The sequence below is a fragment of the Eulemur rufifrons genome, chromosome 5 (genome assembly GCF_041146395.1).
Source record: "Eulemur rufifrons isolate Redbay chromosome 5, OSU_ERuf_1, whole genome shotgun sequence".
NCBI classification, from domain to species: Eukaryota; Metazoa; Chordata; class Mammalia; order Primates; family Lemuridae; genus Eulemur; species Eulemur rufifrons.
Genome location: NC_090987.1, coordinates 3,550,498 through 3,694,676, shown reverse-complemented (window position 1 = coordinate 3,694,676; position 144,179 = coordinate 3,550,498).

Genomic DNA, 144,179 nt, shown 5'->3' with positions numbered 1-144,179 from the left:
TATGAATGAATAGCATAAAAGTCTATGAGATTCCATCCTTAAAAGTGGATGCATGGACTTCCCGGAAGGGAGAAGCAGCGTTACTTTTACTGGCCACTGTTAGAGCTGCAGTCTGGTTCCTGCCTGTGTGAGGCAGACATTAGACTGCTCAAAATAAGCTCTATTCATAGCACGAAGTCTGGGTCCCAATTCCAGTTTCACGACTTACTAACTGTGTGAACTCAGCTGTAAAGAAACCCACCATTACAATGGGGTCAGGACCTACCTAAAAAGGTTATTAAAAGACTTGTAGGAAACATGCCAAAAAAAAAAAAGTTTCTAGTAAAAGACCTTGTATACAATAAGTGCTCAACAAGAGTAGTAGGGACTAGGGTTGAGCAGGTGCATATTTTTATCTTGATTACTGAATTTTTTGATGCCCCCACAAATTTTGTGCCAAGGCAAGTGCCTGACTAGTGTTAGTCTTGGGTGCCAATTAATAGCAACTAATATTGTAATTATCAGGCAATTTATCTTGCACCTCTCTGTGGCCCCAGCTCCTGAGGCAGACCTCACAGCAGGTGCTCAAGACACACTTAGTAGTTCTAGAAGGATGGTGAGGGAGGATGGTAACACCCACCTTTTTTACTTAAGGATATCAAAATATATCATTTAAAAAACTGGTTTATATCTTGCTAATTTTATCTAACTGCCTAACTTCTATATTTTATATGCTTTAAGAAAATTAAGGGGGGTTTAATTCCAAATTATATAAAAACCAAACAATATTCAGATTGGGAATTTCTGTGGCTTTGGGACCTATAGATCATAGAGTGTTGTCAGAATATTATATAAACTCTGTGTGGCTAATTAATATCGGTGTAAAGTGGTAGAGTAAAAAGGAAATACATTCTATAAAATATATTTGGTAAATGCTATAATGTATGTATGTTCAGGTCAAACATTCATATTTCTTGTTATTCCTCAACTGTATAATGACGATCATAATAGTAGCTAAATTTTTTGATATTTGTAAACCTTAGAAATATAAATTTCTTCAGAAAAAAATATCAGTTATCCTTTTTTATCATCTATTTTACCTTTTTTCAAAGAGAGCCATTTAGACAAGAATCTGCCTACCAAATTGCATCTTATTGTTGACATAAAAAGCATGAGGGGAAAGTGTGTTTTCTGTTTGTATTTCTGGCCTCTGTGTCATCGGAGCTGACTTTCTTCAGCAGAGATTCCTGATACTATTTGCCTTTCAGATAAATGCATTTCCTTTGCTATTCTTTTGACTCCTCCCATGACAGCATACACCCCCAGTGACTAATAGTAAAAATTATTTCCTAATTGGAAAGATTTAATTTATAATAAAATCTGTGAGAACGACTATTCAAACTAAAGTCAGTATAAGACAAAAATGAGCCTTCTTAAAGAGATCATAAATCTTTAGAGACAAATTTCATACAAAATAGGTCACAAAATGCCACTAAACTTGCTCTGTGACTCTGGTAAATTGGCATATGTCTTGAAAAACTGAGGACAGCAATTCTCATTAAACGTACAGGTGAGCCTGACACGGGCCGGCTTTTTCCACTGTAGCTGGGTGGTTTGTGTTGCTCATTATTTATTCACAGTAAGCAGGGGAGGGAGAGTAAACTGACCTTACCTTGGACCTCAGATGGCTTAAAATATCAGGGACATGGTGTGGTTCTCGTTGCAGGGAATAAATAATTGCAGGTTGTGTTAGCCAAGGTTTTCCAGAGAAACAGAACCTACAGGACACAGAGAGAGAAACATAGAAAGAGATTTATATTGTGAAGGATGAGTTCACCTGGTGATGGAGACTGAGAAGTCCCACGATCTGCTGTCTGCGAGCTGGAAGCCCAGGAAGGCCTGCGGTGTGAGCTCCAGTCCAAGCCCAAATGCCCAAGTGAGGGGCGCCCATGTCTGAGGGCAGGAGAAGGTGGATGTCCCCACTCGAGCAGAAAGTAAACTCTTCCCTTTCTGACCTTTTGTTCTACTTGAGGCCCTCGGTGGATTGGAGATGCCCACCCATGTTGGTGACGATGGGTCCTCTTTACTCGGTCTACTGGTTCAAATGCCACCCTCTTCCAGAAACACCTTCCAGACATACCCAGAAACTGTTTTCCCCACTGTCTGGGCATCGCTTAGCCTGGTCAACTGGACACAAAATAACCATCAGGGAAATTATTTTCACTCCTAATATAGAGAAAGCAAAAGATCAACAGCATACAAAGGATTAAAGCACAGGTAGTTTAAGCCCCTGTAGCTGCAGCAAACATGATTTGATGATGTCTAAGGGCAAGCCATTTCAATAAAAAGGAAAACAAAACACTCTTCTCTATCCCTTGCAATCAGTGTTGAAGAAGCTAATACTCCTCCATGTAGCTTCTGAGTGTCCAAGGGTGGGATTGGGCCTACTTAGAAGTGGCCCCAAGCCAAGAACAGAGGAATTTCTCAGGATGAAATACATCCAGATTCTTTCACCAGGGCAACAATCTTCTGGATTTTTCACAGTCAGGTCATCTTCATAGAATTTTCATGAAACATTTGATTTCAGACATGAGGAAATCTTAACCATTTATTTTTTTAATATCACTGACTTCCTTTTTTGTAAAGCATAAAATTTAACAGAACCTTTTAAGATTTCACATTTTACAAATTTATAAACAGTCAAATTATTTTCCTTATTTTTAAAACTATATTTAGGCAGGCTAATACTTCATCTGAAATATGTTCAAATTTTTCACCATTATCTCTAGAGAGCAATGTATTATTGGAGTATGTTAAGTACAACCCTCACCCTTCAACATCGACAACTCTGGGTGAGCTATACTTATAAGCAGAAAATACCAAGGTCAATAAAAACACTAACAAGTCAGAACTAGCGGAGCATGTATGTGTGCATGCGAGGATATGAATTCCATACTCCAAAAAAGTGAATATTTTGGTTCTCTTATTCTTGCCATTTTAGATATTTATATTTTAAACATATAAATATATATATTTCATATATTAAGGTCATGAACATTCTCACAAACTGGCTCGTGGGGGTACTGGCCAGGGCATCAGCACAGGCATTAGCTTAAACCATAAGAAATTGTTATTATTTTTAAATTATGATAAGAACACTTACCATGACCCCTTCACACATGTTTACGTGAATAATACCATATTGTTACTATAGGCACAAGGTTGTACAGCAGATCTCTGGAATCATTGGTCTTGTATAGCTAACACTTCATTGCCACTGACCAGCAATGCACCATTGCCTACCCGCCCCATGGCAAGCACCATTCCACTCTTGGCTTTTATGAGTCTGATGTTGTTGGATTCCACATATAAGTGAGATCACATCATATTTGTTTTCAACTCCTTTAAGGGATACCAAGTAGTGTGACTGCTGGTTCATGTGGTGAGGGTATGTTTGGTTTTGTAAGAAACCACCAAACTGTCTTTCGAAGTGGCTGTAACACTTTACATTCCCACCAGCAATGGATGAGAGTTCTTGTTTCACATCTTCACCAAAATTCAGTGCTGTCAGTGTTCTGGATCTGGGCCATTCTAATAAGGGTGTGTGGGATCTCTTCATTGTTTTAATTTGCATTTCCCTGACGACATAGGATGTGGAGCATCTTCTCATGTACTTATTTTCCATCTGTATATCTTTTCTGGTGTGGTGTCTCTAGGTCTTTTGCCTATTTTTTAATTGGATATTTGCTTTCTTATTGCTGAGTTTTAAGTATTCTTTGTATATTTGAATAACAATCTTGACCAGATATATCTTTTGCAAATATTTCTCCCAGTGTATGGCTCATCTTTTAATTCTCTTTAAAGTGCCGTACAATATCTAGCAGGTGTGAGGTGATAAATCATTGTATGAAAGAAATTAAAGCAGACACAAGTAAACAGAAAGATATCCTGTCTTCACAACTTTTAAAAAATTAACATTTTTAAATGTCCATAAGTGACATACAGATTTAATTTAATCCCTATCAAAATTCTAATGAAATTTTTCACAGAAATACGAAAAACAACCCTAAAATTCATAGAAACCTACAAAAGTCCTTAAATAGCCAAAGCAAGTTTGGGCAAAAAAGAACAAAGCTGGAGGCATGACACTGCCTGATTTCAAAATGTACTACAAAGCTATAGTAATCAAAAATGCACATTTGGGAATGACAGCAATTGGGTATCAGACTGAGGACGGGAGAGGATGGGTGTATACCTACATGATGAGTGCGTTGCACACCGTCTGGGGAATGGTCATGCTTGAATGTTCTGACTCAGGGGGGTTGGAGGGTGGGGGGAGGGGATGGGGGTATAACTACGTGATGAGTGTGATGCGCACTGTCTGGGGAATGGACACGCTTGGAGCTCTGACTCGGGGGGGATGGACAGTACATGGGCAATATATATAACCTGAACTTTTGTACCCCCATAATAAGCTGAAATTAAAAAAAAAAAAAAACAGTAGGATACTGGCATAAAAACAAATATATAGACCAATGGAACAGGAAAGAGAGCTCGGAAATAAACCCATGTATTTACAGTCAACCAATCTTCGATAATAGTGCCACAAACACACACTGAGGAAAGGTCAGTCTCCTCAAAAAATGACGCTGGAAAACTGGATATCCGCATGCAAAAGAATGAAATTGTACCCTCATCTTATGCCACACACAAAAACCAACTCAAAATGGATTAAGGATTTAAACCTAAACCCTTAATTTGCAAATCTCTTAGAAGAAAACATAGAGGGAACAATTCTTGGCATTGGTCTAGGCTTTCTTGGATATAACACCAAAGCACAGGCAACAGAAGTAAAATGGACAAATGGGATTGCATCAAACAAAAAGCTCTCACACAGCAAAGGAAACAGTTAACAGAGTGGAGAGACAGCCTACAGAAGGGGGAAAAAATATTTGTAAACCATGTATTTGGTAAGAGCTTAATATCCAAAATATGTAAGGAACTCTTGCTGCTCAATAACAAAAAAATAAATAACCCAATTAAAAAATAGGCCAACGACTTGACTAGACATTTCTCAAAAGAAGACATGCAAATGGCCAACAGGCATGTGAAAAGATGTTCCACATTGCTAAGTACCAGGGAAATGCAGATCACTAACATTTTAAGTGTGATATAATTAGCTTCTAATCTCTTAAGGCATCAGGAATAGAACACAGAAATCTGGCTCATCTGTAGTGACAGAGTTCCTATGATGACATTTGTTTAGGCTTATGTACTTAATCCCAGTTACAACTCAGTTTAAAAGGAAAACCTAAAATGGAAAACAAAGGAATGAAAATGCAAAGAATACACTTGATGCCATTCCTCACCTGTCCAAATGTACAAGTGTGACCTGCTACTGCCAAGCCTATGAGGAAAGAGAAGCTCTCTTACATCCCTGACCGAAGTGCAAAAGATTCAACAGCTGCGGAGCCTAATTGACAGTATCTATCATAATTTCAAATGCATATGCATATATATATACATCCTTTAACCCGGACATCCTATTTCTGGGAATTGATCACACATGAAATGTTGTGTGTATAAAGTCATTTATTGCAGGATTGTTGGTAATAACTTGGAAAGGCCTGGGGACAGCCCAAATGTCCATCTCCAGGAAACTGGTTAAACACATTCCGATAGCTCCACACAATAAAAGGCTGTTCCACTGCAGAAGAGAAAGAAAAGCTCCCTGTGTGCTCTTATAGAAAGAGCTCCAGGGCAAACCTCCCGTGAGAAGAGCGAGGTGCACAGCGGCATGTACACAAGCACGCTACTTGTGTTTAAGGAAGGTAAGATGAGAATGTCTTTTCCCATATGCTTTATTGCACAGAGATACACAGAATAACCAACGGCAACTGGCTGCCTGTGTGGGGAGAAGAGAGCTGGCGGGCAGAGGTGGGAACAGTACCGCTCAGTGTGCATTTTGGGGCACTGCTCTGATCTGCAAGCAAGATGATTGTGTCATCTATTCAAAATCTTAAATTTTTAAAATGGCACTGGCTTAGGTGGCTCTCTGTATGAAAAATAAAATAAAATTAGATCTTTGTCTCGTACCGTAGCCAAAAATAAAATCTGTAGAAAACAAACTTCAAACTTTGAAAGGAAATATAGGAGAACATTTTTATAACACCAGGGCAAGGAAGGATTTCTTTAAAATATATAAAAACACATCAAATATGAAGGAAAATATTGCATTAAATATTTAAAACATATGTAGATTAAAAGGCACCATAAGTAAATTAACTGACTGTGAACAATCAAGTGAGATAACTCACTACCTTCGGACCAGCCAAAAGGCACCATAAATAAATTAAAAAGAAAACCAGACTGCTAGATGATATTTGTAATGTGAATAAATTACCAAATATTCTTATATAGAATACTTAAAGAACTCCTTCAAACCAATAAGATATAGACAAACAATCCAAGAGAGAAATAGGCAAAAACATAAACAAGCAATTCAGAAGGAAAGAAACTTGAATGGCCAATTAACATATGGGGGAAAAGATAATAGTGGCAATAATCTGGGAAGTGCAAGATAAAGCAAAAATAAGACGCAGAAGACACTTGTCAGATAGGCAAAAATGAAAAGCATGATGACTACAAATATTGATTAGAATGTGGGAAACGGAATTCTTGCATTTTGTAAAATGGCACAAACAGTGGTCTACTCTTTCAACAAAACACTACTCACAGTTAAATGAATGTACTATAACTACAAGTATCAACGTGGATTAATCTAAAAACATTCGGAGATCAGAAAAGAGGAAGCGAGTCCCAGAAGGTGGTGTATGCTGTGATGTCATTCAAGTGAAAATTCCACAACACAACACACCAGTTTGCATGAAATCCATTTGGGCACATAAATGTGTGATCAATATGGCAAATCAGAAGGAGGCTTAATAGAAATCAACTTCAAAATAGTAGGGGCTCTTGCAGGAAAGTAATCCAGTGGGATTTATTTGCCCATTTACCAGATGTCAAGGAAGCACTTACACACACCAGGCATTGCTGTGGGTGTGGGCTGCTGTGCTAAACAAGGCAAATTCGTGTAAGTATATTCCAGGACAGGGACTGCGGGTGACACAGTAGATATGTAGCATGGGGCCTGTGTTCATGAATACAGTGACGTGTGGGCGGCAGGGGAGGCTGCACAGCAGCCTGCAGGTGCTTGAGAAGCTCTCGGGGAGGAAGAGCCTCCGAGCACAGAAGGGAGGAAGGAAAGAGTCCGTGGAGGCCTGGGGACCCAAGTCCAGAGAGAAGCCCCCAGAGCATGTGTGGGACCGCTGGGCTCGAGGGGCAGGAGAAAGGCCAGTGGGCCTGGGGAGGGTCCTGTGGCCCTGCTGGGCAGCATGGGCTGTTTCGGAATGTAATGTGGGCAGGGCCCTGGCGGGATTCGCTTCTCCGAGCATCACTCGGTCGCTGGATGAAGGACTGACTGTGGGAGGGCCAGGGTGGAAACAGGGAGACCACCGGAGGCCAGCACAGGCGTCTGGGAGAGAGAGGGAGCCACGGTGAGGCGTAGACTCAGGATAAATGGAGGCAGAGACACGAGGACCAACAGAAGGGACGAGAGGAGCAAGGGAGAGACCTGTCTCCAATGTGAGTGCCCTTTACTGAAGCGGGGGCGGAGACTGGGGATGAACGTATCTGGGGAAAATCCAGGGTTTGCTTTCTGGGTGGTCCAGGGTGGGCAACAGAGTCTCCACCTAATCAGAAACATTGAATTTCTTCGTTTAAAAGTTGTGAGGCAAAGAGGGCAAAATACTAACATGTGTTAAGAATCTCAGAAACTCTCAGTATGTTAGAAATATCTCATTTTTAACAAAAAAAAAAAAAAATGGCTGAGCTAGCAACAGAGCAATAATTTCCTGTCTGTGACCGCCTGACTTTGACCTTTAGCTACATGAACATGCACCTGTCCATAGGTGCATGAATTATAATGCTATTTCTACTGAGGAGGAAAAGGCAGAGGAGGAAGTAGAGGAGGAGCAAGACGTGGAAGAGGAGGAGGAGGAGGAGGAGGGGGGTAAGGAAGGAGGAGGAGGGGAGGCAGCCAGCCTGGGTGTCGATTCCAACTGGTGTCTTCAAATCAGCAGTTGGAAGCCCCAGGGAGGTGGATGAAAGCCAGTGGGCAGCGCTTCTGCGAGTCTTGCTCTCTGGTGCTCATGAGCCTCATTCCAGTGTCAGAAATCAATTCCACCCAGCCCTGTGCTCGTGACCCCGTAGATTCCCTCCCCCCAATGCCCGAATTGCTCACAGCCCGTTTGCAAAGCCACATCTGGTTTACCCTCCTAGTCGCAAAGCGGAAGGCTGCACAGCACAATGGTGAGCATGTAGTGCGGCGTCCTCGGCAAGACCCTTCCCCTCTGCCTGCCCCCTGTCCCGTCGAGAGCAGCAGCGCCTGTCTTGGGAGGTGTTTTTAGGCCGTGTGTGCCTGAAGCTTCCAGCATAGTGCCAGTCGCACAGGAAGCATCTAATAAAAGCCAGCTCTCACTGCTACCGTTAATGAAACCGCACTCATTATATCCTTCCTGCAGCCAACACCAGTTCAATCAAACAGAAGTATGAGAAAACCAGACCCAAACATGCCACAAAGAGCCCTGGAGACCATACATCCAGCGTGATCATGTCACAGTATCTCTCCAGCAGAAAGGGCCCTGAACTTGGATTCTTGCTCTGGCTCCGTCCACTCTGTGATCTTGAACCAGTCACTAAGGCGTTCTCAGCACCCGTCACTGAATCCAGAAAGTCACCGTCTGCCCGGCCTCCTCCCCAGGCGGAGCAGATCCAGAGGTCATGGACATCGGAGCACTGGAAGAGCAGGTGCGAGCCGGGGTTGGCTGCTCCCGGGTCAGGAAGCTCTGAGTGTCCTGCAGCGGAATGTGGATGATTGCCCCAGAAGGGCCTCCAGGGCTCGCTGCAGCCTGCAGCCGGGCGCACTCGGCACTGAAGTGAGGTCAGCGGCCCCAGCTCAAGTCCCGTCTTTCCACAGACCTCCCAAAGCACGCCTAGAAGCCCCCTAACTCCTAGCTCCCAAGCCCACTCCCTGTGTATGTTCTCCGCAAAATAAATGTACAGTTCTCAGTGCCAGTGCCAATGCTACAAGAAATCTGCAGCCACCTACGTGATATGACATGAGCCAAATCTTCATAAATATCAAATTTGGGGTTAATTATTAAATGCTTCTAAAGTCTGTTTCTTCTTCTATAACATGGGAAAAACGAAATGTAATGTTTAGAAGAGTTGGAAACATTAAACGTAATGGTGTGGGCGGAACGTCTAGTGTTGCACTTAACGTGAGCTAAATGCTTAAGAAATGTGTGTGCTCTCCTGAAAGACCATCTCGCTACTCCTCAAAAGCCTTGCACTGTATTTTTTAATCAGGGATCCATCTTTTCTTTAGGTCAGGTAAGTACCTCTAAGAATACCTTGTTAAAACCACAGTGAAACACCAATATACATCCACCGGAATAGCTAAAATTACAGAGAAAGCAACAGCAAGTGTTGACAACAATATGAAGCAACGTGAACGTTGGTACATGCAGACTGATGAGGTTGTGGAGAGACGATTCTCAACACAGGTATAAGCCAGTGTCATCTTTTGCCTCCACCCTGGTCATCAGATTACTGTGTAGCCTTTGCAAGTAGCTGGGAGCAAAAGCTGAAGGGGATGAGGTTTGATGCCTTTAGCGTGGGAGAAAGAGGGGCCTAAAGATTGAGAAATACTCAGATCACAGAGGCATAGCAGCTGCAAATGAGTAACAGCCAGGGTTAAAGTCCTTAACGATGCTTCTGGCTGCCTAAGGCGAGAGACGGATGGAGGAACGTGAAGGACAGGGACAGGCACACGCACTGGCGGGGAAGGGAGGCGATGCGATTCTCCCACTGGGGTGTAGGCGGCACCTGCTCGTCGTGTCCGCACGTGGCTTTTCCTCTGCGAGCACAGAGACATCAGTCCTGTAGGATTTGGCCCCACCCTCGTGACCTCACTGAACCGTGTCTCCAATCACAGCCATGTCAGGGCTTAGGTTTCAGCATATGAAAGGGGGAAATTGGTCTATGACAGGGATTTGATCTATGACAGACATTGATCTATGATAGTGATAATGCAACAAGAGACAAAAACAAAAATAGAGTGACTCCCAGCACCTCAAACGAGACTATAGTTTATTGAAGTTGTTAAGGAAAGACTGAGCATCCAAGGCAAGATGGTTGATGTCTTTGCCTGGCTGCTCCAGCTGCTCCCACACAAGCGAAGCTTGAGATCAGGGCTTGCACGCAGGACGTTTGTTCTCAGAAATGACCTCAGGAAACAGGAGAGGAAAGCAGCAAGCATGAGCCAGAAAAGGAGCGAAAGGAATTGCAATCTGCACTATCGAGTGGGTCATGGCAGTGCACACCTGGGCTCACTCACTGGGTCCCTCTGCAGAACGTGCCTCACTTCCAAAAGAAGGGACCATTTGTCCACCATCTCTACGTCCCCGTGGGCAAAGGGCTATCCACTGCAGTGGATTAGAGCAATTCCAGGTTTGCTCAAGTGTCCCCTGCTGCAGTCAGAGGAAGCCTGGGGCAGAGAGTGGGAAATACAGGGCAGAGGAGGGAGGTGCCCCCGGGCTGTGTCGGAGGAAGCTGGTTACTGCAGCAGTGACTGCGGTGAAGCGTGGCCAGACACAAGTGGTGCCGGATGTGGTCCATGGCATGCACCACTCGGATCCAAGCATCCCTTAATGAGTCCAGTTCAGCACGAAGCCTCCAAGCAAAGACCTGATGTAGGAGGATGTGTCAGACAAGCCACACTCTGCATTGCTGTCCCAGGTCCCAGGCCATATTGATAGTCACCGATTCCTGTGACACTTCTTCTTCAGAGTCCCTCACCCCTGGCCAGCACTTGGGCAGTCTGAGTTGTCTGCTTCGTGGTATGACCCAGGCTCGCATCCCCTAAGGGGTCTCACATCTACCGGGCCAGGCTTGCTGCGTTATGCCGTTTACAGTTATATTCACACTGGAAGAATCAAGAATTAGGTGCCAGACTGGCCGCTGCCCCTGGCATCATGCAATAGACAATAGACATGCTGGCTGCTGGTGGCCGCAGAGTCAGCTGTGACCACCAACCCTAGAACTAACTCCACCAGCATGGAGAGCCTAAATGACCAAGTGGCACTTACATTTTCAAGCTCAGAAGAACCCTTAATGTGTCCTGGGCAGTAGCATTTCTCCCCCTCCCACCACTTCTCCAAGAACCAGGACTTTAATTCCCAAAGAGCCTAAAATTTGCAGGGATTTGGAGCACAGATTCCACCAGTGGGTCACAGGTCCTGCATTCATGTGTTCCTACTGCTGAGACGCGGCGCTGGCTTGGGCACAGATCACCTTCAGGGAGACAGCTGCCTCTGAGGGAAAGCTTCAGTGAGCCGCCCCGTCTGGAGGGACGCAGGGTATGGTAAGAACAGCATATTGAGCGGTCACACGGCCTCTTTGCATTTCCTTTGCCCCCACACACAGGTCCTTTGGTGAGAAGCAACACTGAGATCTGAGGCAAGCAGACAGGGCGTCCTTCAGCCCCTGCGTGAAGATGCTGGTGGAGGGGGAGGGCAGAGTAAGCCAGTGATGATCTCCCCAGTCAGGGCAACGGGCGCCTCCCACACACACCTGCCCCAGATGGACGGCTGGTCCTCAGGGGAGGGCTTTGCTGATGATGGGCCGGCCGTGCAGCAATGGTGTCAGCTGAGTGGGTCGTGGCTGCAGGGAGCCCAGGCTGTGCAGCTTGTGCCTGGTGTCTGTGCCCATCACCACGGCCACTCCATCCATGGGCCCCTTGCTCAAGTGCTGGGAGCCCGGGACAGAGGCTGGCTGGCACCCACAGGACAGTCACCCTGTCCAACAGGTGCCATGTCCCCCATCATGCTCTCTGGTGGCATTAGCATTTCATAAAGGTGCTCACATACGTTCCCACCACCATGACCATTCACATGCCTCTTCTCCAAACTTCCCCTCCCAAAGAGCCAGGCCGTTCAACACAGGCCGGACCTCTACCTATAGAGCCAACCTTGAGCACTTCCAGTCTATTCAAAGCGAATGACCGAGATCACCGTTCTACTCCCTGCTAGAAGGGTTTCCCTTCCTCACTTTCCCTCAGCGCTCCCTGAATGAGGCTGGAGTGTGGCAACACCCCACTTCTACCTAGCAACCATGCACCATGCCCACCCACCTGGGAACCTGACCCCCGTCTTTCTTCCTCTGTAAGCTGCTCACAGGAAACCCCTGTGAGCCGGCAGCTGTAGGTAGAGGTGTCAGTACTGCAGAGGCTTATGAGATAGTCTGGGCTGCCTGTTCATGTACCTGACAGGATTCTAGACCTGTCAGAGTGGTCCAGTGTGATCTCCAGGGACCATGTCAGTGTGGGAGGTTTGATGGGTCCCCCTCCTGGCCTGATGTCCAAACAGATCCTATAACACCTAGAACATGACATGATGGGCAGATCTGGATGGATACCTCCAGATATCCAGCCACAGCTCAGGCCCCACCAGTGCGATGCTTTTCAAACCATGAGCAGCTCTCCACTGCAGGAGGAAGGGCCTTGCTCCAGGGCACTTGGGGTCTGCACTAACTCTTGTATTTGGGGCTTGCCAGACTTCTACTGGGCTCCCTTATCCACCGCAGATGTCTCTAGAACTACCGGACTTGCTGAGTCATACACTGTGATCAACGGAGCAGCCTGCACTGCAGCTGGACCTGCCGCACAGCTCTATTTAGTTCCGGGAAGCTTTCAGAACTGCAAGCATTTGGGTCACCAGATAAATGGGTGGAAGCAATACTCTGCTTCCAAATGCCAAAGAACCTTCCCAGGCAATAGCCCTCTTTATTAGTAGTTGGGAAGGCGAATGCAATAACTTGCCATTTACCCAAAAGGTGGTGAGACGACATGCTCCAAACTGCTGGCGCCTGAAACTTCACCGACGTGGCAGCCACCAACCCACATGGGCTCCATCTCCCCCCTCGTGGCACTGTGTGCACTTGGTATTCCAGGGTTTCTAAAGACACCAGTGCTGCCCCTTTCACCAGGCTTCCTTTTTGGCTTTATCAAAGAACAGGTCCTCTGGCCCTTCCCAAGGAACATAACTCTGGTGGCAGAATCACTGCTGTTCACGTCTCTGCCACCCTGACCCTTCCTTCTGATCCCTCTGAACTCTATGCCAAGGCAGTTTGGGAACCTCTGGCTCATTTGCTGAAGTGCATCCTTGTGTCTGGGCTTCAAGGGGGATTCCAGCAGCACCTTAGGACCTGTTCCCAGGGTCCCTGCAAAGATGCTGAATCAAAACCCAAGGGAGAGTGTTCTCATGCCCATAAATTCCCTCCCACCCTGCGTTATTCTGTTCCCCAAATGGTGCAACACCCTTGAGGGTTCCCTCCCAGGCATGTTCCTCTGGTTCTTGTTGGCACAGCCAGGGTGTTCACCACTATGGGTGGTGGCACTATCTCTTCCTGGTGCAGAAACTTATCCGTCCACTCCTGCATCCTGACCTTAGACATCGGGCTGCTGGCAACATGGGAGGCAGCGCCAATCGTGAGGAAGGCAAGCCCCTCGTACACACCCGTCCCGAGTGATGTCTTTGCAGGGTCTCCAGGAGAATGGAGGGCAGTCTCCTACGCATGGGAGGCAGCTGTTTCTGTGGGACTGTGGGGCTTTAAGATTGTCGTCTACTCAAACGCCCCAATTCCAAGCCTCAGAGCACTGTTTTCTCTCCTATCCGGCTGCTAAGGTTGTCATCAGAATGAGTCTGTCTCCTCTGTGGCTCTGCCATCCCTGTCACTAAACCCTGAGTCGGTTTCCAGCAGAGTCTGCCATGCAGCCCATGTGACAACGGTCCCCAGGGGTTCTCAATGTCATCTCAACATTGAAATCACATGAGCAGCTCTAAAGAGCTGCTGCTCGGGTCCCACTTCTAGACGTTATGAATTAATTGTTCTGGGATATCACTTGGACCTCGGATTATGTGATTCTAATATGAAACCAAAGATGAGAGCTAACAGTCTCAGTACTGCCTTGGAAGCCCCCTGGTGTTCACAGTGAACTTCCAATTGTTGATTATCTAATCTGAGCCTGTCATTTTTCCCCCCAGGCTTCTCAAGAGGCCTTAGCAAAAGCCAGCAGCTCCACAGTCTCTCTAGTTACCATCACTCCCCCGCCATTCAAGGGTCTGACACAGCGTAGTCAAAGCTGTGTGGTGCACCGTGGGGGTCCCGATCTCGGGGACACCCCCACGTCACAAGGGCTCCACTCTCCACGGCAGTCAGGCCTGTCTCAGTCATCCCGGGGAGTGACTGGTTCTAGAACACCATCCGAAGACCACTCTCCCCTCATCTGTTCCAGAAAGCAAAGAGAGAGACACACTTTGGCACGGGAACTTTTTGGAGACCAGTGATCTGAGGAACAGCAGTGAGGATGAGGAAGAGCAGCGCAGAGGAAGGAGGCAAACGACGCACAGGACGGTGCTCGAGCTGATTACCGGGGTGGATAACGTGGGTTCGACCCTGCTGGGACCCTCCAGAGAATGATGTAGAAGGTGCCGCAGAATCATCCAGAAAAGGAGAGCATCGACCCCCGGGCCAGATCCCGTTTGTGAGCTGTGCCCCGTAGGCGTGGACCCTCCCACTGCGTGGTTTGCAGGTGCGTCCCGGAACTCCTGGAGCGGGACGAGAGAGATATTTTGTAAACCATGTGGCAGTGAAGCAGGTTGTCCCCTGTGGAGAGGTTTCCGGAGACGGGAGAGGAGTAAAAGCTGGGAAGCACACGCGGTATCTAATGCAGGGACGCGAAGCTTCGGAAAGGGAAGCAAAGAACGCGGCCGCACCTCCCAGCCCGGCCCTGGCTGCGGCGCCGGGCGCCTCCGACCATCCCGACGCACCAGAACACCGGACCCAGCAATCATCCGAGTGTAACGGGGCTTCCCCGTGACTCAACTTCAGGAGGAGCATGTACTAGAGAGAATGTCATTTTCCTGTCCCTACGGCGGTTATAATCTTCATTATAAATTAATTAGGGTAATAGGATTTGAAACATCAGGCTCTTATCAACTGTGAGACTGAGTCAGCGGTCCGGAGGCTGCACCACACGGATGCAACTGAGTTTGAGACTGAAACGCTGCTGTGGTGGGCAGGGAGAGAGGAGCAGGGAAAGCATTTTCAAAGGGCCAATTCCCAAGGTTCTAATGAGCTGGAGAAGAGAGCCGATAAATTGCGCTGTTTGTCTTATTTGTGCCCGTGGACGGGTAAATCCTGGAATACCTCACATTAAGAACCCACGTATAGTGATTCCAAGTGTGGCTGCCTGAAGCCTCCTCTGAACACTGGAAGCCAGGCCCAAGAGGCAGCATTATCATCACCATCATCATTATTGTTATTATTTTAATAAAAACTTGAGATCTGCCCTCTTAACAAAGATTTAAGTGCACAATACCTTGTTGTCAACTTCAGGTACAATGTTGTACAGATTTCTAGAGCTTATTTATCTTGCATAACTGAAACTTTATACCCATTGAATAGCAACCCCCATGTTTCCCTCCTCCCAGCCCCTGACAACCACCGTTTTTCTCTCTGTTTCTATGAGTCTATGTAGGTACCTAAGTGAAACCACGCGGCAATTGTCCTGTGCCTGGCTAACTTCACTGAGCACAGTGTCCTCAATGCTCGTCCATGTTGTCAAATACGGCAAGATTTTTAAGGCTGAATAATATTCCATTGTGTCTACGTACCTCATTTTCTTTGTCCGTTCATTTCTCAGTGGACACAGGTTGTTTCCTTACCTTGGCTATCATGAATAACGCAGCAATGAGCACGGCCGTGCAGGCAGCTCTTCAGGATTCTGATTTCAACTCTTTTGGACACATATCCGGAAGAGAGATTGCTGGAACATAAGGTAGTTCTATTTTTAATTTGGGGGGAACCTCCATAATGTCTTCCACAGTGGCTATACCATTTTGCATTCCCCTCAACAGTGTATAAAAAGGGTTACTATTCCTCCACAGCCTTGCCTGCACTTGTCTTTTGTTTTTTTGACAATAGCCATTCTAACAGGTGTAAAAGGATATCTCATTGTGGTTTTGACTTGCATTTCCCTGACGATTAGTGACATTAAGCACCTTTTCAAATACCTGTTGGCCACGTGTATGTCTTCTTGTGATAAAAGTCTGTTCCAGTCCTTGGCCCATTTTTCAATCAGGTTATTTGGGGTTTTTTGCCATTGAGTTGTTGGATATTAACCCCTAATTATTACAGACAATAATATTTTGCAAATACTTTCATTCTATAGGTTGCCTTTCACTCTGTTCACTGTTTGCTGTGCAGAAGCTTTTCAGTTTGCTCTGGTCTCGTTTGTCTATATTTGCTTTTGTTGCCTATGCTTTGGGAGTCATAGCCAAGAAATGATTGCCAAGACCAATATTATGAAGTTTCTCTCCTCTGTTTTCTCCTAGGAGTCGTACAGTTTCGGGTTTTAAGTTTTTAATACATTTTGAGTTCATTTTGGTGTACGGTGTAAGACAGGGGTCCAATTTCATTCTTTTGCATGTGGATATCCAGTTTTCCCAACCCTATTTTTTTTAAACTGATGCAAATACTTGAAAGTTAGTAAACTAGTCTCTCCTCACCTTCAAGCGATTCTTTTAATCACTGTTGTTATAATCTGAGGTCTATGAAAACCAAACTCAGAAGTAGTCAGGACATACTACAAGTAAAACACTCCACATAAAAGAAGTAAAGAGGGGAAGAAAGGAAAACATACCCAAGTAGGTGAAGAAGTGAGTGTGGGCAGCATGATACTGGGGCATCGGATACTCCTTCTTTTCTGCAAAGTTGAGCGCCTTGGAGCACCGGCCTTCAGGACGTGATCTGCAATTCAGCTTCAGAGCTTCAGTTCTGTCTCCCCTTGCGTTCATGTTTTCTCCTGTTTCCACTACAAAGAGTGACCGCTGGGAGGTGATGGGGAGATCTGACTTCCCAAGCCCTTACAGGTGAATTGAGGTTCTTTGTTAAGGACAATGATCCATCACTATTGCAGGAAAACGTTCCGTTTGCCAGGAAAACAACCATGCCCCTCTGCCACTCACAAGCATCTTACACTGTGGGGTGTTTGGGCAGAGAAGGCTATTTAAGCTAGCGCTTCTATTGCTTTTAGGTTGTGAAGTAATAAGCAACAGCTGTGATTATTTAAATGCCGAAGTGGAACTGAATCAGTTTAATTAATCACCAAAGACATCTATTGCAAGTAAGCTGCAAAAGCAAAGAGAATATTGCGATTATTCAAAATAGGGGAAACCAGAGAATGTTGTTCTTAACTTCTTTGGGGGTGGTTTGGAAATCTAGATCTAGGTGCCCTTCTCATTTGGCCTGGTTATTTACTGCACGTATTTCAGGAAAATGCAAAATGCAATCAGAGACGTAAAGTGGGTATGAATGTGCACACATCATGAGACTTTTCGACAAGGCAGAGGTTTCCTTGCCCCATAATTCAAAATGAAGAATAGAGATGACTCGTCCTGGGGAGGATATTGAGAAAAATTATGACGGTTTGTTAAACTGATGGAGGATGGAGACGAGAGAAAAAGGAACCTCTCACTGTCAAGATATTCTTTAGAGAAAGTGGCTTGTAGGAAGACAGCCTCTGTGTGAGGACTGGCCTCAGGTAGGAATGACAGATAAACTTGAATTTGGGGGAAAATAAGTTATTTGTTGTTTATCTGAAATTCATATTTAACCAGGTGACTTGCATATTTCTTTGCCATACCTGGAAACACTACTTAGAGGTCACTGCGTCTAACTGAATGATCGTGTTTACTGAAAGAGTCGGCACGGTGCTTAAGCATTTCAGCAAGTTCCAAAAATAACACTCACCACAAAACAGTAAGAAGAGAAATATCACATTCCCTGGTGAGGTCAGTGAAGGGACCCTGCCGGAGTGACTTGATCACCTCGTGTCTCTCTGAGAGTCAGGGAAGGGGGCTTCCACCTGATGTAGGGGGCCTGGGAGGTGTTTTCTTCTTATTCCTGGACTTCGTGCTCTAACCTCCATAAAATGCAACCCATTTGCAAAGAGTTAAACCCGGAGTATTCGGCCGCATGCCCCTGTGAGAAACTAGCAGGTGAAAACATAGCAGAAGAGAACATAAGGCCCCCGGGGCAGTTCATAAGCCGAGAAAACGAGAGGAGGCTGGTGCACGGAGAGAAGTACTGCACCTCCAGGCATCTCCAAAGAAGGACTGGCTGCAGGGAGTGCGGAACAAAGTGCTGTCTGGGAAGGGAGAGGGACAGTTTGCCGCAGAAGACTGCACAGGGAACGTCAATTCCCCTCTCCCTCCGGGCACGTAAGGAAAGAGAGTTGGAGGATTATGACTGGTCCCCGTGACTCTCTCACAGCTGCCCAGGGACTCTCAGAGTGCGGGTCACGACCACAGCCCAGCGATAATGGTCATGGACCAGCGGATGTCTAGAGGCTACGTGAGGGACAGCAACGGCTCACAGCAGATGCAGCCAAAGCCCCCACCCTGAGCTTGGGGTCCACCTACCTGCCAGACTTCACTACGTGACCAGGGAACGCAGTGATGTTTGGAGATGGGCTGCCCGAACTCACAATAAAAGTCAGCGATGACTGATGTTTAAGTTTGTTTTATTAAACCAACTTCTGCTTCAGGAAATTGCTAAAACATTGGAAATAGACTCCTTGCCATAAAATCCCAGTATTTGTTAAGGGATCCTGTGGTCACTGAACTCAAGCCCAGCCCTGCCCTGACACTCTACAAGCAATACTAGGTCTTGCTCTGGCACATTCTCTAGGGCTCCTTGAATCCAGACATTGAGAAACATCCCGGACGCCTGGAGACGGCCCCGCCCCAGCCCCACGGCAACCTCCCACCTTGCTCAACGCGGGCCAGCCAGGTGCCAGCAGTAACACAACTCGTCTTGACAGAGTCACAGGAGGCCGGGGGGAAGTGAGCATAAATTATGTCAAGACAGGTAGCTTGACTTTATTTGATGAAGGAAAAACAGGAATGTCCCTATAAGAGAAAGTGCAACAAGTGACCCATCCTATGGACCTTGCATAGAGAAATGCAGCACAGTTTGCGGCTGAGTCTCTCAGCCTTGACTTGTAATTTATCAACAGGATTGTCCTTGACAAGTCTGGGAATCCTTGGCCCTGTCCACTACATGAAAAGACGTGGCTCTAGCCCTGGCCACTGTTCAATGATGTGCAGTCTCCATTCTTCCGCGCGTGCTGGTGAACGCCCCGAGTGCACGAAGGCCAGGCTCCTTGGACCACAACTAGAAGTGACCCCCACACCCTGTGCGGTCAGGACAGCGGCCAGCTGACACGCCCACTAGAGAGGCACCCTCTCGAGCCTGCTAGGTGCAAATTGCCCACAGGGCACAGATCCGTTAGGCCAGAGACGTCTTGGACAGGTGCCACATCTGTGCTGCAGATTTGGGGAAAATTAGGACAGAAGTAATCCTAAGAAATGATTGCAGCAGTTGCAGTCGCGTTAGAATTCTGAAAGCCCTGCGCAGCCTCCCTCCTTTCTGAATGTGGTCATTATGTAGCTAATGGTCTCATTAGGAGAGTCATGTAGGCCCAGATTGTGCCTTCCTCGCGTCAAGATCTGTGGATTTCCAAAACCGTAACTTTCCGGAGTCTAACTCAGTTTGGAATGTAGAGAAAGCAGCACAAAGTCGAGGCACAGAAGTTGGAGGGGCAGCTCAGAGGATCACGCATCTTCAGTGCCAGTCCTGTAACCTTGAAAGAATCAGCAAATCCCTGTGTCCCTCACGCCATATTGCAGCAGGGCGGTGACTCAGTAAGCAATGCAGTTAGCGAGGCGTCCTCCTGGGAAGGTGTTGAGCGAAGCATCCATCATGTTCGCTCTTTCAGCCTGTTCCAAGGAGAGAGCCTGGGAGAGCCGTGGAAACCGCCTCCCGCACCCATTAGGCTTCCATCCCGTGGCGAGGCGGCAGCTGTCGCGCAGGCCAAGGGAAAGGTGGGTGCACTGACACCCACTTGCCCAGAGGAGGGGACAGAGAGCCCGCCCTGCCCTCCGTATGAAACAGCTTCAACTCAGCTTCTCGGGGCTTCAGTGCTCCGTGGGTCACAGGAGGTGCCCGGAGGCCTGGCTGGCAGGGCTTATAGGCCCTGCAGCAAGACTCGGGTGTTCGTGCAGAGTTGTAGACGGTAAACCTGATGTGTGAACCCACTTTGTTCTAAAAACAATGTATTTACAGGATTTTAAAAAGTCAAACAGTACCAAATGAAGATGAAAAGTATATTTTCCCCCTCTCTTTGGTCCCACTTCTTGGAGATAAGTTACTATATTTTGTGTTTTTTTCTAATTTTTCTATGCTGTCCAAGTATACACACACAAACACACACACACATATATACATAATTAATAGATCCTTGCTTTTATAGAAATGGCACCATATCATAAATACTAATCTGCAATTTTTATCACTTAATATTTCTTGAACATTGTTTGAGATATATCAATATATAGGCAATATGCCAGTAAATATAAATAAACAGAATGAACCCATTTGAATAACTGCCCTGTATTCCATTGTACAGATACACTCTCATTCATATAACCAGTCCCCTCATGGTGCATAGGTACCTTGTTTCTAGGGTTTTTTACTTACAAACAGTGCTTCAATAAAAAAAAAAAAAAAAAACACCTTTACAAATGTACCTTTGACTATCTGTGCAAGCACCTGTATGAGTTAAACTCCTAGTCCTGGAATTGCTGGATCAAAAGATGTCTGCATTTTAAATGATGTTATATTTGCCCAATTACTCTCCAAAGGGGTCACACCCATTCCTGCATACCCTTATGATGATGGTGAGCTCGCTCTCTAAGGGATGGCTCTTCCGCAGCTCATGCAAAGGGTTTGCATCAATAAAATGTAAAATAAAAGCATCAAGAAAGTTCACAATCAAATCTATTCCAGCCAATAACGCTTGGCTGGATTCCTGATTCTAAGCTTACATCAGACAAGCTCTAAACAGAAATAACCCAAGACAAATTATAACACTTGGTAGGTGAGAGCTGGGGAAGGGGAGTGCTCCTGTGGGTAAATTCCACAGTGTGTCTGTCCCGCTGGGCTCCTGTGGAGATTTCATGCTTTGTCCTCCGATGTTGTGTGCTACGGGCTGGGTAGCCCAATCATTTCACACCTAAAGACACTTATTTAATGGGAGAACAACGCTATCCACTGCATGTGTATTGAGCATCCCAAATATGCCCACGCTGCTTGTCGGTCCATTACCAGGGAGATAACATCTAGCATGAAAAATTTTTACAATCTTAAGTCTAAAACCAAACAGGAAAGAGACCTCCTGAGGAAGGTTGCTTTCAAACATGTGAATGAAGAGACTGGAAATTGATTTTGGTATTTGTTCTTTCATTGTCATTCTTAACTTTTATTTTTTGCCCTCAGGAAAGTAGGAACTATTCTAAAATAAAAAATAAAATGAGATCTGTTATCAAATTGGTGCATATCTTCATCTTTGCTTTTAAAAAAAAAAAGCATTCTTTTTTCTTATATTAAAAAAATGCCATAATTATAGATACCTTTCTACTTTCATTATTCCAGATACATTTTTTCAGTAGAATTGTGCTGTTAAGTTCCCAAAAATAGTCCAATGATTTGCTGAAGATCGCATTTAAATCTCTAAATTTAAAAAAAATAAAATGAAATGAAATAAACTCATTCCTAAATTTGAATCGTCTCTCCCCTCCTAATGTGTTTAAGTAAAAACATAATTGATTTTGTGCTGGGCAGATAGAAGGCCGTTAGGCTGATATTTCATTCCTAAGAAAGTTGTCAAAAAAGGCAAACAGTCATTATTTATCCGCAGGCCCATCAAGAGCCCCGTTATTTATTTCTTCAATCATTTATGAAGCCGGATGCAAATGCTCTCTTCAGTCGCTCCCTCTAGCGGATCACGGGCGCAATCGCAGCTCTGATTTTTCCCTGGATGGCAGGAATGAAATCTTTATCAGTGTAATAATTAATGGCATCATTTATTTAATTTTGATAAATGTTTAATAATAAAAGTTACAAGCTCAGGTTGAAATAATACCACCATGAAGATGCATTTGTATTTCCCTTGGAGAGAAGAAAAATGCTGTTGTCAAGATAGTAAGAAAAAAAAGACTGTCTTCAGCTTGTGTGGTAACCAAAGTTCCCCATGGAATCAATCAAGAATGTCATCAGAAAATGAATATACGATAGTTGGCATGGTAACTGGGATATTGAGGCAGTGCTTTGTTGTCTGTGTTCACGTTCATTAGAGCTCGGGAATCATCACCCCAAGCAAGTGGAGGGAGTGGGGGAAATGCTAATTAATAAAATACCATCCAAATATTACGCATTATATAGCCACCATCCGTTCCTGCTAGCTCTACAAATGATGATTGGATAATCGCCTTGGTTTCTAATGATAATTGTTATCATTGCTGCTATTCCACAGCCAATCGCGTTCTCCATTGTCTCAGAGCATCACAAAGTAGGAGAGTTTGATAAACGCAAGCTACACGGCAGAAGCAACAGGCTACCTTCCACTTAAAAGTCCTAGCGCCGCGCATGGTGATGAGATGCAAGCTTTAAGCACACAAGCAATCAAGCGTGCACGGCAGGCGTCTAATGACTCCCACAAATGGAAGTTTAATCAAACACGCTATTCCTGCCTACAGAGAACTCGTCTGTGATTCACAAATCAAACTTTACCCAAAAAAGTATTGCAACCTGGTGCGGCCAGACCGTCACTCTCCTGCCCAGGCAAGGCACTGTCCCCATCAACATGGGAATGCCGCCCGGGGGGCTGTTTTAACCAGGTGGCTGGAATCAGCCCCCAAATCAACACGAGGGCCGCCAACAGAAACTCCAGGTAAAAACCAGGTGGAAAGTATCTTTCATGGCTTAGTTCCCGGCACAGAAGAATCATGGCCCATATCGGAGTCGAATAAACTCAGCATCAGTTCTGACGGAAAACAGTCCCGTTTCCAAAAGATATAATGACAAGCAAAAGGGTATTAGAAATCTGACCCATTTCAACCACGCTGGCTTCTGTGGGCCAGTTACGGGACAGGATGGAGGAAGACTTGTGCGTGTTTGTCATACATTTGCGGACCTGCCTCTGCTAAAAGGAAAAAGAAAAAAAAAAAGAAGAGGATCAGAAGATTTTTAGACAAACACATGTAAAATAAATGACCATGCTGATATTTTTGTGTTATTTAAACTGGAGGTTCTGAGGGCTCCTGTGACTAAGTATTCATGCCCCTACGTAAAACAATAAGACAACCAGAGACCGTCGCTCAGAGGAGCCCTGGGTCCCGGTATGGGTCTGCGCCTGCTGCCCTGACAAAGGGCTTCGGACCGGGAGGCTTAACCACGGCAGTGAGTTTCCCACAGTTCCGGAGGCTGGAAATCTGAGATCCAGGGGTTGGCAGGCTGCCTTCTCCTGGGGCCTCTCTCCTTGGCGATAGGCATCTGTCCTCTCCTCATGTCCTCACGTGATCGTCCCTCTGTGTGTGTCTGTGTCCAATCTCCTCTTCTGGTAAGGACACCAGTCCCCTGGATTCGGACCCACTCTAATGGCCTCCATTTACCTTAGTCGCCCGTTGAAAGGCCCTGTCTCCAAATACAGCCACACTCTGAGGTTAAGGGAGCGAGGACTTGATATGAATTTGGTGCGGCAGGGTGGGGGTGGGGGGGACATTCAGCCCAAAAAGTTACATATGTGTCCCGGGAGCTTGGGAAATGGGGGAGCTAATCGAAGAAACCACAGGGAGAGGATCCCTCCTAGGAAATGCGGAGTGTAGGCCAAGACCATCTTCCCAAAGAGAGTCCCAGACAGGAGGCTCCTGGAGTCTGGGGGGGTGCCATCAGCACACCCCACCCCGGCGCGGTGCAGGGAGGGGTGAGGGGGCAGCGTGCTGATGCCAGTGCAGCCTGGGAGAAGGGGGCTCAGAGACCACCAGAGCAGGGGCCTTCTAGACCCCACAGGAGCTGGGGCCGCTCTCTGCTGGTAGCACCGGGCCTCCCCTCACTCTCCCCACCCCACCCCTTGTCGGGAAAATATAATTAAAAACAAAATCCTTTCCCAACCCAGAAATCCTCGATACCAATGTAGTAAAGAAAGGGAACACTTTCATTATTGAGTACGCATTGAACCAGAAAGTGATATGCTTCGTAGACAGCCCCTGAGAGATTGCAAACGCAGAAAGGAACCTCGCCCTTTGATATAGCCAGGCAGACACAACCCATCCCAGGCGTGTTATCCGTATAAACAGCATCACGTGTCACGCACAGTTCACGCTAACTTCACCTGGTAATTGGGGTGACCATCTGTGCTGGCTAATTGGTTTTATGCAGAGGAGAAACAAACCTGACATATCTTTATGACAGGAGGTAGTTTTGCAACGTGGAGCCAAGCACCTCTGAAGTGAGGCTCCCAGCTGGCCAGAAAGGGGGAGATGGGTGCTGTCTCCCTCCACGTTCACATTTCAAAGAGAGGGCTCCCAGGTTCCTGAGGAAGACATTCCTGGGTCATAAAGCTGACAAAAGCCCTATCTAGTCTTCAAAAGGATTTGTATACATTTCCAAGAGAGGAGAAAGTTCTTAGAACTACATGTTTTCTAACGTAAATAAGCTAAGAAAAAGGAAGGGAGGGAAATCTCTTCCCTTATTATCAACGGGGAGAATTAAGCCTCTTATTTTTAATTAGAGTTTGTCTTTGCACCTCTAAACAAGGCTCTGTCTGGAGCTGTAGGAGACAGTGGTGGTGGCGCTCAGTGTCCTGGCCTGGATGTCACACTGTTGCTGGTGTGGCCGGATCAGCAGGTGGCCGCCCCACTGAGCCCTCAGAGGAGGGAGAGGCCAGCAGGGGAGGGAAGGTCTGAGCTGCCCAGTGACCATTCTGTGTTCAGAGCAATGACTGAAGTGCTTAAAGCTACTCAGTCCAGGGATGCTGGATAAAACTGATCTTGTGGGAGTGGTTGGGGTTGTTTTATCCCAGCTTTAAACAGGCACTGGGGTGGTCCAGGTTGCTGCGACAGCCTGAGTCCACCTGGTCCCTGCTCTCCCCGCGCCTGCTGTGGCCGCACAGCTCCCTCCTCCCCCGGGGCGGGGAGCAAGACATAAAAGAGAGAAACCAGCTCAGCCTCCTCCAGGATACCAGAAATTGACAAATGGGATGTGTTACGCAAAGAAATTGGGTGGGAATTGCGTGTTATTTTGAAATTGAAGAGGGAGCTTTTGTGGATCACAAACCCAGCTTTCAATATGAGCTTATTGAGGGCACGAATGGATGTTTAATGTCTCGTTCTCCAGACAAAACCCCAGGCCCTACATGCCTCTTTCAAAATGGCCACTGCCAGTTTTTGAGGATGTTTTAAATAGAAATCACAACTTCCAATTTATTTTGTGGAATGTATGAAAACTGTTTGAAAAAAAAAATAATAATTGGTAAGTTCCTGACAACATAGACAGAAAATACTTGCTGGCCCTGTTCCTAGCAAAGTTCCACCCTGTTTGTCTCAGAGCCTATGGAGTGTGTTAGGGCAAAGCCTTTGAGGAAGACTCCACACCACAGCTGGGCGTCAGACGCCACAGAAGACCTGGCCAAGAGCAGGGGCCTCGCACCAGCTGGTCATGGGCTCAAGACCTCAGCGATCCCTTGAGTGACCCCATGGCCCAGGTCTTAGTGGCCTACTTGTTCTCAGGTTCTAAGAGCTCAACTGTAAACCAAGATGACAACACAAATCATAAGGTTCTTGGAAGGACAGAGTAAAATTACATACAATATGATAGAAATTATAGATTATATTAATAACAGAAGGGTGCCCAGCAAATAGGAACTTCTCAATTGGCAAATGGTGGGTATAATTGAAATTGCAAATATTCAGCCATGTGGTAAAATTCTAGTATGATCATATTAAAGACATAAATGAACATTTTTTGAACGTGTTCATTTATCCAAAGCTCACTGCAATGCAGGCTGCTCAGATGCTAAACTCACATTCTACAAAAGCCCTAACTGAAATACTTTGAAGCTGGAGTTTGTTTTCATCTTTCCAGAAAGTGCATTTTTCTGCATTTGCGAATGAAATCTCACAGTTTTCTTCTTTTTCCTCTGTTCGTGTTCACTCATTCAAATAGCCACCATACTATGCTCCTTTTTTTGGAATAATCTCACAAATTCATAAATATCAACATAACCTCATCTTCAAAACATAGAGCACAAAGTTTCAATTAAACAGGAAAAATAAGTTTTAGTGATTTCTTGCACAACATGATTACCGTAGTCAACAATAACATATTGTATATTTCAAAATGACTAAAAGAGTAGATTTTCAGTATTCTCAACTCAAAAAAAATGGTAAGTAGGTGAGGTGGTGAGCATGTTAATGAGCTTGACTGAATAGTTATACAATGTATACCTGTATCAAAACATCACTTTGTGTGATGTTTACCCTACAAAAGTATACAATTATTACTTGTCAATTAAAATTTTTTAAAAATTGAGTTCAGATAAACATGGACACCTAAGAACCAGGTGAGAAAGAAACGGGGCCATGATGAAAGGAAAATCCCATCTCTTCTAAAACTGAATCATGGATTCCTGCCCCTCCGTGGGATGCTCAGCCCTGGGGACTGATCGGTGCCCTGGAAAATTCTCAAACGTGCAGTCGTGACTCTGACTTCTGGCGCCGGCTCTGGTAAACGCTCCTCATTTCCTGCCCTCCCGTGGACTTTGACATAAGCAGGAAAATTGTCAAAGATCACTGGGAGCCGGTTTCAGCGTGGCAGAAGGAGGCATTCAGAGGCCGTCTCTCCGCAGCTGCCCCACACAAATACCTTTCTGTCTCCCCCAGCCAAAACTAACAACCCCCACCCCTTTCAAATCACCGTCTAGTGGCTGCCGCTCATATTCCAATCCCAATTTGGGCTCCAGTTGAGAAGCCTCTCCTCTAAGAACACCTTGTTTATTGAAATAAGCAGGACGGATGCTAGTTTGCCCCGCATGACAAGATATCTTAAAATATCATCACTTTCAAAATGAATTCTACACCTTAAATTTAACAAAATATATTAAATATCTTTAAGCAAAACATTATATAGGTGCCAAGGGTACAATTAATAGTGACCTTCCCTGAAAACCTATAATCTGTAAGGGACATAAGACAAAAACTATATGATAAGGAGTTTCAGATGACTCAAAGCTTTTATAACTGAGTGACTAAGGAAATGTTATCTTCCATTAATAATGAGAAGCAAATCAAAAGCAAAGACTATACTTTTGGACGGGAGAGACAGAATAGATTAAGTATTGGAGACAGGACGTTGTACTGCCCGCCAGGGACTTTTCCATGGGACTCTGAGCTCAGGACAGTCGGCTGCAATAGAGCCAAAGGCCACGAACAGAAGCCTGCAGAAAGCCCCCCCCGTAAGGACAAAAGTTCTGGGTGGAGACGGAGTCGTCAGAGAGTTAGAAGAATCAGTAAAATCTGATGGCCAAGGCGCCAATGAAGGAGAAAGCCTTAGGAAGACAGAGTGAGCAGCTGTGTCAAGGACGAGAACTGAAGGAGCCATTCCACTCAGTGGCCGGGAGACCGCGGGCGGGAGAGCGACTACAGTGCCGTGCGGGGGTCACAGCGCACGGCCTGTGTCATCCTAGTGCCACCGGCAGCCAGGTGACAGGTGCATGTCAGTGAGCACAGAGGGAGCAGGGCCCCTGTCCAACCAGCACGCACCAGTTAAACCACTAATAAAGGTGGGGAGTCTTGCTTTACAGAGGCCAGTCTGAGGGATGTGAGCACGTCGGCGACAAGGAGCTGGGAGAGACGTGCCATCGCAAACCGCCTGCCGCCCTCGCGGCACAGACAGGCGTCAGCAACCTCGTGAGCACAGACAACGGTGAAACGAACTAAAATAAGTAGGGAGTGATGCGTTTTGAGTATATATTACCTTTGTTTTTAATACATTTTATTGTAAGTTTACAATACTTAACGTTTAATATCTGCTGTATTTAATAACCAGCTTGCCAAATTTTTGAAAATTTAATAATAAGTCTCAGGAGCCAGTCTGAGCTGATCCCAGCACCCCAGTGAACACGACCGAACTGATTGTTAAACATGAATAGTCATGAGCCAAATAATAACATTTAGGTCAACGACAGACCACAATGGTGGTCCCGTAGGTTATAATGGGGCTGAAAAATTTCTATTGTCTGGTGACATAGTGGCTGTAACGTCATAGCGCCGTGCATTACCCACACGTCTGTGGCGGTGCTAGTGTACACAGACACACTGCTTGCCAGCTTTATGAAACTATATCATGCACAATTGCATAGAGTACAAAACACTTGATAATAAGTGACTACGTTACTGGCTTATATATTTACTGAACTATATTTTTTATCATTTTAGAGTGCACTTTTTCTACTCCTAAAAAAAAATATTAACTGTAAAACAGCTTCAGGCAGGGCCTTCAGGGGATATTCCAGAAGAAGACATTGCTATCACGGGAGATGACAGCTCCATGCGTGTTATTGTCCCCAAAGACCTTCCTGTGGGACAAGATGTGGAGGCGGAAGACAGTGATATTAGTGATCCTGACCCTGTGTCGGCTGAGGCTGATGTGTGTGTAGTTTGTGTCTTCGTTTTTAACTGAAAAGCTTAAAAAGTAAAAGAAGAAAATCTTAAATTTTAAAAATAGAAAAAAGCTTAAAGAACAAGAATATAATGAAAGAAAATATATTTGTTTTCTTGCACACAGCTGTACGATGTGTTCGTGTTTTAAGCTAAGCGTTATCACAAAAGACTCAAAAAGTTAAAAAATTAAAAGTTTATAAAGTAAAAAAGTTATAGTAAGTTAAGGTTAATTTATTATGAAAGAAAGAAACTTATCCATTTCGCACGGCTTAAGTGCCCGTGTTTACAGTCTATGCAGTGCACAGCAATGTCCCAGGCCTCACGTCCACTCGCCACTCGCTCACGGACTCGCCCAGAGCAACTCCTCGTCCTGCAAGCCCCATTCACGCTCAGTGGCCTGTAGAGATGTACCGTCTTTTATCTTTTATCCTGTGTTTCTACTGCTCCTTTTCTATATTTAGACGTGTTTAGATGCACAGATACTTACCACTGAGCTGCAGCTGCCTACGGTCAGCAGCACAGTCACCCGCTGTGCAGGCCGGCAGCCTCAGAGCAATGGGACCATGTGCCTCGGCGTGTGGGAGGCTGCGCCACCCGGGTGTGTGTGCGCGCACTCTAGGACGTGCACGCAAGGATGAAATCACCTTATGGCGAGTTTCTCAGAATGTATCGCCATCGTTAAGTGACGTATGACTCTGTGTCCTATCTGGTTACTAAACAGCCACTGTCCCAGGCTATAGTCCCTCTTCTGGAACTTCCTGGACCTTCCCATGGTTCAAAGACCAAAGGGGTAATTTGAGGGTGGGGGATACAGATGCCTGCAGGACCCGTCTCAACAGCACTGTCTCCAGCATGGTCCACTCCGAATGCCCAGTGCCTCTGCCCCGATAATTACTAGCTGTCCTGCACAGGCACAGCAAGGGCCTCTGTGTTGATGATGGGAGAAGCTCTGAGCATTACTTGCATGTATAAAAGTTCTGTATGTTTTTATTACCCAGAAGAGTTACCTCTCTCTCCCCCTCCCCCAGTTTCTTCAACAGGAGAGGCAGGAGTCCCCCGGGGACAAGCTGCCCTGTCTAGAGCTGTGTCTTCCCAGAGGCTGCCAAGCTCACCTCACTGCCAAGACCAGCTCTTGAACCTCATGAAGGGAAGATCATTTTGAATTATTTACTCAGAAATTCTAAATTGCTACAAGTTCTACAAAAGGTAACATCCAAGAAAATGGTCATAAGTCACAAGATCCCTGCGCGGCCCTGGGCTCTGGCTCGGAGCGGAGTGGGGAGAGGGCTGGCTCCCAGCTCCCAGGCTTCCTGCTGTGGCCAAGCAGCTAACAAAACAGAACAGATCAGGCCAAGGAACAGTGGAAGAACCAGTGATGAAAATCATTAAAGTTCTTGGTAAAGAAGAATTCAGTTATCAAGGGACATGAGTCAGAAGTCAGCTGAAGCCAAAATTTAAAAAAAAAAAAAAAAAGTTGTTTGCTTTGGGCATCACTGGAATACTTGCTGACTTTAGGAAAGTTCTCTTTTCAAAGAACATCTTGAGTCTGTAGAAATCTGAGCAGTAAGGAAATACAGTAAAGAGAGCGTTTTGCAGGGAGCTCTACTCTCCATGGCGTCAGCATTTGCAGCTTAGGACAGAAGTCAGCAAGGGAGCAGGAAACAGAGGTTCCCAGGTTCCCCTGCTGGCTTCACTGCTTCCTACGAGCTCGCTAGTGATCAGATGAAACCACTTAGCCACAACCCTGATGGAGCTGGAGCCCATTCTACTAAGTGAAGTATCCTAAGAATGGAAAAACAAGCACCACATGTACTCACCATCAAATTGGTTTTAACTGATCAACACTTAAGTGCATATATAGGAATAACATTCATCAGGTGTCGGGCAGGTGGGAGGGGGGGCGGAGGGGATGGGTCTATTCACACCTAATGGGTGCGGTGTGCACCGTCTAGGGGATGGACACACTTGAAGCTCTGACTCAGGTGAGGCAAAGGCAATATACGTAACCTAAACATTTGTACCCCCGTAATATGCTGAAATAAAAAAGGAAAAAAAAAAAAACAAGGACCTCATTTTTCGCAACTGTAAATCAAGAAGAAAAGGTACAAATCCATAACACTTTGCAGAGTTTGTCCTCAATAGACTGTAGTTTTCAACAACCACAGGCTCTTTCCCCCGACTCCAGCCAGCTGAGATGGGGGTGCTGCCGCCCGCCCGGGACTGAGCAGGTGAGTTGGGTAGAGCGAACCATGCCAGGAAGGCCGTGCATGTCTTTTCTCTGGTGACCGATTCCAACTTGACAGCCACGGGAGACGCCCTCTATGTGCGAATTGCTCTAATAGGAAGTGTTTTGTTAATGTATTTGCAATAAAGTATATGAAGAAAGAAAGGGAGGAAGAAAAGGACGAGTGAAAGGAGAGGGGAGGGAGAGGTGGGAGCAGCTGCTGTTCTTCGTTCCCAGAGCCCAGAGCCCGCCTGGGAAGGGCCTGCAGCAAAGCACACCCAGCGTCACGGAATCCACACTTTCTCACTTGCTCCAGCCTGGCAGAGTTACCGTGGTCAGCCAGGTCATGCCTCTGTGTGTCAGGATTTGGAGGCATTTTCCCTACTTTGGAAAGATTAAGTATGGCACAAAAGAATGTCCTGGCTGTTTGTTGTTGCGGTTGTTGTCATTGCTGTTTAACGTAGCTATAGTTTTATTGGGTCAGCTCTTCAGGCCGTAGAGTGATGATCCTGCTAACATTCTTGTATCACTTAGGGGAAGCCAAATTTCTCCAATAGACTTTTAAGAGTCCCTTATGTAAATTTTATTGTAAAAATAAGAATTAAATGATAGCAAATGGTCTGTATTTTAAAAACCCTTCCCCAAACCCAGTTCTGACAGCAGACCAAAGGCATACCCAGAATGCTATTAATAGCTCCTGCATCCTGGCGCCCCTGGCCCAAGGTCATGCGGTACTTCCTGACTCCTGGCCGGACCACCGTGCTGTGCTCAGTGTCCCTGTGAGGGGTCTGCTTGCAGCTCAGGCTGAACTGGGACAGGATGCAGGTAGGGGACCTTCATGACCCTTCGGTTCAATGAGAAGTATCCACGTTTCCCTGAAGCAAGTCACGCGGGAAACCCCTGTTTGAAACAATTTCTTCCAGGGGTCGGAGTGGGTGTTAAAGGGAGATCCAGTCTCCACACACGAAAGCCAGCTAAACAGAGGTTAAAATTTAAAGCTTATCTTTAAAGCATATGACTTTTGACATAAAACGTCTGCTGATAATTTATAGTGAGTCATTACAGGCTGAAAGGCTGTGCAAATTAGTTGTTTTCAAAGGAAAATTTTTTTGAAGTTTGAGTGATTGCAAACTGATTAATGTGATCCCTTATACATTTTTCTTACTATTAATTCTCCTTGGATCATCCCCCTGAAATTAGGTTTTGAAAGACCATTAACTCTCTGGGATCACAGGCGTCCTCCACTCTGAACTGATCATCAGTCAGAAACCAGAAGTTTTCGAACATGGACATTCTCCCAGCATATTGATGAGAGGACAAACACCGCAAGCCTCGGAAGAGTCTCAACGCTTCCCAGAGCTTCAAGCGGGGAAAGCACGCTGACCTTGGCAGTGTGTAGACAGGGGGGTCTTGAACATGGTTACAAGCCACACCGGCTTGCGTCAGTGGACCCAGCCCGGTTCAGAGGGGAGAGTATGTCGCTCCTCCACGCAGCATCCCTCCGAGTCTTCAAGGGTGAACAGCACTGAGCTTGCATTTGTAAGCTCTCTAGTGTGAACTTCCCACATTCTTTTTAAAAGAAAAAAAAAAGAAGCTTTCAACAAAAGCATATTGGGCTCCAGAAGTTTCAGAGTGTACTATTAATCAGAAATTAAATGCCAGCATAGGTTTCCCAGGGAAATTTGGAGGCAACTCAAGCAGGTTGACATTTAATTTCATACACAAAGGCCTTATTCCAAATGCCTTAAAGCTCATCACAATGTCAGTGCGTGGTGGGAGGAGGGAAGATGCCAACAGATGCTGAAGAAGAGAGCAAAGAATTCTCAGAGGGCTCCCGAAGGAATGTCGGCAACAGCCCATGCAAAGCACTGGAACAAAGTTTGGTACCGAGTTTACACCTCCACCACTTGCTGCAAACGTGCGGTTTTAGAGCAAACTTGTAGAATGCCCGAGCCATGTGGGGACGAGGCTGGGAAAGACAGAAAGGCCGCCCCAAACCATACAGCCGGGGGTCTCCCGCCCAGCACGCAGGCTCCTTCCGCTGCTCTGGGCCAAGTGCGCGTCTGCTGTTCACAGAGATGCCCCGGGTGCGGCGGGAAAGCGCTGGATCCGGAATTCTGGCACCGGGATCCAGCCCTCTGAGCCATCGCGAACCCACTCGACACTCGGGCAAAGCATTTACCTCTGTGAGTTGGGAGTAGGGACAGCAAATGGTAGACGGGAGCGACAAAGAAAATTCACAAAAAGGCATTTTCATGAGGTTCAACTTGACTGAGACTTTTTTTCAAATTGACCTCTACCCAGAATGAAAGCCTCCCCTAAGGGCTGAATTCCGGGACCCCCCCCCCATGGGAGGGCCCGCCCGATCGCCAAAACCCACGTGGTGGTTGCCACCCAGGCTCTGAGCTTGCCACGCCAGTCTTAAAGAAAAGATACATATATACAATTTTCTACCCACACGTCTAGGGGGGAAAAAAATCAATTCATCCCATTTTGGGTATAGTTACCTGTTATCTCAGGGCTCTGTCAGAAAACCCAAAGTCATTTATACAGCAGAACTTTGCAGAAATGCCAGGCGGAAATGAGAGTGGGTAAAAAATATGTCCCTTAACTCCAGCGTGTTGCCTTAGGTCCTCGATTCATTGAGGGTCCCCAGGGCCCTCCTGCCACGCACCCCATTGAACGGAAGCATGTGCACACTCTGCTCACTCACCCCCGGTCGCTTTGTTCCCTCCGGTTATTCTAGCTTCTCCCCCTGCCTGTGTCAGGGCTTCAGACAGAAAATTTACAGCTAATAAAAATCGGTGAAGAAAGAATCCCTGTTCGTGGGTGCGACCTTAGTATTTTCTGTTGTGGACGGAGGCATTAGTTCAGTGCCCCAAAGATGCCGTCTAGGGAAACATCCGGCCCTCGGGCTGCCCACGTGGGACATGCCCTGGCAGTTCCAGCAGCAGACAGAATGGCTCGCCCGTCCTGCCTTGCAGCAAGTAAATCCTGAGCCTAAATATAAAATTCGTATCGACCTGATACTGTTGAACTTATGCCTGCTGTTTATGAGAGAGGAACACGGGTTCCATGAGGCAGCCAGGGATCTGGCCCAAGCTAATGAGAGAGCAAAACTTAGCAGGTGTAGTGAAAGATTTTATTTTCTATTTTCTAAATAAAAATAGGATGGGTACTCTGCATTCCTTCCAGAACTCTCTCTTCCAGATACAAAGGAGGACTGGATCTTCTAGATTTGCCTCTAGAGGATTGCCAGGGTGCAGCCCAGGAGATCATTTGTGTGGAGCCCGATCTCACAGGCTACTGTGACCTGCTCAGAACCGACAGAGAAGCCTCTCAGCGGGGAGCTGGGGCGCGGTGGTGCCACCGCAGCAGATTCCACGTTGGGTATACTTTGTTTATCCTACGAGTGGGGACGGGAGCAGAGTTATTGCTTCCTCTTAGCAATCTTTCTTTAGTCTTTCCTTATCAATTTATTTGGATTTCCAATGTTATATTTAATATCATTTGCCAGGACTCAGAGAATTGTATAAAAAATCAAAATAAGAAAACATGATGCCTATTATAGGTTGAATTGTGTCCCCTCAAAGAAGGTATGTTGGGTCCTGACCCCCCCCCAGTACATCAGAACGTGACCTTATTTGGAGATGGGGTCTTTACAGAGGTGATCAAGTTGAAATGAGGGCATTAGGGTGGGCCCCAATCCAGTACGGCTGTGTCCTGATAAGAAGGGGAAACTGGAACACAAACACATACAGGGGAAATACCACGCTAAGATGAAGGCAGAGATCAGGGTGACACACCAGTGCCTATAGCCACTGCCAGATACCAGGGGAGAGGCGTGGGACAGATTCTCTCCCACAGCCCTCGGAAGGAGCCAGGCCTGCCAACACCTTGATCTTGGACTCCGCCCCCCCAGAACTGTGAGACAATAAATTTCCACTGTTGAAGCCACCCACTTTGTGGTACCCTGTTACTAACACCCTAGCAAACTCATACCGTGCCTGCCGTAAAATAAGGAGAATTGCCCTAGGAAAGCGCATTCTCAGCGTGTGTAAGGGGAGGATGTGGTAAAGTGCAATGCGTCTGATTCATTCATTGGCCGAGAATTTGTGGGCTGGGTCTTGGAATAGAGCAATGGACGGGACATCAGGGCCCTGCCCTCACGGAGCTTGCGATCAGTCACGGAAGGCTAATAGGGACTATTCAGCCACCCCCAAAATAAGCCCACAGCCCTGACCGGCCTGTAGTAGGAGCTTGTCTGTGCTACACCTGCCTCGAGTTCTTTCTAGACCTGACCCTCCAGCTGTCCTGGAACCATCGTGGGAACCACCAGACAGCCTCCCAACAAGTCACTTTTCTTCTTATAAATGAATATGGCTGGCGTTTAATTATTATACCCTGATTCAGTTGTGCCGACTGTTAAAACACTGAATAAGTCCTATATGGGTTGTTTAAATACCAAATGACCATCATGCACACCCCACTCCTACTGCTGACAAAGCACGATCCAAAAACCCTCACATGGGAAGACCCTCCTCCAAAGACGGTTCAGGTCATAGAGTTTCTTCTGGTTGGTCAGTGTTGGTGTCATTCCCATTGGTAAATATTTTTAATGTCACCCCCACTTGAAACCAGCAGTGCTGACTCACGCAGTCCCTAAGACGCTGTATGTGAGGATGTGTGTGTACCTGAGGATGCCCTAGCACCATCCCCATGTGTCGTGCATAGGAAAGAGTGTCCATCTAGTTCCCTCCTTTTGTAAAGAACATGGAGAGCCATCCTGGTGGCCATTATGGTATGCACGTATGCACTCAGTTTCCCTTCTTGCAAGTCAGGAACTCACTTGAGTGGAAGCCCACTGTAGCCCTGGCCAAGACAGAACCCCAGACTAGAGGATTTCTGGGCAGCAGTGGGTCAGTTAACCACGCCCCTCCAGGTTAAGTGGAAGCCACAGTGTGACAGCTGGGGTTTGACATGAGGAACACGGAGCTCAGATTCCAGCTGTGCCATTTGCTGTCTGAGACCTGGGTAAGTCCCGTCTACTTCCAGATCTACACAATGGGGACTACAATACTCACCCCAACATGACAACCAGGATTCAGTGAAATAGCAACAGGAAAGCATTTTTAAAAACTAGAAAAGTACAAAGCATTCTGTGAATACAATGGGTGTTTTTGTTTTGATTACAGCTCTTTTTCAAGTGGATCTTTTGAAATTACCCAAATCTAAATTGTATTAGTAAGTTTTGCTGTGCTAACAATCACAAATTCTTAGTTGCTTGCTAGAACAATGTGTATTTCTTGCTCAAAGGTTATTCGTGGTGCATGTAAGCTGTGGGTCTGCTGCAGCTCTGTGACACGCGTCTCCTCGTTCCCAGGAGCAGCCTGTGTGTTGGTCACACCCATCCACTGGCAGAAGTAAGAGCACTTTCACTTAGAGCTTCTGCCCTGACCTCGCACATGCTACATCCACTCACAGTCCGTCTGCCAGAGAAGTCACATGGCCAAACCTGGCAAAGAGACGGGGAAGTTGGCAACTGCACAGCAGTGCTGACAGTCACATGGCCACAGGTGGGATGTGAAACCCTCCTACAGGTAGGGCATGATGAGCTGGCAACCGCAATACGCTCTGCCGAGGAAATGCCGCTCTCAGGGCTTCCTTCCCTGCTCTGCCAGGGCTCAGCTCAACACGCTCCCACCTCTGCACACTCACCACCTCCACCTCCACCGGCTCTGGGCTACCAAACCATTCCAAGTTCAGGACTTCCAACAACAATTCATCTGAGTGGCTCAATGCTTGGTCCTTGCCTTCCCCAAAATTATGAGCCTCTCTGATTTTCTAGATTAAATAAGAAAAACCAAGGCTTACCTAGATACACTTTGGCCCTATTTTATTCAACTCCATGCCTGCATGATCCCAGGGCAATCAGAAAGGGGACAGGAAAGACAAATTATATCTTCTAATGTAAACATCGAAGTCATCTGAAGAAGTCTGGGACATTCCCAAGGGTTTTCTGAGGCTCCATGTGAGGGCTCACCCTGCTATAGCTGTCTTACCTATTCACACTGTCAGTGAGTCCTGCTTAGGTGGGTGCTGGGCACCAGGGGTACAAGAAGGAAGAACACAGAACCTTCCCTCTGAAAACTGTCTGCTGGACAAAGCAACAGAATAAATGAGCATCTGTGATGCACTAAAACGGTGATATAATGAAGACAAAGACCAGGTGCTATGGAAGGAAGAAAGAAGGCCACCACCCAAGCCGGCTCCACCCAGGAAGTTGTGCCCCTGCCAAGACGTGGAGAGCAGCAGGGAGCCCGGTGCCAGGAAAGGAGGCGCCATCTCCTGTCTCTCCCCTCCATGCACCCTCCGCTCCAGCCACTCCAGCACATTCAGCAGGCAGGCTCGCACCTTTGGGTCTCGACTTCTGTTTTCCCCCATTGTTTCCTCTGTCTACGATGACTTTCTCCAACCACTGTAATCAGAATTATCTTCTGAAGCCCAACACAAAGACTTTGATCTTGACTGGGCTGGTATTTACAGAGAAAACACAGAATTTCAAGTTCCCCCAAATGGACATCCATTCAAAAAAGTAACGTTTCCTGATCAGATGAGGTTTGTGCTGATGTTCCTATAGAGATGAACTGGGAATGAGCTTTTATTGCAGCTTCCTTCCTTGAATGGCTCCGGTGAGTGGCCGATCTGCAGTGACTAGGCTGGCTGTGCCGACGCCCGGGAGGGTGGTCTCGGGGTGCACGCAGGGGACAGGGCTCACCCTTGTGTGCTGCCACAGGTCAGGTGGGTGCGTGTGACGGGGCAGGTGTGGTAGCCTTACCAGGAATTTATGAAAACTCAGTGACTAAGTTGATATTAGCCTTTAAAATGATTTATTTTCCAGACTTTTTATTTGCTTAAAGTGTTTTCTTATATTTTCTTCTGCTTCGTAAATGGAGATTATATGGGTTCTCCAAAAGTTCACGTCCACCCAGGACCACAGAATGTGATCTTTGGAAATAGGGTCTGTGTGGATAGAAGTAGTTAAGAAGAGGTCACACTGGATTAGAGTGGGCCCTAATTCCAGTGACTGCTGTCATTATAAGAGACAGGAGAGAGGGAGTCAGACACAGACACACAGAGGAGAAAGGCAGACGAAGACAGAGGTGAGGGTGGAAGGGGCGTAGCTGCAAGCCCAGGAACGCCTAGTGTCACCTGCCACCAACGGAAGCTATAGAAGCAAGGATGGACCCCTCCACAAAGCCTTCAAAGAGAGTGCAGCCCTTTCAACACTCGGTATCAGAATTCTGGCTTCTGGAATTGTGGGACCATAGATTTATGTTGTTTTCTGAAAAATAACTGTTTCCTGATGAATTTCTGAAGTTGCCATCTGTCATTCTATTATGTGCCTGAAGCCCAGAGTGCTGCCTCCTCTCATACAGAGACATGTTCAGGAGCCAAGGCTCTCGCTACTACTGCGAAACCATAAATAAGTCCTCTGAATTCTGTCCGGGGATCGGGGCTGACCTCGGTTAAAACCTAAACAATCGGATGGAGAAGTGCCATAGAATAATCTGCCCCCTCTCTTCATAAAGAGTCTTTTCAAAGCTTGCGAGTCATCCCAGGAAGCACTGTGAGTTATGACGCCTGGTGCCAGACCCCCTGCATTCATCCTGAATATGAAAAAAGGGAGATGGTTATTTCAGGACTTAGAATATGATTTTCCCCAGAAACACGTGCCAGTCACTCTATAGCCCTATAATTTCAAGCAATCGAAAGTTATAATTAAGCGTCTGCACTTCCAATTCCAAGGGAGAAAAGTACACAGAGTCCCTGATTTAGGAGCGGGAGCCGCGCAATGAGCCTCCGGTGCGTTCGGAAGCCGAACCGCAGCGAGCGCACCGGGCCGGCGTCGGAGGAACGGACGATCCATTGCGTTTCCACCGTCACGGCTCCTCGATCGTGAGCAGGGCGATTCGTCTTCCGGAGGCTCAGCTTCCTATAAAAAAGGATTATTTTGAGGATTAGATTGGAAATGTGCAGGTGAACTTTCTGGTAAAGACCTAAGCAGTCTAATACATGCTTTATTAATAAAGCGAGAGTTTATGAAATATTTTCAGAGACGTTAACCCACCCAGTCTTCTCGGCAGCCACAGGACAACAGCCCCATTAATTCCTCTTTATACAAGGAAATGGAAGCTCTGATAAGTGACATCACTCGCCGAAGTCAAATAATCAATGGTGAGAAGAAACCAAATCTGGCTGCTTCTGCCGCGCACGAGTCTCCGCGCCCGTCGCTACCTCCGGTCCAACCCGGCACCTCCGTCGCTGCTGATGTTATCGCTAATCCGTGGGGAGGGGACAGGGTGTGCGGTGGGATCTGCTGGCCGCCAATGGGCCATCCCCGTGGTGAGACGAGGACAGGGGCCCCTTTTCCGTGGCCGTCGTTCCCACGGCGACCTCCCCTAAGAAAGGAAGTCTGAGTGCATCGCTAACGAATGGAGCCCGAGAGTTCATCGGGAACACACCAGCCTCATGAGAAACCGTGGGACAAGAGCACTCATCTTGGGTGTGCAGCAGTGACGACCTCGAGGTGGTGATTATTCAGAAAGCGGCCGCTCTCGGGGGCCGCGAAGGATGCCACACCCGGGACCGGTTCCCTGGACAGAATGACAGAGGCTCACATCACCCAGCTCCCCCCTGGGTCGGGAGCTTCAGATCACTCAGCTCTTTTGCTCTAATTTTCTGCTCATCAAGCAATCTTCAGATCTGTAATTTGGTCTCTTGAGTGAATTCTGGAAGGGGCCTTGCAAATGTCTGATCGTTTCATCCCTGATTAAAACCCTTCAACACGTCCCCACCACCCTGCAGGATGAAACTCCCTCATCCGGCGCTCAGAGCTGTTGTGATGAGATACTTCCCTTTCCAGGCTCGTGTCTTGCCACCACCCCGCCCCCTCTCTGGAATCTACGCTGCAGACACGCCCGGACGCTGTACAATTCCATGGAGCACACCACGTTCCCTCTCACCTGCAGGCCTTGGAGCACACTCTGTCCTCTGCCAGGAATCCCTTCCCCACTCTCCTGTCCCTCACCTGCCTCCACCAGAACTCACCTCAGCTCTCCAAACCTCCTCTGAGCATCCACTCCCCAGCAAGGCTGGCCTGTGGCCCCTCGCTCCTGCACCCACAGCGCCGGGCCCTACTGCCACTGCACCTGGAGGCTCTTTGTTTATCTGCCCCCACCAACCATGAGAATGTGAGCCACTCGAGGGCAGGGGCGTCTTATTTACTCTTGTGTCCCCAGCAGATTGTCTCCTTGGACTCTGCCAGTCCTGATTCGGGACACTTTACTCAAAGATAGCCTTCCTAACCACATAGACCCTATACGACTCCCTTTTTATTACAGACAATGCCATTGATTCCCCACCACTGAAAATTTCTTAGCTGTCAATTAAACTCAGATGATTTATTGAGCTGATTTTTTTTTTTTTTTTTTTGCTATTGCCTATATTGGTTGCAACCTTTTCCTTTCCACTAAATAAAATGCTACCAGAAGTTGCTAATCACATCTTCCCTTGCCATGGTTTGAATTCATATTTCTATTCTAAAACTCCCAACTTTGCAGTCCCTTTTGCAAGACAGTTATTTTTCCTATTTATTAGAGCACTCTGAACTCCCAGGTTCACTACTTCCGTTTGAATGTAATAAATTGTGTTTTTTTACATTTTTTCCAGCTAGGTGGGGTCACCGTTGAGTCCCTGTGGCAGGCCTGGCCCCACCTCCAGCTAGTTCTTCAGGAACAAGCGAAAGCTGAGCACCGATGTCTTCTTTCGTTGGATTTATACCACTGACTAGTTGAGGACCCCAGTACACGTGGTCTTGCTGCACAGCGCCTCACGCGTGCTGTGAAACTGGTCTCCACCCATCTGCCTCTGGAAAACGCCCTTCGGTTCACAGCCTTCTCTCTCCCATCGGCACAAAATATTTGTTTCCCTGTTTCCTTTTCCCACGCTGCCACCATGATTCTAGCTCTGCTCCTCCACCTTCCTTCCTGGTCACTGAGGCACAGGGTCCCAGAGTCTGCGCCTTGGAGTCCCAAGCTTGTCATCCTCTGCTCCCACGGCCTCTGCCCTCTCCTGGCTCTTCTCACCCTCACTGCCCGAGTCCGCTGCCCCCAGCTGCCCGGGGCTTTCTGTGTGGCTTCGAGGCTCTTTCAACAAGACTCTCTCACCTGTCACCTGTCACCTGAGAGGTCTCCGGTCCCTCCACAGGACGGCCATTATTCCAGGCTTACATCTCCTCCCGTAAGATCAACTTTTCCCACCAGCTGACCTCAGGGCCTTGAAATCCGGTTTTCTTTTACAAATTTTAAAATTGAACTCTCAGAGGTTTTTTTAAGATGTTGCCAAATTTGCCTTTGGAAACTGTTCTCTTTAAAAAACTGCTTTAAATTCACAGTTTTCTCCATATTGTTGTTTATTGCCTCAAACTATTTTTCAGCAGAGGCATTTTTCTTCCATGAATAAAAATTTCAAACACTTTAATGGGAACATTAAATTCGGCTTCACTTGGTTCTCCCAACTGCCACAGGTACTCCCGACAGGAGTACGACTCTCTTTTTGCCTTTTTACAAGCAACTTGCCTATAGAAATCTATGAAATGAACAGGTTTCTCTTCCCCCTGGGTCCTGCGGCCAAGGGTGGTTTGTGCTGAGCTGTTCCGAGTCAGGCTGGGGGACCGAGGCATTCAGGGGTCACTGAGGTTTCACCCCGCCGTCAGCAGGAGCAGCAGCTGCCAATTCTATCGTGACGGCCGTGCAGGGTGTGAGGGGTGAAGTCCGTCAAAATGTCATATGGGTTTTACATTCTTCCATTCCTTTCTGGCTAGGCTTCTGGAAAATAAATATTCTTCTCATTTTCTCTTGGAGTAATTAGCTCATCACGTTTCTTTTTAAATTTACACTATGGCCATGAAAACCTTATAATTCTAAAATACGAATAGCATCACATCTAATTCAATGTTACGTGAAAAGTCACAGTTACTGGAAGGATAAATAAAATCTCCTGGATTTCTTATGAGAATAGGAAGAGTAGAAGAGTTTCCTTAAAGAAGATTTTTGAAAACAAGTAGCCATGCTCAGCTGCTCAGACAGCCCCAAGGAGAGGACTCCTAAGCCCGCACGGCACTGCCATGTGCCACCAAGTGCCACCGGCAGGGTCTGCAGCAAACAGAGACGCCGCACGTGGCCCTCCAGGGCACACAGCAGCCACGTGGCTTCCCCAGGAGACGACAATGGCAAACAAGGCTTCAGAGTCACAAAGAACCAATGCTGTGATACGTGAAATGCGTCACATGTCCTTTACTCAAAATCATAAGGTATAAATTTGATCAAGACCTAATCAGAAAAAAAAGACCTTTTCATAGACTTTTTTTGATCCTACTTCAGCCTTCTTCTTCAGAATTTCTGTCTAGATTTTGTTCTCCCCCCTTATTTTCCCTCCACGTCTCCCGACATCTTGTGTCTGTTCGAGTCCCTTTCCTCTTGCTAACGCCGTGAGTTCATCAAGTCTGGAGTGAAACTTTCTGGTATGAAAAGCCATTGCAGAGAGACTGACAATACGGCCAGTGTGGAGATGCTTGAGCACAGGTCCCCTGATACCTGTAGCTCCTAGAACAACGGTCCCAGGAGGCATCAAAGGTGCGTGTGGGTAGAGCTGCCGCCACTTGGTGAAGAAAACCAGCCATGGAATCACCATGACAACATTAGTATAACTTGGGGCACTGCTTTTTCATGAACCATGTAAAAAGAAAGTGGGTACATGCAATTTTAAGCCATTAACTATAGAGCTACAAAAGTGAAAAACATGTTTTCCTCTTTTTCCCTCTTATTTTTGCCGGCTCAACATGATGGTTGAAGTAAACCTGTCCACTAAATCTTGATGTGAGGTAAGAATAAACGTGTGTGAGTTTTACAGCTGTCAGAATTTAATGCTGCTCAGAAAAACGCAGTCTGGTTTCTCAGGTGTGGTAGTGATTACAGATAGCCTTGTAAGATCACTCCTCTTATTTCCTTTTAGACTTGCTACCTCCATCAAATCTGATCTTCTTCCACTTCAGCCTAGCATAGAGTCAGCGATGCAAATGTACATAAATAAATGAGGCTTTCTGTGGTCTCCTATCAAAGACAGCAGGACAGGAAAGCCACCCACCCAAACATCAGAATAATGCAATCTCTTTAGAGGACAAACTACAACTGTTAATAGCACTAAAAACAAATCAGAATGCATGAAAGTGGTTATACTGCAAGCAGACAGATGACAGTCATCCATTTTAAGGAAATTCTCAGGGATTCAATTGCCATGATACAGGAAGATCGTGTCATAATTGGACCAGAATCTTGTTTGAAATAGAGTTGAGAGTACATCAAAATCAGACCTGGCAATAGCATGATATTTTGTGGCTTATATTGGTGGATGGTATTTAATTGATTCTTTATATGCAATAGTCATACTTAGCAATCCTCAGGAAATTGTTCTCAACGTTTACTTTGTGACTGAATGTTTGTGTTATTTGCTACCAGAAGCTATGCACATTGTCATGGGGAAAGAAGTCAGTCTTGATGCTGCTTAATGTGAAAATCAACTCCTGAGTATAAGTTTCATTTTCTATCAAGAAAGAATAGACCATAAACATTTTTCACCCCAGGGATCATGTCTTCCACTCTCTTCGTAACTCTCCCCTGGATAAATGCAGTCCTTTATCAGCAGGGGCCACTTGACAAATGTCACTGACTCCTCCGCTGGCTGGCAGATGACAACAGTGGTGAGACAATGAAAACAGGGAACAGGGGAAGGCAGTGGGATGAGGGGGAGAAGGGATGAGATTTCAGAAGCCCCCGTTCCCTGACTCGCTGTAAATATCATCATATCATGGTACACACCACTAAGAGTTGCAGAATGAACTGTCCCAACTGCCCCTGGTTTGCTGACTGCATAACTGGATTCCAGCTGAGCCCATCTAGTTCAACACTGAGGCACATTTGAGTATTAGTGGAGCGAGAAATGTCTTAACACCCACTCTAACCAGTTTGGAACCTAACCATTTGCCTAGTAATTCACAGAGTGCACCTGACAAGTTCTGCGTAACCAGTAACACTAGATGTAGAACCAGAAAACATGAGTTCAAGTGCCAATTTGCCCCCTTGGACACCACATGACCTTGGGCAAGTCGTAATCTCACTCAGTGTCTGTGTCTTTTTTGTGTTAATGGATCAGATTGTAATTTTCCTAGATCCTATCAAAGGACTGCTGCGAGGATCAACGTGACATTGTGCGTGAGGATACTGCACAGGCCACAGAGTGCTGCGAAATGCAGGCGCATGTTGTACACACACACACACACACACACACGCGCGCGCGCGCACACTTCTGCTTCGCGGTAGTAAGAGCAGGTTCACTGGTGTCGTGACCTGTAAGAGAAGTGAGCTTCTGCTGTGGCCGGGAGGCCGGGGGGAAGTCCCCGCAGCAAGGACCCCTCGAGCCACCTGAGCAGACGGGCTTGGCGGCTGCAGCAGCGAATGGGAAACGAGCCCCGTTTCAGGAATGAGCACATCAAGTATATCCAGGGAGGAGAATGAAGTAATTTTAGCATTTTAGCTGTTTGGGGTTTTTGCAAAATAGAGGCTGAGAGAAGGAAGAAACAGGTGGGTAAGAGAAGGAAAACACTGGGCTGGGAAGAGGAGGACAGCAGTCTGAGGTGGGCAGGAGGCAGAGGAAAGGGATGAAGGAGGGGGAGGAGGAGCAGGAGGAAGAGGAAAGAGAATGTTAATTAAAGGGCCCCAGGAGTGAAGGTTAGAGATAAAAATGTGTAGCAGAGCAAAACCACACGTGCCTCAGAGTGTCTCAAGAGTGAGCAAAAGGGTTTCCCAGAGAAGGATTAAAAGATGTAAACTGAAAATCAATTCTAAAAACATTCAAAAGGCACAGAACATGGAAAGCAAACAGAAACAAGCACCCTGATATTTCCATTGCTCTTTATAGACGTCAAAATGAAATAACCAGCCATCAGTCGGGTCATACCAGAATGAATAGTATTACACCGTTGTCCTGATTTTACAAAATTGGAAACCCACAGATGACAGGGTGACTTGCTCAAGGTCACACGCCTAGTAAACGGCCGAAGCGCAACTCCAGCGAGCCCCACCTGTCTTGAAGTTCACACTGCACCGTGCTGCCTGCAGCCCTCTGGGAACGGACGGAAAACAGCATTAGGGAGATAAAATGCCATGCTTTATCCTTTCCCTTTTTCTTAAACACACTTAACTAAAACTTCTAACAACTAAAGGAAAATATATGTTCTTCCTGTGACTGAATGAAATTGACACAAGGAGATAAAACAAATATTGAAGGAAAAAGGGAAAGAAAAAGTTGTTAGAAATATTCTTGTGTCCACATCTCTATGCAGTTAAGTTTATTTTGTAGTGATGAAGAATATCAGCTGCTCATAAAGCACATTAACTATGCTAAGAACTTGCCTGTGCGTAACAGCTCCAAGTGACGTGCCGGGGCGAGAATGAGATGTTGAATAATGATGGCGCATCGCGACACGGAGCCTCGCTGAAAATAAATCACCAGGTACCATCCTAATCAGAGGACTGTCATACAAGGCTTTGACAAAACAGTATTAACTCTCATAATTTGGACTCCATAAATAAACTTGCAACACGTCCAAGGTAAGTACTCATCAACTGAAGATGAGTAGGGAATATTTTGCAATTTTTTAGGGTTCTTGAAATATATACAGCATATGCCCATCTCTGATTTTAAACTGGTAATCATGGCTTAAAATAAAGGATGAGGACAGAGACAGTATGCTTCAAACAAAGGGGCAAATAATTCTGTGTAGCTGCAAGAGACTAAAACTTCTCATGATAAAAAAAAATCATCAAATATGTGCATCATGGTTTTGTTTATGTTTCCAGTGTCAAAGCTATTCAAGTATTTCTTGATTAGAACCACTGATACGTAAAACTCGATGCATGCCCTTAAGTCTCGCATTTTATACCCGGGAGTGCGGCTTAGTGGATCAACCTCTACATGCTAAGAGCTGTAATCAAAGACAGGGTTCTATCTTACAAATTTAGCCTTGGTAATATAACCCAAAACAGAAGCATACTAGTTGGATTTATTCGTATGTTTTTCAAATAAAATCAAGAACTATTCATTATGCCCTTTCTTGTGCAAAGCACTGTGCAGTGCACTATAGGTCATACAAAAAAAGGCTCTGAGAAAAACTCAAAAGCTTGTTAGAAAAGGCATTTAGTAGACGAAAGGTTAAGATATAATACAAGATTCAAAAAAAATGAAGTAAGATGAGAAAAGTCAAGGTCACGTTGCTAACAAGTGCAATTAGTGTGCACTTAGTATGTTTAATTACTGTGCACTTAACTTTTCCCATTCTCAGTTTTGCCCACTCTCAGTAGTGGCTTCCGGGAGCTGTCAGTGGCATCTGACATCTGCGCAGGGCCTTGCGTGTAGCAGGCTCTCCATAAACCGTGGGCACGCTTATGCTTACTGTTCTCCCATCCTAATGCTGGTAATGTCAACTCCTGCTCAATTCTGTGCCTCCCCAGTAGGACCCCAATTGTGAAGCACAACCTCCATGTTCTTCTCTTAATTCTTTTAGGAGGGAATAATTTTAGGAGGGAAGGGTAATTACGGAAGGAAACAAAGGTACGAAATCTGCCCTTTACAGAGCTGTGTTCTGAGCCTGGGGCCATAAATCTACCCTTTCATCTCAGATTGTGCCCCTTAATCCAGTGGATATAAGTGTCACACTCGGTTCTAAGCCTTCAAGAGCACCTGTAACAATCCGGGAACATCCACTGTCTTCCTTGAATGTGTGTTTCACAAAATGCCAAGAGCACAGAAAATAAGCACCTCAGATGGGACCTCTGAGATGAAATATTAAAAGCCCCCCCTTGGCGGAGTCTGTGTTGGGATGGTAAGTATGGGGGGTGGGGGGGGAGAATACAGTTGAAGGAGTCCTAAAAGGATAGAGTGATATGGAAAAGCACACCCACCTACACACATGCTGGGAACGTTCGACCCACTGAGTTGAACACGACACTTGCTAGCTCTTCCTCCGATGCTACGATGCACCATGAGTTCAGAAATAGTCCCCGGGACGCTGAAACCTGTCCTGATCTCCGTCTACCCCGTGTCACCCACAATACAGAGCAGCCACAACTCTGAAAGGTGTCAGAGGAGGGAGAAAATTGGAAATTGATCACTGCTGTGTCAATACCATGTGTCCCCTAAGAGCGAGAGACGGCCTGTTGCTCGATGCTTCACCACTGCAGCAGGCCCGCGCACAGGTGCACCGATGCGGACTCCAACACTGGCCTGGTTTTGAAGGGCAATCAAAGACACTTGGGGATGGTCTGGCATCATCCCTAATTCCTATTTCCCAGATGCAGAAACCCAGTCTCAACTTAATTAGGAAATTTCATTCCTAATTACACACTAAATCAGCTCCTCCACTGGAATGTCCAAGTAGTTCCTGAAAAACTACATGCCTTGGAAACATCAACACAGCATAGGTACAATTTTATGGGACAAGGGTATATGGTGAATACAGAATTATAGTCTCCTCGAAAAACAAAATCTTGTTTGGGGAATAAATACTCTGGGAACAATTTAGTCCCGGTATAGAAATTTCGCCCAGTGTTTAATTTTTTACTTTGTAATCACGCATCACCCATTTCTCCCTGGGTAATTGCTACTTTGTTTGTCACTTATCGTTACCGGCAAAAGTCCCCGTTCTTTAATTGGATATTAAACACGTAGTCACAGTCCATAGAAAGCAGAAATGCGTTTCGTGATGCCGGTCAGCTGGCGCGCCCGCGTATTAATTTCTGGCACAGCGTTTGAGGTTTGATTGAAACTGTAAAAGAGACATTTATATTTAGTTAAATTGAGGGATCTGCAGGACGGAGGGCGTTTGCAGTTTGCCTTCAGCGGTGACAGTCAGCTGCTTTTCTGAGACAGGATGCGGCCCCACGCTGCCACGGGGACAGTCCAGGCCCATCCCGACAGCGCAAAGCCATAATTTGGCTTTCTGTGCAAACCAACGATTGGGATAGAGAGATGGGACAGAAGCAAAACTCATTAAAAAAAATAAATAAACTGGGACAATCTGCGTAACGGTTATAGTAAACTTATTTCTAAAACCTGATTTGGATACGGTCACAGTGCTCAGATGAAGACGTGGATTTGTAAGCAGTGGAGTGGTAACAAGGCAATACCTGCAGAGATGGCGCTCAGATGCACCGAAAGGAAATTAGGCTATTCCTAATTACCAGGCAGCTCAGTGAACAGAGAAACCCCATGAAGCAAAACCTGCCCCACAGAATTAATGAGGCAAATGGCTCATTCCACAGTCCTGAAGTCTTCTCACCACTTCCTGCTCCAAGGAAGACCAGGTAGGAGTTGCACAAACAGAAGTTCGCCTCAGGTTCATACAAGACAGACAGGAAGTGTTACCCGGAAGTGCCCCCAGGCCACAGCAGGGCCCTTGCGAGCGGATGTCCCCCTGGTGCGCAGGACGATCTGAGAGCCCGAGAGGCAGGAAGCCTACTTTGCTCTGCCTTGCTCCCTCCTAGCCTCGTTTGCCGGGAATTCTCACATCATTCACTATCCAGAAGATTCTTGTTCTAATTTCGTACATCCCAAAGCAAAAGCAAAATTTGCTCAGGGGCACATCAACTTAAAGCTGCACGGCATGGAGCTTGTGTACTATGGGATGTGAACTGCAATTCCTCGGGGACAGAAATTAGGGTTGCGTGATGCAAGCTTATGAGAGCAAAGACTTGTCTGTCTTACTCACCGCTGTACCCTGAGGTCCAGAAGACTTGGCAGACCCTCAACCAAATATCTGTTGAATTAATAAGCAAAAGTATTAATGACCAAAAATAGGAAAAACACTAGAACATAACATAACATTAAACAGGTTTCTTTACTGTGCATTTTCTCAGAGCCTATTAATTACTAAGGTATACAGAAAACCTCTATGAGGCAGTCTAGTTGGCATGTTTCCCAAGTACAATACAAGAAATCTCCTTTCTCAGATCACCCGACGGAGCTAGTACTAAACAGAGCTCACTGAATGAACAGTATTTAAACTCAGAGGACTGTTATTTTCTGGGGAAAATACACAAACCATTTTTAATAGTACCCTGCAACAGTGATGATTAGATCTAATGTTACACATTTCTGAAATAATATCCTAAAATTATTTTAAGATATATATAAGTGGTCGACACTAGTACTATATGTGTGCGTGTACACACACAACTCGAAGGGACTGTGTGTGTGTAAATATATCCCGAGTCCCATTGCTTTGTCCTAGCCAGTGAGAGGCGCTGGGGTAGACCGTACACACCCACCCACCAGCACTGCCCCGGGAGCGCTCTCCCATGCTGTGCTGGGTTGAGCATGGTTTACAGACGTGTCACTTACTCTTCTGGAATCTCTCATTCTAGTGATTATTTTGTTTTCTGGCCAACAGTTTTGACCTATCTGGCTGATGGGAGAGGTACAGGTAATAACATCAAAACTGCCACCAAAAAATAAAGGAAATGAATCATGCTGGCTGTTCAAAGGCATAATTTTACCAGGGCACAGGGTGCCTTCAAGGACATAGTCAAAGAGGAAAAATAAAAAGAGTTAATAATCAGCAAGCAGCTAAGGACTGGTGAAAGCCTTTGGACTTTGCGGAAGGTGGGTGAGCACTGCCCAGCCTGGCACCTGACAGCAGTTGGAGGAAGAGTCGACCTTGCCAAGGTCATGGCACACCTTGGGCGGACTTGAGCTAGAGCCAGAAAGTCTGGAACTCTGAGGCCTAGTATTGTGGTTTTAATCTGTGCAGGGATATGTATAATCTTGATTTGTATTTCGTGTCTCTCTGTGAGGCAAGAAGTTCCCAGCGTTCCTTACCCAAAATGGGACAACCTTGGATAAGAAAGTGGTTTTGTTACCAGTGGTCAGACCAGAGGGCTATACCATTGTGAATGCTTTAAAAGTCTACAAAAATGTGCAAACAGGACCGGTTGTTGGCCAGGGCACCCTCTACCACTAAGATGACAGCCTGAAGTTTGGCCAGTTGTGCTACCCTGTCCTTGGCCAGGGACACTCCAGTCAGGGGACGGGTAGCAGCAATTCTTCATCAGGTCCGTCATGTACGGTGGTGCCGCCCAAACTGTTCAGATGTCAACGTGATGACACCACACATGCACCGAGAGCCTGTGGACTTAGAGCAGGGCCAGCTCCTGCTCAGGCTGGGATGGCTTGTGCAAAGGGAGGGGCACGTGGCTTTGGTGTTCATGGTGGTTGGGGGGGCAGGGGGAGGGATCCGTCTCACCATTGCAGCTCTATTACCTCGTTCATATCATTAAAGGACCAGACCTGTAGAATATTTGAGAATCCATTGACATTATTAATAAAGTCCTAGAACAAAGATAACGTATGATTTATAAATGGAGCAGGAAGACAGCGGAAGACACAACTAAGGGGTACTATCACCCAGCAGGCTCTGGGCCTTCCTGGAATAGTCGGTTCAAGTGTCCAATTGTTGCCGAAAGGAAATCATCAGAATCCAGTATCAAGCCAGACCCCTGAGATGCCGACGTGCCGACTCAGAACTGACTCGCTCCTTCCACTGCATCACCGCCAGCCCATGGCACACTCATTGCAGGCACACCATGTCCTGCTGGAGCTACTGCCAGCCCTTGGCACGACCAAGATGGCACAGCCAGAGCATCAGCCTGGAAGTTCCCACCACAGAGAGCACCGGCCCGGGCTGTTGGCCAGGACGAGGGCAGCAGTCAGTGGGCAGGTGAATGGCAAAGTGGTGTGAAGTCCAAGGAAAAGCATCCCTCCCCCTCAGTGCAAAAATATAGCTATTAAATTGTCAAACTCAAGTGAAAACTCAAGCCTACTAAGGCACAGATTGCTGCTAAGTGCATGGAAGAAATCAGAAACCAATCTTCCAGCAATGCTGCTCTTGCACACGGGTGCCCTGCTCTCTTTTAAAATACTACAGTCAGTATTCTGAGGAAGCCCCATGCTGTTTTCTGTTATGGCTGTACTAATTTACATTTCCCTTTCTCCACATCCTTACTCATGCTTGTTATTTTTTGTCTTATTGGTAATAGCCATTCCAGCAGGAGTGAGGTTATATCACATTGTAGCTTTGGTTTGAATTTCCCTGATGATTACTGATGTTGAGCATGTTTTCATATACCTGTTGGCCATTTGCATGTTGTCTTTTGAGTAATCTCACTACTGGGTATTTATCCAAAGGAAATGAAATCAGTATATGGAAGAAAATACCTGCACTCCCATGTTTATTACAGCACTATTCACAATAGCCAAGACATAGAATTGACCTAAGTGTCCATCAATGGATGAATGGATAGAGAAAATGTGGATAGAGAAGTGGAGAGAGAAAATATGTACACACACACACACACACACACACACACGCAATGGAATACTATTCAGCCATAAGAAAGAACCAAACCCTGTCCTTTGCAACAACATGGATGAAGCTGCAGTACATTATGTTAAATGAAATAAGCTCAGCACAGAAAGACAATTACTGCAATTTTCTCACTCATATGGAATCTAAAACGGTTGATCTCATAGAAGTAGTGAGTAGAAGAGTGATTATGAGAGGCTGGAGTGGTTAGGAGAAAAAGGAGGATAGAGAGACGTTGGTCAAAGAATATATAATTACAGTTAAATAGGAAAAATAAGTTCAGGAGATGAATTGTACAGCAATGGTGACTATGGCTAACATCAAAGTAACGTATTATTGAAAAACTCAAGGACAGTGGATGTTACGTGTTCTCACCACAAAAATAGCTAGGTAGGGGGAATACATTTGTTAATTAGCTAGAGTTACCTATTCCCCAATGTATGCATACTTCAAAACATCATGTACAAGATAAATACATGTAATTTTATCTATCGACTTAAATATATATAAAAGAAAACACATTATAACCATTTAACTGGAGGCAATAAGAGTAAGAACTATAGAGCAACCCCTCGCACCAGCTGCCACGCCAGGGCCCAGCAGGGCGGCCACAGTGAATCCTTGGAGGGCAGATGCGACCTGTTTTCTATCCTGTTTCTCCTGCTACTCACCAACCAGCCTTGTGATGTCTGGCAAGTCACAATCTCTCTGGGCTTTAACTTTGTCATCTGCAAAGTGGAACAATTATATGCAAACATATTGCAAAGACTAAAATGGTTCATTGCTAAGGTGATTTGCAGTGTGCAAAGCACTACTCAAACTTAGTGTTTTTCCTTTGTTAGAAAGTACTCTCAAAGCATAACTTTCCTTCAGTCCTTAATTAAGCCTGATAATAGCCCTCTTACCTAAGGAACTTGAAACAACTGGAAAATGCTCTTTCTTCTCGTTATTCAGGGGCTATGGCTCTGCTCCTCCTAACACATAGCCAGGAATGGAGGAGAGTGAATGTCCTGTGTAACTTTGAACATCAGTCCCAACAGCCTTGGGAAACTGGGGTGGCTCCAGGGTCACTCAAGGCCCTTGCGGACAGCCCTCCAGCAAGCAGGGATTTGATGATGGATACGTTCCTGCCCTGGGTCACGGTGCTGGCGCCACAGTGGACTGGGCACAGTAATGAGCCCTTCTTAGCAAAAAGTCTGCCAAGCACCAGGATCCGCCAGGCTGGGAATTGCAGGCGACAGCAGCACCAGAAAGTCTGCAGCCATCGGGAGTTTTGTCCTTGCCTCAGGCCTGTCCTGGCTGATTAAGAGGCAGGCAATTTGCTCTGCATAAGAAAAAGAATGCTTTTTAGACTAGGGGAAAATCTCTTAGCATCAACTCTTTCCCAACTACGCCCACTCTGAGGACATTTAGAAGTCCCTAATGCTATTTGTACACACTTATTGTTGTTCCCTATCATTACGAGATAAGGTGCACTCACCCATTTACGAGTTTTATGGAAAGAGAAATGATAGCTTAGCTGCGTTCAAATGCTGGGTCTGCGTGGCTGGAGCCCCTGGGCCTCCACTCGCCAGCTTTAAGAAAACCTGTGAAGGCAGAACTTCCACAGCCTGCAAGTCTTTAAAAGGTCAGACTGCTGAACTAATGCCAAGAGATACGGGACCTCAAGCCCTGGAAACATTCTAACTTCAGCACCTGAATATCAGCAGGAAAACCAGCTCCTAAAGTCTTGCGTGTTGTTTGCTGAACCTGTAATATGCACACTTCTTTGGGAAGAAAATGATGGGGTCAAAACTTACAGAATTCTATTATTCTTCTCTTCTCCACTTCTCCCAAGTCATTTAAATAAAGCCCCAAATCCCAGAAAGTATCCTAAGGGACAAACTACTGCTTTCGCACCCTTGAATGCCGTGGAGAACAGTGATGCCCACCTTAACTCACCATGGCCCAGGGGTCACAAGCTGCTTATGGTGTCTGTTTACTACTCCCCCATAAAGCCTACAAATAATACAGCAGTTAATTTTGCACTTCAGCTCAGACTTTGGTGGGGTCTTTTTTTGGGGGTGGGGGGGCGGGTTGTTTGTTTGTTTACTTCACTTTTTGTTTTTTTAACGAATCATTCCCTTGTGAAGTTTGGGGAAATGTGGTAACATGCATGGTGACTAGATGCGTGTAGTCACACGGCTTGATGTCTGATCCTAGAAATGACTGGTAATGACAACGTAAATATGATTGTAATACCAATTGTAATGGTTACAAAAATCCATGGGGATGGTAGATGCTTCTATAGTAAAAATGTAATTGGACGAAGTGTAGAGTTTCAGCAGGGAAATTATCTTCTGTTCAAGTTAAGCATCATCTACTGCATTGATTGCAACTAATTAAAATAACTTCACTAATTATGTTGCCATTTAAAGAAAACATGAAGATTTTGATTTTGGATAGCGAGGAGCCCTAAGTGAGGTCGTAAGTGTCTGCTGTACATTTTCCTGTAAATTTCTACACTAAGGTCAGTGACAGTGTTGGTATTCCAAATGACAAAGGCCAGACTTTTGTGGAAGGCCTCCTCGTCGGTGTGAGGCTCAGCACTATGCACTCTAGGGGACCGTGATGAGCAGGTAAAGACAGAAAAGGTAGGAAGACATAAGCACTGTGTTCTGAGATAATTGAGGATGTAGCAACTAAATAATCTGACTCAGATGTGGTCAAAAATATTTCAAATAAGGCAAAGACTTTGAAGCAAGTCCCTAGCATGGAAAAAAGGAAGGGAGGCAGGGATGGGATAGAGGAACGGAGGGTGCAGGGCATATAGGTGTGCACATGGCTCTGCGGGGGGCTCTCGTCTCTGCTTGGCTGGAGTTTGGTTCTCCAGTGCAGAGGTGCCCAGAGCCAGGATTGGGGGGCTGGGCAGGGTTTCTGCAGAGTCTACGCAGCTGAAAGACCCAGGGCAGTATGCCAGCTGCCTCGACAGCTCTTCCCCGATGCCAACACCTGATTCCCTTTATCACTGCGTCTACTCAAGGTGCTTTATCTCAATCGTGTGGTCAACCATCACCACGCAGTGACGAGTGACAGAAAAGTATGAAATCGAGGGTAATGTTAATTCAGGTAAAGCTCTTTGTCCAGGTGCATGAGGTGAATCCCTTCTTTTGACTATGAAAAGAGATACATACATTTGTTTAGGTTCTAATAATCTATTTTTAATCTGTAAATATTACAAAGCTATTTCCTATACATTATGCCTCAAATCTGTAGCAAATTTTGTTTGGTACTTGTATATTGCAGGTGGCTTCTACAAAGGCACTTAATTTTCTGAAAGGCTAAAGCTTGTCTAATAATTGCTAACACACCACTTCTACATTATGTATTTGTAAGAAGACAGAAAAATCAGGAATATTATCAGAGTGCTTGTTTTTGCTCAGAGACCTCATTTTACCCTTTAATTCCACCCATGATGTCTAAATGCTTTTTTATGAGATAGAAGAGTCAACATTTATCTAGAACTGCCTAATACCCTTTGATTTTCATCAGGAATTGAAAGAGAAGTCATTTGTCATGAAGAATACATAGAAATTTAAATAACTTGTGGTTTCTCATATTTTTGAAGGTTTGAACAGATACTTCTGTATAATTATGGAATAAAACCCTAGATATGCTGATTGCAAATGATATTGTATGACTTTGAACCAAATACATTGCAGGCTTGGACGACAGCTTGCACAGTAACCTGTCTAAGCATCTACTGTCTGGACAATGAGGAGAACTGCCTTTCAGCCTCTAGCAATCAAATGGTCAGAAAGCTTTTTTCAGACACTCATTTAAATTTGAAAAAGCTGAGAACATTTTAATTGTTCTCAAAAGAACAGGGTTCCCTTTTGACTGAAAAAAATCTGAAGGCATTCAGTGGGGGCTGAAGCAGGATAACACAACCTCCTGAATTCATACCACAGCAATAAGGTCAGAGTAGAAGAAAATGTGGTCCTTCAAGTAAGGAGCTGAGGAGGACAAGAAGATAATTTAGCCACAAACGTCAGTCACTTGACCAGTGTGATGGAAGTCCAGAACAAGGGTGAAGGCAAGACACCTTACAGTTTGTTTGAGAGCCAAAGTCCAAGAAAGAACAGCTGGGCCATCAACCAGGTAAGCACCGCTGACAGCTCCAACAGAGCTTTCCTTCTGAGCCAGCACCCAGGTAAGCACCACAGACAACTCCAGTGGAGCATGCCTTCCCATCCAGAAACAGCTAAGCACCATGGACAGCTCCAACAGAGCTTGCCTTCCCAGCCAGCTACATCTTCTCCAGCACAGCCGCAGAGGATTTTTCTAAGGCTGCTAGGGAGCAAGTGCTGGTCCACAATGAAGGCCTTACTCCTCCTCCACCAGGAGTCCTCTTTCGACAAGTTGGGTGGCTGATTTTCAGGCCTGAACGTGATGCCAGAGGTTTTCCATTCCCTGTGGGTGGCAGCTATCTCCCGGGCTCACTCCATGGCTGGATGGGTCTCTGGGTGATGCCCTCCTCTCTGTCCTTAATTTAAACAACAAAGACAAGTGTCCAAACAATGAATTCATAGAAAATTCTGATAAGTCACAGAAGGTTTTGGAAGTTGAAGTAATCACAATAGTGAACAATAGACAAAAGAGAGCCTGAAGAAAAAAATTATGTATCAAATTATTTTTCCTTCTTTAAAATAAAGTCTATAAGACAAAGGGATGCTCTCTTCTCCCTCTTGACAATCCAGGACCTTTGAAATACCATGCTTTTGTGTACAAAAGTAGCAAGTCTGCAATCTCTAGGTGGGGCAAAGGCATTAGGAAATCCAGGTAGCTGCCCTGAGAGATGTCAGGCTCCAATCTGCTGAAATCCCAAGGCCTTGACTGCTTTGTCTCATCTAGCACAAGAGCCAACCATGATTAAACCTGGCAACATTTAGGAGCCTGGGGCACTAGGAGGTCCTGTCCTAAGCCTGTCTTGCCCTGAGCCTTTTCCTCTGTGTGCTGCAGTAAGCATTTGTCACTCCCTAGATATCACCAGACTACATGGGTTCCTACATGTTATTGCCTCTGTATAAATAACCCCTTCCTCAGACTCCTTCCCACCTTTCCCTGGCTGACTCTTTCTCAGTTTAGAAGTCACCTCCCCTAGGAAGGCTGTCTCCGGAGGTGTCCCTCTTATGTTTTCTGTACTTGAGCAGAAGGTGACATTTATTACACATAATATGCAATTGCTGTTTTAATGGTAAGTCCCCCTACTAGACTACAAACTCCTTGAAAGTAAGAATTATACCTGTTCACTGCACCTTCCACTGTACCTGGCCAGTAGATGTTCACATTTATTGAAGAAATGAACACTTCTATCCACCAAGTATAGCCTCCCTTGTTATATATTAATAAGAAGAATTTTATTACTTTTACTAATATAGTAAGGGTTTTATTACTCTTCACCACTGAGAGAGAAAACACTAATGAATTTGGCTTAGAGTCCAAATGGACTACCTGGGTGTAACTATAGTAGATAAAACACATCCGTTGCTATGGTAGTTGGATGCCATCATAAGGAGAATTTCTCCAACTGCAGCACATTTTACTGCTGCAAAAATTCCCATCCCAAGTCCATTTCTTCATATCACCTTGACCCCTTTAAGTGTTCTCACAATGGTCCTTGGAAATATCATGTACCTTAAGCACAGCCAAGAAGGCCCTGAAAAATCTCTAAATATAATGGATCTGTCAGGACACATCAACTTTGGAAGAATGATGTTTTGTATACCTATGGTTTTTTGTTTTTTATTTTTTCAGTTAAAAAAATTTCATTTTAGATCAGGCTCAGTGGCTCATGCCTGTAATCCCAGCACTCTTGGAGGCCAAGTAGGGAGAATTGCTCAAGCCCAGGAGTTCCAGACCAGCCTAGGCAACATAGTGAGACTCTGTCTCTATAAAACATTTTAAAAATTAACTGGGTTTGGTGGCATGCCCCTGTAGTCCCAACTACTCAGGAGGCTGAGGCGGGAGGATTGCTTGAGCCCAGGAGTTTGAGGCTGTAGTGAGCTATGATCACAGCACTGCCACACTCCAGCCTGGGCGACAGAGGAAGATCCTGTCTCTAAATTTAAAAAAAAAAAAAAAAAAAAAAAAAATTGCCACTTTTCTGATTTCAAGCAGGGTCTTAAAAAAAATAAAAAACTACTTCATTTTAAATTTATTGTAACAGGTTATCATCCTCAATTGTAGGATATCTTTTACTTGAAGCACACTGTTAAACATTTCTGCAAGATCCTTCATGCAGTACTGTGTCATCTCATTCACCCAAGGATTTATTTCAATCTTTAACCCACTTGTAAGCGTAGGTAGCGTTTAGAGAAACTTTGTGACTCGCACATCACAAATCCCTGGATCATTTGTTGTTGACTCTTCATCCTCAACAGGATCCACAGAGCCTGATAAACTCCCTGGGAGTTGTCGGCACACAGGTTATTAAACACAGGAAACCCAACGGCACATTGCAAATTGCTGAACTCTAACAGGGAATTTATTTCCATTACAAGTGAAGGCACCAAAAAAGCCAAGAATTGAGATTAGAGAGAAGAGGACACCTATCAAGTGGTTTTATTTTTATTAAATGGCCCAAGTGGAGATAGTCTCAGTCATTATAGGCTTGGTTTAGAATTATCATGGCCATAAACCCAAGCCCAAAATGAGGTAAAACTGAATGAATAATGAGTTTAAAATGAAACTCATCACCTTGATGCTGAAGTTTATATAGCATAAATCAAATGGCCTTTTTCCTCAAATTCTCTGAGAAATAGACCTATTAGCATAAATTGATTGCCAGTACATGAACTCTTTTACTTGTAAAAATAATAACCACCTTTTGTAATACTTAGAATATCATTAACTAATAACACGTAGTCTTGCTGGACTCTCCTATTTGGGGACTTTGTAAATGTAGGAAGAAAAGGTCATATCTTTTCCTCACTCATCACAAGGGTCATGGCTGACACCCTATAATGAAAGATTATGAGAGAAAAATTTAAAAAATTTATTTAACTGAAGTTTTACATGACACAGGCGTCTTCAGAAGTGAACCCAGGGAAAACTGGGTTTTCCCATTTTTATGTTAGGTTCAATGAAGAATAGATAGTTGCGTAGAAGCAGGACTGGACACAAAGAGTATGAACCAATGGCAATAAACTGGCCTGTCTGTTCAGATTCTTCTTGGCCTGCAGGTGTAGGGCAGGATGCCTGTCCCCTGAGCCGCATGGGTCCACGACCTGCCTTCAGGCCAGGTAACTCATAGCATTCCTTCACGGCCAGCTCTCGCACGGAAATGAAGCAAGGCCACAGTGACCTTTTTGCTTTTGCAGTTTTCTCAATTTCACAAAATATGTCAAGGAGCCCTATTTGGGGGCATCACATTCAGAGCCCCAACATAGACAAGGATAATGCATGATAACGAGAACCTAAAGCCAGGTGGACCCCTACTAGACGCATCCTTCAGGGCATGCCTCAGAGGCCGTGTCAAGCACAGCGTGTCCACGCACGGTCGCCCTCCATCGATCCACTCGGTCCGGCCTTGTCCTCTGCCCACCTCACTGCTTTTCTGGAGCCAGAGTGGTCTCCTCAGAATGCACACCCAGCTGTGTCACCCCCAGCTCACGGCCCACAGCTCGTCTGATAAGACAAACCTCTGCCACAGCCTATACGGCTGTCCATGCAGCGCCCTCCAGAGTCCTCTGCAGCCTCACCTCACACTGCGTCCCGGCCCTCTGTGCACACTCACGGGCCCTCCCCCAGCCCCTGACCCTCCCCACAAGGATGCTGCACGTGCTACTCCTCTTCCTGGGGCTCTTTTTTATGAACCTCTCTGTCTGTCCGCTTTCAACTCACAGCCTGTTGCTTGGATTTAATCATTGCCACATCAGAGAATCCTACCATAAGGTCACAAAATAATAAGCCTTCCCTTGTGGCACTTGTCACAGAGGTAATTTTACTAAGTTTGTGTAGCTGTTTGTCTGTCTTGCCCATTAAATCATAAATCTCAAGCAGTTAGGGACTATATCTGTTGTTGATCATCACTGAATACCCAATAGATGTAGCGTATGCCCACTGGATATTTCTTGAGTAAAGGAAGGAAGGGAAACAGGAAGGAAGGAAAAGAAGGAAGGAAGGAAGGGAGGGAGGGAGGGGGAGAGGAAAAAAGGAAGGGAAGGAGAGATGAAAGGGAGGGAAGGGAGAATATAGATTTAGAGAAAGTTAATCAGTATGTGCCAGTAAGTTATTCAGTGAAACTTGGATTTGGGGCATAGTTAATAAGTGTTGGAGGGAAGGCTTATATTCTAAGTGCCCTGCATCTGTTAACTAACTGCCCTCCCAGAAGTCAGATTGCCGCCTGCTTGGATGTTCTACAGGGTAAGAAAGAGCTACATTCCTTCTACAATGGTGTGTCAATACACAATGAGCAATGGGGTTTTCACTGAAGGCTTTGAGTGTGAGCCTCATAATTTACTGAGCAAGGAGGTGGAGTGCTTTCTCTCTAAATCCTAGAAGCTCTGCTTTAAGAGATAAATCACTCCCACATATGTTATCACGGTAGGTCAGCCCCAGCCTCTGGCACAACCTCTTCCCAGGCTCTCCCAGGTCTTTCTTCACCTTGAGTGTTGATACCTTGACACTTGTTGATCAATATCACAACCAGTATTGACCACTGTCACCCACCGCTTTGGGAAATGATACAGGTGATATGTATGGTACAGTGGCTTATATTGTAGAATCAATTTCCTTATCAATAAACCATGGAAAGCAATAGCACACATTATATTATAACATATTGAGTTATTTATGAGAGTAAATTAATATACACAAATCTCTTGGAATAGTGCCTGGAACATAAATGTCAGCTATTTATGCTATTTATTTACATGGGCTTCAGAAATCCCATCCCTAGGAAAGTCTTGCCTTCCCATAGGGAGTCTGAATTCTTTTCTAAGCTCAAGCAGAACACTGACCACAATGTGCTCAACTTATTAATCTAGATCATTCTGTGTAGCCCTGCCATTCTTTTCCCAGAATCAGCAGGATAAAATTGGTTCCATCTTACATAACCTTACACACCTTCTTCCTAGGTGCCCACTGGGACATAAACGCAAGCAAGTCAACTACTTTAGCCTTTTCTGAACCTCTGCTTGAGAGTGGACACATCGTGCTCTTTGTGTCTTGGATGCCCCAAGGTGTGTTGGGGGCTGTTTTCCTTAACCTCCAAATTACCTTATTGTGGGTGCATTTCTTTCTCCATCAGATGGTGTATACTCCCCCGTGTCAAGTGTTATGCCCTCCTCACTGGATCTCGGCACTTTCAGGTGCTCAATCTATATCGGTACAGAATGAATGTGTCAGTAAATAAAATTATTACAAAGGTTTCCATTTTCCCAGATTTCTTCACTTAGTCTCCACATTTTTAAAATGTCTGTTCTCCAGTACAAATTTCCCCAAGGCACTCTGTTATGATAAATTTTTCTCTTAATAGGCTGACCCGCTAAATTTACAAGACCTAATAAACTCCAGGCTATACCTACATGGGCCAAAAAATTTTGATTTCCAGTACACGCCTCTGGCCCCCACGGCGCCTTCATGCACCAGCTCCCAGCCCCAGGTTTCCACGCGGGCTCTTACCTCTGGTCTCAGGCTGAAGGAGTCCTCGAAGATTACACCCACATCTCCTCTGGTGAAGATTTTCTTTTTCTTACCTCTAAATGTGAAGAATGGGTGTAGACACAAAGCTTAGGAAAAAAGAAAACAAAATGGTTATTATTCTTAAGTAAATAAAGAAATTTATAAACTAGAATTTTAAAATACATTCCCAACAGCTCTCTCATCCTGTTCCCAAGTCTCTACGATCATCAGGGGGAAATTATGGATTTAAACAGGTTCAGATGAGTCAATAAAGGGGCAACTTCTTCTTTCCTACAGAACACACCTCAACAAATACACACGAGATAATACACACAAGCAGTGGCTCACGCCTGTAATCCTCGCACTTTGGGAGGCTGAGACAGGAGGATCACTTGAGTGCAGGAGTTTGGGGTTGCTGTGAGCTATGACAATGCCACTGCACTCTAGCCCGGGTGACAGAGTGAGACTGTTTGAAAAAAAAAAAAATTTTTTTTAAAGGACAAGTCAGGATGCTAGCACTAACCTTTTTATCAGAAATGGTCTCTAGAACCATTTATTCTTACCCATATAATTTATACACACACACACACACACACACACAAATACAATTAATTACATAATAATGCTATGCAACACCATTATGGGAAGTGGGAAAGTAATAGTTAAAATCACAGGATAAATTAGAGTAAAATGCATTTGAAATAGTGTCACTACAAAAAGCAGGAATGTTTATCCTAGCCAAAAAAAAATATCTATATATACACATACACACATATACATGTGTATGTGTGTGTGTGTGTATATATATATATATATATAGTAAGAGAGAGAGAGAGATTACATTAAATTAACTTTGGCAGTTGAAGTAGTGCCTTAAATTCTCAGAATTCCTTGGAAGCAAGATTTCTAGTAAGTTCCTTTCCGAGGTATAAATAGACTTGTATCTTAGATATAGTCTGTGGAGACAAGAGAGAAGAACTCCTATTTAGGTACTGAGTTATTTGGGTAAACAGCAAGAACTCATTTAGTGCCTATGAAATAAGAACTATTAAAGAACGGTATAATCTGCTGCAGACTTCTTCAGCATGAGACCAGAGGTAAGAGCTTGCGTTGAAACAGATGGGGGAGCTCGTGCGTGAAGGCGCCTGGGAGCCTCTGAGGGCCCGTGACTGTGACTCGGTTTCTCTACACACCTGGTGCCAATGAGGAGCAGAAATACCAGGGGATTCGCAATAACCATGTTGCAGGCAGAACAAATCCAGGGTGTTGGGGCAAACCAAGCTTGTACTCCAAGTCCCCATTTATACCTGGATTGTGGACATACTGTGGGTTATGCTGTTGCTTTTTAATGCTCTAAAAGAATATACAGGGTGGAAAATTCCAGAACAGTGGCACGAGGAGGACCATGTACCTTCTTCCCAGCAGAACAATTACAATTGGTGAAATTTATTTTTTAAAAAAACTTAATCTCTAGAAGTTTTCCTCAGGGCATACAGCAAATAGAAAAAAACATTTATTAAAGAAAATCCACTAAATCTCAGCAAGAACAGCCAGAGCCTGCCTTTGAGCTCCCGCCCAGCTCAGCAGGAGAAACTCGACTTCCCCAGTGGTACAACCCGGACCCCAGGGCGCACTGCCCCTTCAGCCCCCAGGCCTGGGCTGCCGCGTCTCCTAGCAAGTCCTAAAATACATGAAACAAAAACCAGCAGCATTGGAGGGAGAAATAGAAAATCCAATAATAGCAGTTGGAGACTTCAATACCCCATATTCGATAACGGGGAGAATAGCCAGGCAGATCTGCAAGAAAACTGAAGACCTGAACAACAGTGAACCAACCAGGCTGACACACCTACAGCGCACGCCACCAACACAATGTGCCTTCTTCTCGAGTGCACAGCAAACGTTCTCCAGGGTGAACTATGCACCAGACCATTAAACAGTCCTCTAAAAATTCCAAGGATTGAAATCATGCAAACTACGTTCTCTGATCACAGTGGGATGAAATTAGACATGAATGGAAGGAATGTGGGAAATTCATAAATACGTGAAAATTAAGCACACTCTTTGAGGTGATGAAAGTGTTTAAATGCTGATTGTGGTGATCATTGTAAAAACTGTGAATATAATAAAAACCACTGAATTTCACACTTTAAATGGATGAATTTCATAGTATGTGAATTATATCTCAATAAAGCTGATTATTGAAAAAGAGCATACACTTCAACACATACACACACACACACACACACACACGCACACCAGGCCTGCAGCAATTCAAGTAAATATGTGGAAGAGAAATTTTATAAAATAAAAAATTGGAAAACTTGATTTACTTCAAAATAGTTGTCTACTTAGTAAGCTCCTTTCTGTATTCAAATGATTCTGTTCACCCAACATTTCATAATATTTCTCTGCCTAGTGTGTGTGCCCTGAATGTTCCAAGGCATTTTGTTAAGATTAAAGCAAACTTAAATAAGATTCATTCTCATCTGAGTTCACTTTCTTTATCCCTTTCAATGACCTAATCCAATAGCTGGATAATAAAAGAACCTCTAGAAACATCCGTGACTCAGTTGAGGCACCCCTAATAACTTGGAAAGGATAAAGAAATTGTTTTTCAGTTGCATAAGGTAAGACTTTCTCTACATCTGAGAAGCTCTGAAGTCTGATCCTGTTACTACTTAGTTATGATAATAATAGCGCAGCCAATTAAAGCACCATTTTTGCATTTTTTATCAGTGTTTTTAAGATTATCATAAAATTTAAGCAGAAATTTATGCACAAAAATATCTAAATCGCAATGTCTAACCCCTCACAAAAAAAGGCAGTACATACTAAGCTGTTTGTATTTAAAATCCTTTAAAATATCAACCACGACAGAGGGAAGGCACACAACCATCAGAATACAACAGCTGCCACCTACTGAACGCTTTCTGCCGGCCCAGCCCTAGGCTCAGCACTGTCCACACATTGTCTCACTTCATCCTAGGGCGACTTTACGAAGCACGTATGACCAGCGTCCCTCCTTTCCAGATGGAGGCTCGAAAGTCTGTGGAGGCCGAAATAACTCCACCTGGATGCTAATCCACCCTGCTGCGCGCTGACTAACCCCAGCTGGGGGAATAACTCTAGGATTTCTGTTTTTCTACTGCTCCTTGAGCACACACTTGCTATAAACCTTGCCCTTAGGTCAAAACAACCTTAATGTTACCATAAACATGTCATCGCCCCTAAACCCAGCTCTTAAGCAAATTCCTCCACATTCCCTCCGGGTTTGGGCAAGTGCGTGAGCCCTGCCTGTCTTGCAGCAGCCCAGGCTCACGTTGCTGTCCCTAAGTCCTGCACTAAAACACCCTGTGCTAACAAACTGGATTTGTCTGCCTTGTTCTTTGGTTTCCCAGCTCCTTCTGTATTTAGGGGTGGCTTTGCATATACAGCCCCTTCACAAAACAAAGTCAGGGAGGTAAAATAATTTGTCCAAAACCAACACCTTGGCCAAGATCAAAATCAGGTCTCTGTAGGGCAGGCAGCTCATATTAATACAGCTGTACCAGCTATTAAAATATTGAAATAGTTTTGCACCAGCTGGTAAATAGCCACTTCTCAGCCCTCCCAGTGCCCTGTCCCCTTCCCACTGCCCCAGCCACCCTGGCACCTGCCAAGGCCCCTCATTTTCCCTCAACCCAGAACTAACAACACGGACCCTGCTGCATCTCTGCATCCTGACTGGCCGCGCCCATGTCCCTGCCTTGCTGGTTGTTAAATATTTTAATGTGGGCCTACAAATTAAAATACACCTGTGGGCCTACACCTGTGGGCCTGCAAATCCATGCTCCTGCATGCACCGTCCCAGGAGATGTTAGGAAAATACAATTGACAACTGAGTCAAGACTGATTGCAGCCCAGGTCCGTAACCTCTGGGCATGGTCTTCCTCCCAGGCGCCCAGTGCTAATTGCTGGTTCAGGGGGATCCAGGCTCTCCTCACCACAGGATACAGGCTCAGTGTGCCATTTAGTACAGTGGCACCCTTCTCCGCCACGGCATTGGGACCTGCACAAGCCGAGACAAATCTGAAGAGGACATCAGAATTAGGACATCAGAAAAACAACTTCCCACGGAGTTGTCTCCTATCCAGTTGTTATCAAACTTTCCATTGTCACCAGGTGCTTAGAAAGCATCTCACTGATAACTAAGCAATGGAAGTCTCACCCAGTTTCTCATAACAATCAGGAGAAACAGGTTAACTTTGCTCACGCTGTAGAAGGGAAAGGCCCGAGAATTGCACGGGGTGAGCAACATTCCCAGGCACTCTGGCAAATTAGAAGAAGCTACTCCCGAGTGCATTGTTTAGCTGGGAAATCCTACCACCTCTCTGATTTGACCTAAATTAAATTCTTAGAAATTATTTCATACTCTTATTATGAATATGACTTCAAGGCAGTGAACATATTCATCTCAAATATCTGGGTCCAAGAAATGCTTTGGCTTGAAGGAAACAATTGGAGGAAAAAAGGAATTTTGTTTAATTTTAGTCATTCTATTGTTTCTCTTGCTTTCCTCCTAGTTAGTGCAGTTAGTGTCATAAAAGAATGAGAAGGAGGATGTACAGTAAGTACCGGCGGAGAACCAAGTTCAAAATTAAGCAAATATAGGCAACTGGAAAGTCTTTCCCAGACACACATGCCCAAAATATGTCTCAAAGTCATTACAAGTAATTCATTTTCTGTAAGTGGCATAACATGACTCTACACCATGCCTTGACCGAGACACGTGGGGCTACTCCCAGTGCAGTGCAGAGAATCCCGAGGCTGTGAAGGGCAGGGTTTGCTCGAGACACCAACAAGCAGTGCTGGAGCAGGGACAGGGGTACCCCCAGCGGGGGCTGCTGGAAGAGAAACAGAAGGGGTTAAAACCATGATCCCCAGTAAGCGCCTTCCCCCGCAATCAACCCCACCTCTGCAGCCCCTGCAAGACTCTTCACTGGGGCAGACCCAGCTTCCAGAGCTCTCTGTGCAGGGCTCTTTCCATCACACTACAGGAGCCTCCAGGATGTCCTCCTTTTCTGACTTGGGTGTCAATTCTGCCAAGACCACTCTTCAGACCACCATTTCAGACTCTACCGCGAAACTGAGGTTCATCCCAGTATTGGCTTTGAGCGTTTCCTCTTCACTGTTCTAACTCACCGTCTCTTGCTGCATGTTGCGTTCATCACAGTTCTGTGTCTCCCCTCCTAGAACATGATGGCTTCTGCCACTGGAACCAAAGCCCGTCTGCAATGTCAGCACATCACACTGATTTATTTCGGCAGCGTCAACCCAGCAGCCTGTGTAAAATGTGCGTGTTAGCTGGCTGGGTACAGGATCACAGACTGTGGGCACCTTCTGATTTGACTCAGCAGAGGTGCCAAGGCAGATCAGTTGTCAATCTTCGTCTTTGATCTACAAAAAGCATTTGAAGACTAATTTAAGCATCAGTGGTAGGAAACGTGAATAGAATGCTTTTCAACTTCTGCTATTATATTTTTTAAAATTGAATCAGGTGTTTCAACTGAATTCACATCTAAGATTAACTGGCCTGCCCCTTCTCAAATTCTTTAAATCTCTGTTAGAAAAATCTAAGCTCTTTAAACCTTTAAATCAAAACAGTGTTGACTTTTAAATACTTGAAGCTAAAATAAGCTCTGAAGAATTTAGAGAAACCTCTGGCAGCACATAGCTTAGGCTTACTTTTCATTGAATCTTCCAAGTTTTTCATTAAATTATCAACTTGCTTTTTCTCCAGAGTCTTTGTAAGATATTTCCTGGATAAAAGCCTAAAAAATACCTTAAATTCAGACGTACTGAAGCTCGTACACAAATCTCCAACCAATACACATACACACAAACAGAGAGAGTCCGTACTTATGTTTAAATTCTTAGCTGATTTTAACAAAAAAAAATTTACCTTAATTTTACTATACTTACATACACATTTAATATTCTTAAATACACTATATAATTGGTCACTCATTCAAGGATGGACAATAAATATCACTTTAACTTTTGTTTCAGTCACCTTGGTCAAAATAAGATCATGAAATAATTTCTAAGAACTTAATGTTTCTTTCCTCAGATTAATCTCTTTGGGATAACTAAATTACTTAATATTACATTTTAATCTTCTTTTATTCTTAGCCATCTGGATTAAAATATTTCTTTCACAACAGAAATTATTCCATTGTTCTGTTCTCAAAAGCAGGACTGCATTAAGCATCTCTTTGTATCCAAATGCCCAAAACAGTGCCTGGTTTAGAGTAGGTGTTCAAGAAATAAATCTTTGTAAAATAAGTAAACAATTTTGAAGGCCTGGTCTTTTTGGAGAAAATAAGAAGCTCTTTTGACCAAAACTGTATAATAAAAGAGCTTCAAATCACTCTTCTGATGCACATATGATAAACCACATCTTTTTAAAAAATAAATTGTATTGTGTCTATTTGAGATTTACAACATGACGTTATGAGATACACAGAGATAGTAAAATGGTTACTATAGTGACGTGGATTAACATAAACTACATCTTTAAGAGAAAATATTTAGACCTGAAACACATGCCAACTTATCTAGCTTATGCTCTTGGGCGTGCCAATAAATAAGAAAAATTTGTGTGCATTTTAGATACATTCTCTCATGCTTTAAAGTTTTCAAACAACAAGCAAAAACCACTAAGTGGAGATTAACGATCTGGAAATGAGTGAAAGCTCTGAGTTTGAGGAGCTGGTGGATTTGTGGGAGGTGGAGAGGAAGCTGCATTTTCAGTAATGAGGATATAATTAATCCTCAGACAACAGCAGCATCATGGAAGTGGGGGGTATCTTGACACAATTTGGCTTTTGTATCTTAACATTTATCCAGCAGTAAGAAAGATGCATGCCCAGTAGAGTTTTCTCCTGGTCTGGGAAAGCCAGAGTCGTCTCTTTCCCCCATGGGAAGGACAAAGGACTTTGGGGAATGCTGGTTCTGACCCCAAACACCTTCTTCTGACCCTGCTGGGATGAGCCGTCCACCCCAGAGGCCGCAGCACGCAAGTGCCATGCAGGGGCCCCTGGGTTTTGATTGCTGTGGCTGCGAGTACGTTGCAGGGTGAGTTTCAAAAGTGCTATTTATTGTCAATTATGGCATGAAATTGCTGCTGAGCACCAGTGGTCTAATTTATTCATCCGAATGTGTGATTGGTCAATTATTGTCCTCACATTTCTCATCACTGAGCTCAGATCCTATGAGGAGATAAGGAGTTTTCATTTCACTCTTGAATGATTTCTTTGGTCATCCAAGAGAAGAATGGTGTGCTCTGGCAGGGAGGGCAGCTGGTCCTCTCAAGAAGACAGCGGAAGTCTCGATGGGGACATCAGGGCTCCACATGCAGTAAAACGCCCAGCCTGGCCTCCGCGCCCAGCTCCTTCCTGCACACCTAGGGGAGACATGGAAGAGTGGAGGTTGCCAGATACCACCCCCACCCGCCGATCCCTAATGCAGCCCTCAAGCTAGGGCCACAGAACTCCCTTCTGGAACTATCAAAAGAGGCTGTGGATAGAACACCTTCGGCCCTTCAATGGGAAAAACATTGTCTTAATTTTCACTCATTGCTAACTGAACTTCAGCATTTCCCTCGATTATGAATGTAGGCAACCACCAAAGTGAGCAGTCCTGTGCCTTGGTCCCCAAGAGAAACCAATCATATTTTCACTCTATATCACAACTGCTGCAAATCTCTTTAATGCTCAGCACTACTTCTAAATTACCTTAGCTATGGATGCACAACCAGATGCTGTCATTTAATTTATTAACAAAGCACATGTAAGTAGATCACGTATTTATTCTTACTACTTAGATAACTGCATTTCAGCATAATGGGTTTTCTTTGTAAGCTTAGCATTTTATGCATTTAGGAACATTATTCTAAAAGGGGTCCACGGCCAAACAAGATCCATCACAAAAAAAGTCGAGAACGTCTGTTTCACTCTCCTCTGAGGAAGCCGGCCAGGCAGGCCAGGTGGGGCATGATGTGCTATTTTCTTAAAAGCCTAAGGTGACATCAACAGCTGCTCATGGAAACATGAGACTACGTGAGGCGAGTAAACAGGGGCAGGGACATCTGTGCAGAGCTGGGGGGCCTTGCGGGAGGGGCCCGTGGTGTAACTTAAGTAAACAAACTGATATTTTCCTAGTAGGAATCTCTTCCTCGCCTATTGTTTTTTCATTATAATTGAAGCATTTCAACGTAGGCTGCATCTGCTGAAACTGAGAATAACTCAACCTAAAACTTTACAGTTGTATGTACCAGGGAATAACTCCACTGTTCTCCGGCGAAAGGAACAGATTTGCAGACAGTATCCGAGGCTCCAGCCCAGGTCATTGTCCTGCATTCAGCATCACTCGTGGGGCCGTCCTGATGACTTGCATCTTCATTTGCTTATCACTTATTTTGCTAGGTCATTGCAGACACCTAAAGTGTAAGGTAATGTAGTTTCACAACATAATCACTCAAATTAGAAGGAAAAAAAATGAAAGTGGTATTTGAAAAGCCACAATTTCGTATTCTTTGTCTTTTGGTATATTTCATTTTCCTCTAATTATATTCTTTCACTTACTTAGAGCAAAATAATTCCCTTAACAAACACCTTTTCCTCTAACTACATTTGAATGTAATGAGAATATAATAAAAAGAGAAGTTCTCTTTCAACTTATTCTATTATTATCAAATGCTAATTGAGAACGGTATAATTTGCATATTTTAAAAGGCTGTCTTAACAGGTTTCTAAATTCTGAATTAGCTAATGATTAACTACTTTTGAATCTAAAAGCTAAATAATATTAGTAGGAAGGAGAAAGCACTTCAACAATTCTGTAGTTCACGTTGTCAACCAAACAGGGAGATGATAAATGAAAGAACATGACGATTGCATCAGAAACAGTGTCACAGAGGGGGCCTGATGTCCATATGCTCTTTGCTCATGGAAATTATACTAATGACCTAAATCAGTGATTCATGTACAATAAATAATCTATGGTTGAATTGCTTTATTTCAAAAACAGTTTTGTTCCAGTTATATATTGCTGTGTGCAAACTATCCCAAAACTTAGGGACTTGAAACAATCATTGTATTTTACGCTTAGTTTTGTAGGCTGGGAATTCAGGAAGGCTCATCTAGGTTGTTCATCTCTGGTCCACACGGCTCCTCATCCAGGACAGTGGGGCTGCAGGGTCTATTCCCAAGCTGGGCCTACATGCTCCTTGGTGTCTCTGTGTGTCCCTCCTCTCTCTCTCTCTGTCTCTCTCACACACACACAGACAGAATCTTCCAGAGCCTCTCCACATGCCTTGGACTCCCACAGCATTGCAGCCTCGGGATAACCAGATTTCCTACACAGTGGCCAAGAACTCCCATGAACTCCAAGGTCAAATGTTCACTTAAGGCCTGGGCTCAGAAACTGGCCTGGCCACCCTTGTGCCTTTTGCTTATGGTCAAAGTGACCACAGAGCCCACCCAGATTTCAGGGGACGTAGACCCTCTCATGTCTCAAGGAGGGGGCAGTCAAAGATCTTGTGGCCATATTTAATTCACCACAAGTCTTTAAGGCAGGGGTTCTCAGCCAACGCAAATTTGTCCCTGAGGGGATAGTTGGTGATATTTGGAGACATTTCTGGTTATCACAATTGGTTGTGGGGAGCGGGGCAGACACTACTCACCCCTAGCGAACAGAGGCTTTAAATGCCATTAAACACGCTACAATTCACAGGACAGACCCCAACAAATAAGAATTAAGGATCATCTGGCCCAAAATGTCAGTAGTGTTGAGGTTGAGAAACCCTGCCGTAATGTGTTTCTTTACAGTAGTTGTAAGGATTTATCAAGCATCACTCTCCCTCCAAATGCCCCTTGGAACTACAGGGTGGGTTCCAGAACAAAGACAGAATCCATAAGAAAGGCAGCATTATGTTCTGATTTTAATTCAACAAGAATGTTGGATCCCTGGTGCATGCTGAGTGCAATTGGGAAACCAACGGTCACCAGGAACTGGATGCCTGAGCTCGGGAAAGGTAGAGTCCAGTGGGGAGGAGGTTGGGAAGAGCAGCAGGACAGGTATGTAAGTCATGGCCTGTAACGCAAAGAGTGAGAGAGAGAAACACCTGACAGAACGTGAGCGCCATGAATTCAAGAACTTTGGCTTGATTCTACACTATTTCCAATACTTAGATCCGTCTAGGGTACATCACAGCTGCTTAATAAACATTTGCTGAATGAACAAACGGAACTGAGGTGCTATATAAAGGGCAATATTTGAGAACATGCCCAGAGGGACTCCTTGCTGGAAAGGACAGAGGCCAGGGATGTCTGGTGTCATCCAGCCCAGGAGAGCTTTGAAGGTGCCCCTTCTCCCAAGCAAAGAAACACCGACTCCTCCACCCCAGTGTCCCTCAAAGGCAGAACCAAAACAGTTCAGGGCCTGGCGGGTGGGAGAGGCACAAACAGACCTGGGGCTCTCACCGGGGAGCTGGGAGCCAAGGTCAGGACCACTGCTTTGAGGATTTTTATAGCTTCCCTTTGTCTCTCATCTGTATATTGTATTTCCATGGCTATTTCTCCACAGTGGTAGGAAGTTTAACTCTCATTAAAAAAAAAAAAAATAGCAAGCAAGATCTGAAAAAACTGCCTCTTGAATAGCACAAACGACGAGGTAGAGAGAAAGAAAAAAGAAGCAACAACTTCACAGAAGTATCCGGATTGGCAGTATCCAAATCGGGGTGGGGAGGAAGAAAAAACAGCTTCGGTTCAGGAGTGAAGCCAGGGTCTGGGGCCTCACAGCTCGCAGGGGCGAAAGAGCCCAGGGCACCTGAGAAAGCAGCCGCCAGGTGGGTTGAAAGGACACGCATTTTTCTTTCGGCGAAGCTATCAACCATGAGCCTATTGCTGATGGGGTGACTGGGCCAATGGAGCGAGGAAGCATAGGTCATTCAGTAAATAGGGAACAACAGATTTTTCAATAAATCAGGAACCATTTGGGGGGAAATTTTGTTTCTTCTTTATTATGTTAGGTTGATTAAAATTTTTGCCATAAAATTAAAACTATATAATTACTAGAAGAAAATATAGTTGAATGTTTTCATAACTTTATAGGAAAGTGCTTTCTGTTACTGATTTAAAAGGCAGAACCCATTAAAGACTCAAGCTTGAATACCTAAAAGTATATCCCCTGAACACAAAATCCATATAGTTAAAAATCAAAATTTCTATACCTTGTCCAAGATGGTGAGGCTACCTGGATTGGGAAAAAAAAATCTATAAAAGATATGCTGTACAAATGGTCAATATGCTTAATATATTTTTAAAAACTCTTAGAATATTAAATAATAACATATATGGCCATCCTGATAAAAACATAGGTAGAGGACACAAATAGATAAATTATAAAAGAGTTTCCAACAAGTATATTAAAAATGTTCTTTACTACTAATAAAAATATACACCAAAACCAATAAAATGCAAGTTATCTATGAACTTGGCAAAAAATATAAAAAAGAAGTATAGAATACAAGTGATTAAGAGATTTTTTAGAGCAATTTAGCCAACAGTTCAACAATATGCAAACATTTGACCCAAAGATTCCACTTCTAAAAATTTATCCTAAGCAAATTACTGAATAATAGACAAAGAACATGGACAAATGTGTCTATTGTGACGTTTACAATATGAAAAATTATAAGTAACCCAAATGTCACAATTAGCAATTAGTTGAGAGAACTACAAAATTCTGTAATAGCACTTTCATTTATAACAATAGGTGTGTATTGACATACTGAGTGAGAAGAGAAGACTCCAGAGAAATGTTTCAAATCTGATACAGCTTTGCTTCTGAGTTGATAGTTGTCGAGGGAACCATAAAGTCTGAAATGCACAGAAACTTAATAGTGGTTTTATCTTATTGGTGGGTGAGATTATGAGGTTGTTTTTTTTTTTTTTTACCTCTCTTCATTTTCTATAATGAACATTATTTATGTAAGTTTTCAAATGCTTAAAAGAAAATAAATAAAAAGATCCTGATTAAAGTGCAAGGTTCCACAGGTGCATTTTAAGATTCTAAGCACAGATGGGAAACAGAACACGTGGCCTTCTACATCCATGACTTCCTAGTGCTCCTTTAATAAACCGAGAGCAAGTCTCAGCTACCTGTATCAAGCTCAGTTCCCCGCCACAAGAAGACTTTATTACAGATGAGTGTTGACATTCATAATTTTTAATATTAGTTGAGCTCAAAACACTTTTCTCAACACAAACATGTTTGACTCTCTAAGACATTAATCATTCTTAACTTATGGACTCAAAGAAATTTTCAGCTACTATTTCCAAGGACATCCTAGGAAGATGATGTGGCAGTAAGGAAGTTTTGTATCTTCCCTTCAGAGAGGATCTGGTTGATTTTTCTAATTTGGAAAATTCTGCTGCAATTGATTTGTCATGGTTGAAGGCATCATCTTGAAAATTCAATGGGGATCATGCTAGCTTCTTTTCCTGTGCAAAGAGCTTAATAAAAACTAAATAAAATTCACAGTAATGTCTTAGCGTCAGAAAATGATTGTCTTTCTAAGTCTGCAAGTCATCCATCTGGGTATTTTTTGGCCTTTATTCCTAATTAGACACATTATTTCAGAACTCATTTATCTGCTGCCTCAAAAATTCAAAATCTTCCTTAAATACTTGAAATGAATCATGTATTATATAATTCTCTTCTCGTCCTTTTGAAGGTGACGTTACCCAACTGACAGATGAGGGAGGCTGGGAAATGCCGAGAGCTCTTGCACGGAGCTCACGTGGAGCCTTCTCGACAGCCCCGGCTCCGTTCCACTCGTGTCTGTTCCATTCGAAAAATGGGAGAAACCATTTCCACCTCTCCTCTGCCTCGTAGGCTTAATCGGACAATCAGTCAACAGCAGGAATTGAGAATACTGAATACTGTAGAATCACCTTTCTATACATATTAAATGAGCAGATTGAATTAGAAGAACGATTTTATGTCTACAGAAGGCTTGAGCCCCTCAGAGAGTTCCTAGTGTAGCAGTCCATGGTTATGGACTCTTGAGTTCCTACCCCTTATCAAAGCTGCTGAGGCTGCCTGGATTAGAAAAATAAAGCTAGGTACCCTCCTAAAAACACACATTTTAACTCAAAGCCGTGTCTAATAGTGGTCATGTCTTATTTTTAAAATACCATTTATCCATTACTCCTGATCGCATGAGCGCCAGGAACACCAACCACACTTTTGAAACCGGGGACCACTCCAATGGGCCAAACTGAAAGGAACTAAAGGAAAATGGACATGGAAAAAAGCTAACTTTCTGCAACCTGAAGTTCAAATACATAAACTCCACCTAAACTAACTTGACTTAGTTCTTGCCGTCAAGGAACTAGCAGTTTTATCAACCTTCTGTAGCTATAATAGGGGGAAGAGAGAGAGAGAGAGAGAGTTAGTTCTCAATAGCTATACCAGATGAAGGAACACTTCTCACATTTTCTCTCCAGGTCTACCAAAAAAAGAGAAAAATAAAAAAAAACAGATTAAAGGTTCTAACTGTCCAAATCGAAGAACTGTATTCCTATATATTCTACCTTTTCCTGCAAGAAGCAATTTTCTACTAATATACTTTGCCCAGTCATGCGGTAGAGTAAACGGATTTGAAACACACACACATACACACACACACGTGGTAGGCACTACACAAAGGCCAAAAGAGAAACATAAATTGAATTTATTTTTTCCTTTGTTTTTCTTAAATATTTTCTTAGTGCCTGTGATTTGCTAAATGCAAATATATGAAAGGGAGGCACACGTATGAGAGGAAATGTTTAGTTCAAAAAATCCATGACTTCACTCTATCATTTATTGCATTTGAATAACCAGGAAAACCATCTAAACCATTTGAATTTTAACACATTTTTATGGCCTCTTTATATCCTTCCAAAGTGCATTCATACTTATAAAAATATAATGAACTCCCCACCTGATTCAAATTCTTTCACTGCCTAGTTAGAGGTGGAATTTGAGTTAGCAGACCAGCTGGATGGAATAATAGCAGCTGTTGTAAATTCAAATGCATTTTTATAGGAAAAGATACAAACTTCACACTGGACAGTTTATTGTGCTGTTTATTGCACACCTGGGGACTGAATTTCATTACCTGCCCACCTCGGTCGGGAACAGACTAAAATGGCCATGAATCAATCGGTGGGAAGGAGGCATTCATTTGTATCTTGGCTGGGGAGGTTCAATTATTTGCAAAATTAGTTGAATCCAAATAATGAGCTAAAACCTCAGCTGAAAGGGAGCCATTTCTTAGCCAAGTAGGACCAATTCTCCAAACCACAACAGTTGAAAGCATTTGACTTTGCCCACATTGCCTGGGAAACCACTGTGAAGAAGAGAGCTGGGAGTGTGGGACCCACTAATATTGCCGGTGCTAAATCTAATGCCAAATGGAAAAACTGAGTTTGGTTCCAATAATAGAAAGAATATTGGAGAATTTCTAAAAGGGATCACAGTAGCATTTCCTGAAAACACTAGAACAGTGATTCTTATACTTTTGGAGATTATTTTAAGAATATGTTCAAAGCTCCAGGCTGTTTCTCTAGCAGTTCAAGGACACCCTGAAGGCTGACACAGACCCCAGGTTAAGCTCCACATGAAAGGAAAACTGTCACTTCTGAGGTGTCTATGAATTCTGTCTTTCTTTTAAGTACTAGCACTGCAGAAACTCTTAATAAAAGTAGCTCCGATGGCCCAGAAATGTATACCTTAAATCTTCAGAATAACCTCACGGTAACCTTACAGTGAGCATTCTTACCCCAGTTCAGAATTGAGGAAACTGAGGCCGAGAGAGATAGTTATGTATCTGCCCAGGGACACGCGGCCCCGTGAGTGGTGGAAACAGTATTCTGCCCCAGCGCCCCAGGTGGGGAGTCATCCTCCTCATCTTGGGGGTAGCAGAAGGCGATGTTCTTACTCTGGCTTATGTGATGAAGGAACATGATTTCAATGAATGCAGCTAACAAAATAAAGGCCCCAGGTACAGGGGAGCCTCAGGCCTCTGAGCCCACTGTGGCTGAGACCACGTCCACATAACGCACTAGAGGCTCACGGCTTTCCAAGGAGAATCTGCTCAGGATGTGGCCGGCCAGGCGGAATGCAACGCCAGGCATCAAATCCCACACACAGTCAGCGCTTTACGGCATGACTTGACACCTGTCCTCAGTCTCTGGGGCATACATTTAAAAGACAGTAGGAATACAGGCAGGTTTTATTAGCATTTTGGGACAAAGTAATGTTTGATTATAAGTTATTTTGAACAAATATCCAAATCCATTACTCAAATGTATACACACATCCTCAGTCATGGTCCAGAAATAACTGAAGGCAATTGTCCAAATTTACTAATTCAACCCCTGGAAAGAGTTTTGTTAGTTTTATTTTTATTAACCAGTTTGGCACTCTCTACAGCCTACATTTATAACACTTTGATGCTTTCTGGTTCAGTTTGTATTGTGCAAGCCTACACACTGAAAATAAAATAAGTATATAAGTAATTTACAGGAGCAAAGAGAAGTTGCCAAGAGGTTGTATGAGTCAGGGATGAGATGCTAAGGGAGTTGTACGACCGAGATTGCTAATTACAACCTCGGCGGGGGGAGAGGGAAGATGTAGGAAGACGATGATTAGGCACAGGTGTATATGTGTGTGCATGCATGTGCATGCTTGTGCATGTATGCATGTTATGTTTTACTTAGGCTCTTGCAACCTGCAGTGACAAGAGACAAGAGTTTCAGCAGGCAATGGAATTTACTGGTCAGTCTGCAGAGAAATAAAGACACACCAGTGATCCCTACCCAGGTGAACAAGCAGGCCCTGGAACAATGGAATCTCATTCAGGACACGGCAGCGTCCTTCTGCAGTGCCGCTCGCGGTGACAGCTGTTAGCTGTGTCCGAGAGACCCCAGCTTGCCAGTCACTATGTCTGTGTGTCTCTCTGCCTCTGTGTTAGTCTACACCACACTCCAGCTCTCCCCTGGATTGGATCTGTCCCCATGCAGTGCAGAGCCTGCCCATTCGGCAGGGCTCTCCAGCCAGGGCACTCACCAGCCACGGGCCGGCCTGAAGTCACACCGTGGCCGTGGGACCAAGAAGGTGAGGTCACTATCTAAAGGGTGGAGATTCTATAATAAAAAATTGTCCAAGGCCTGCTTCCCCAAAGGGTACATGCCAGTTGGTCTTTTTTGCTGCACCGATGTTTAGGAGGCTACCTTAAGGCAAGTTGGTTTGTTATAAGGATACCAGGACCAAAGTTGGAGCGCCACTAAGAATCCAGGCAAACCGCACTCTTGTAGCCTTAATGGCATCTCAGTGGTCTCTGACTACCTGCGACATTATGGCTGATCAAAGCCCTTCCTATTCTCCCGTCCCCATCCCAGAGGAGCCAGGCTTCTGGGCATGCTGGGCAGAGGCCTCCTCACCAGGCCACTTTCAAAACTGCCACAAACGGACCAGGAGCTGCTGGATTTTGCTGGCAGCAGGGAACTGCCACGCCCACCCACAGCTGGGCACGATGTTTTCCGGAATCCGTCTCTGTGCGGTTCCAGATCAGAGTGGTTTCTCCAAACACTCACGGTAGAATTACCATAAGGCCTAGCAACCCGTCCCTAGGTCTGTACCCACAAGACCTGAAGGCGGCGACTCAGACACCGGCGTGCCAGGCTCACTGCAGCCTCATTCACAACGGCCCACAGCGACACAGCCCAGGTGTCCGTCCACGGATGAGGGACAAACAGACCCGCAGTCTCCCCAGCGACGGAAGAGCATCCACTCATACAAAGGAATGAAGTTCTGACGCACGCTGCCGCGTGGACAGCCCTTGAAAGCACAATGCCAAGTGACAGATGCCAGACACAGAAGATCACATACTGGATGAGTCCACTTGCATAAAATACCTAGAACGGGAAAATTCATAGAGTCAGAAAGTAGATTAGAACTTACCAGGGAGCAGGAGGAAAGGACCGGGAGTTACTGCCTCATGGTTACAGAGTCTGCTTGGCGCGGTGAAAAGGTTCTGGGAACAGCGGTGATAGCTGCTCGGCGTTGCGTAAACGCAATCGATGCCACTCTGCAGTGTGCGCTAAAAATGGGCAAAATGGCAATTTTATGTTATATACAGCTCACCACAATAAAAAAGAGAGAAAGAGAGAGAAACACGGGCATGAGACAGAGGCGGGAACAGCCATGACTCTGGGGACGCCGTGGCAGGGGACACGGTGGCTGACATCCGCGAGGCGTCCTCACGCTCCTGCCTGCGGGCCCTGCTGACCGACACGCCCCCGCGCTGCCATGTGGCTGACGGCGCTCAGCTGCTGCGTCCCCCAGAGGCGGCAGAAGCCTCCACAAACCTTGCCCTGAGCCCCGCACCCCCGTGTGGCTCCACTCCGCCGGCGAAGCCGCGCCACCTTTCGCAGTTTCCCACCAGCCCTGGCCTGTCCGTGTGCACCAGGGCAAGGCGGGCGAGCGACCCTGGCCCTCCCCGGCCGGGCAAGCTCTCGTGCCGTGTTTAGCTCTCTGCTCCCGCAACACTTGGAGGAGCCAGAACACTCTTTCCCCAGCTAGTCGAAGAACCCCACTTCTGGCCCCGTTGAAAGTTACCCTCCCTGGTCACACCAACCCCCATCCAAATAGCACTTCACGGTTTAGGAAGCATGGTCCCCATGCATGTATCTCTCTTCACTAGTGACAGGGGCAGTGTTATTATTTTGAGAAGAAATGGAGACTCAGAGAGGTTAAGAGGCCTCCAAGGTAAGTGAATTGCTGAGCAAGGTAAGTGAATTGCTGGGCCTGCCTCAGTTTCCCCGGGCCATCGGCACTCATTCCTCTCATGACACGGGGCTCAGCAGTGAGGGTCCCGGATGTGTGGTTCCTATTTGCTCACACCCAACCTCACTGGCTCAGGCTGCCTTGGCATTCAAAGCCCCAGGCCCCACCGAGGAAGCCTGCAGAGTCAGGATCTGTCTCGCAAGTTACCGTTATTGAGCTCATTAGTGTCACCCTATTTGTCTTTTACTGTTCATATTGATCTTCAGATTCACCCATCACAGAGCGTCCGGGCACATGCCCAAGGCAGATGCACGCTTAATTAAACTCTGAGCGTCCCCACCCTCGAAACTCGCACACGTTTGTCCCCGTATAATACATCAGGCAAATGTCAGGACAGTCAGCTGGCCCTGGAACCGTGTGCAGGAAAAGTGACTAAGCTCCAATAGGTCCCACCAGATTTGCAAGTCTGCTGTGTGGACACGTTCTCACGCACTCTCAACATTCTGGTACCACCACGACAAGTTGGGCCCTGCCACCGACCTGCCAGGCTAGCTCACCGCGCTCTCAGGAGTGGAGGCCCTGATGGCACAGCGCAGCTGTCCCTGCTTTAGTCAGAGTGGCTGGTACGTTGACCCCAGTGCCACAGGGCCCCTCGGCACAAGAGTCACTGTTTAAACTGGGGCCACCGTGCAAGGCTGTCACCGAGCAGGTGCTCTATCACGTGCCATGTCCTCCAAAGGACCATGTGCGGCCCAGAGCTCCGGGGGCTGCAGCATGGACACTCTTCCAGGTTCCATGTGAACATGGTGACAGAAGGCCCGTCTTCCCACCAGGTATCAACCCACCTTCCGAGCGTGTAAATCTCACAGTCTAAAACCTCTGGCTGGAACAGTGACTCTCAGCTGGGAGTCACTCTACTCTCCCCCCAGGGGACATGTGGCAATGTCTGGAGACAATCTGGTCATCACAACTGAAGGGATGCCTCTGGCACAGAGTGGGAAGAGGCCCGGGATGCTGCTAAACACCCTGCAGCATCCAGAACAGCCCCACTTCAGGGAGTTCTCCGGCCCCAAATGTCAACGGAGCTGGCTGAGAAACCCTGGACTAAAAACTGCTACCTCACACGTTCTGTTCTAAAGACTTTTAAAGAGTTAAAATAGTTACCACTGACTACATTGCAAGTTGACTCTTCTTACTTCTACCTGCAAACCAATCTGCCCGTCCGCAGAGATACAATCTCCAGTGTACGTAAGATGTTAACCCTGTAGCCCTCACACAGCCCCTTTAATTGACATCAGGTTTTTAAGTCTTCTCTGGTTTGAACACTGGGGATCTATTTGCTGCAGGTTCAATGTTCCTGATCTGAAATGCTTGGGACCAGAAGTGTTTCAAATCTCAGATTTTCTCTGATTTTGGAATATTTGCATTATACTTAGCCTCTCTATCCTGAAAATCTGAAATTCACAATGCACCAATGAGCGTTTCCTTTGAGTGTCACATCAGCGCTCAGAAAGTTTCAGACCTCCAGGCATTTCAGATTTCCGAGTGGGGGCTGCTCAGCCTTGCTTGTGCAGAGGGGCAGTCCCAGGGGGCACACGGGAGACAGAACGTGCTTTTTGCCCAGCCCCAGCAGACCCAGGCCCGCCTTCAGGAGCATGGAACCACATTTTAGAAGGATGCAATGTGAGAGTGTCTGTGCTCACACGGTGTAGACAGCAGGTGCTGCCAGTGCGCAGAGATCACCACAGGCTACAGTGGCCTCAGGAGACTTCTCAGTGAGCTCGGACCCGATCTGGACCTCCAAGGAAAGGCCAGGGTGGAAGAGGCTGGGAGAGGAGGACTGAATGGGGCATGATGCAGGCTATGCTCATCAAACTAAAGTCGGAGCCCAGAGGAGGGAAAGAGCAGAGAGTGGGATGGGTGTCAGGGGACAGGGAGCTAAATCTGGACAGTTAGCCACGAACAAGATCACAGCTTGCTGTGAACACCACGCTTAGGCCACTACAGAAGATTTTCAAGCAACGGATTTATAGAATGAAAAGCATTTTCATAAACCCAATGTGACCCTGGGAGCAAGTCACATTAGAAGCCATGGGGACAGTTGGGGGACCGTGCAGGAAGTGAGGAGCAGTGAAAAGGGCATGGATGGGGTGAGATCCGAGCCTGAGTGGTGAATAAATAGCTGTTCTCACTGTTATTATTAAGACATTAGAGGTCACCACAGTGGAAAAGGGAATGGTGAAGGGTGGTGACCAGTTCTTTGGGAAGGAAGGCCAGAGAATGCTGTCGCCATTTTTTGAACCTTTAATAATTCCTCAACTCTGTAAAACCTGCTTCTCCTTCCACCACTTTGTTGAAACTTAACATAGAAGTCGCAGCGTCCTCCTAACTGGCCAATCCAGTTGCTTAGTTTTCAACCACTATGCTACTTGTTTAATCTCTTTTTTAGCTACTTGATTTTTTTGTTTTTAGTGCATATTCAATGTGCATTATTTTTATTTTAATCATTTTAATGCAAATGTTTTTAAGCACACTCAAGATCGTGCTAAGCACAAAGGGTACAATGAACCTGATTCCTTCTCTCAGTAAACGCGCAGTCTAGTGGGCACGGCCCGGGCACAGGCAGGCGCGCACATGCGCCTTAGACACTCACCGCCGTGCTGAGTAGAGCTCTGGGGGTTCATCATATGGGCGCCTCTCTTGCCTCAAGACAATGAGTAAAATTCCCTGAAGAAATGACGTGCCGACGGGGACTTGTAGACTATGTAGGAGTTTACTAGAACCAGGAGGGTGGGGTAGACATGCCAAGGAAGCCAAGTGCAGAGACGGTGGCCGGGGAGGGGCTGGACTTGCGGAGGGACTGAGACAGCAGGTCTGGCTCCGTCCTCGGGGATGAACGGGACAGGGGTGCTCGGAGCAGAGAAGGAGAGGACTGCGTGGTGGGAACCTGCCCCTCCAGGAAGGACTTTGAACTACATCAAGGTCAGAACAAGCCATCGGGCCTGGCAAGCAGAAGAGACACATGCTCAGATCTGCATTTTTTAAGCCATTCCTGAAGGTGCTTGTGGACCCCTGCCTAGCAGTGGGGGACAATGGATGGAGTGAGACAGCTAGAAGCTGCTGCAGGGTCACCCTTGAATGGGGTGGTGACAACAGGAGGCCAGGGTAACCTTGCCCCCCACCGGGGCCTCCAGTCCTGCCTCAGTGCCAGATCTGTCTGCATCCTTGGGCGCCACCTTGCAAACTGCCAACCTGCCATCTCCTACGTGGTGTCGTGCAGGTACCTTTTGCTTAAGAAACCCAGGTCTGAGCTTATTTTCTTTCCTGATAGAGAAAGAAAAAGAAGAGGGCTGCCTCCCGTTTCCCACCTCATGGCACTACCCTCTCCCAGGTGCCCGACCCCCAAATGCAGGATGCGCCCCCTTCGCTGGTGAAGCCCAGTCACTTTTAAAGACAAGTAGATGCCCCCTCCGAGCCATGCGTCTCCATCCACCGCCCTCCCAGCCGCAGCCCACGGCCTGCTCACAGTAGCCTCCGACCTCCCCTTCCTCTCGCCAGCCTTTCCACCTCCAGGGAATCCTCTACATCAAATCAGAGCTAGTATTTTGGCAAGCAAGTGGACCACACCATACCTCTGTGCCCCACCAGCCCCTCTGTCTAAAGACACACACCTGGGCTTGACGCCAGCCCCTCGCTGCCTAGCCCACCCTGCATGACTCTCCCCTCACCGCTCACAGCCTTCCCCGGACACACACTTACTAACAACTCCTACCCTCCACACCTGCTGCTCCCACCACCTAAACACCCCTCCACCTAACATCCCGCTCTGCTCAGATGCCACACGTCCAGGGGGCCCTCTCTGCCTCTGCCACGTGAGCTGGGTGTCCTGCAACATACCTGCTTAGTTGTCCATATTCGCAAAAGTCCCCGACCCCTTCTGTGGGTCCTTCGATTCTTTGAATGCTGAGGACAAAAGCAGCCAAGGGTTGAGCTGCCTGTCAGCTGCCTGCCTGAATCCTGGCTGCCCATTGGGCCACCTGAGAAGCATCTTACCCTTCCTGGGGCATCCCTGGGGGCCAGGCTGGGCTCTGACGGGATCTTGAAGTTCCCCAGGTGATGACAATGTGCAGCTCGAGCCAAGGGCCAGAGTGAGAAGCAGGGATACCCAGGGATTTGTACCCCAAAGGCGGATTTGGAAAATGTGAGTGAGGGGAAGAAGCAGGAAGACACCCCCACACTCACACACTCAAGGTGGGGCTCACCCAGCAGCCCAGGTGGCTGGGTGATGCTGAAAGCCAAGTCACAGGAGACCCTGTTAAGAGTCTAATGGGCTGGAATTTGCCAGGATATGCTTAAGCCAGATAGGGAAATTGGAGACAGGAAGATTCCACATCATGGGATAGAAGGGGAATGGGAAAGGTTATCCGAATTCTCCTTGCAGGTGTAATTGCGTTACGCACGCCCCACACCCAATGCAGAGAGGCAATGGCATCCTTCTTGTCTCCGCCCCGAGTCCTCCACGCACTTTGGAGGCTTCTAAAGTACTTTGGGACGAGTTTGTTACTAATAGAGTGAGGGGAGATACCAGCCCAAATAGCCACTCGTGTACACACCTGCAACAGGTTCCCCTTTAGCTGCCTAAGCTGTCCCCTCTGTTCCAGGTGTCCTTGTTGTGTCTCTCTGGCCTGGGAATTTACTCCCAGGGACTCTCTCTGCCGCTGCTTCTGACAAAGCCCACCCAGTCCCCGTGTGTGGAAACGCTGGTTCCCACCTGCAGAGGCTGGAAACAGCCGGGCTCGAGCTCAGGAAAACCTCTGACTCCAGCCGGGCCGACCCGCCGGGGCCTGACCGTCCACGGAGACGCCAGCCACGGGGACATTCGAAATCCTCACCCATAGGAAACGTGCGTGCGAGCAGAGGGTGACATTTGGGGAAGAACAAAATAGCACAACATGTAGGAAGTTGTGAGAGAAGGATTATTTAATCCTCTTCCGAAATGCTGGCCGGCCTCCAGGAGCAGTAGGCAGAAGACCAGTTTAGAAAAGTGAAAACTAATCTGAATAATGATGAGCGGGCCTGTGTCAGGAACTGGCCCAGCAAACTCATTTATAGCCTTGTAAGTGGGGGAATAATTGAATCTTCCTGTGAAAATGAACATGCTGCATAAAAAGAGATCAAATTGGATTTCTCTCCCCAAGACATAGAACAGCCACTCATATTTATGCCCCATGCAGTCGGGTAAACAACTACATAATCAAAGGAAAATACCTTTACCTTAAAGCCTTCCCCAAAACACTTCATTTCATTCTATATGTCAGATTCCATTTAAACTCATGCCAGGCTGCCTGGTCTGCACCCGGATTTTTTTGGTCCTGAAATAATGTTGCATCTGAAACCAGATTCTAAAATGTATATACTTTTGCCAAAAACAAGAACGAAAGTGGCCTCCTTTAACATTGTCTCTCAGGTAATGAGACACTGCCAGCTGTGGCCATTCATCCCTGAAGCAAGAAGCCGGTGTATCCGTGCCCAGGTGACCTCGCCTCACGGGGACGCACCCTCCCGCCGCTGCCCGCCTCGTCTGTAAATGGCAGGACCCCAGGCACAGAGTGCACTTGGATCTGGCCCTGCGCTGGGGGACAGCCAAGCGCTGCTCCAAAGATTAATGAGTGGGGAGGTGGGTTTGTACTTGAGCTGCACGGGGTCCTGGTCCACCTACCACGCCGCACTGGCGAGGGCAGGAGGGCCAGCGGGAACCCGCACAGTCTAACCGGTTTCAGCTTTGAGGTAGGTTTATCCTCCCCTCTTTACTGCTTTAGAACAAAAATATTGTTTCGGAACTAAAATAGCTCACTTGTCTCTGCGTCCCCATAATAAACTGACAAGTGCTATGTAAATAAAATACACAGAAATTATTTGGGACCAGAAAAAAAAATAATTCAAAAATCATCAGATAGAAAATAAGAAAATCGTGGAATAAGGGTTTCTAGCTGTGGGACTCAGCCACGAGTCAGTCTTCTATGAAGTCAAACTTTGCTCCCAGGGTTAACATCGTCACAGTAATAATCTCCAACGCCTACTCCACAGCAGGACACACCCCAGGTGCTTGACACAGGTCACATCCCACCAATGACTCGCTCACTTTGGGGTAAGTAGCCGAGGCACAGAGAGGTTACTTATTCCAGTCACGATCACACAGCCAGGCAATCCAAGGCCGGAGCACAAGCACCTACATGCCACATGCTGTGACATCCATTAGGGTTGCCTGAAGTCAGAAACTGCACTAAGCAACGTGCAGACACTGTCACGTTGGGTCTGCACTCACTGCAACCTCCCGAGTGGATACTTGTCACGCCCGACTTACAGACGAGGAAAACGTGGCAATACTGACTCCAACGCCCAGGCATTTAACCACGTAGGGGCTGGGGGCCGGGGAGCAGGCGCCAAGGTGAGCCACCGATTGCACAGGTGTTTTGCAGGGGCTCACCCAGCTCAGCGTGTGCGCCAGAGCACGTGAATTTTTGGAAGCTTCCTCCATTCTTTGACCCACAGTCATTCCCTGACACGAGTTGCTACCTGTCTGAAACCCTTCTCAAAAGTCTGAAAATTCACTTCCGCTTCGAAATGTGGTGCATTTACACTTCTCAGGACATTGGCTGTTTATGCACACGTGTGTAAACACACATTGTACGTGCATACATGCACACAGATGTGTGTTCCAAGCAGAGCACACGCAGCCTGATCGTTTGCCCACTTTAGAAGTTTCTCACCTGACTTTCACAAGAAGAGAAAAGAAAATTAGTCTGTACGATCAAAGCTGCCTCCTGAGGAGCACGGCTAGAAAGAGAGGCCTTCTCTGCTGCCGGACACCACGGAGAGTTTGTTAGCCAGGTTTGGGAACAGAAGCTAGAAAGAGCTGATTTTTTTGTTCAATAAGAGAAGGATAGAGGTTGGAATTCATGAGAATACCAAGGAAGAGAGAAGGCCCGGGCGAGGGCGCGGGGCGAAGGGTGCGCGGTGCTACTTCACCCACGGCCCCCCAGATGCCCAGCCAGCCCCGTGACATATTCGGATGCTTTGTGTCTTTCTGGGAGCGGGGACACAGGAAGGGTCTGGAGTCTATTTCAGAGCAGACCTTGAGGAAGGACGCCGAGGATGTTGGCAGGTCGAGCTTTCCAGACCCCACAGATGTCCTGGGAGGAGCTGGGAACCCACCGCGGAGTTAATGGGCTGGGGAGGCAGGGCCGGCGCTCCTCGCTCACCGTGGCTCAGACTCAGCTGAGACAGACAGGCCGAGGGCAGCGGTTTCCACTCTGCTCGCTGCCCGGGGGACAAGGAGGGCAGAGCAGGAGCCGGGGCCTCCCCCACCCGTCCCTGAGGCCCCACAGGCCGGGATGCTCCTCCCCCACAGCTGCCCCAGCAAAGCGTCTAACGGTTACGTACTAAGTACATCTTTAAGTCAGTAAAGGTCTTGCCACGCAGACATTTCAAACCTTGAAGAAAGCCCCTCCGCAGGCAAATTGCCCGTGTGATCGTGCGGCCCACAGAGGGTGTTATATACAAAGGTGAAGAAGATGGCACCTCTGGCCTTGCAGAGCTTAGTCTAGAGAAGGAGAAAGATGGTCACATTTGTTTAAATGCCATAAGGAAAGTACTCAGAGCGCTATGAGAATCTAGAGCAGGGGACCGTCCCTGGGCTTGAGGGTCAGAGAAGGTTTCCTGCCGGTGACACGGGAGCAGAAACTTGACAGTGGCCAGGCAGTTAGCTGGGATAAGAAGGGAAAGACGTACTCCCTGGACTGAGGGCTGGCACGGTGGCCGACTGTCTGGGAGCTCTGCACTGACGCTTCAGGACGGGAGGGTCCGCTGGGGGAAGCAGGCTCGGGGATGCAGGCTGCGGGGAGGGCTCTTTTCCCTCATCCTAGGAATAATGGGAAATGAATGAAAAGTTTTAAGCAAAGTTGTGAGTTTCCCTTCACAGAGTGAAAGAAATGGTGGAGAAAATGGCCCTGGTGGCCCAGTGGGAAAAGGAAGACTACGTCAGACAGACAAGATAATTGATGGTGTTACCAAAAACCAAAGGACTTTGGACGGAGCTTATATTTAGTTTAAAACACCCTAATGAAAGAGAAAAATACTGGAGGGTTTCCCGTGGCATTCATCACTCTCTTTTGTACTTCCAACGTGGAGTCCGCATGCTCTCTGAAGGTCAAGGTGACGTCTGAAGCCTGCCCTCCTGGAGGCTACTCATCACTTCTGATGAGCTGCACCGTGTCCCATTTAGTTTAACTGCTGGAAGGAATCATTTTTCTTTTGGAAGCCTCTTGTTTTAGTTATTCCAATCATATACATCATCTCTTGCTTACTTTGGAGGTTATCTCTGCCTACTAGAATGTCATCATCACTGCTCACAAATTTTTTATTAGTCAGTGCTCATGACGGTAAGTATTTCTTTACTCACACACATTTAATTATCACTCCCAGGTGTCACCCATGCTAGCTCCACTCCCGAGCTCCGCTGTGTGCCCTTCTGTGGCTTAGAGCCCCTATTTATTTGTCTTGTCCATTAGCCACCTGGGAGCAGGCTGGAGGGTAGGCACCTGCTCAGAAAAAACACCTCCCACAGCATTATGTTTTCCATTTTCTGCCATTTTCTCATTCTCTCTTCATTCATCACTTATTCCGCCTTCAAAATACCCATTTTCGTTGACCCCAACAAAGAAATGACTTCATAAACTTTCATCTATTTTCTAAAGCTTCCTCCTACATACCTACTCACTCGCCATCAAGCAAACCTCCTCCACAGACATTTTCAGAACAAATGAATACACACAGCCCTTTTTCTCTTTCTGGGGCCTAGACAGACCACAGATCCCTAAATAGAAGTAAGAAAATATATTCACTAAAGAACATCAAAACCAAGATACATAACTTGTAATGTAAAGCCGGTCACTAAATTGAGAAGTAATTTTACCATAAACAGAAATGATGAATATCTTTTCCAAATGCAAAGCCCCTGACAGAGAGGCTATAAAAATCACATTACTATTGTTACATATTCATGTGACTAGAAATGCATCAGTAAAGAGACATGAAAGAGGCCATATACTCTGTACATATGGAGACCATATGTCTCCAGTTTTCTGGGAAAGAAATATTATGTCCTGTGTACCCATATGTACAGTCATCCTAGCTGGGCCATGTGTCCCAAATTTTGGCTGAGAAAATATGGCCACTAGAGCGAACATAAACAGTCACTGCAAAACCCAAGCAATGCAGCCAGCGAGTGACTGCAGTTGCTGCAGCAGGGGCTGTGGGCAGAGCAGAAGCCCCAGGACGCTGCCCCGGCATGCAGGGATGGAGCCTCTCATAATCATCACCTGATGAGGAAATGCAAACAGTTCATTTTTTAAACTCTTCAAAGATGGCAGTGCAGAAAAGAAACAATTAGAAGTATTCACAGGCATTTTGCAGAAAAGTGTTTTGTAGCAAGCGTTTTCAAATACATTTGCATGGGAGGAAAGTCTCGGCCTGGCATTGTGAAATTAGCAATTAAAGAACAGAAATAGCTAGAGCATTATAAATGAAGTTAATGAAGACTTGAAAGGCTGGACGCTGAGCAACTGCAGACACAGGCAGCGTGGAGTCATTTGGGTACACGCAGCACACAGACGGGCAGTTCTGATGGTCACGCAAGTGGTCGAGAATGACCTTGGCCAAACAGATAAGGATAAGACGAACGTTTTCCTCGCTCCTCGAGATGATAGGACAGCCCATTAATATCAGGGTTATGCTGTAAGTTTATCTGACTAGGATTTATCCGATAGCATGTGTATTTATGTCTAAATTAACCATTTGGTCAAGTACAGATAATTCTTTTTAATATCTTTCTAAGATATCATGGTTAAAAGTTCAGCCTCTGGAATCATATTCCCTGCTTTGAGACCCAGCCTCACCCACTGCAAAGTGTCACTTAACCTCGTGAAGATTCGGCTTCCTCATGTGTAAAATGGAAAATAATTACAGTCATTACCTGTGTGGTGAAGAATTTAGCCTGGCCCAGAGAGAGGTCTGGTCTTTGCCTCTGGCTCCTGGGAGGTGATCTCTAAGCACTTGGAAAGTCCTGCCTGATAAACACGGCTTTGTTTACCTGGGTGCCTTGGGCCACACCAGATAGTCTAATAGTGCGATTCAGGGAGGGGGTTCGGGTCACGGCTCAATCTTGGAGGGGCTGGAGGCTGAGGGCGGCCATGCCTAAGTGACCGAGTCCCAATAAAAACTCTAGACACCGAGGCTCAGTAGCTTCCCTGGTTGGCAATGCTCTGTGCATATTGTCACACATCAGTGCTGGGAGAAGTTGGTGCTTCTGTGACCCCACTGGGATGGGCAACTGCAAGATCCACAGTTGGAACTTCCCGAGACTCTGCCCTACCTGCCTCTCCCCCTCGCTGATTTTAATCCTCTTGTAACGAACTCTAACTGTGAGTATAATAGCTTTCAGTGAGCTTGTGAGTCCTTCTAGCAAAATACCAAAACTGAGGGTGGTCTTGAGGACCCCAAATCTGCACAACTGGTGACAGAAGTGGGAGTGGCCTTAGACACTGTTCCCTGACTTTCAACTGCCCCATTTATTTGTTGCGAGGATTAAATGAGACAATTCATATAAAGGGCTATGTACGCCACCTGCCACCCATGGAGTGCTTAATAAATATTGCTGCTGCCGCTGCTGCTGCTGTTAGTGTTGCTCTTGCTAAAATCCTGAATTGGGAAATCCTCAGACATCATCAAGGAAAGTTGCCTTAAACGGGCTGGACCCAAACAGCTTGTCAGATCACCGTTTTCCCCCAGCAGACAGACCACGGAGCCCCTCAGGCATCACACAAGGGAGAGCCCCCCCCACCCCCCGCCCCAGATCCACACCTGCTGCCAACTAGGTCTCGCTCTGAGCCTCACATACCGGCCTTCCTGTGAGAGCTCCTTTGGAGAAAGCATTCCATGAGTGGAAATTACTATAAAACCTGCTCTCCTAAGCCATTACTCTGCAGAATCCCGCCTGGATAAAACCTGCTTGGTTTTGCACAGCTAAATTTTGTGATCTAGTGTTGATGCATATAGGCAAGAAACCCTGTAAGGAAGAATACATTTAATAAGCTACCAGTTATGGTTTATTTTCCATAACCTTAAACTTCTTTGAACAGAAACAAATCAATTTCACCAGGTGAGTCTGGCTCCCTGGTACAAAGCACCTTGCTGTGGTTTGAATAATGACCCCAACACAGAGCTGTCGTGGCCTGTGGGCGTTTGGGAAGCTGCCTCTCCGCCTACAGGGAGTGCAAAGGCGCTTTACGGGGAAAGTGAAATCTGCTGAATCAAACCTGGACATAACAGACCAATACAAAATATCCTACAAAGTCACGGATGACAGCGAATTACACACACGCACAGTGACAACGTGAGACACCATTTGCCACAGGTGCTCCAGCATCTTTGCCTTGACGGTGGGTGTCAGAAAGCACAAGGTTGGGAAACATCCATGAATCATGCTGGGCAGAGAATTCCTCGCTGCTAAATTCAGGATGTTCTATAAAAATCCCTCTGACCTGAGTGGACCTAGCCAACCTTTAGACACAACTCACAGGCAGCTGACCAGGTAGAGCACGTTGCAGGTGACATTAGAAAAACACGTGAATGCTGAAGGAAAGGCACAGCTGCCCAGATTTTTAGCTACATCAAAAGAAATACTACTGTGTACGGGGGGAATGCTCCACAATTTCAATCCTGGACTTTGAACAGTGGCAGAGAGAAGGACTGGGAGCTCCGTAATTAGAACGCCAGGCACAGGGCATGGGCAGCAGCAAACTCCACAGCCACATGTTGAGAAACGCTCTACTGGGGACAGGATCCTCCTGGAAGACCCTCATGCGTAGGGAGTTCAGCTCCTGTCCCAAACCCCATGGTGACTCTCCAGGCATGACCACAGGCAGTGAGGAGTTTCCCTGGACAAGCTCACGGGGAAGGCGCCCTCCCCACAGGAGTCCTGGGCACAGGGTGCATGACTGTCTCTCGGGGGCGCTGCAGGCGAGGACTCAGGCCCCTCTGGCCAGTCCTGCTCCTACACGCATGTGCACCCCTCGCCCAGCACCTCCACCCCCAGAATCCTTTATTGGGGTCTTTGACAGAGCCATTTCCAGGGCTAGCACTTTCCCCACACACACCCTGGCTCCATGTGCATAAAACGGCCAGTGCCTTTTGTCCGGGGCTCCCTCCGCTCTGACATGTCCCCACACCTGTGCTGTTCACCTTCAGCCCTGTGTCTTTCTTGGGGAAAAGTGGAACATGGGGGTGTCAGCACTTCCTTGGGTGCAGCCTCTAGTTGCGCCATTGCAGGAGGTGGTTGGAAGCCAGACTCTACCTTCTTTTTGGCTATCGTCTTCCCCAGCCACCCCGACACCTGAGCGTGGCTCCCTCCAGCTGGGCAAGCCCCGACAGTGCATATAGAGCATCATATAGAGCATAGGGGCCTCGAGACACCCTGCAGTGGAGAAGTGTATTTAACCAGGCCTTTCACAAGCCCATCTGACCACGGGGCACTTTTGCCCTCTGACTTCTGCCAATAATATCCTTTGTGAAATACAGAATTTTAACATAAACTCTGAGATAAGAGAGGAACTGCCCTGTAAATTGCTGCAGACAGTACAGGCCACACGGAGACACTGGGGACGAGGAACAAAAGGGCACATCAGGAAACAGAAACTCTCTAAAGCAGCTCAGTCCATGTATTTTATAAGCAACTTAATTTGAAAGGACATAATTTAAACACCAGAACCACATTAAAGTTAGCTACCTTTGGATATTACTATAGTCAACTGTATTTTTGAGTGTCCTGTCAGTGAACTGGGTACTCGGTTACAAAGCATGACAAATGCTCGGGGGGTTGTATAAAGTCCTGAATCAAAGAACCCCGTCAGATTCTAGAGGAGACCTAACTAGCTCTGGAGCAGCAGAACTACTAGTAGCATAACTGGCGATTGTATTGGATCAACCAGATTAGCTGCCCTTTACAGAAAGCAGTGCCAATGGGGACTCTGTCTGGTGGGTGCTACCGCCTCTTAATGACACCAAAAACCCCGGGGTGTGGGGGGCGGGGACACAAAGTGCTACAAAAGTCAGCGCACTTTGACCCTCGGTGCAGCGTCCACCAATCAGCTCCCTAGTATTTGTCTGCTGTGCTAGGGACTACGAGTGTTTTAAGTAGAAGTCGAAGATCTTCCCATCAAAGAGTGTAAAGTCCTAGTGGGGACACAAAGCACTCACATGTGACACGACAAAATACATGAATAGGAAGAAAACTACCCAGTGCCCAGTGACTGGTACCGGCATGGGTTCAGGTTCCAGGAGCCAGACGTCATGAGCTGGAACACACGTCCAAAACAGTGTCCTCATGCCTTCAGGGCTGTGGAGAACGGGAACCTCTGTGACGGGAAGGACTCTGCGTATGTGGCCCCGAAACTCTTGCTCCGACCTGACATCCCGTGTGACGTAACAGGACACGGCGCAGACAGAACCGTTTCTTTCAGTAAAGGTCCAGGTGCCAAGTCCCTGCACCACCGTGCTGAGAGCAATTGGAAAAGGTGTAAAAATGAGTCATTAAAACGACAGCACAAGAGATTTAGTAGCAACCACATAAAAAGCGAGATAAAAGTTTATTGAGACTATTAAACTTCATGGTGAGAGTGGAAGAGGAAGCGGGAAGGAGACAGAGCGTATAACACGGGGCTGTGACGGGGGTGTCTGTGCTCACTGGCTGAGCCCAGGGCGAGGGAGGGAGGTGACAACAGCTTCCTCTCCAGTGTGGAATAGAAAGAAATGAGTCACCATTAAAGGATCGCGTGGTGTAACGGGAACCATATGTCTTAAAGCAGCCGACTTGGACAATCCACTAACTTTGTTCTCAGGCACCTGTTGAGGGCGCGCTGCGGACAAGGCACGTGATGGGAGACGGCTGACGCAGGAGCGTGGGTGTGTACGTAAAAATGTTTAGCAAAACGAGCTTCTGCTATGATTTTAGTTGAATTGGTAATTCCTCCCAGCTAATAAAATTCCTAAGGACACCATGCTGCCACGTTCCTGTGGGTTGCAGACCCAGGAATGTTCTCCAAAGCACTCTCTCCCATTAAGTGAAGGCACAAATGCAAACACTCCTGGGAAATAAGAGACTGAAATATGCTCAGTCCACAAACCAGGAGTGCTGCTTAGCCCTGGCGTTGAGTCTTCAAAATGCTGAGGAAAGTTAGTAAGTGCATATACAATGCCTTTCCCGACCTCTTTCCCCAAAAATGTAAGGGTTATTATTATAACAATAGCTATAAAGGACTTGAGTCCCTCAGAGGAATTTTATATAATCAAGGAAAAAATAAAAACACCCTACATTATCCTTTCAGTGTTATGAGCAGCTGAGCCGCAGTGAGGCAACTTGAGGGCTCGCGGGGCCTGTCTGCTCCAGCCCGGAGCAGGCACTGGGGTTTGTCTGGCACCCTGAGAGGGCACAGAAGCCCTGATTCAGAGTGGCCCAGCGTGCTTGAGTATAGACTTCTGAGCAATAATGGCCAAGGGGAAGCTCCCCTGCACCAAAGGAGAACCACGAGGTGCTGTAGAGTGAGGCTGCGCCGGCCTCGGATCCCAGCTCCGCCTCTCAGCGATTATCCAACCTCAGGAAGTTTATCTCAGGTCCCCCAGAAGATCACACATAAAATATCCTCTCTAGAGCTGTTCTGAAGATGAAAAGGGATAATATATTCATTCTTTATTCATTGACCCGTATTTACCGAGTGCCTTTCCTGTGACAGGAGCTGCTTTAGACACTGGAGATACAGCCAGGATCGAGGGCGGAGTTAATTTGGCGCCTTGTTCCCGTGGACCCTTCTTCACTCTGAGGGTCTCCTGCAGGAGGTCTGGGGCTGCTCACCCCACTCACTTCCTGCCCCCCCGCCTCCCCAAGAGAGACGAAGCAGCTGACTGGATGAGTGAACAGGGACAAAGCAGGGCCCACGGGCTCAACGCTTTCTCTCTGTGAGCACCGGGGCAGACTGCTCCCGTGGGACTGGCCTGCAGAGCCCTGACGCGGGCCGTGGGCCAAGCCCCAGTCCCAGTTCCACCAGATCTGTCAAATGATGATGTCCTGATCCATCTGCCTGGGAGAAGTGTGCTCAGTTACCACATTCAAAAACCCACCATAGATCCATTCGTTTCAATTTAGTATTGAGTACATCAACACTTAGGTGCACACAGGGAAGTAAAACTCAAAGGAAATCAAGTAGGTGGGAGTGGGGGGGAAGGGATGGGTAAATTCACACCCAATGGGTACAATGCACACTCATTGGTTGAAGGGCACATTTATAACTTTAACTCAAACTGTACAAAAGCAAATTATGTAACCAAAACTTGTGTACCCCTGTAATATTCTGAAAAAAAAAAAAAAAAAAAAAAAAAACCATAGGCAAACATGCCTGCTCTCATAAAGCTTGCATTCCAGTAGAGTGAGGGAGAAATTAACAAGCAAAGAAATGAAAGGAACATGAACATTTTGGATGGTGATGGCTCCCATGAGGAAATTAGACAGGGATGGAGAGCAGTGGAAACAAGGGCTAACATTTGGAATAAAGTTCCTGACCTCACACAGGCACTGGGTAGATTGAAGTGCCTTCCCCTTCCCCCATTACCTGCAGTAAGTAAGGGCAAGACTTCTCCAACAGGCCTTTCTGGATTCTGCAAACTTCAGGGTCAGTATTGTGAACCTCTGTTACCAATAGACAGGAGGTGTGTAGAAGTATGTGTCACTCAGATTCTAGTTGATGCACATCTGCATAACAAGTAGTTTCATTCACTCACTCACTCATTCCACAAATATTCATGTGTTAGGCACAACAGATACTGTAGTAAGCGACTTAGACTTAGGGCTGGTGTGTTCAATTTCCATTGCTACTATAACAAATTACCACGAAATCGGTGGCTTGAATAACAAACATTTTATTAGGGTGGGGGCTCATGACGTGGCATGAGAAAGAATTCTTAACATAAAGATTAGGATAGAAAAAAGTAAAAAGTTTATTTAACTTTCCCCAGGGTAGAGGTGGGGGCTCCTCACACATGAGAAAGAAGTAGTGCCATCAGGGAGGATGGGGGCTCAGGGTTTTTATGGGGGTAAGGAGGGAAAGTTACTGTCACAAGCCAGCAGCTGTGAAACAGTTGTGTCTGTTTTTCCCTTTTCTTTTCCTCTCTCTGTGAGTCCGGCTTATCAGAGTCTTTGAATCTGGTCTGGCAGGAACTGGGATCTGGGCTCCTTCTATCTTCTCAGTTCTTTTCACGTGCCAGAAAACAAAACTCTTAGAGAAGCCACAGGTGGTTAATCTTAAAGACAATAGTTAAGCCCCAGGTGGTTAATCAAACAAAGGGTAGTTGTGTGCTATGGCCTTTCTCTTCAAACGGGCCATTATTAATATGTGCTGTGAGTTTTCTCCTTTTTTTCCTCTGATAGTTTATTTTTCTCTCTGTTAGTTTATTAGCAAGGCCATCCTATCACATCCATTGCCTTACAGTCTTGTAGGTTAGAAGTCCAACACCGGTCTCACTAGGTGACAAGGTATTGGCAAGTCTGTGCTCCTTGCTGGAGGTCCAAGGGGGAGTCCACATCCTTGCCATTTCCAGCTTTCAGAGGCTGCCTAAATTCCTTGCACCTGGCCCTTCCCCATCTTTAAAGCCAGCCACAGTGGGTTGAGTCCTTCTCGCATGCATCATTCTGAATTCTTCTGCTGCCCCCCCCTTGCTCCTTTTAAGAACCTTTGTGATTACATTGGCCCCACCCGGAAATCCAGGATAGTCTCCCCATTTTGAGAGCCTTAACCTAACTTCATATGCAAAATCCTTTTGCCATGTCAAAGGACACAGCGAGGAACCTGTGCGTGGTAAAGGAACCTGTACATCCTTGAGGGGATGTTATTCGGCCTACCTCACCTGATGTCATGCAAGTGAGGAAACTGCTGCCTGGCCAGTGTCCCTTTAACATGACACCACAAGAAGAACTTTGGACCTTTGTGTAGTTCAGATTCTCATCAGCTGAAGAAGGGAGCATACGACCTATTTCCTCTGAGGAACAAAAGGGAGAGCGGAGCTTCTTATTTCCCTGCTACGAGTGAGTGCACATTTTTGGTAGGAAGAGACAACAGTAAATTAAGATCCAAACCCTGCACCATTACTCTTTATCTACTTGATTACTTAGTATAAACTGACTTTACACCACACAGGAATTTAACCTCAGGATTCAAATTAACATTCATGAATGAACATTGCATGGCTAATTCACTACATAAAATATTTACTCCTTGAGGTTGTCTTGCTACTTTAATTGTCATCATGTATAAATTATGTTATTGCAGATTTATTAGTAAATCATCCATAGTTCTCCAGGTTGAGCTGAAGTAATTACCGTCAGCCTACTTTGTGGCCCCGCAGTTCGGCACTAGAGCACTTATTCTGTACAACATTTAACTTTCACAATCAAGGCAGCCCCTACTGTCTCCTATTTCACAATCAACAAGTAAAGTTCCAAGAATGAAAATAATCATTATTTAATCCCAACATACAGTATGTAGGATTAACAAAGCATAAAATCTACATTTTGAATGAACTTCTGAAATCAGAATCGGGGGAAAATAACCAGATAATCTCAGATAAGGCACAATGTTAAGACAGCTATCATTTCTACCGGACTACAAATGCCAGCTGTCTTCTATCCTTATTACATCAAAGTTTGCACTAAACCAGTCACATCCCTGAGCTACAAAGAGGCCAGTTTGCAAGCGTGGAAAATCCAGGCTCAGAAATCTGAAAGGTCTAGTTTGGAAAAGTGCCCCAACCTGGGGGGGTGGAGGTAGGGAACACATGCCATCCTGTGTGTGTCACCTCCTAACAGTGACAGAGAACTTGACTCAAGTGTCTTCGTCTGCAGAAGGAAAGGGTTAAGCAGATACCTGGGAGGCGCTTCCAGCTGTCACTCCGGATACTATCACTCTAACAGGTTGAGGGAGGGTGTTCTGCAGTCTTGGTCCCGTACAAAGTGCACCCTCTGCCGAGCGTGTGCGGCTGCACCTCGTCGCTCTGCCTTTTGCTCTCTAGGGAGAACCAGGGAGTCCGAAACATCCCATGATAAAAAGAGCCACTCATGTTTTCATGAATTTGCTGCATATTTTTGCATTTAGCCTTCTCCTCTCCCCTTCACTTCCTTAATACATGAGAGGATTGCAAGTCTGTGTGGGTCTACTCATCTCCTTCTTTCTAACTAAGCTATTGGCCTGTGAATCTGTGAGTTCGAATTCTTTTCATTTCCTCACATGGGAACTTTTCCAGACAGAACTTCTGGTAAATCCCTTCCCGTTTCTCCAAGTCTATTCTTTTTTTCATTTACAAATAACTACTTCTGGACTATCTCCCTTTGCTAGAATAACTCTCTAGCATCTTCCAGTAGTATGTTACTAAGAAACAAATGTCATTTCAACCTTACTGACTGTACCCCTGAGAAACCGTAGGGTTCATTGGGCATATCGCTTGGGAAAACATTGGTGAATGGCTTCTAAGTTAGTCAGAATGGGCTGGATTCTGCATTAGTAAAAATTAATCTCAGTGATTTAACAGAAGTGGATTTTCTCACTCATACAACATGGCAAAACTCCGGGGTATCCCTCCACGTGGCTACTCAGGGATCCAGGCTGCATTTAGCTCAACATGTGGCCACCTGGTGGTTCCAACGGGAAGAAAAAAAGAACTTAGAAAATTCACACAAGCTCTTAAGTGCCTCAGACTAGAAGTCCCCATGTCACTTTGCCTCATATTTCATTGGCTGGGACTAGTCCCACAGTCCTGCCCAGCGGTAAGAGGCGTGGGGAGTGAAGTCCTCTCCGGGCTGCATCAGAAGAGCAAAGCAGGAGCTTGGTGAGCAGCAGCCGTCTGCCGTCTTCCTAGCGAAGAAGAAAAGTGCTGGTGGCCCCGATGGAGGGGAATCCTAACGTTCCTCCAACGCATGACTTCAAAGGACTTTTCTGTGTGAGCTGTGGCCATCGGAGTGAACCAAGAAGCCCAGCACCAAGTTGAGGACACAGAGAGACAAGTGCTTTGAGCCTCAGAAGGGCTGCGAGCAGAGCGGGACAGTGAGCCCAAGGGCAAGGTGGGGCCAGTGGACAGTGTCCGAGGACACCGGGAGAGGAGAGGGGAGGAGGCAGACTAGTGAGACTCCCCACTTCCTCCATCACCCTGCGTGTAGGAGACATTCACACTGGGGCATCAGAGGTAAGGAGGACGTTCAGCTTCCAAATGCCATCTACTGACTTGACACTCATATTACTTTTGGTCACTTTAGCTGTTTAACAGTCCAGTCTTATGAGTACTAACGAGGGGTGTCAGCACCTCCCTGCACGTCCCGTATTCCCCAAGGGGCTGGAAAGGAAAGTGCCACCCAGGTGGTATTTACAGAAACAGTTTTGCTCTGTAACTTTGAAATAGAGCCTTTCCACCAGGTAACACGCCACAGGCACAGGTAAAGGCTTCACCTCAGGCCACAGCCCATAGCACAATCAGACCAGAGGCTGAGCCAGTCTGATCACAACAGTGGCCCGGGGAGGCTGCACTCCCCACCTCCACAGACAGCAGAGTCTGCCCCACCAGTCGCCATGGGATCTGCCTGCCCCGGCTCCCCGTGTGTCTGTGCTGGGAAGGCGCCCATACGCAGCGCACCTCCGTTCTGCTGCACCTCCTGCTTCAGGACGATGTGGCCAAAGGATAACCAGGAGCTTCTTAGGACAGCCTCCAGCTCACCGAGGAATAGGACAAGGTAGTGGGAGAGGACGTCAAACCAGACACACCACATGGTACCACCTAACAATGTGAAAAGTTAGAAGTCCCCAACCTACTCAGGAGTGTAGTAAAATAGGAATTTTCCCACCAGCCTTGTAAACTCTTGTTCTAGCATGAGCAGCTGTCCACACTGCATTGCACTGGGCAGGTGCGTGATGGGTTGGAGCACCCCTAGGGCGGGGTTTGAGAAGCCGTAGCAGGATGGCTGGGGACTGTTACCTGGCCCACGACGGTGTCTTCTGGCTCATGCATCCACCCTGAGCCAACCAACTACGGTCACAGTAGCAGCTGGGGTTGCCCATATAATGAAGCAATAGTTAAAAAAGTAGCAAAAAAAATCATTTTTAATGAATAACTACTAGAAAGTCATTATGTATGTGACTGCTTCTGAAGCTTGCTGTGCTCAACCTGGATCCACCCAGCAAACTGAGGACCTGGAGGTCCATTAGGTCACCCTGGCAGGGATCGACCACCACACAAAGAGCAAGGCCCTGCCCTCGAGGAGCTGTGCAGCCCTGATTTTACCAAACAAATAATTTTCTATTTATCAATGAGAGGAGACGGCTACAAATTCACATTCATCCACCTTACTATCTGGTAAATCTACAAACAGCATGCTTATTAAATTAATTAATTAAAATAATTTGTCTCCATTTGCATCAGGATGCATTAAAATTATAATTAATCTCCACAGTATTATCTCTCAGATTTTGTCCTAAGAAAGGTCATATCATCATTTCTGCCAAGACACAATTTTTTGCTACCTAAACATCCCTCCCTGCTCTTCTATGTGGTCCCATTCCCCAAGGTCCACAGCACATCCCATCTCTTCTCTGATGCCTTCTCAGACCAGCCCACGTGGTCTCTTTCTCTGAAATATGATAGCATGGACTTCTTGGTAATTAATTTACTAGTCATCCTTTCATGTGATTTTATCTTACCAAGCCTGTTGGAATGTAAAATTCTTAACAACAAAAAGTTTCAAACACATCTTTCCATAGTATCTAACAAAATATCTTACCAAGAATAGTGTTCAAAAAATAGCTGTTAGTTGATTGAACTAATTAAGAGGAATTTAGTGCCATTAGCAATTGAATATGATTATTAGTAATAACAGGATGTAGCCGGGGAGACGAGTTCAATCTTAGCTCTGCAACTTCCCCATGGTGTAACCTTGGGCAACTGCTCACCCTCAGCTTTAAAATCTATAAAAGGGAAATATTAATAATAATGCCTACAGAATGGGTGGTTTTGAAGATTATGTAAATAAAACATTTTTGAAGATGCTCCTAGCTAACTGCTACTCAATATTTATTCTCTCCTTCTTTCTTCTTGGCAAAAATCTCAGCTTTGTTTAATTTGAGAAGATAGTTAAGATACTCATCCTCACAGACTCAGCTCTAGCCGGTGAGGCATCGGCAGAGGTTTGCCAAGTATTTCTGATTTCCATGAAATAAACACTCTACCTTTCTTCTTTCCCCCTCCTCCTCCTTCCTTTCATCTTCATCTTCACCTCTGCCTCCATTTTCTCCTTTTTCCTGTGGGAAATGTGGGTGTGAGGTTGGAGGATGTGCTTCTATTTCACGGTCGTGAGAGGAAAATCATCAGTAACTCAGCAGACATCATCAAGAGCCTACGATGGACCAGACGTGGTTCTCAGTGTCTCAGGGCACAAAAGCAAACGTGCTAGTGAGGAGAGGTAACAATAAAAAAATATAATAGGTAGACTATATAGTATGTTAGATCCTGATCAGTGTTGTGGGGGTGGGGGGGAAGCAGGGAAAACCCTGTTCGTTGTGGGGTCAGTAGCAGTTACACACAGTGTGGTGAGGGTGGACCCACCGAGGAGGTGATTTTAGGGCAAAGACCCGAAGGAGATGAGGAAGGAAGCCATGCTAGTGCTCAGGAGAAGGGCCTGGGCAGCAGGGACAGCCAGTCCCCTGAGGGGACCCTAAGCGGGGAAAGGCTGGAGTTCCCAGGGACGTCAAGGAGGCCAGTGTGGCTGGGAAAGGTTATGGGGTCAGAGGGGTACAGGGACCAGATGTTGTGGGGTGTAGGCTATCGGACACACGTCTCCAAATGGTCATTCTACATTTTGAGTGAACTATAGGGAGGCGTGAGTAGAAAAAAAGGCTCTGGAAATATCCAGGCAAAAGCGAGGGGCAGTTGCACCAGGGTGGTGGCAGTGGAGAAAATAAGAAGCAACTTGACACTGGACGTATTTGGGAGGTAAAGTGAGTAGGATTTCCCAGAAGCCTGGATGCAGACTGAGAGAGACAGAGGGACATTAAGAACAGCTCTCCTGCAGTTATGGCCCGGAAGGCTGTCAAGGTTAGACAAGCCGGGGAGGCAGGTTTGGGTGGGAAAGACCAAGAGCGCGGTGTCGGAAGTGCTGGGAATCAGATGTCTATTAGACCCCAAAGGGTGATGTCCCATAGGCAGTCGGGAACAGCAGGAGGCAGGAACCTGAGCTTCCTACACATGAAAACGACAGTGAGGAGAACATCCGAGAAGAAGGGCAGAGTAGGGGATGCTGGGCTGGAAGACACTAGAAAGAAAGGCACAGCAGGGGGCGGAGAAGCACCCCCTGCAGCAGTAGGGACACAGTGTGTGGTGCTGAGAACATGCTCCAAGGCGAAGGGTGGACAGCTGTGTCAAATGCCACTGAGGGGTTGAGTAAGGGGGCCTGGGGCTTGGCTTGACCGCCGGACTCAGCAATGTGGAGGTCATCGCTGGCCCCGATGGAAACAGTTCTGGTGGAGTCATGCAGTATGTCAAGAAAGACTGAGAGAAATTGGCAACAGTGAAGACAGACCACTCTTCCGAGGAGCTTTGTTACAAAGGGGAGAAGAAAATGGGTCCATCAGTAGTTGGTGGAAAGTTGAGTCATGGGGCGTTTTGTGGCTGCTCACTGTTTTAAGAACAGAGAAATGGCATGTTTGTGTGTTGATGGAAATGATCAAATACAGGAGGAAAAGTGGATAATGTTAGAGAGAGAAGAGAATTTCTGGAGTGACGGCTTTGGATAAAAAGAGGGAAGGACTCTCTAGGGGGCGGAAAGGATTTAACTGAGACCATGAACGGTTCGGCTATGGCCGTGAGTCACCCGCAGGGCTGGGAGAAACACAAACTGCTGCCCCCACCTCCAGAGTTTCTGATTCCTTAGCTCTGGGGTGGAACCTGAGAACCTGCATGTCTAACAAGTCTTCAGGTGACAGTGCTGCGGCTGGTCCAGGGACCACACCTGCAGAAGCACCGAGGGTGGGTGCACCTGGAAGAGGAGGTATGCGGAGATCATTTTCAAAGTTCTCCAGTTTTCTAAGAGAAGTAAGGAACAAAGTCATTAGCTACGAGTGAGTAGGAGGACAAGGTGTCAGAAGTGTGAGGAGAAAGTAGGAGGTGTGAGATAAACCAAAGCCACGTGCTGGAAGTGGTAGCATCTTCTGGCGTCTGAGCCTTTAGTGACATCACAGAGCCTTCACACCAGTCTGGAGCTCCCAACTCTAGATTTCTCATTCGTGTGAAGAAAGTAAACCCTTGCTTGGTTAAGCCACTTAGCTATCTACTGCACACAGCCCAGTGAAACACTTCACCTGTACTACCGTTAAAGCTCTCAGTAAGGTGCCTGTACGTGCCACATGTGGAACAGGAAGCACTTTGTAATGTTTTGCGTGGCGGTCTTTGATATTGTTACCATTGACTGCTGCATAAAAACGACATTAAAATGGTTCTAAACAAAGGCAAACCACTTCATAATATATGAAGGATTTGAGATTTTACCTTACATAGAAGCAATAAGCTAACTTGCTACTATACTATTTCATGGATGGTGGCAAAGACACAAGACTCCCGGGTCAAAGACTAAGGACTCTATCACTAGTGCTGTCTTTGGCTGCCCCATGTCCCAAACTGCTGACACAGCAAACATCCATGAATAGGTGCATAGAGTGTTTGCACTGCAGGAAAGGAACCTGGGGCCCAGTACTTTTTGAAACACTGTAGCCAGCAGCCACCAAGCCATCCTCTCTCCCCCTGGAGACTAAGCAATGGCATGGTCGTGATGCCTATGTATCTAGATCCAGAAGTTAGACAAGCTTCGCAGTCGGTTCAGCACACTCAGCAGGAACATGCAGTGACACTCAGGGCTCATGGCCCACTGCCTCTCCCAACACCTCTCAAATGTAAATTATTTCGATATTATCACATTAGATCATCTAGAAAGCTCTGCATAGTGGAGTATATCCAGCCAAACTGCAATTATGAGATTTGCTTATGGAACCAAGTTGGAAGGGCAACAATGTTCAGATATTGGCAAAAGATTTGCACATCTTCAAGAGGCTGTCAGAGCTATCGCCAATTATCGTGCTGTCTGTTGATGCCTCGGACCCTGCTCTATTCCTGACTTTGAATTATCTGCCCCATTCACTAACTTGTATTGCAGCCAAATGCTTGCCTTTTGGAAAAGACTCAGGCACTTTTGCTGAGTCAAGGCATACTAAATGTGTCATTAGATTCTCATGAAGTACAACTTGTTCCTTGTTGTTTATTAAGATTTCAGAGAAGAGTATACAATGCTCTCTGTAGGATATTGCAGCTAGTATGAAATTTTGGTGAGGCTTAGAAATAAAATACACAGCCAGCTTTAAAACTTGGAGCCAAACCCAATTGTTTTTTTTTGTTTTGTTTTTTTTTAAAGGAAACTATTTAGAACTCAGGAAAATCAGTAAGAAAAAATCAAACAACCCTATCAAAAAATGGGCAAAGGACATGAATAGAAATTTTTCAAAAGAAGATATAAAAATGGCTAACAAACATATGAAAAAATGCTCAACATCTCTAATCATCAGGGAAATGCAAATCAAAACCACAATGAGATATCACTTAACTCCAGTGAGAATGGCCTTTATCAAAAAGTCCCAAAACAATACTTGTTGGCTTGGATGCAGAGAGACAGGAACACTCATACACTGCTGGTGGGACTGCAAACTAGTGCAACCCCTGTGGAAAGCAATATGGAGATACCTTAAACAGATTCAAGTAGACCTGCCATTCGATCCAGAAATCCCATTATTGGGCATCTACCCAAAAGAACAAAAGACATTCTATGACAAAGATACCTGCACTCAAATGTTTATAGCAGCACAATTCACAATTGCAAAGATGTGGAAACAACCCCCATCAATTCATGAGTGGATTAGTAAAATGTGGTATATGTATACCATGAAGTATTACTCAGCTATAAGAAATAACGGTGATATAGAATCTCTTTTGTTCTCCTGGAGAAAGTTGGAACCCATTCTATTAAGTGAAGTATCCCAAGAATGGAAAAATAAGCACCACATGTACTCACCAGAAAATTGGTTTCCCTGATCATCACCTAAGTGCACATTTGGGAATGATACCAATTGGGTATCGGACAGATGTGGGGGGTGGGGGAGGGGATGGGTGTATACCTACTTGATGAGTGCGATGCGCACTGTCTGGGGAATGGACACACTTGAAGCTCTGACTCGGGGCGATGGGGGGGCATGGGCAATATACATAACCTGAACTTTTGTACCCCCATAATAAGCTAAAATAAAAAATAAAAATAAAAAAAAATAAACATTAGCCCTGCCATAGTACATGCCCAGCCTCTCTAAATGTCAACAAGATACACTGAACAGAAGTACCTCCATCACGTGGATAGCATGAAAATTAAGTGCTGCAGTATAATTAAAGTGCCTGGTATTTAAAAGATTCAGTATGGGGGAAATATTTACCACACATAATCTAATAAAGGACTTATATCTAGAATGCACAGAAAACTCCAACAGCTCAATAATAAAAAATAAAACAACACAAATCTTTTAAATTGTGAAGACTTGAAAAGACATTTTACCCCTAAAAATGAAGTTATATGAATGGCCAATATATAAAAAGACGCCCCCTTATCATTGAGGTAGTGCAAATGAGCTGAAAAATAAAAATAATAATGAAAATAAAAAAAAAATAGAATATATGAAGATTTTATCTAAACCTTTGATTTTTACCAATTTGACTATTATGCTTACATTTCTTTGGAATTACCCTGATTGAAATTCACTGAATTTTGTCGTGTGAATTGATGATCTTCATTAACTTGGAACACCTGGAACCTTTTGTAACTGCAAGCTCATGTATATTACTTGTTTCTCCAATTACATGTATGTCTGTTAATTCCCATGTCATGTATATACATATATACATGAAATATGTATATATCTGAAATATATATCTGAAATACAAAAAAAAAAAACAAAAAAACTGTAAGGAGATGGCACTGCCTCACACTGCAATAGCTAAGACTTAAAAGACAGACGTCACGAAGTGCAGGTCCTCCAGTGAAACAACCCCACTCTCGTGCCCTGCCAGGGAGTAGCCAATGGTACAACCACTTTGGAAAACTATTTGGTAGTTTCTCAAACATACACTTACTACGTGAACCCCAAAATTCCATTTTTAGGTATTCACCCTAAAGAAAGAAAACATATGCCCACAAAATATTTGCATATGAGTATTCATTGGCTTTATTCAGCCCCAAACTGATAATAACCCAATTATCCATCAACCTTCGAATAAACAAATTTTATTTTTATGCAATGGCATGCTACTCAGTGATGAAAGAAAAAAAAAGAACATATTGCTGACATAAGAAACAACATAGAAGAACCTCACATATGTTATGTTGAGCAAAGTCATACACAGAAAAGTAGAAATATATAATTCCATTTACATGAAGCACTAGAATTAGACAACTAAGCCATGATGATAAATATCTAAACAGTGGTTGCCTTGGGGTGGGGTGTCAATTGGTTGGAAAGGACAGGAAAGAATGTTCCAAGGTCATGGAAATGTTTTACATGCTGCTAAGGCTGTGTCAAAACTCCTCAAATTTATACCTATAATCTGTGTATTTTATTATACACAACTTATACTTTCAGTAAAAATAAAAATTGCTGTAGCTTTTTTGTATTTTGAAGCGTTGTTTAATGATCTCTAACTTGCCCACAACTTGATTTAAATTTAAAAATCACACAGAGAAAACATTCACGAGCCCACAAATAATGACCTTATTGGTATTTATAGATTCCTTTCTCATTCTCCTAACTGCATTTTTTGGTTGTGGCTGCTAGTCACAGAAGTGGGAAAATTTATTAATGTCAAATTTATGCAGAGGCTGAGTCTATACTAATATGATACATCAATTATTTATAGATCACATATTATGTACAATGTGGCTATATAAAATTTCTTCTTATAAAGTTATGATGCTATTAATCCACTGTCAGCAGGACATGTCACTTGACTCATGGTACATATTATACCCTTTAATTTATATACAGTTGTGAGTGGACAACCACGGCATGCACAGCACGCAAGAGTGTGATCAGCAGAGCGTACAACAAAGCTGGTATTATACATGTTGACTATTCCTTCCGCCTTGGGTAATTAGGCACAAATAATAGCTCACTTTCATGTCTAGATAGTTACATTCCTCTTTCACATTTGTAGTTTCTCAGAATGTAAAGTGTGCACTAATATAATCTATTTTCCCTGACAACCTGTATCTCTCAACTGCATGCAGAGACACAGAGATAAACGTGGCTTGCACACACATTGGAAGACGTCACAGCTCGCTCTGACACACACGGGCAGCCTTCCTCTGCACTTGATGAACACCAGTAGGTAAGACAGAACTGTGTTACTTTCATAAATATTAGTATTAGTGTGATACGTTTGCTCTATGTACTCAGGATAGTGCATTATTCTTTCAATGCAGATTGTACATGCTAAAATCTTACTTAGAATTGTTATGTGCTTGCTTTGAGAACTACAGAACTCTCCACATATAATCATTCTGTCTAAACCTCTGCCCGAAAAGATGACCAAACTCTGGCATGACTTCTAGCAGCATATGGCCCTGTCCCCAGGATGACCCCAGCCCTCCTTAAATCCCCTCCTGAGAGAGCTCAAGTTTGCCAAGAGAACTGAGTCTTTGTTCCAGCCACACCTGACATAAGTCCCTTACCTCCCATTCTTAGAGCATGTACTAAAAACGGCTTTGGATTGTGAGTATCTGTCCCTTACAACTGAGGCGCTAGCTCCCAAGGACCTGGGAGCCATTCCTTTGAAATGGAATCATCAGGAAAGACAGGGCCCCTGTCCCCAGCCCCTGTGGGAGGATGGGATCCTAACAGAACTGGAACAGCAAACAGCCCGCCTCGCTGCGTCCTCACACAACCCCCTGCACCTTCTCACTTCTTCGGCTCTCCCCAGTCTGCTCTCCCCTCTCCCTCATTCTTGCTTTAAAATGTCCAGGTCACCTCTGCACAAATGCACAGCAAGCTCTCTGCCCTACTGCGAGTGGTTACTGAATAAAATCTGTTTTCACTGCTTTAACCTGACTTATTGCTCATTGCTTTTATTTTTTAACAAATGCAAGCATTTGGGATAACACATTTTCTAAGTACTGCTTTGGTGGCATCCCTTTAGTGTTGATATGTGGTGTTTATATGTTTATGATACTTCAATATTGTTTCTGTATTTTTGACTTCTCACAGGTCCAGACATTGTTTGAATGTTTTCAATGCTATGGAGTTGAGCACCCTTACATTTCATCATTATTCATTTCTGAGTCTACTCGGCATAATGAGCCTTTCATTAATGCTTTAATCCATCTTCTTTCTCAAATATTTAATCTGCTCCAATCTCTGTGGTCTCTGCGGTCTTTTTGGCTATGGGAATTGTTTGACAAATGTTCGAGGTCTTGGGTGTGAGAAATGGTCTCTCAACAGGCAGAGAGAAGAGTCCGTCGGTTGGGCTTTGCACGTGTATCCACTCCACTTCCCCACGACCACTTTAGAACCAAGACCCAAGGTTACCCCCATCCCAGTATCTTTTCCGTCTTTTTCTCCTTCTTATAAATCCATGTGCTCAGGCTTTCTGTTTTATTTTACTTGGAGGTCACTGTTTGAAGACTGCTCAGTTACGGACCGTGCTGAAACTTACCTGCTTTCTATCAGCATCAAAATAAATGATGATAGGAATGGACTTTCACTGTCTCCCTGGTTGTCTTTTCATCCATCCGCTCATTACAATTTTAGTTAACAACTATCAAGTGCCAGGCACTATCCTAGGCATTGGTGATAAGGCAGTAAGCAAAGCTAACTTTCTTTTATCACACAGTTGACGTTTCAGCGGGGACATAGCAATGTCAGTACGTGCAAAGTGCTGCAGAGGATAGAGAGGGCTGGAGAAAGCAGGTGTGGGTGGCATAGTCACCCATCTCAGGGCTGTCAGAGGACGCCCGTCGGACAGGACATACCCGAGGAGCCCTGAGTCTGGTCTGAGTCTGAGTCTTCTCCAGAACCAGATTATTTGTCAGCTGAATCCCTTCTTTTCTCTTCCATGGCAGCGTTTTTTCCATCTGTGTGGTAATTGCAAGAGTCTCCCACCTTCCTCGGTTTCCTCTGCCCCTCACGGCTCCCTGCAGCGCCTGCAGCGGCTCCCTGGGATTCACAAGCACCTAGAATATTTTCAAGAGCATCACTCTTAACATTTGCAATTAGTGTTTCTTTTCAATACCTCGGTATTTCTTTTCCAGAAAACAGCTGGAATCAGCTCTCCAGGTGTGTCACATCTAGGGCGGTGCTACAAAGCAAACCGCTGAGTTCCATACCCCACATCCTGTCCTTCACGGTGGGAATGATTTGCTTCATTGCTTTGCTTTAGTTCCGCTTCCTCTCACTCTGGCCCTTCCCAGACAAGGCAATTAGAAATGCACTAGGCGAGGCCCTGCCAGGCCCACAGGGAGGGGACAGGGGAGGAGGGGAGCACCAGGGCTCAGAGTGGGTGTTGGACCCAGAGGGAGATGGGGAGCCCCAGTGGGTGGGACAGGCTTCCACCTGGGCAGGGTGAGGGGCATCTGCAGAGGAAGGAGGCCAGCCCAGAGGGCTGGAGCCAGGCAGGGGGAGGACGTCCCTGCAGAGGAGAGGAGGGCAATGGAAGAACAGTTGCATATAGGGGAGTGTCCCAATAAATGAAGATATTAAAGATGACAGAAGCTAGATTTCTTGAGAAGAGAGTTACTAATATGGAAAGGAAGAAAAATAGAATGAACGCTGTGGTGTTGGATTAGAATTGGAGGCATCAGTGTGAGTCGTAGGTAGGTAGGTAAATTGGATGGATGGATAGATAGATTAGATGATGGATAGTTAAGAGATAGACAGATGATAGATAAACAGACAGATGATAGATAGGCAGATACAGATGTTGGACAGACACATCGTCATGGGAATAACTATAGATATGAATATGCATGTGGGTGTGTGCACACTCTCCTACCTCTGCCCACTAAGAGGTCTAGGATCGGTGCTGCCCTTGATCTTGGTTTCTATGTAGGCCATTCCCCACTAAAAAGAGTCAGTACAAGCAGAAATGGTTAACTCTAAGAATGGAGCAGGAAGAGCACAAGATACACCTGAAACATCTCATTGTCCAGAAAGGATGTGATCAAAGGATGACAGTGGAGGCGTATCAGGAGGACCCAGAAGTAGGATTGAAGGGGCTTCCTCTGGCCAAGTCTGGGACCATAAGAGCATCAAAATAAACAATGACAGTAATGAACTACAACTTACTGGATAAAACAGGACACCGTTGTGCCATACTCATATAATAAAATAAAGGAATAACTTGAAGTTTGATGCGGAAGGATTTATTTAAACAACCTAACGTATCTCTTCCACAAAATGCCTATTAATCAAAGGGGGAAGAGAGTAGCTTTCCAGGGGAGAAGGCTGGCACCATGTTCATCGAGTAACCCAGTGAGTTCCATCAGCGATGGGCCAGCTGACACTGTGTGCCCGATAGGACGCGATGAGAACACAACACCACTTCAGGACTGTTCTTGCCAAGGACAGACAGCCTGAATCCACTCGTGAGGAAACATCGGGCACATCCAAACTGAGGAATATTATGCAAAACAACTGGCCTGTAATTGTGAAAAGTGCCAAGGTCATAAAAAGTACAGGAAGATTGAAGAACTGCTCCAGTTTGAAGGAGACTGAAGACACATGACAACCGCATGCACCACGTAACTCTTGGTTGGTGGGTGTTCCCATAAAGGGCATTACTGGGACAGCTGGTAAAATTGGGTGGGGTGGTCATAACATGGACGTTAATTTCCTGATTTTGATTATTATACTATATAAGAAATACACCCCTAAGTATTCAGAGGTGATAGGGCATCAGGTTGCAACTGACTTTCAAATAGGTTATAAAAATAAAAGGTCTTTGTACTGTATTTACAACTTCTTTATAAGTTTAAGATTGCTTCAAAAACATTTAGAAATTAAAATAAAACAATAATAAATTGTATTGCTTTTCAAACTTTGCTGATTGTTTTTAAAACACACTTTTTTCCTGTCTTTTATTATCAATCTCTCTTTCTCTGCCATAATCCTCCAGAATTATCGTCATGTCCCCTTCCATGGATCATTTTAAGTCATTTCATTCTCCTGAAAACTGACGTAAAATTTCTTGTCAATGTAAATCCCTCAGCCCAAGACCTCCTAAAGATTAATTTTTCCCCCGAGACAAAAGAAGGAAGAAGATTCCTGACTACCAAAAAGAGTTCTCTATGCTCAACACAAAACATTCTGCAGATAATTATGACAAGGTTGCTGAAGCTATTTGAAAAAGAAATTAAAAACAGTCTTTTTCTTACTATACAATTTCTATGACCCTCTGCTTCACTGGAAAACAGACATATTCCACTTGTCACTGTGGTTTAATAGAAATCCAGACAGATACCACAAAAAAAAGCTATCTGTCTTATTGATCAGACTGAAGATATTTATGATAGCATGGCCATAGTGTCAAATTTTGCTCCATTAATACTAAAATAAATGAGTTTATCTTATTTCTAGATATCTGAAAATCCTCTGCAACAAAATTCTAGGTACTTGAGCTGCATAAATAAAATAATAAAAATAAAGTAGAGAAGACCAGTATACCCACAATTCTTCATTTCATGTAGAAGTCCTGTTGCAGTATTCAGTATGTGCTATGCCTGCTCGTGCTAGCTGACAATTTTAGATATGCACACGAAATACATTCATCCTTTCCATGTCCCCTCAGGTATGTTACATATACACAGCTCACTGCCACATAAAAAATGAGACTAATAGAAAAGTACAGCACTCCTGTAGCCAAATTCTGGGTGAGCAGTTAACAGTTGATAAATATCCTCTCTTTTCTCCTTATTCCCTGACTCTTGCCAAGCTCAGACACAACCTTTGTCATGGCCACAGAAGACAAGGGTTTTTCCCCCAAAAGTTTAAGACACATATTTGGAAGAAGGGGAATTAAAATACAATATTTTCTCAGTTCTCAACACAAAAACAAACCAAAAAGTAAGAGGCATCCTTCCAAATAGTAATGGCTCAAATCGAATGAGTGTTGCCAACTTTTGAAGAAAAATTGATTTATTCCATTTCCGATTATGCAGGTTGTAAAATAAAACATTCTGGATGTGAAAATGTAACTACATCCTCAGATTATCAATGATCCAAAGTTATAATTTAATATGCTAAATTCATTTCGATAATTATTTTCGTCTTTATTTATTCAAGATGTGTGGAGTGCCTACTACTCTTTGCCAGGAACCACACCAGGAAGAGGAGAAACAAAGACAGGCAAAGTACAACCCTGTGCCAGTGACTTGCAGTCTGGCAGGAGCGGCACACAAGCCAGGCGTCACAGCAAGCGCGTGCTAAGTTCTCCAGCAGGTCCTGCGAGCGGCCACAGAAGGGAAAGCAGCCCTTAGAATGAGAAGTGCCACCGGGACAATGTCTTGTGGGAGTTTATTGGGCAGACAGGGAAGGACAGGAAGGGAGGTCACGTGCACAGGCCGGAGAAGGTGCAGCAGCTGCGCCTTGAGGCAACAGTGTGCAGTTCAGAGGGGCTGCAGCCCTCAGCATGGGGCAAGCGTAGGGATTTGAGACCGAGATAGGAAAGACCACGTCTTCCAGCACCTCATGACCACGCTAAAGAGTTTGGGCTCAGGGAGGAAATATCGCCACTTTTAGGATCTATTAGTAAAACCATACATAAAGTCTCCCGTCTCCCAGATGGTAAAAACTTTAGCACACTGCCTTAACTTAGCCATGAAAGTAAAAAATTGCTCAAGGGTCCATAGGAATCCCGCTAACTTGACACTGAAGGTATGTTATAAATGCACCACTGTGCTCTGCTCCAAACCAGCTCCTTGTTATTCTACAACAAACTGAACGTGACATAGAATGTGAGTCAGCAATTGGACTTTGATAGACTTGGTTCTTCTTGGCTCTTGCTATCGAAGACGCCCCCCAGGGAACCTAAAAAGAAAGTTAGTAACACAGAATTTCACCAGTTTAGATGAATGGGGGAAATATGTAATAATATAAATTTTTAAGCCCTCATTTTTATTTTTTTTATAGCCTCAAGTACATAAATCAATTGAAACCAGACCAGCAAAGGGTAACTCAATGGAAACACGAAGAGATTATGAAGACGCCCATATAGAAGTATTTTGGAATTGGCACCTGGCCCCACCTTTTTCCTCTTTATGCCAAACTTCTCCAGGGACAGTGTGTGTGTGTGTGTCCCTAGATCCCCCCCCCACTTCCTCCTCAGCTTTGGCCTCTGCTTCCACCTTCTGCACCTGCTCCGAATCCACCTGTCCACGCCTGCGTCCCCTGGACCCTCATCCTATTTATTCCTCTGCCACAGTGGCCACTTGTCCTTGCGAAAGACGGTGCTGGGAACATCTGCCACCCCTGCTCCCTTCTTACGAGAGGGCCCTACGGCCTCACCCTACAGTGCAGCCTCTGCGCCCCCCTTGCATGGGAGGACTCTCCTCACTGTCTCAGCTGATGGAGCACAACCCAGCTGACGGTGAGTATCAAACCCCAGCCATCCTCCCTTGAGGAGCGTTCATTCGCACGTGGGAAGCCAGGAAAGAGAAGTAGAGCACCGAGTGATGAGCCCAGGCAGGGCAGGGGCCGAGAGCTGAAGGAGCCGGGGAGACACGGTGGGTGGGAGGGGTAGTGAGAGAAGCCTCTCCAGGGAAAGAGAGACATTTCCAGTGAACACTGTTGTATTTCACTCCAGGGAAAGAAATGTCTAAGCTGGGACCCGAAGGGTAAGAAGGAGTGGCCAGAGGAAGAAGGGGGGACAGGAGGCTGGGGGACGGGGGGACGTGCACACAGGGACCCGCAAATCCGACCCACCATCTTTGCCAACATCTTTCTCCTCATTCTCCCCGTCTTATGCTGTGCTAGGACCACACACAACCCGACGTGTGATCGTATTATTTATTCCACAGACAAGTGCTAATCCCAGGTCACCACCCTCAGAGAGTTCACGCCCCAGTGAGGGGGTGAGATGGTAACACCTAACAACCTTGTCTGTTGTAGACGCCCACTTAGTGTGAGGATTCAGGGACGATCCCCAGGCTTGTGGCACAATGGCCCAGGATACACGAAGAACAGGTCTGAGAAGGCCAGGAGTGAAAGTTGGGGAGAAGTTGAATTTGAGACACCAGGAATCACTTAATCGTAGATCCAACTAGCAATTATAAGTGAGCCTTCATCAAGGCAGTTCCAGCTGGAAATGGCAGCAAACCGTGGTGACAGGCCAGCAGGTGAGAGTCCAGCTTGGTGACAGTGAAGAACTGTGGCAGTTTAGTGTGGTGACAGTGCAGGGTGGCAGCAGTGCAGCATGGTTTATAGCCCACTGTGGTGGCAGTGCAGTGTGGTGACAGTGCAGTGTGGTGACAGCACAGCATGGTGACAGTGCAGCGTGGTGACAGTGCAGCGTGGTGAGAGTACAGGGTGGTGACAGTACAGCATGGTGACAGTGCAGTGTGGTGACAGTGAAGCGTGGTGAGAGTACAGGGTGGTGACAGCACAGCATGGTGACAGCACAGCATGGTGAGAGTACAGGGTGGTGACAATACAGTGTGGTGACAGTACAGCGTGGTGAGAGTACAGGGTGGTGACAGTACAGTGTGGTGACAGTACAGCGTGGTGAGAGTACAGGGTGGTGACAGTACAGTGTGGTGACAGCACAGCATGGTGACAGCACAGCATGGTGACAGTACAGCGTGGTGAGAGTACAGGGTGGTGACAGTGCAGCATGGTGACAGCACAGCATGGTGAGAGTACAGGGTGGTGACAGTACAGTGTGGTGACAGTATGGCGTGGTGGCAGTGCAGTGTGGTGGCAATGCAGTGTGGTGACAGTACAGGGTGGTGACAGTACAGTGTGGTGACAGTATGGCGTGGTGGCAGTACAGGCTGGTGACAGTGCAGTGTGGTGACAGTGCAGCATGGTGAGAGCCCAGCATGGTGACAGCACAGCATGGTGACAGTACAGTGTGTTGGTCAAGAACCCCACTCCCTGGGATGAGATCGAACCGAGTTCTAACCCTGTCTCCACTACCGCTCATCTGCGCGATTTGGGGCAGTGCTCCACCCGCTCCCAGCCTCAGTCCCTCACCTGTAAAATGAGGATGATGGTGGAAACTACCTCAAAGCTTCCAGGAGAATGAAATAACAATAGGCACTGTTTTATTTTTTTGGCATATTGTTCATCTTTATGTATGTGATAAACTCTAAAAATAAACTCCCTATTTAGCACTTAGTATAGGAAATGCTTTGTCTCCCTTACACTGGAATATGCCCCACATCTGAAGAAGATGATTATATAACCTATTCTGTTCCTTTTGATGCTGGCTGCTAGGAGACTGAGTAAATGGAATATTCAGTCATGGTAACCAGGCGTAGCGTATTAGCACAAATAGTATTTAGCTTCCCCTATTTTCCATTTCATCTTAATTTTCTATTTTAATAGGTGATCTGAAATATCAGTTTATACTAAATTCCCTCAAATCCTTTTGTGGAAACAAATGCAATGTAAATATAAATAAATAAAATCTATGGAGGGAAAATAACTTTGTGATCTAAAAAATACAAAATGTTTTTGGACTGCCTCTTTGAAATACTGCAAACCAACCTGAATCTTTTATGCTAAAAGTAGTGCTCTAGAAATTTAGGACAAATGTCCTTCTCTGGGCTGTGACCCCACACTCAGCCGTGTCCCCTGTGTCACAGGCAACTCCTTCTTGTCCCCCTGGGGACCGTCCTGTTCAGCATCTAGAAGCCGGCGTGCTTCCCTCATCCCTCTTCTCTGTCTAAGCTCTCTTCCTGGTGACATCATCCTATTCATAGCTTTAAATACCATCTACACAGTTAGGATTCTTAAATCTGAGTCACCAAACTCCCTCCCTTAATTCCAGACACATATACCCATCTGTGTCCGCCAACATTTCAGCCTGAGTGGGTAACAACGATTTAAACCCAGTAAGGAGAAAACTCAACTGTTGACTCCACCTCGCCGCCCACGCCAGCCCCGACCAGGTGTGCTTGTGTCGCAGGCTGACCACTTCTCATCATCCCGTCTCTGGCCACCTACTCGGAGCCACCACTGTTCCTTCTCTGGACGGCTGCAACAGCCTGCTCGCCACACGCAGCCACAATGGTCTCCTTAAAACATAATTTGGTTCATAGCATCCTCTGGTTAGTGTTTCCCTCCCAAATAAAATAACATCTAAACACCCAACAATTTCCACCACAAATGGAGTAAAAGCTAAACCTCTTGCTGGAATTTGCAAGGCCCTGCGTAAAACAACATGTCCAACCTCTAATGTATCCCTTGCCATCCGTGTCCTCCTTACTGCTTACTCTCCCACCAGTGTCCCCATCTCTCCATCTCTTTCTCTCCTGGGCTCCCTTCTGTCTGGACATTTGGGTCGGAATATTCTCCAAAGGTTCACCCCACATCCCCTGTCATTGCTTGGGTCTCTGCTCAAATGCTACCCACTTGGAGAGGGCCCCCCGACTACATAAACCCCCTCCACTTACTGCCTAGCTGTCACCTGACATTGCCAGCATCCAGATCTCCTGCGGAAGCCAAAGGCACTGGGGAAGGAGACGTTCTCTCTCCCATCCCCCAGGAGCTAGAACAGGAGCACTGACCCCAGCCCGCACAGCCGAGGCTGCGCTCAGCAGGATGGTCCCCACAGGGGACTGAGATGACGAGTCAGAGGCCATGCGGGTTGTACAGAGTTGAGGGTTGGGTGGGGGCAGGTGTGCAGCCCCACAGTATGGCAGAGAGAGGCAGCTGCAGGGGCGTCCTATGTTTGTTGTTCTAGAACACATCCGGGCTGCGCCTGCCTGTCTCTGTTGCTGACCAAGTCTTCCAGCTGATCCTGTGAGCCGCCTCATACGCTTCCAATTTGTGTTGTTTGCTACCAGGAACTCGGACTGGTTCGTGTTAATACTCATCACTATCAAAAAGTATCTAACGTATGTATTTGTTCACATGTTTGCTATCTAATTCTCACCATAAGAGGTAAACTTCGTGGCGGCAGAATTCTTGTCTTACTCACCAGATAATCCCAGTAGATAATAGGTTCTCCATAAACATGTGCTGGCTGATGAAATGAGTCTAGAGCTCCTACGAACAGAAGTATCTGGTATTTCATGTGCCTCCTCACAGCCCCTAGGATACCCACATAGGATTTTTTTAAATATACCAATTTATATTAAAATTCTGTAGAAAGTAAGATAAGAGTTTTGAAAGGATTTTGAGATGTTAAGGAACCCGATGCCAAAACCTAAATCTATATATCTCTGATTCATCAGTTTGAATCCAGGCCAGAAGCATCTAAAGTGAACTCTAAATCTGGTAGCTGGAAGTTATCTAACATTTTACAGGAACAAACTACTCAGCGGTCAGGATTCCGTGTTATGCTCCGAGACTCCTCCACGTCGAGTCTCTGCCTGCAGTGTCCACTCTGGAGCAAACACCAAATTCCACTGCGTCCTTGCCGACGGCCATCGCACTCCACGCGGCATCTCCTTCCTTCCCAGCAAGGAAGATCAGGATCAGGATGCCTGCAGGGCAGCAGGCACACTGAGGCCAGGAGCCCCATCCTCTGGCCTGTCCAGCGTTTTCCATATTGGTGCTCACCGGGAAACAGGCGGTTTGGAACTGCATCCTTTCCTAATGATGCCTCCATTAGGCAAAATGAAACGCTGCCTCCAGCAGAGTGATCGGAAATGAGAGTAAGAGAGATCAATTAAACTCAAGGTTGTCCGATTCGGGACAACGTTCAATCTTTTGCCAGAAGTACCAGGAACCAATCAGCCTAGCGCAAGGCAGACACGCAGTCAGCACCTCAGGGAAAGCTGCCCGAGGGAAACAGTGACAGGGCCAGAACGTGTCCGCGTCTCCCTGCTCTGGGGCAGCGCAGAGAAAGGGGTCGTAGGAGTTTTTTAAGTCACATATTCCTTGGGGGGAATGTAGTCAATGCTGCAGGCCCTTTCCCCGGAAAGTGCACATCTGCAAACATCTGTGACTATTTCCCACAACGCAAGTGCCTTCGTGCTGCATCTGAAGGGAACTCTAGAGTCCCCCCATCCTCTAGATGCCAGTTTAAGGACGCTGTGCCCGCATTTAACACGTATGAAGAGAATCTGAAGGAGGAGGCAGTCGGGACAGCAGGTGTGAAGCACGTCGCTGTGCACTGGTGACCAACTGCCCGAGTCGGGTGAGACAGGGTACCACGAACCAGTCACACGAAGCGGGTTTATTACTTACAGGCAGGCAGCAAGGGACACCTGGGGGTCAGCACCAGCCAGTTCCCCAAGGGTCAGCAAAGCAGCCGGGGGGGGGGGGACGGACTCGCACTTGCACAGGCCCCACTTGCACTGCACATGGGGGACCCCGCAAAGCAGCCCACCCGGGGTTGCACCCCCAGGGTCACGTGACTCACTGGGTGAAAGTGTTAGAAGACCCTCTGCTTCGACGGCGCACAAGAACTGAGCCCAGACAGCTCAGGCCGGCCCCCTCCCCGCCCAGGAGGCTGTGTTCCCAGCACACTCTGCATTTACTCTTGAGAAACACAAGCGAGACAGCAGGGAGAACGGGGCCGTCCAAGGCCACCCGGAGACGTGTCCTGCAGCAGGGAAGGAAAACGCAGTCTACACTCTGGGAAATGAGTAGCAAGAATCCGAGCGGCCCAAGGGCCAGGCGGCATCGTCTCTGCCTCCTCATGGTCCCATCACATCCAGGGGACCCGGGAGGGACCAACTCTCCTGCCTGCAGCTGGGCTTTTGTTCGTCTGTACAAGAGCAATTGGAAAGGATGATCCTTAGATCCCTTCCAGCTCCAAGATGCGGTGACGCTCTAGACCCCCCGTTGAAACTGCACCCTGTCAAGTCGTCATCAAGCTGACAAAGTTCTCTAGGAACAAAAAGAAAAAAGTCGCTGTAGTCTCTTACCCTTTTAGGAAAAAAAATTAACATTTCCAAAAATAAGGTGTTCCCTGAAATAGTTATCTGCCTGTCTCGGTGCAAAGCTGGGGTTGTCACTCGAGAATAAATGCAAAAGAGTCAATCAAGAAGCTTCATAAATATTCCAGGCTCTCGCCTCCCACCACCTCTACAAAGTGCTCATTAGGAGCGAACACCGGCGTTGCAGTCTGTCTTCTGATGTGGGGAGATAATTGCAGAGCCACCAATTGTGCTACTTTGAATTAAGTGGTGTCAGCAACGTGACAACAAATTCTGGCCTAAAAGGATCCCAACTTGCCTTAGAAACTGTTCAGGCTGAAACAGGAAGCTCACCAGCTCACGGGAGTAGTGGTTTGGGCCACACGCTGGTAAGTCCTGACAAACTCTGCCCAGGAGCCACCAGCATTAACTCTGACAGGTGTGAGGACTCCCTGTCCCAAGGACAGATGCTCCTAAAGCTCTTTGTGACAGAGGCTGACGTGGAGGTGTCCTCACCCACGGAACAGCCTGCAGTGACGGCTTCAGGCAGCGAGGCAGTTCCACGTGCTGAGTGGACAAATGCTTCTGAAGACCCTGTCCACGGAGACACTTCTGAGGATGCTGAGCTAAGACCACTGTCCTAACACTAAAAGAGATTCGCTGCAAAATTTCCTCATGTCAGGCATTTCTTCTTTACTTGTAGGTGCTAAGTTGAGACTTAACAAAAGTCTAATGATTTAATCTCAAAGAGGCTTCGAATTCTAAGTCCCTGGTGCTCTCTTCCTACAGAACCTCTCACCACCGAGCCGTAAATGGCTCCCTTGCCACCTCCGGTGTTATTTCCTAGAAAGAGGCCTCGTGGAGCTCGGTGCTCACAAAACATTTATTTCAGGGGCATTAGGGAATTTCCATTAAAAGCAATACACTTACAGAGTGTAGATCTCCGGTTAACAGTTCTAACCACAATAAAACAAATAAAATAAAAAAAGAAGTAGACCAAGGCAGGCATAATTCTTCCAAGGGGAAGAGAGGAGTTGTGGGGAGACACAGCCGCAGCGGAGCTGGCGGGACGTGAAGAGGAGGCCCCCTCCTCGCATCGTCCGCCCTCCTCGAGCCCAAGGTCATGGTGAGCTCAGCACGAACCAGGAACCAGGCAGCTCCAGCCCGTGACTTGCAGGACTGTCCCCTCCCGGCGCCCTCGCCAGGTCCCGCCCTTGCCCAGAGAGATTATGCAACTCAGCTGAGTGGCTGGTTCTTTCCATGACCAGGATTCCGCCCTGTGCTGGGACTGGAGACCCAGCAGAAACCTGGACGCAGGTCCCTGCTCTGCTTTGGTGGAAGAAGCCAGACCTTGAAGACGTCAGCAAATGAAGGAGCAAGAACACATCAGCGAAGGGAGAAACAGAGCAGCAGAGTCATGAGAATGTCATGGGCGCTCAGGCCCCACCTGTGCAGACAGCCTGTCTGTGCCGGAGCCACGTGGCCACCTGAGCCAGCTGTGTAACATCTGGACAGAGAACCCCACACAGATGCGCCTCCATCTCCCACCTCCGCTTCCCGAAACACAGCCTGGCAAAACTGTGAGGTCGAAACCGGGTGACGTCCAGCAACGTCCGCCCTCGAGCTCGCCAGACAGTCCTGGTCTGTGCCTGTTGTCGCAGGATAAAGTCACTGCCACTCCTCCAACACACGCAGTCCCCGAAACAGACCGGCATGAAATGTAAACCATCAGCCTGTCCTAAGGACAAGGTCCCCTGTCCTGAAGCTGTCTCTACCCTCCTCTCTCTTCACAACCTGCCCTCAACATGTTGCCTCAGAAAGGATTTGACAACCAATTCACATAAAGACTCTACTGCTGGAAATAGTCTGCCACCTGACAAATGTATTTGCACTTTTTTTTTTTAACACGCTCTGCTGCCCAGGCTGGAGTACAACGGCACAATCAGCTCACTGCAGCCTCAAACTCCTGGCCTCAAGTGATCCTCCTGCCTCAGCCTCCCAAGTAGCTGGGACTTCCAGTGTGCCACCCCAACCGGCTAATTGTTTCAAAAACATTTTTTGTAGAGATGGAGTCTTGCTGTGTTGCCCACGTTGGTCTTAAACTCCTGGCGTCAAGTGATCCTCCTGCCTCAGCCTCCCAAAGTGTTGGGATTACAGGCGTGAGCTACCGATCCTGGCTGTATTTGTACTTTAACACAGAATGTGCCCTAATACTAGCAAAAAATTCTCTCACAGCATGATTTCAGGACTGCAGGCGTCGGGCTGTAGCTTCCTGGCACTCCAAAACACCTACAAAAACATTTGTCTTCTGCCAGCAGCACGAAGACTCAGTCCATGAATCTTTACCCCTGCATGTACAACCCCAGTTACATCGCCTCTTAAGGGAAATTTAAGCACAACTGCCAACAGATTGCACTTATTTTTAAGTGTGTAAGTCAGTTAGTCAACTGGTCAGCGATATTTATCTACACCCACTCTCTGATGGCAACTCTAACAGGCGTAGCTCTTGACAAACGGTACAAATATGGACTCCGCCCAAACGTCATCATTAAGATACAGAGAGATTCCACAAGGCACCCAGGTTCTGTGAATGAAGCATGTGTTCCGTACAGTGTAAAACATCCAAATAACTTATTTATCTTTCTTCTAAGAGCAATTAAAAGGAAGCAAAACAAGCTAGAAAGCAGAGGCCTTGAATGCACAGGTAATTTATACAGACTTCCTTCTCTCTAAGGATAATAAAAGATAGTAAATCCTAAACTAAACAGTGTCAGCGGCAGGGAGCCTTTCAAAATTTATTCTGTTCTAGATTAGTAACGATTAAATCATACAGTGATTCATTTTAGAATACAATGATTTTCAGTACTGCATATGTTTAAAACATTAGTTTTCTCCTACAGCTTAAAACAAAGAATATAACTCCTTCATTTTTTTTCTACAGTAGTTCTTAGATTTTTCTTCTTCTCCACAGCTGTGGAAGAGCTTTCTTGCCTAAAATACAATTTCTGCATCCATAAAGCAAGTAAATTTATTCTTTAACTATATTGGATGAGGATGTACATGATTTTGCAAACTAGAAACTTTCCATGAATTTAACAAGGGCATTATTGTCCAAGAACCATCTGCATATACCAGACCGGGAGATTAATTATCTCCCAGGAATAATGGAAAACCAACTAGAGATGCCTGGCACACCCCTACCTCCCGTCCACACCACCCCCAATTCCCGTCCCAATTTCTACTCACTGCCCAACATTCCCACTGGGCCAAGCCACGCAGAGGCATGAGAAGAGACCAAGGGGAAGAAAGTAATAAAGGCATGTGTCGTCTCAGGTGGGTCCCAGAGGGACCCAGGGGTCAGGACAGGATCCATGACCAAGAAGAGGAGGCTGATGGGAAGTCGGGGCTGGCACACCGTTCCCAAGCCCTGCCTCGAAGGCTTAGCACTCCATGATGCTGCTGACCTGACAAGCCTCTTGCAACCAGCACGATTCCAAATGATACCCTCGATAAGTACGAATGAAATCGAATTTGTTACCATAGGATAGACATGAAATAAAGATACTAGAATTCAGCAAAGGCCTTTGTGCTGTAAATGAGAACAACTTACAGGTGCTAAGTACAGACCACGGGGCAGGTGTAAATTGGACAAAGGACCAGCTTGTGTATGATGCTATCGACGCACATTTGAAACGCTCGGCTCTGACACATGGGCCTTGGATGCTTCATTGATGTCCTCCTGTTCCAGCTCCACGAGACCCACCACACCCCCCTCCAAAATTGTAAGTTCAGTTATTCGCCCCTAACTCCACACTATGTACTCTAGTCCCAATCTATGGTGACTGGGACAATGATATCCTACGTCCTTACAGACGATGGATTATTTTCATCCACCGAAATGCGATGGAAAAGCTGAATGTGCAGATGGACCATGGCCAGACCCTCCATGGCAACAGATCAGTAGATGTCTCCACACCCTCTGCAGCCTCCAGCCCGGAATGGTCTGGACTTGGGTAACACCTGCCAGCTGCCCTTTTGTTTGTTTGTTTGTTTTGCTCCACTTCCAATTAGAGAGCAGCCAGAGCAAGCCAAACACGACGCAGCCCTGCTGCTTGTCAGCTGCCCCGGCCCCTCGTGCCCAGAGCCTCCAGTCGGGCACACCTGGCGCCTCCCTTCGTACCACAAACCCTCCCAGTCCCCCACCTGCCAGACGCCAGGGAGGGAGGCTGACTCCTCGCTGTAGCAACCCCTGGGTAAATGGGGCAAATCATCCATTTGTTCTCCTGTTGGGGGGTCGTCTCCACTTCCACAGATAGGAAACACTCTCGGGAACGCCCTTCCCCTCCCCTTCTGCTCCCCCCCCCCCCGACAGTGGGCACAGGATAGATAACCCCTAGCTCTGGATTGGTAAGAGGTGATTAGTACTATTTTCAAAGCTTAGAGAAAAACTCTCAAAGGGGAAAAGAACACACACTTTTACAAGCTATGTATCTGATGAGAAGACTTGCCCAGGTGTGGCCTTGATTCCCAAATCCAGGACCAGATACAACCTTCGCCACAGATTCCTGAGCATGCCAGAGGGTTAACAAAACCAGGTACAGGGAGGGTGTGGGATGAAAACTTGCCTGTGAGCACTATTCTGTGATGGGCAGACCAAAAGCCCCGACTTAAGCATTGTACAAAATACCCACATAACCAAAACACTTGTACCCCCTTAATATTTTGAAATTTTTTTTTATTTTTATTTTTTTTATTATTTTATATCATCTTATTGTTACGGGGGATACAGAATTGCAGGTTACATACGTTGCCCATGTACCGCCTTTCCCCCCAAGTCAGAGAATATTTTGAAATTAAAAAAAAAACTCAGGTTAAACAAAGCCTTGCTGGCTGGAACTGTAACCCAAGTGTCTCTCGATCCTCCTGTCCTGGTAAAGCCAGGGGTCCCGTGCGAGACCCAGGGCCCCACCTGCCCCCAGGAGAAAGGGGGACCTGCCCTGTGCCTCCTTCCTTTTAGGTCCATCGCGTTCCTACGTGGCCTCAAGACGGGAAGACAGCGGGAAGGGCCGTCTTACCACACCAGAGCCTTTGAGAGGAGGAGCAAAGCAAAGAAACCCAGGGGGCACCCCACAAAGTGGGTCCCACCTCCCACCATCCCCTCCCCTCTGCCAGGCTGCCTCGTGCCTTTCAGGGCGGACACAGCCTTGGACTTTCCCCTAGATCAGTGGCTTCACTTTTTTTTTTTTTAACCGTAATTCATGATAAGAAACACATTTTACACCACAACCCAGTACACGGACACCCACACACACACGTTAAATTTTTACCAAACAGTTCTTCACTTTTCAAGGGACATTTTCTGATGGCTTTAATTCCATTTCATCATTTAAAATGTGCTGGTCATGACCTAATAAACTGGTTCCACGACCCGCCAGTGAGTCACAATCCTCAGTGTATAAAAGCACCACCCAGGAGGTGAGAGCCGGTGGCCAAGAGCAACCCTCAGGTACACGGGAGGCCAAGCGCGTAGACTGAACTCATGTTGGGAGGAATAGTCCACACAGGCATAGCGTGGAACGCTTCCCTTCCTGACGGTGTAGGTAAAATAACACAGAGAGCATTTTCACATGTGGTCCAATTTGATAACTTTGAAAAGAAACCTAATACAGCCTATCATGTCCAATCTGAAACATCCCCAAGTAATGACATTTCCAGAATTTACATATTTTGTAGTGGCGGGATATGACCTACAAGCTACAAATTGGAAGTGAAAAAATTACAATTTCCTTTATTTCTCTCTTTCTGACCTAAACATCATCAGTCTGCATAGCAAAGAATAAAGTTCAGGGCAGTGTCTTGAACCCAATTAAGGGTGTCTGTGGCAGAGACGGCTCCCGCAGAAACCCCTGTGCCCCGTCCTCAGGGAGGAGTTGTGTCGAGGAAGTGTCGGGGACCAGTTTTTCCACCACCCACCCCACGGCACCCAGGTGCAGCCGTCTGACTCACGTTCCGGCCAGTGAAACGTGAGTGGAAGAAACATCACTGCTGGGCCAGTGTTTTCAGAGGCCCACTCTCTCTTCCCTTCTGCTGGCTGGAAGCAGAGGCCTCCAAGGCCCTGGGAGATTAGAAGATCTCAGAGGGAAGGAGCCTGGGTCCCTGAAACACCACGTGGAAGAGAGACACAGTCCGCCTAGCAACACCCCCATGGGAGTGTGCTGAGATCAAGCAATAAAGGCCCATTGTGCTAACCGTTCAAAATGTGAGAGTTTGTTTCAGCATCTAGAACCACTGGAACTAGCATCTCAAACTCCACTTCTAAGTCTTAGTCTTAGGCCAAATACTCAGCTCTCAGGCGTTCTCCATCCCCTTCTCCTCCTGGCTCTTTCCACGTGCTGCGGGGAGAGGCTCAGCCCCTCCAGCCCTCACTGGTCTTTGCAGGGAGCTGCTCTGCCCACCTGCACCCTGGCACTGTGTAGACGTCTGAAGTTGGCAGACGTGGGGTTTCTTGGTCCGCAGTCATTGCGAAGGTCCTGCCTCGACCCCCTCTTCCTCCAGCAGCACTGCCAGCGCCGGGTTCCCAGCAAGACAGCCCCTGGCCACATGGTTCTGTGTGGGTCTCCACTCCCAGCCCTCCTGCATCTCCCCTGGGAAGGATGCAGGTACATCTGGTGCATCTGCAGCCCGTGTCTGCCGTGAGGGCCCCAGCCCCGTCCCCACCTAACGCGGTCATTTCTACCTACATGGCTGCCCCAGAGGGTACAGTGCACCCCAGTCAGCAGCCTCATCCCAGACTTCCCAGTGCAGAGTCAAGCAGATGCCACTCTGCTCCTAGCTTTTTCACACATCTATCATGCTTTTCTATCCTTTTGCCATTGTTTCCTCTATTTCAGGAATTAGGCCCATAAAAGTGGAAACACTAGGACTCATTTCTCTATCACTCCCTTCACCCTCCCAAATTATTCTTCATGCCCATGGAAAAGTGCAGCTTCCCCTGCCACCCCACAGGAACTGCTCCTGCACCATCATCCTCCTTCCCCCGACCCTGTGGACCTGTCACAGCAGTACCTGACCCCTTTTCCAATACTTAACCTTAACAACAGACAGCATGCAAGCAGAGAATCTGGCTTGCTGACACATCAAAAGGTACCGAAAAACTATTTTCCCCAATATACTAAATCTGAAAAGCATAAGGCTGTATCCCAAGGTGCTGACACACGTCCATATACATACACCTGGACACACATGTGCGATTGCAGTTCGGTGCTTTACAACAGTGGCCACCCTCCAGCACATGGAAACAGCTGTCAGGGACCGACCACGCTGACAGTACTGACAGCATGGCCTATGACTGCTCCCACCCTCCTCTCTTCTCAAGGATGGGGCTGCCATGACTGTCACAACCCAGTGGCAGGTCCCTGTCCCCACACGATGCACACTGCAGCATACACAATCGGCCTCCAAAATAGTGTCATGGTTTTTTTCAAAGGGGATTACTTTTTAAAATTTTTTTAAAATAATTCTGTGGCTTAGAGATTCCAGCCCCAACTGCTGCTGGCTGCAGGGAATGCTCACTGGTATTACACAGAGGTTGGCACCCAGTGGAAGAGACTGTGCTCCGCTGGGACCTCACAGGAAGTACCTCTCTCCATCGGCAGGTGGCTAGTAGGCTCTGCACATGGGAAGAGGGACGGAAGCCAGTCGGGAACAGCGGGGCCCTGTCCTCATCGTCCTGGTTAAGTATTCTCATCCCTTCTTTAGCGAAAAGGAAATAGACACTTATATGAGAACCCCATAGAAATCTTCACAGTGCTTACAAATACGTTTAAATTAACATATAGTAAAATGTAGATATTTCTTCTTCTAGAATATGAGTTTAATCATTCTCAACAAATGTCTGTGCCCTTTTTCATAAAATCTCCATGAAAAGAACCCTAGGCCCAGTATTGCCAACACGTAGAAGCCTGACCGGGGAGGCGCCAACCTGGCTGTGACCGCAGAGACTCCCAGGCCCCAGAGCAACACAGCAGGCAGGTAGTGTCTCTCCCTGGGTCTGCTGCTCACTGCAGCTGCAAACAAGGCACTGAAGACAGGCCCCTGCACAGGACGATCTGGTAGGAAGTCTATGGACCATATCATTTCCCTCATATTGTCTTAACCATTTCCTATGTCCCAAAGCACACAATAAAGAAAGCACATCAGCTGATAAATGATGTGCTAGAGGAGATTATTCTTGGAAAGTTGGGCAACCACGTATCTGAAATGGCTTAAATACCATTCTTCTTAAAGACAGGAAGATGGACTAGACGATTCATCAGAACAACTCCCCACCATAATGGGGAGTTAAACAAAAATGTCCTATTTCTTTAAAAGCCCCACAAATAAGATTCTACGTGCTTTCCTTATGAACTTCTGTAGAATTTAGCAACCCTTCCTGGTAGACATTCCTCCTTTTAATCTGCAAGTGATTCCTAACATTTTGAAACTTATAGACCTTGTTAAGAATCTTTTGAAAGCCACAGACATCATCCTCAGTGTGGTGGACTAATGTGCACACACATCTTAAGTAAACACAAATAGATAGCCATAGCCTAATTATAAAATATAAAGAATGGTTATTCTGGGTTGAATCGTGTCTTCCCAAATTCACATGTTGAAGTCCTAACCCCGAATCCCTCAGAATGTGACCTTATTTGGAAATAGGATCTTTCAGAGGTAATCAAGTGAAAATGGGGCCATTGGGGTGGGCCCTAATCCAATGTGACTGGTGTCCTTATCAGAAGGGGAAATTTGGACACAGAGGTACACACGGGGAAGATAATATAAAGAAACATATTTCGTATGGAGAAGGTGGCCATCTTCACGCTAAAAACAGACGCCTGGAACAGGTTCTACCTTCATATCCCTTAGAAGGAACCAACCCTGCCCACACCTTAATTTCAGACTTTTCACCTCCAGAACTGTAAGACAATAAATTTCTGTTATTTAAGCCGCCTGGTTTGTGGTACTTTGTTAGGGCCGCCCTAGCAAACTCACACAATCATTTTGTGACAATCTGCGGGTTGCTATGTGCACCTATAGTTCAATCTTACTTCTGTCCGAGTACATCTAAATTTATTTGTCCACTCTGCTACTGGTGGACTGTTCCAGAGCTTTACAGTGTCGAACAATGCAGCTATAAGCATAGTAATACATGCTTCTTGGTGCCTATATACAAGTTTCTCTATGATGCCCAGGACTGGAATTGGTGGATGAAAGAATATATGTTTCTTTGATGCAAACTATTTGGAAAGTGGATATACCAATTTACATTAATTTACACCAACAGTGTATAAATGGTTCCCTCTGCTCCTCAATTTGTGAAAACTTGATATCATCAGAAATTTTCATTTTCATCAATCTGCTGGATGTGAAATTTTATCTCATTAGATGGATAGATAAATAGAATCATAGACTGATTTTCATTTAATACCACCACTATCATTATCAGGGGTTTGCGATGTCCCTGATAAAGATAGGGTCCCCTGGTAGAATGTGTTGCAAGAGATGAAAGAAACAGAAACAGACACAGAAATAGTATTTAAAACAGCGGGGAAATCCGGGGACCACCAGCACTCTTGGTGCCAAGGTGGCAATGATTGAAACCCAGCACTTGCTTTTTACTCTCTTTGCTATGCCACAAAATACAATGATCTCATGCGAAAAAAATCATGGGATACAATGATCAAAGGTCTCAGGAATCCCCCCCAAAATCACAAGGTGTCCTAGCTAATTTCCTTCTCCTTTCTAGAAGGGAAAAACACATAATTCTTCAATAGGTAAAACACTTTTGATCAAGGTAAACTAACTAATTTTATCCCAAGCTCAAGCTATGTACATGGATATCAATCTTCTAACTTCAGTAGCTGTGACCCATTTGATCGAGGAACAAAGAAACTACAGGCTTTCCACTGGAAGACTGGTCTTACATTAACTGAGACATTGTGGAGAGAAAGGGAGAGAAGGAGCTTGGCCCGGTGTTCCAACAATGGAGGCCTGAAGACCGTTCTCCCGGGCTGACATATTGCAATCTACCTCTACAGCCATGAGAAGTTTTCATGTCAGGCCCCTCCGTGGCTTTTCAGGCATGAGACCCCCTAGTCCCTGAGGTTGGAGCATGCTTTGCTGTCCTCCCAGATTGCTGGTACATGCCCTCCAACTAGGCAGTTAACATCTGCACTTATTTCAGGCTCCTGCTCAGGCAATTCCTTCACCTCCTCTCCTCCCACAGCCTCAGACACGGCATCCCTGAGTCCCAGTGGTCTGAATCCCATCATATCATGACTTACGACTTTTATTCATTGATTTTTCAACTTTTAAACTTTTTAAAAAATCAACTTTAAAAAACATCAGACAATATGATTTGATGTTAATATTTTATATCTAAAACGTTGTCATTATGGGATGAGCAGTGTTCCAAATAAGAGAACTTGTCAGCAGCCTTTCCAACATTGTCCATGCCCAGCGACCCTCAGAATTGTTTATTTCCACACAAAATTATAAGTTCTGAGTAGCAGTCACAGTTACAAGATGCTTTCCTGAGTTGGAGATTTTGTAGGAAATGCATACTACGCCAACATATTTCTAGATTAATGGTGAGTGTCGATTCATGTTTATGGCTCTAACTTTAGGTCATTTGTTTAGAGATTCTTCATTAATAGTTAAACATTATCATATAGATTATAAATATCATTCCTTTTGGGGAATGTCATTCTTGGAATACAGTCACCTCATAATAACCTCTCGAGGTAAGAAGAAAAATGGCTCTTAGAGCCACAGGCAGCTGAAGCACACAGGTAGGATTTCATTTCCCACAGGTCAACCTGCAGGTCAGCGGCAATATTTAAAACAGACACTAAGTGTCCAAAGCCCCATTACTGCCCCATCCATTAGACGATGCCAGCTCCCTTGGAAAGCATTGGCCTTCAATTCTCTCTCAAGAGAAATAGAGCTATACATACTTCATCTAGTCTTCTTGACACGAACTTAAACTCATAGAATCAATATTTTAGAGCTGATAGAAGCTTTAGAAATTGGCCTACTCTGATCATTCTCATCATTAATATTCCAAAAACAAAACAGAGAATATATCATTCCTAAAACCACATAGTTATTTAGCTACAGAACCAAAACATTGATAAAAACCTGGGTCTTCTGAGCCCCAGACCTGGACCCCTTCTCGTGACCACCTGTGCAGTTCACACTGTGCTCTGCGCAGCCAGCATCTGCAATTCACACCTGTGAGAGAAAGAAAACCGTGGCTTCCTGGACAGGTCTACATAGACCTGAGCAAATAGTACTTGGTGGTGGAGATTGAAGAATTTCTCTCCGATCAAGAAATACTACATGACAAAAAAATATTTTTCTGTTTAAGCAAATAAATGTGCTGAGTTTGGGTTACTGATCCAATATCATAAATAAAATGACATGCAATCTGACAAAGCTCAAAAAAGCAGAAAAATATGAAAGGGGTGATACTATGACAATTGCTCCAGGAAAAGATGTCACTTGAAGAAGAAAAAGAAATGATATTTCTTGAGCACCTACCTTTTAGGTGAGCATGCGCTGGTCGCAATTCAGTGTTCATGAGGTCTTATTATCATCTCCACTGAACATATAAAGCGATTGTAACTAAGCAAACATAAGTAAGCATCCAGAACGCACAGTAAATACTAAAGCTGGAATTCAAACCCTATTATAACGCCCTAATGTATGCAATTGTAAGTTGGTATAGTGAGGTTTGGGGGTTTGTTTCATTTTGTTTTTGATGGTGATGAAGTAGAAAAATTCAGTGTCAATAATTTGAAGGAGACAGACAGTATGTTGGGGGGAGATGTAAATATATAATCACACCACCCAGAGAGAACTGCTTTTAAAATTCTGATGTAGGTTGTGGCTGAGTCTCCAAAGATGACAGCCAACAATTCCTTCTCTCCTTGAAGGTGCCTCTGCTCCACCCTCCCCTGGAATCTGGCCTTAGACTCACCTGGACCAGTCACAGTGGCAGAGGTGATGCTATACCAGCTTCAGTCTGGCCTTGAAGAGGTCTGGCAGCTTCTGTCTCTTCTCCAGGGGAAAGCCAGCTGCTACACCAGAGCTCTGGTTGCCCCAGACAACCTCACCGTCAGGAACCCTCCGCCAGCCACGTGCAGAGGTGTGTAAAGGAGAACCTGTGAGCGAAGCTTTCTTGGACTGCAGCCCAGCCCCATCCCACTGAATACCATCCAGGAAGGAGCCCCAGGCAAATCCCTGGAGCAGAAGACCCCACCCAACCACCAGTGGAGCCCAGTCAAGCTACGGAATCAGGAGAAATAACCGATTGCTGTTTTTAAGCCACTATTTTGCAGTGTTTTGTTACACAGCAATTGATAACTAAGACTTCGTCCCTATGGCCACTCTCCGTCTACATGAACGTCGGTTTACAGGCATTTCAAAACAATTTTGCATTCTACTTTTTTCACTTGGAAGCACTATTTATGTTCATTAAATATTCACGTTCTTCTGTGACAGGACTTCTTCATAGCCACAAAGTATCTACTTGCCTGGAGATACCGTAGTTCACACAATGGTTCCGTCTTGCTGGGAGGCGGCTTCCCCATTTTCACTATTATTCGTAATACCTGCAGTGAGCATTCCTGTACACAAACACGTGCACAAATGTCTCACTACCTCCTTTGGATGAAGTCTGGCCATGGGATCAGGGCAACAAAGCATTAAATATTTTTATAGTTCTGGCCAAAGTGCACTCCCACCAGCTGCAAACGAGCACTCTCATCTCTTCACACATGATCTAACAACACCAGGTAATTTTTTATTGCTCTCTTCCAATTTAGCAGGTGAAAGATGGTTTCTCATCACTGTTTTAATTTTCCTTTCATTAATGAGGGTCAGATGCCCACGCCCCGCCCCACACACTCTGCTGCCTCGCCTGCATGAAAGGACCATACGTAATGTCGTCTGACAGTCAAGGTCAAACGGACGAGCTACTATGAAAACTACATGATGGAAAGAATATCCTTAATATATGGATGACAGGAATAATTTTCTAGTAGGGCCTAAAGAGTCATAATCAATTTTTCTGACAGAAGAATTTCACAATCCATTGATTTAAAATCACATGGATTAATGATGACATTTCCGGAGCATTTGCACCTGCTGCTCCTGTTTGTTACCTGTGTTTATGGGAAGCTGTAAATCACTTCTTGGGAAAACCATTAATTGTGAAAATAAATCTCACCCTGATAAGGCTTCAAAGACAATTAGTTTATCTGATAAATTTTAGTAACAGGAATTAATTCTCAAATCTTCTTCTATACAATTTAATTTGTAATTAAATAAAACACGTCTATAGCCCTCAAGAGATACTATAGGTAAAAAGTTACCAAAGATAAGCACGTATCATCAAACAGACCTGAGCAAAGATCATTTATATTGTGACATGCTATAAAGACAGAATTTTTAAAAATTACAACTTCATCAAAAATGTTTCTTTAGTTTTTTTTTTTTACTCATTGAAATATAATAAATAACAGAAAATAAGAAGATGGCTTAAAAGATTTAACTACTTAAATTTCACTTAAAGTAATTATCTAAGGGACTGCCACAAATGTAACTTTAGAATCAAGCTGCATTTTCCATATTATTATTAAGGAGAAAAGCAACTCACCTTTCGCTAGCTTTCCTCCTGACTTTGTACTTCCTTTCTCGTACTCTCCGCCCACCCATTAAATATTCCTTGGTTCTACTTTTGCCCTCTTCTCCCAGCTTCCACCTCTCGTTTGCATGCTGCGTGCAGACACTGGGCTGAGCTCCTTGCAGACATCACTCTTTGCAGATGTTTAATAATCACAATAGCCTGAGGTGGCTGTTATTATCCCCGGCTGACAAATGAAGAAACTGAAAGTTAAAAAGAGGTTAAGTAACTCGCCTGGGTCATAAAATATTCTCTTTGCGACTGCACTGGCACCACAAAGTCAGTGTCACTCTGGTCAGCCAGGAAGTGCCCATATCTGTACCTTTGGTCCCCAATTCTCTGTCCTCCAGACCCGTGCATCAACCCCCTAATGGACATCGCTCTGCACGGCCTCAGGTGCGGTGCCACTGGCTCTGGGCATCCGCACGGCACGCTGGAGACCAGAGGTCCTGTGACCCTCCCTGTCCCACCCTCCTGCACACGCACGCCTTCAACACTATGCCATGTGGACAAGTCTCTGTGAACACAAGCCCTGTCACTAACTCACATGCTAACGGGGAAAGTTAATATATAATAATTCACATTATTAAAATGACTGACGCGCCTTTCAGATGGCAACTGAAAATCCACACCAAGCATCAGGGGTCCCCACGGCTGTGCGGAGTCCGGAAGCATCTCCAGAGCGCTCTGCTCACTCCTCACGCCGAGAGGCGGCTCGGTGACGGGGAGAAGGAGCTTGGCTTAGCTTAGATCAAGTTCTTGCTGTGAAGTGAACCGTCTGGGAGAGGGTTTGGGATTAGGGAGACAGCGGAACACCCCTTCCTCCGTCCGGCCTCAGCTATTGCACTCTGGCTCCAGGCGTGTGAATGAACAGTAACCTAAGCGGGACTTCCATTGCTCAGTGATTAATTATAACTGGAGCTGGGAGGAGGAAGAGGAATGTTCTAGAAGACAGAAGCTGGACAGGGCAGTCAGATAACCTGAGTGTCACACACTACCTCTGCCATTATGTGACCTTCATTTGCCCCATTTGCAACAGTGGGAAGAACACTACTCACGTTCCAGAGCTGTGGTGGGGACAGCTGAGGTGACTGTGATCTCACGGCACCTACCCGGCGCCTGGCACACAGTGGATGAGAGTGTCTCTTCTTTTCAGCTAAGCTCCACACCCTGGTTAACGACAAGGAGAACACAGTGTTCTAAAGTTGCACAGTCATGCCAAAAAGAAAGTTGTTGTAGAATCTTCAAAAAGAAAAAGGGACAGTTTTTGACTCCCATATAATTTAAAACATACTGGGGGAAAAAACAAAAAAGAATGAGGCACATTTTCAAAAGCATCAAAATGTGTCAGAAATGGGGAAAAAATCTTGTCTAGATTGAAGACTCTAATGCAATTTCTAATTGTTCTAATAACTCACTTTTATGAAGCAATCAAGTTATTGTCAAAGGAAAGGATATCCTGTTAATGTCTTATTAATAACAATTATGTTCTTCAGAAATTGATCTATAGGACAGAATTCAATTTGTTCAAAAAGATACAACTTTAACTGTGTCATTTGGCTGGAAGTGTTCTGGTCACAAAATGTCCATAATTACTGCAATTCTCTTCCTTGTTTGAGTCTGAAATCACACCGCTAACATCTTCTGCGTGACAAAACCTCTTTAACAGCCAAAAAAATTTTGAACACGACTGGTAGGTCTCTTTTGATTAGAAGTTTGTTGAATGCAGCTGCAGTGATTCTGAGTCAAGCTATGTTCATGTGTTCTCATTCTGGCTGGAACATTTCAGTCTCTGTTGTTTTGATTGCGATATTGTCCAGCGGGCTGGACTGATGATTAATTCACGTTATTAAAATGACTAACGCGCCTTTCAGATGGCAATTGAAAATCTACACCAAGAACAGCCTTGGAAGTGATTTGACTGCAGATTTGAGGGGAGGAGAGGTTATGCGGTTGTTCCTTCTGTAATTTAGCCATATTTAAGCAGGATGCTATAATATCCTGTAGGCCATCGTGGTTTCTTTAGGACCCTATGAGTGGCGGGGACAAAAGTCATAATTGCTGCATTCCCAGGAGTCACATACAAAATCACTAAGACATAAGCAAAGTAGAGTCCCAGACAGGAGGTCAGAAGTAGGATTCGTGTAGAAAACACACCTGGGACGCCTGCTTAGCCCCTCCCTCTTCTCTAGAATACTCCCGGCATTCTGTGTTAAGGGGTGGGCTAGTGAGCAGTGTGCCAGGTGGACACACCCCAAGGAAGCCGAATAGAATTTTCTTTTTAAACCCTAAGTGATGCATATGTTAATTAGCTTGATTTAGCTGTCCCATGATCTACACATATTTCAAAATATCACCTTATACACCATAAATACATACACTTATTTGTTAATTATAATAAAAGATGAATAATAATTTAAAATTTTTTTTTCACTTAGGAGGAATAAGTTCAAGAGAACCATTATACATCATGGCGACCATAGTTAATAACAATGTATTGAACACTTGAAAATCACTAGGAGAGTGGATTTTCTGTTCTCACCACGAAAACAATGGTAGGCATGTGGGGTAATGCATATGTTAATTAGTTTGATTTAGCTATTACACAATGTTATACATATTTCAAAATATCATACTGTACACCAAAAATATATACAATTTTTATTTTTTCAATTAAAGAAAAGAATTTGAATGGAAAGGGAATAAAACTCCCCCTGGACTAGATAGTGCTGAGTACTGACTGTGTAAACGCACACAGAGATGAGGATGCATCTAGTACCCAAAGCCACCAGCTCAGCAGTGTCATGAGGAGGTAAAAGCTAAAAAGCCCGTAGAGAAACCAGTCTACAGAAATAACACAAGGCAGATGCACAAGAGAAATGAGGCTCCAGGGCTCTGAGAGACGGGGAGAGAGCACACAGGACCGTTTCTGGTTCCTACAGTCGGGAGCTGTGAGGCGTTACCATAGATCCTCATTCACCGGAAAACCAGGATGACGCAAAACTCCAAGTTCCAAAGACAAAGGCTGCCACGGGGGCAGTGATGCTGGGCTCAGCGGCACCTGCAGGAAGCTGCTCCCACCCCGAGTCTGAAATGACCCTCAGAGGACCCTTTGGCAGCTTAGGGTATAACTGAGCTAACACCCGAATCACAGGTTCATTTTCTAAGAATTGGATGATCTTTCACTATCCTAAAATACGATTCCTTCTTGGAATTGCTTCTTCTGGATGACACAAAAGTACAAAATTTGGAGCCAGAAGACCTGGGCTCAGCTCCTGGCTTTATCACTTTCTGGCTGTGTGTGATGGGAACTCACTTAACCTCCCAAATTTCTACTTCCTCTTTTTAAAAATAGAGATAATAGCCGTATCTGTCAACTATTTTATTGTTACCTCCTTTACAAAGCCTTCTGTAATTGCCCAAGATGCGATTAGTCTGAATGAACCTTGTTTACATCTCTGCGATAACAAAGGACACTGCGATGGTCAATCTTACGTGTCCACATGCCTGGGCCACGGGTGCCACACACTTAGGCAGACGTCGCTCTGCACGTGTCTGGGAGGCCGTTTCTGGATGAGAACAGTTTGAACTGGTGGATGTGTGAAGCAGATGCCTCCCTCACGTGGGTGGGCCTCATCCCAGCACCTGAGGGCCTGAATGGAACAAAACGCTGACCTCCCTGAGTCCGGGGGGGGGGGGGGGGGGGGGGGGGGGGGACTCCTCCTGCCACCTTCAAGCCGGGATGTCAGTGTCTTCCTGTTTTCAGACTCAAACTGAAACTTCGACCCTCCCGGGTCTCCAGCTTGCCAACTGCATACCTCAGCACTTGTCAGTCTCTATATACTCATGTGAGCCAATTTCTATAATAAATACCTCTCTCCCCCACCCCGTCTCTCCCCGTGGGTGTATGCACATATATACACACACATATGTGTGTGTGTGTGCGCACGCTTCTCTGGAGAACCCTAACTAATGCAGACACACTGTATTATACCCCTCTGTGTACATTGGTTTCCCCATCAAGTTATGAGACCTTCAATTGCAAGAATTGTTTCAAATGCATCTTTGTAAGCACAACACACAGCACAACATCTGGCATAGAGTAAGTGCTCAATAAGTGTCAAATGGATGAACGCCTACCTTACAGGTTGCCTTTGGTGGCTGCTGGGAGGAATACATACGTGTGCGCCCTTTGAAATCAGTACAGCTGTATACAGGAATGTGATATTTCTCCACATCAGTCCCCAAACCCATTCTTCCTGGAGAGAATGAAACCAAACTAGGAGTTGGGTATTTCTAACCTCTCCCTGCTTTCTATTAATCTTCATTCATTCAAAATGATTGCCTCTGGCGTGTGAGGTGTCGTTCCTGGCATTGAGCATGAACCATCTAGACAAGGTCCCTGAGCTTCCGTTCCAGGGGTGAGGGTGGGGACAACATTAAACAAGCAAACACGTAAACTAGCAACGATCCCCACGAATCAGTACCATGAAGGAAACGACGCAGGGCCACCCGGGGACAAGGGCTACTTCAAATTGTACCTTCTTTCCCACATCGGAGAGCTCTTTTTTGTTGTTGTTTTTATGTGTTTGTTTGTTTGCTTCCAGTATCTTCTTAGCTCATTTTCAACTTCTCCTCCCTCAAGACGGAGCTTAAAGCAAACTCAGGATTCACTCAAATTAATTTGCCTAAAATATAATTTTGATCACATCATTCTCTTGCTTAAAAAGCTGTGTTGGTTTCCCATTTCCTACAAGTAATGTCCAAATAATGAGTTGGTATCCAAGGCCCTCTACGGTTTGTTCTGAACCTTTCCATCCCGTTAATCTCCGGAAAGGCCTGCCCGCCTCCTGCTGCAGGAACACACTACACCCTCCGGCCTGACCCCAGGCTTTCTTCGCTCTCTCTGTTCCTCCGACTGGACTGGACTCCCCTCTTCCTCCTTCTACCCTTAACATTCCCTGTCAGCACGGTTCCGTCTTTTACGACCTAGATGACGGGCTAAGCATTTGTCAGTCCATGCTGTCTGCTCCACAAGCATGGGTCCTTCCTTCCCAGCTAGGAGAAACATTCACTCCTGCAAGTCCAACAGTACTTGGTCCAAACCTCCCTTATGGTATTTACGTGGCTCTGCTGTGTGTCATCATTTTTTAGGAACATGTCACATCTTTCCATCTGGGTTATTTCCTTGGGAGGACAAATTGTTTTATTTAACCATGTTTTTTCCTACAGTCCAGTACAAAATGGAATACAAATGTTTGTCGAAAGATGAGTCTGGTGGGTGAACAAATGGCCCGGCAAGTAAAAATGAAGCATCTCAAACTTTTTCATATTCTTCTACTTCAACGGCTAATGTCACATTGATAATGAGTCTTAGATAGATACATTCATCTCTCCTTACGGAGTCTGGTGATAAACAGTCATCACAGCAGTTCAGAAAGTGAGGGCAATTTCCTTTTACCAAGAGTGATCATTTTGGTGACAATTCAGAAAATTATGTGCTGGGTATAATTATGAGCTATTTCCAACAACAACAACAAAAAGAAGTAATTTTGAAGTTCTCTTTTAAAGAAGATTTTAAATTTTTGACTCTGGTGATTCTACACAATTACCATGACAATACTTCCTGGCAATAGGACCCCTAAGGCAAAGAGTAGCACAAGGGCTTGAACATCTCTCCCAGCCTCTGGCTTGGGCATGGGGGTCTGGGTAAGCCTCCAGGTACAGGAAGATGCTGAAACTGACAACTTTCTGCAAAGTGTACTTTTGAACAGTTCTTTTGCCCTTCTGCTCATCTCAGGGGTGCAAACCAAGAAATCATCTGCAACAATTTTGCAACTCACGTGATAATAAACGGCTTGCTTGCATGGACTATATTCTAGTACATAATGGCCGCATGCTATATTTCATTTCAAATCAAACGTGAAAGCTCTCAAATGGTATGTAAATCCAGAAGTTTCTACATTATACCAAGAGTCTTGTTGCTGCCTTCTTCTCTCAAAGGTGTCATTCAGATATAGAATTACCTACTGATTTGGTGACAGAATGTAAATGTACCTTTGGCTTTGCAAAAAGGTGTCATGGGGTTAATTTTGTTTGTTTCTTTCTTTCTAAATACCGATTCAGGAGGGACTATCTGTAACATACATGTGTATGTGCTTGTGGGTTACACATGTGCACGTTTCCAATAATTTGCTCAGAGGAACACACCTTGCCAGGAAAGGTGTGCTCACATCATATCTGCACCCCGGTCTGAAGGGAAGACAGGAAACTAAACAGGGCTTAGCACTGAACCCTCGGGACTGAACATCCCACCGTGGGATTGTGCTCAAATCCTCTTAACCCACCTCCAAGGATCAACTCTGTGGATTGTTGACACTCCCACTCCATCTGCAGAAGCTCAACGATCCACACTGCGCTGCCTCCCAAAGAGCTCCCTGCAGGACACCAGCCGGGACACATCCACTTCCAAGACTGAAGTATGACATGTACCAAAGGTGTGTTGGTACAGAAATTCTGGTTTTCTAACCCACCTGAATGACATATAAATATAAGCCTAAGAGGAGAGTACTTGTTTCTATAAAGCTGAATGCTTAGAAAAACTCCTGAAGCATGAATTGCCAACAATGTTGTCCAATCGAGTATTGGCAACACATCTGTCAAAGCTTAGGGAGAACAATAATAAAATCTGAAGAGATCTAGCAAATAATGAATTAAGGAATTTGGGGGCTGCATACATTGGGGTTCACTGTAAAAGTCTTTCAACATTTCTACAAGTTTGAACATTTTTATAATAAAATGCTGAAGAAAATGTATCCAGAAATCTACAGGGATGATTTTGAGTTCTTGACAAGATGGCAAATTAGCATGAAATGCAGGTTCCTTCCCCTAGTCCAATGCTAGGGGAAGAGATATAGAATAAAGAGATATAGATATAGATAAAGAATAAAGAGAAAGTTCCAGGGCCCAGAAAATAAAAAGAAGATTATGCAGATGCAAAAGCCCACACGCCCCATATTCCAATTGCTAACTCCACTCTGCTTTGTTTCCTTCCGTGCTACAGGTAGTTATTTTCTCGACCACACACACTCCACCCAGCAACCCACCCAGTGGTTTACCTATTCTAATTCTAGCGTCTGGCTGAGAAAATACAGGTACCAACTGTCGGGGAAGGAAATCTCAATAAAATAAGTTGCAGGTGCTGCTTCTGTTCCTTCAACCACAGAAATGCAGATTCTATTCTGCATTAGGAAACTGCCCTTGCAAAGGTTATTTCTAGCAAGGAAATCTTGTAGGACACTCAGAGTCAGGCACTGTTGGTGTGTTCTGTGACTGTTACTTTCAATCTCTAAAAAACTTGTCATTCTAATGGGGTGTCATACTTAAAATTTTTGGCCCTGGCAATAATATTCAATTTTACATCTTTGTCTTCCTTTTTTTTTCTTTAAAGGCATAAATTCTTGTGAGTTTTCTTTATAAACCAGAAAGGATCAGTTGTTTCTCCACTGTAAAATATCAAATTTGGGGGATGGAGCTAAAAAAAGCAATTACATGGAAATTTAAAGCTTTAAACCCCTGTATCAGAAAAGAAAAATGTCACAAATAAATAACCTAACTTTCTACCTTAAGAAACTAGGAAAACAAGAGCAAACTAAACTCAAAGTAGGAGGAAGAAACTAAGCAGTAAATTAGAACAAAGATTAATGAAATAGAAAACAGAAAAATCATAACAAAAATATTAATATAATAGCAAGTGTGTTCTTTGAAAAAAATCAAAAAAATTAACAAACCTTCAACTATCCCAGGGAAAAAAGAGAGAAGACACAAATTAGCAAAATCAAGAATAAAAGAGGGGATGTCATTAATGAATCTAGAGAAATTTAAAGGATTGTAATCTTATGAGCCATGATATGCTATAAATGAGACACCTTAGATGAAATGGGCAAATTCTAGAAATACAAACTATCAAAACTGACTCAAGAAGAAATACAAAATTTATATTCTAATATAAACCTATAATAAGAAAAGAATTTGAATTAGTAATAAAAATTTTCCCACAAAGAAAAGCCAAGGCCCAGATCACTTTACTGGTGAATTTTATCAAATATTTAAAGAAATAATACCAGTCTTTCACAATTTCAGAAAATATAGGAGGGAAGACTTCTCAAATCATTCAATGAGACCAGCCGTCTCCCAGTATACTACTAATACCTACTAACATTACAAAGCCAGAAAAAGATATCACAAGACAAGAAAACTACAGATCAATATTACTCATGAACACAGACACAAAAATGCTTAACAACATACTAGCAAACCAAATCCAGCAACGTACAGAAAGGATTATACATTTGATCAGGTGATATTTTCCCAAAAATGCAAGGTTGGTTTAACATTTGAACAACAATTACTATAATAATCCATATTAATAAAATAAAAGACAAACCACATGATTGTCTTAATAGATACTGGAAAAGCATCTGACAAAATCCAAAACTGATTCATGGTAAAAAAAAAAAAAATAAAATCAAAAAAAAAAAACAAACTCTCAACAAAACAGGAATAGAAGGGAACTTCTTCAACCTGATAACCCAAGAACTACTATAATATCATATTATTGGTGAAAGACTGAATGCTTTGTCCTCTAAGTTTGAGAACAACATCAGAAACTTCTATTCAACATTGAACTGAATGGTTCTAGCCAATGTAGCAAGAGAAGTATATAAGGGAGGAGAAAGAAGAGCAAAGAAGGGAGAGGTGTGAAAGGAGGAGGAGGAAGAGGTGGGAGAAGAGGAGGAGAAGGAAAAGGAGGAGAAGATGAAGAGAAAACAAAAGAAATGCAAAGAAAAAAATAGTCATCCGGTTTGGAAATGGAGAAATAAAAGTATCTTGTGATCTAAGGTGAAGAAAATCCCAAGGAAATCTCATACACACACACACACACACACACACACACACTCTTACTAGAATAAATAAGCTGTTTATCAAAGTCATGGAACTCAAATAAATACACAAAAATTATTTACATATTCTAGCAACAAATAATCTGAAAATAAAATTTTAAAAATAATTTTATTCACAAAGCATCAAAAAATGAAGTCAGAATAAGTTTAACAAAATACGTGCAAGACCTGTATATGAAAAACGGCAAAACATTGCTGAGAGAAATCAAAGCAGAGCTAAATAAATGAAGAGACATTCCATGTGCAAATATTAAAAGATTCCATATTGTCAAGATGGCAATTCTCTCCAAATTGATCTATAAATTTACCTCAATCCCTGTTGAACTCCCATCAGACTTGTTTTGTAGAAATCTACAAACTGTAAATTTTTTATGGAAATGCCAAGGACCTGCAACAGCCAAAACAATTTTGACAAAGAAGAATAATGTTGGAGGACTTACACTATCTGATTTTAGAATGCATCAAAAAGCTACATTAATCAAGACAGTATGGATTGGCACAGGATACGCATATAAATCAATGGAATAGAATTAAGAGTCCAGAAATAAATCCTTATGTAACGGTCAGCTTAATTTTGACAAAGGTGCCAACATAATTAATGGGAAGAAAGAACAGTCTTTTCAACAATTGGTGCTGGGATAATTAGATATCAGTATGCAAAAAGAATATAGACCTTTAACCACACCCTACATCCAAACTCAAAATGCCTCATCGACCTAAATGGAAGAGCTTAAACTATAAAAATTCTAGAAGAAAACACTGGAGAAAATCTTCTGACCTTGAGTTTGGCAAAGAATTCTTGGCTGCAGTACCAAAAGCACAATCCACTGAGCATGCACAGCCTTAACAATAGGGAAAAACAGAAAGTTTCTAAATGATCATTTAACTAAAATAAATGTAAGAGGGAGGAAAAAAAATTAAAAAATGTAAGGTCAGAATCAATGACATAAAGAATGAAAAGCAATAGAGAGAATTATCAAAATCAAGTCCTGTTCACTTAAAATACAGGAAAACCTCTGGTCAGATTACTTTTTAAAGCGAAGGATGAAAACAAGCAAGATTCAGACTAGAGAGGGAAAATACACTATATAGACAAGCTGTTAAGAACCTCCTGAACAACTTCATGCCGACAAATTTGATAACTGAGAAAAAATTGATAATTGATAAATTCTTACCAAACTATAAAGTGACAAAATTGACACATAATGAAACAGAACAAGTTAACATGTGTGTTTGAAAGTTTGTTAAAACTCACCCATGAATCAAGGACATTAGGGATAATGGCTTTAATTACAGCTTCAACTTCTCTTGTGCTTTCTTGCTACTACCATTTTGCCTTCATTATTATGGGCTTGTGTAGATGTTCATTTGCCCCCCAAAACATCCTATAAATTCAATATAATCCCAACCAACCTTCCAGAAGAAGATTATATTGAAATACATAATAATAAATGTCCCTAAGTATCTAAATAAGCTTTTAAAAAGAGGAGCAAACAGAGGACTCTCCCTACCAGACATGAAAACACACCACAGATGAGCAGGACAAGCAGAACTGCACCAGGGCAGGGACAGACACATGTTTCCACGAGATAAAGAAGAGCTCACAAACCTGCCTGTGACTCTACGAGGAAAACTGATAAAGGACAGATTTTTAGAAATCGTCAATAAGAAACTCTCACATACCCTGTAAGGAAAAAAATACCTGGATTACTATTTTCCACCACATATAAATTAAAGACCTATACGTAAAGTGTAAAACCAAAAGGCTAATAGAAGCAAAGGTAGCACAATCATTTCATGCCCTAGGTGGGGAGGGGGAAAATGTCTTAAAAAGTCCAAAAACAAAAACCATGGAGGAAAAGCTGGCAGATGACGGACTGCAAAACATAAGACCTAGAATACATAAACAGTGCCTGCACATCAACAAGCAAAAATAAACATAACTGAAAAATGAGCAAAGGACATGAATACACAATTCATAGAAAGAAGAGCCCGAATGGCTAACAAGCATATGAACAGTTACACAAGTAATCAAAGAAATGTTTAAAAAATAATATATCACTTTACAACCATCAAAACAGTAACATTTTAGTAAGACAGATAATACCACATATTGGTGAGGAAGTAGAGAGGTGGCGACTCTGTGTGATGCTGGTGGAGTGTAACCCAGTACTGCAGTTCTGGATGTGAAAGTCTAAAGGTGCTCCAGGACCCAGCAAGCCTCCGCCACCTACATTTTCCAGGTTAAAAAAAGAAAAAAAAAAAAACACTCAAAGAGATCAGTAAGATTCACGTATGAGGATAGCCACCTGTTTGGGCAGCAGGACGTAGAAGCCCCCTCGGTGTCTGTGGTCGTCACTGCAGCAACGGTCCCCAGTGAGTGGTGCCCCCCACTGTACGCACACACCCCCTCTGTGGTCTCCCAGGTTGGACCCTGGCTTTGCTCTCGTCAGTGTGGTGTCAGCAACACGACACAGGCGGGCCTTGCAGAGCGCCTGCACCCTGGGGTTGGTGAGGGAGCCCGCCACACTGTGCGCGCTCAGAAAGGGCCTGCCGAAATGACCAAATAAACGAACTGAGAAAAGAAACACGAATAAATCCTTCAATGATAACTTGTTTTACATCAGAAGGAATGTAAAACCTAAGAAAAACATTTATTGTATGCGTATTCCACTAGCACTTCCCAGGTTTTAGGATAAGATTACTTTTCAGTTGCCAAGGACGTGACTCAACAGGATGAGAAGAGAAACGAAGAACAGCGAGAAATGATGCCCGTTCTTGCAATATGTAAATTCCCAGCTTCTGCACCTGAACTTTCCCAATTCCACTCCGCCTTTCACATTTAGGCCGTGCTAAGTACTAACACACAGACGTGATTCCTTGCGACACCCTGTTCAGTACGAACACAGAGAAATGCTAACTGTATTAGCCAGACATTTGCTCTGCGCCAGGGACTACTCATCTTTTTAACACAGCAGTCTTGTGGGAAACCTGCGGTCGTTATGCAGATGACATGTTACAGATGACAAAAGTGAGACTCCACATACAAGGTTACTCAGTTAATGGCCGAGTGCAGAATGGAAGCTCATTTGATCAGATGCCAGGAGCAGCGCTCTGAGCCATGGCACTAGCCTGCCTGCGCACGCTGAAGCCAGT